At 39.7% G+C, this 127,704-nt stretch overlaps 1 protein-coding gene across 10 annotated transcripts; it reads left to right on the top strand.

Annotated features, from left to right (window-relative positions):
* The first annotated feature begins 53,743 nt into the window (after nucleotides 1-53,743).
* Nucleotides 53,744-119,259, top strand: LOC114704902 (fibronectin type III domain containing protein 3C1-like). Of its 10 annotated transcripts, none has more exons than XM_037199110.1 (28): nucleotides 53,775-53,808; nucleotides 61,737-61,785; nucleotides 65,617-65,733; nucleotides 66,501-66,617; nucleotides 66,964-67,039; nucleotides 90,937-91,013; nucleotides 92,629-92,908; nucleotides 94,470-95,180; nucleotides 96,461-96,516; nucleotides 96,829-96,971; nucleotides 98,777-98,836; nucleotides 99,261-99,399; nucleotides 99,899-99,952; nucleotides 100,645-100,766; nucleotides 100,853-101,027; nucleotides 102,062-102,148; nucleotides 102,348-102,486; nucleotides 103,103-103,174; nucleotides 103,781-103,899; nucleotides 104,022-104,127; nucleotides 104,596-104,702; nucleotides 104,914-105,027; nucleotides 106,026-106,175; nucleotides 112,699-112,973; nucleotides 113,269-113,481; nucleotides 113,946-114,112; nucleotides 117,477-117,598; nucleotides 118,509-119,259. In XM_037199110.1, the coding sequence occupies exons 3-28, from the start codon at nucleotides 65,656-65,658 to the stop codon at nucleotides 118,842-118,844; spliced, it is 4,095 nt and encodes a 1,364-aa protein (XP_037055005.1). In that variant the 5' UTR covers nucleotides 53,775-53,808; nucleotides 61,737-61,785; nucleotides 65,617-65,655; the 3' UTR covers nucleotides 118,845-119,259. The 10 variants fall into 10 exon arrangements, with proteins under 10 accessions (XP_037055003.1, XP_028742243.2, XP_037055005.1 ...); XM_037199106.1 differs by lacking the exon at nucleotides 53,775-53,808 and adding an exon at nucleotides 53,854-54,000 and having other exon boundaries at nucleotides 65,651-65,733; XM_037199112.1 differs by lacking the exon at nucleotides 53,775-53,808 and adding an exon at nucleotides 53,867-54,367 and having other exon boundaries at nucleotides 65,651-65,733.
* Nucleotides 119,260-127,704: the final 8,445 nt, after the last annotated feature.

The raw sequence follows: 127,704 nt of genomic DNA, 5'->3' as shown, positions 1-127,704 counted from the left end.
TATCCCAGAGGAATAAAGTAGACAGAGAGTTTGGTGTACTTAGATTCATTTCCTGAAAATAGTTCTCGCTGTTCATAGTTTCTCTTCTGAGTCCCTGGGAAGTATATTATTACGGCTGATTCTTTATACTACACAAGAATCAGGAACTCCAGTTTCAGTGGATTTGATGCTTCCTCTGGCCTCTTCAGGCTCCTGCACACACATGGTACATATACATTCACTCAGGCACACACACATACACATAAAATAAAAAAATAAATATTTTTTCAAAAAGAAAATAGTGACATGAAAGTAGCAGGATACAAAATCAACGTAACATACAGGGCCAGCAAAATGGCTAAGTATGTAAAGATGCTTGTTGCCAAGCTTGGTAATCTGAGTTTGATCCCTGGAATGTACATAGTGAAAGACAGTGCCAGCTCTCACAAGCTTTCCTCTAATACACACATATAAGCAGGGGCACCTGTGTACACCCATAAATAAATAAATAAATAAATAAATAAATAAATAAATAAATAAATAAATAAATATAAATTTAAAAATCAACATGCAAAGATCAGTTACTTTACTGTATACTAATAATGAATTTGTCAAACAATCAATTAGGAAAAAATCCCATTCACTATAACTTCAAAAATATAATAAGAGGGCAGGAGAGATGACTCTGTGTTTAGGAGTATTTATTGCTATTCCAGGGGACCCAAATTCAGTTCCCAGCACCCATGTTTAGTGGATCTCAACCACCTCTAACCCTAGATACAGGAAATCCAATGACTTCTTCTGGACTTTACAGGCACCCACAGTCATGTGTGCATGCCCCCCCCACACACACACACGATTTTAAATATTCAATAATATTTTTAAAATAATATAGTGAAATACCTATGATAAACCTAACAAAGGAAGTGAAAAACCTCTACATTGAAGACTTAAAGACACTGAAGTAGGAATCGATAAGAATACCAGAAGACAGAAAAAGCACCCATGCTCATGGATTGGAAAAAAAATACAGTGAAAATGACTATAATATGAAAGACAGTTAACAGATTCAATGAAATCCCAATCAAAATTCCAATGATATTCTTTGCAGAACTAGAAAAAAAACTAAGTTTCATATGGAAGTTCAAAAGCCCCAAATAACCAGAGCAATCCTAAGTAGAAAGAACAATGTCCTATCTCAAATTATATTACAGAGACATGAAAGGGAAAACTATGGTACAGAAACAGACATGCAGACAAATGTGATAGAATAGAGAACTGAGAAATAAACCTACACAGATATGGTCACCTGATTTTTCAATAGATGTATCAAAAAAACACACATTGGAAAATAAACATCCTCCTCAGCAAACGGTGTTGGGGAAACTCGTTACCCATATGTAGGAGAATTAAACTGGATATTTTTATTTCACTCTGCAGAAAATTTAATTCAAAATAGATCACAAACCTAATGGAAGACCTTCAACTGTAAAATTGCTAGAGAAAAACATTGGCAAAGTATTGCGTGACACAGATGTAGGCAATGACTTTCTGAAGAAGACTCCAATAGCATAGGAAACAGGCCCAAGAACTAACAAATGAGATTACATGAAATCTGAGCTGCACAACAAAGAAAAGTGAAGAGCCAGCCTAGAGAACAAAAGAAAAAGCTGCCAGCTACATATCAGACAGGAAATTAATGTCCAGAATATGCAAAAATTACATGTGTTAGTATTTGCTTAAATTGGGGAAGTTTTCATCCATTATTCTTCAGATACTACTCTTTGTCACCTTTTTCTTCTTCAGAGACCTACATGATTGTATCTTTGAAGTCCCTTGTGCTCCATTCATTATTCTCCACTATTTAGCCTTTGTTTCTCAGACAATAGTTTCAAATAACCTGGCCTTGAGTTCAGTAATTATTCATGCTGCCCATTTATTTCCTTTTTCTTCTTTTTTATTTATTCTTCTCTCATACAATACATCCCAAACACAACCTCCCCTCCCTCCACTCCTCCCAGGCCGCCCACCTCCCCTCTCCCCCAGATCCACTGCTCCTCAGTTTCCCTTCAGAAAAGAGCAGGCCTCCCAGGGTTTTCAACTGAGCATGGCATAAGAAGATGCAATAAGCCGGACGGTGGTGGCGCACGCCTTTAATCCCAGCACTCGGGAGGCAGAGCCAGGCGGATCGCTGTGAGTTCGAGGCCAGCCTGGTCTACCAAGTGAGCTCCAGGAAAGGCACAAAACTACGCAGAGAAACCCTGTCTCGAAAAACCAAAAAAAAAAAAAAAGAAGATGCAATAAGACTAGGGCACAAACCCTCATATCAAGGCTGGACAAGGCAACCCAGAAGGAGGGAAGGTGTCCCCAAGAGCAGGCAAAAGAGTCAGAGACACCCTCACTCCCACTTTTAGGAGTCCCACAAGAACACCAAGCTACACATCCATAACATATATGCAGAGGACCTAGGCCAGACCCATGCAGGCTGTGTAATTGTTGCTTCAGTCTCTGAGAGCCCCTATTAGCGCTGCTTAGTTGATTCTAGGGGCTGTGTTCTCCTGTTGTCCTCAACCCTTCTGGCTCCAACAATCCTTCCTCCTCCTCTTCCCTGGGGTTCTCAGAGATCCACCTAATGTTTGGCTGTGGGTCTCTGCATCTGCTCCCATCACGTGCTGGAGAAAGCCCTCTCTGATGACAATTGGCCTATGCACCAATCTATGAGTCTAGCAGAATATAATTAGGAATCATTTCATTGATTTTTTTTTTGCCAGTCATGTTTGGTTCTACCCTACAGCCATCCAGCTTCCAGTTCCTGAACATCTAGGCAATATCAAGCATAGGCTTTATTTCTTGTCATGGACCTCAGGTTAGAACTACTTTTTTTAAAGTTCTATTGATGTTTTCAATTCTATTACTGTGTTTTCAGCTCCAAAAATGTGTGTGATTCTTCCTTATAGTTTTTATCTCTTTGTTTATGTTTTCCTTTTCTCATATGTGAGTCTCCTGATTTCCTTTATTTCTTTGTGCATTTTTTCTCTTAGTGCTTTAGAAGTTTTAAGACAGATGTTTAAAGTATAATAGCATATATGAATTTAAGTGCTATAATGAAACCCATTACATTGTATGTTTACTTCAAAAATCATTTTAAAATAGGGGGAAAGTTGTGTTAAAATATCTGTCTTAATGCAAGCAAGGATGTAGGAAAAGATGAAACTTTACTGTTGGTGGAAATGTAAACTTGTGTAGCTGCTATGTAAATAAATATAGAGGTTCTTCAAAAAACAAATAGAACTACTATATGAACAATACCATTTTTAGACATATACCTGAAGGACACTATTCGACATATCACAGAAATACTTGCATACACATGTTTACTGCTGCACTATTCAGAGTAGCCAAAAATGGAAGCCACTTAGATATTCATCAACAAACTAATAGAAAAGGTGGAATTTTATGCAACTGCTAAGAAAAATTAAATCATTTTCAGGAAAGCAGATACAACTGGAAATCATTACATTAAGCTAGACTCAGAAAGACAAATACCTCCTATTTTCTCCCAAGAGCAGAATATAAATTTGAAATTCCATATATGTGTGTTTACTTGTAGGTGGGTTGTGAGAGGGAACAAGGAAATCTTAAAGGTGTGGGAAATAAAGAAGGTCGTAGAATACCTACAATAAGAAAGCAGAAGCCTGAACTAACTGAGGGAAGGAAGAGAATTAGCTAGAAGAGAGAAGAAGCATGGAGGTTATCAGTGTGGGAGAGGAATGAGGACAAAGTATAATAACACATATGTGTGAAGATGCCATTACATTACATAGTAACCTAAAATTTTAATTTTTCAAATATAAATAACAAAAGTGTTTGATTTACATGTTTGTTGTCAGTTTTCCCTCCAAATGTTTTATGCCAGTTTATTTTCTTTTGATAATGGGCATTTTTTTCCTTCTTTTTTGTTTATCTTATGAATTTGAGTTATTAGGAATTTGAAAGTATAACCATCTATTCCAGTTTTCACAGTTTAATCAAGACAGACATTTACTAATTAGCAAGGCATAGTCTCAGCCTTGAGGTCAGTGTGGAGTGTGAGGTTAAGGTCCTCGGGTCTTCACTAAGCATGTGTCTCTGCTGGGTCTAGATAGATACATAGATGGATGGAGAAAGAGAGAGAGAGAAAGAGAGAGAGAGAGAGAGGCAGACAGATGATAGACTGATACTCATTCTGTTATATGGTAATTTTTTTAATTTATTTATTTATTATATATGTCTGCCTGCAGGCCAGAAGAGGGCACCAGATCTCATTACAGATGGTTGTGAGCCACCATGTGGTTGCTAGGAATTGAACTCAGGACCCTCTGGAAGAGCAGCCAGTGCTCTTAACCAGTGAGCCATCTCTCCAGACCCATATGGTATTTTTAAATAACATAATTTCCAAAATACATCACTCTTGATTCTTATAGACAATTTAGACAGTCTTTCATGTTACTCTATCTGTGATCTCTTATCCTAAGTCTTTCCGTTGTCCTGGAACTGAAGTGTGAACTATGCCTTGTTTCACTATCTGACTTCAGTTATCTCTCAAACATTCACCAGACTGAACAGGGCATTTTGCAAATAATATCCACCCTACTTCCTCCCGTTCAAGAAAGAGGAACGTGTCATTGCTTTCTCTTGGGTACACTATATCATAAAGTAACTTTACAGCAATGAAAAATCAGATATTTGGAGGATTACTAGACATGGGCTCTAAAATGACACTTATTTCGTGGAAATTGAAATCTCACAGTGATCCAGTGCTCACAGAATTTAAACTCGGGTCTATCAAAGAGTGAGTCTAATGGATTGCTGAATATATGCTGTGGCTGTTTCTTAAATTATAAAATGCATTACATGTATAGACATACTCAGCAACTTGTAGACTCCAGAACCTCCTCTACAAAAAAGCAAAACAAAACAAAAAAAGAAAAAACAACAACAACAAAACCCCTCTAACTATAAAGTAATACTGGATTTTTCTGGAGAGATTTCAGAGATTAATGCCATCATCAAGAGCTTGAAAGATACAAGGGTAGTGATTTCCACCACAACTCCACTAAACTCACAGTCAAGCCTGTGCAGAAAACAGATGGACCTTGAAGAAGAACAGTACAGTATTGGAAGCTTAGCTTGGTGATGACTGCCTTGCAGCTGTTAGACCAGCTTCAGCTGCTTTAGCTACTTCAGCCAATTAACTCATCTCCTGGAATCCAGGCTGTAGCTATTTATATGCCAAGTCTTTTATCTTCATATCTGTTCAAAAGCCCATGGACCAGTTCATTTTACAGCCACCAAGCCTAGCAATATACAATTTTTTTACCATCCCCACCTCAGTGATACAACAATTCTCTGTCCCTTTGTCATAATTTAATCTAGAGAGCACTTGATTGCCTCCATATTTCCAAAGATATCACACTGGACATTTCCATTAGTGATATTATGTGGATTAAACAGAAGCAATAACTACAGTAGATATATTGTCAAGATATTTGAATATCAGGGAATGGAGTGTAAATCTAACCCAGATTCAAGTCTTCCACATTAGAAATTTTTCTGGAGAGCCAGCAGTATGAGTCTGTCCAGCTACCCCTTCTAAATCCAGTATATATCAAATGAGGAAGAATGTTCAGAAAGCATCTTTGTATTATGAAAGCAACCTTTTCCCGTTACTTGTGCTACTTCTGGCTATTTACCACAAGACTTGAAAAGCTACTGGTTTTGAATGTGTCCTATGACAATAAAAGGCTTTGCAACAGGTCCTCTACCATCACAACTCTAACACTTAGAATTTTTTATTTATTTGATTTGATTTATTTTATATACCAACCACAGTTTCCCCTCCCTCCTCTCCTCCCATTCCCTCACACACACCTTTCTGCCCCTCCCACCCACTCCTTAGAAAGGGTAAGGCCTCCCATGGGAGTTAACAAAGCATGGCATACCAAGTTGAAGCAGGACCAAGCTCCTCCCCACTGCATCAAGGCTGAGCAAGGCATCCCACCATACAGAATGGGCTCCAAAAAGCCAGCCCATGCACCAGGGACAGATCCTGGTCCCACTGTGAGGGGCCCCACAGAAAAACCTAGCTACACAACTGTCACTCATATGCAGAGGGCCTAGGTCAGTTCCATACAGGCTCCCTAGAGTCCCTTACAAGCTTGGGTCAGTTGTCTCCGTGGGTTTCCCCATCATGGCCTTGACCCACCCCCCCACCTTGCTCATATAATCCCTCCTCCCTCTCGTTGACTGGACTTCAGGAGCTCAGCCCAGTGCCTGACTGTGGACCTCTGCATCTGCTTCCATCAGTTACTGGATGAAGGTTCTATGATGACAATTAGGGTAGTCACCAACCTGATTACAGGAGAAGGCTAATTCAGACACCTTCTCCACTATTGCTAGGAGTCTTAGTTGGGGTCATCCTTGTGGATTCCCGGAAGTTTCCCTGGCACCAGGTTTCTCCCTAATCCCATAATGCTCCCCTCTATTAAGAGAGCTCTTTCACTGCTCTACCTCTCCATCCCTCCCCCAACTCAATGATCCCAATCCCTCATGTTCCCATCCCCCATCCCCTCTCCTCTACCTGCCCCCCACCCTCAGTTTACTCAGAAGATCTCATCTATTTCCCTTTCCCAGGGCAATCCATGCATCCATCTTAGGGTCCTCCTTGTTACCTAGTTTCTCTAGGGCTGTAGACTGTAGCCTGGCTATCCTTTGCTTTACACATAATATCCACTTATGAAGGAGTACATACCATCATACCATAGCACTTAGAATTTTGTAGCAAAACCCTACTATCCTGTGCACATTACTATGTTCCTTTTATGAACTAGTTTGGCAATTGCTACTGGACCATCAGCATGGTCCACAGATGTAATCTGAGCTATCCATCATGATGAATGTTCTCTGACCATCAAGTCACATAATTACACATCTACAGCATAAGATTTCATCATCAAATATAAGTTATATATATTTGATATCAAGCTTACCAAACTCTGAGACCCAAATAGGTTACATGAAAAAGTAGACCAAATGTCCATGGTTCCCAGTCCAACTACATTATAATTTCTCCCTCAGCCCATACCTATAAGAGCATGTAGGCTAGAATAACCTTCATGGGGAAGTCCCTCAGCAAGTTGACTGATGAAGAAAAAAATTAAGGTCCAATTTCAAATGGTTCTAGATGATATTAAAATGCAATGTGTAGTGGAAAGCACTATATAGGACATCTCTGAAAACAGTCATGAAAGAAAACTCTCCTAGGCAGCAGAGTTTCAACCAAGAAGGGGGCCAGAGCCTACCCAGATGTACAAGTCCCAGCACTGAAACAAAAACAACACACAAAAAGCAAGGCAACATGTCTCACCCTAAATTACCAGGCCCACAGTAGTAGTCCCCAAAAAGAGTGACTCTGAAGAGCTTCTGAACAAAGAATTGAAAAGAATGATTATAAGCATAATTAAACAACTCAAAGAAAACATGAACATACTCCAAGAGAACAAAAAGAAAGAACTGAATAAAATGGGAAATCAATTCATGACAGGAAAACAGAACTCAGTAAAGAGATAGAATTGGGCCAGTGAGGTGGCTTCAGTGGATGAAGGCACTTGTTGCCAACCCTGACACCCTAAATTTAGTCCCTAGGACCTACATGATGCAAGAAGAAAACCAATGCCCACAAGTTGTGCTCCGACTCCCATACACATGCTGGGGCACATGGACATACAAACAGACTCAAAAAAGGAAGAAAGGAAGAAAAAGAGAAGAAAGACTTATAGAACTGCCTAAGAAAACAAACTAAAAGTATGTTCAAGATTTAAAAACTCAAAAATTCAAATGAGAAGTTCAATGGAAAGCCTTACTAATAGAATGGATCACGTGGAAAATGAAGTATCAAGATAGGAACACAAGGTAGAAAAATTTGATAATTCAGTAAAAGTCAATGATACATTTTTTAAATACATATGAAAAATGAAATAAACATGGGAGTTCTTTGGGGTGCCATGAAAAGACCAAATCTATGAATTGTTGGCATAGAAGAATATCATACCAATGTCAAAGAAAAAGTATTTTCAACAAATTATACATCAAACTTCCCCAAGCCTAAAGAAAGCAATGCCTATCCAGGTACAAGAGGCCTAAAGAACTCTAAATAGATAAAACCTGAAAATAAACTCTCCATGATATATTATAGTTACAATTCTGAAAGTATAGAATAAGGGTAGTTGAAAGCTGCAAGAGAGAAGGGTCAAATAACAGTAAAGATAACCCCATTAGAATAGTAATAGCTGATTATTCAATAAAAAATTTTAAAGCCAGAAGGACCGGGAAAGATGTATTCCAAGTTCTGAACAATCACAACTGCCAACACAGAATATTATACCCAGCAAAGCTATCTACTATAATAGAAAAAGAAATTAAAAACTTGCCACAGCAAAAAGAAACTAAAGTAATTTACACTCACTAATCCATCTCTACAAAGGATATTGGAAGGACTACTTCGGACTTGACAAGGATAAACACACCCAAGAGGCCATGGGGAAAAATAAACAATACCAGGGCAATTAATCAGATAGTGTAAAGCCTCATACCTAGTTCTTTTTTTTTTTCATGATGGCTTTGGTGTGTGTGTGTGTGTGTGTGTGTGTGTGTGTGTGTGTGTGTGTGTATGTGTGTGTGTGATTTCATACACATGTTATGTTTTTCTTTAATTATGTGAAGAATGTCATTGATATTTTGATAGGGGTTGTACTAGCTTTGGGTTGTAGATGACCTAAATTCAATCCCTAAGATCCACATGGTAGGAGAGAATCTTATCCTACAAGGTGTTCTCTAACTTCCATATACATTCCACAGTGTGTTTGTAGCAAATGGCTGATACTGAAGTATGTTAGGTTAAACACTCCAGTCACCAGAAGACAAGGACCACATGTTCTCTTTCTTGTGTTCAACTTAAAACATTACTATAACAAACCACTTTGAAGTGATAGCAACTTTACATGATTAACAAAGAGAAAAAGCAAGAAATATAGTCATATATTTATTCTACCCTGTACTCTGCTCGTCCCCACCATTTGGAATTTTTGTTTGGATTTTGCCTTGGTTTTGAGACAAGGTCTTAACCCTGCCTGGCCTAGAACTCACTGTACCCACATGTCTTGATTCGCCTTGCTTTTGCTTTCCAACGGCTGGGATCACAGGCATGCAATGTCACATTTAGATTATTAAAAATTTTTAATATCCCACTTTACATCTGTCTCTATTACCTCTCTCTTTACACATTGATGTGACTTTTTAAATTCTAATTGCTTCATTTTATTTTCATACTGAAGATATAAATGGTTTACATACCATATTTACAATGCTACACCATTCTGGAATTGTTATATCATTTCACATAGCAGTGAGCTTCCTGCATTAAGTTTCTCTCTAAGTATGGAGGGCTCCCCTTAACGTATCTTCTAAGACAGGTGGAGTGGAGACCTACTTTCTTAGCTCTTATTCTTTGGGGATGTTCTAAGTTCATTAGAGTTTTGTTACTCCTTCAGTACTGTGAAAATTCCATACCATTGCTTCCTGGGTGGTATATTTCTGCAGAAAAATCTGCTCCTGGGTGAACTAAGATTCTGCTGTGTTGTTAACTGTTTCTTTCCTCTTGCTGCCTTGGAAAATCTCTGCTTGGTTAATTCTGACTATTGGCTTAATCTTCCTGAAGCTGGGCATTTGCATCCCCTTTAGGCTTTGGGACATTTCTGTTATGAGCATTTGAGTAACATTTCTTCTCCTTTGGAATTAACATGTCCCCCTTGAACATCAACAGTCAAATATTGCTCTTTTAATGTTGTCCCAAAGTTTCCATAAGCATTTTTCATGTCTCTTTACTCTTTTCGATTTCCTTCCAACTGTTGACTTTCAAATAGCTTACCCTTGAGATAACTAATGTATTATTCTTTTAGTCTGTTCTGATATTGCTCTGTTTATCATGTATTTGATCTTACTTAATGTATTTTTGGTTTATTATTTGTGTTTTCTTATTGTTTCCATATCTGTAAACTTTCGGTCTTAGAGTATTAAATCATTTCCCTAAACTAACTTTTAAATTCTCCAAAGAAATGTTAGCCCATCTCCAGCTTGGATAACCTCAGTTTCTAGCACCTCATTTTGGCTGTTCGATAGATATCATGACTCCATTAAAGTCTTAATCCTTGCTAGTATTCAGCCTCATCTGTACACTGAAGGACTGAGCATTTGTTCCAATCTCCATAATTTAGCTTTGTCTTTTCCTGTCTTCCAAGAAATTCTAAGCCTGGGCTTACTTTCATTGAGTCTGTAGTCACTTCCTCAATTTCAACGCTAGGTGGCACCCAGGCCCAGGTTTGCCACAAATCTATTGTTGGTGTGTTGTTACCACTTGGGCACTAGAAGGCAACCCCAGCCCAATTTTGTCCCTTTGGTTAGTAGGTTTGTTTGGTTTTAATAAACTTTATTATTTTTTAAAAAAACTTGCAAATAAATAATATCGTGCACCAAAATTAATCAGACTCAAAGTCTATACAATTCAATGAATTTCTAAACAGAATAGTCATTCGAAATGCAAGCTGTGGAGCATCACATTAAGTTTTATATTTTCAGTATCTACTATGTTTTATCCACTTTTCCACCACAAAAATAAAAGAATCCATGACATAGAACTAGAAAAACAACGATATATCCTCTTTCATAATTTGTGTCCATTTTCTGCATTTACTCCTTCCTCGTCGCCTTGTATTTAGCCTTTCTTGTTCTCTTTCTTATGTTATACTTTAACCACATGCAAATTTGTTTACATGTATACATATGTTATTCACTAGTTTTCACATATGACACGTAGATGCTTTTCTTTCTAAAATTGTGTGGCATCACTTAATATTATACACTCTAAGTCCATTCATTTTCCTGCAAAATTTTAACATTTTTTATTCTTCTCTCATACAATACATCCATATCCTCAGCTTCCCCTCCCTCCACTCCTTCCAGTTTCTCCCCACCTCCTCTATCCCCCCAGATTCACTCCTCACCCCATCTCTCCCCAGAAAAGAACAGGGCTCCCAGGGATATCAACCAAACATGGAACAACAAGACACAATAAAACTAGGCACAAACCCTCACATCAAAAATGGGCGAGGAAACCCAGCAGGAGGAAAGGGGTCCCAAGAGCAGGCAAAAGAGTCAGAGACTATCGGGGACTATGGGGGTCCAGCCCCTCAATAGTCCCCTCCCAGGGTCCAGGAAGAATCTACAACCATAATTAATCTTTGATGAAAAGAAATAGCTATGTACCTGAAACTCCTTAGTCCATACACTTTATTATTCTGTCAGTTTTCTCTCTACGAGCTTCTATTCTGCTCTCATTTCTAGCTCCTTTCTTGCCTGATTTCTCTCTATATTTATCTGCTGCCCCCTCTAAGTTCTATCTAAATTCCTCCATCTTAATTATGCCCCTTCTGGGTTCCCATCCATCTAGTTCTTTCCCATATCAGCTCCTCTTCCCATCTCCTTCTCTCTCATATTGTTCTTCCTCATCTTGTTCTTCCCCATCTGGCTCTTCCTCATCTTCCATCTCGTTCCTCTGGTACTCTCTTTTAGCCCTTCAATCTAGTTCTTCCCCATCTCAGTTTGTTCCTCTCAAGTTCTTACCCATTTAGTTCTTTCATTCTCTTTTCTCTTCTCTGTCCTCTCATGCCCTGGGAATTCACCACTTTGGCTGCTCTCAGTAATCAATCACCTGTATCTCCTGATGAATTAAATACAAAAATGCTTTTAGATGTAAAGTTTTTATAAGGATATGAAGGATTAGATATAAAGAATGTTTAAGAACTTTAGGAAATAATTTATTATATGTGTAGTGCAAGTCATTGGAATAGAGAAATATAACATATAAACATCTAGATATGTTATAAATGATACCTGAGTCTCAATAAATAACCTAGAGATACTGAGGAAGTACGCCTAAGTTAGATCTATGGATAAACTTTTTTTTTTTCTTTTTGGTTTTTCGAGACAAGGTTTCTCGGTGTAGCTTTTCGCCTTTCCTGAAACTCACTCTGTAGCCCAGGCTGGCCTCGAACTCACAGAGATCTGCCCACCTCTGTCTCCCGAGTGTTAGGATTAAAGGCGTGCACCACCACCGCCCAACGGATAAAGTTTTTATTGAGGTCTAAGATAGATATATAGGCTTTAAGAAAGAACTTATGTATGCCTTAATACAAGAGTCTATGGACCTCCCCAGAAGGACACTGGGGCTAATTATAGACCGTAGCTTCTCTGCTGTACAAGGTTGCCCTAGGGATGTGCGATTCTGGCTTTACTGGAGAGATTAAGATCATTATACAACCCCCTACAAAAACAATTCAGATTCATGCAGGGCAATGCCTAAGGGAGCTGCTGGTGTGGATTCTAGTGATATGGCCTTCTGGGTTCAGGAAATTAAATGTTCCTGAACCCAGGAATATTTAAACACTTAAAATACAGGGAAAGAAAATAATTGACTTGCTAGACATAAGCACTGACATTTTTTACATTTCAGAAAAAGATTGGCCAAATACTTAAGATGACTATTACTTCTTCGTCTCTTATAGGCCTACATCCTTATAATTTATGGCCATGATTATAAAAGGTAACACAATATTTTTTCACTGCTTTTTAATTTTAGGAATGCCTACAGCTCATATATGGACAAAGTCTGATTACAGGCTGTTATTTACCTCTAGATTCTTAATATTGAGATTTGACTTTATGAATAAATTGATACAATTCCAGATCCTTTTGATGAACTTTTCATCAATGATATAAAACTTATAGAAATATGATTAGAAGTATTAATTCTGTTCTAAATGTATTTTATTAATTTTGGTCAAAAGATAAATGAGACTTGAGTTATATATATAAATGACACATTTCAGATTTTATTCTCTAGCTATCCTGCTGTTTTGTTGAGACTCCAAGGATTCATAATTTTGCTCTGACAAAATTTACCATTGTTATATTGCTAACATGTGTAAGATTTTGTCTATTAAAAAGGTTCTTATAAGCTTCAGGAGATCAAAAATTTTCCAACGCTCACAAGCCAAGAAGGCCTGGGAGGAATGCAACCTAACTACAGTTTTTATCTCCTACTTACAAAATTTATTTTTTTCCTCTGGTGGGGGGAGGAGCCTTCCCTCTCCCTGGCCTGGTATCCCCTTCTCTTATCTGCTAACCATGCATTTAATATTCCATAGGTACACCTAAGAGAAAATGTTTCCTTTTTAAAACTCCTCATCTTTAAAACTCCTTGGCTACATGTTCTACCATTAATACACATATTTGTTTCCAGCAGAAATTCTAACCATTTAAAGAGTTACAGGTTGTCATCATCTGGACCATGGACATGCTGTCTAGCTGCAGGTCTGCATCCCACCCTCCAGCCCACACGGACGTGCTGTCCGGCTCAGCCCTGCATTACGCCCCACACTGCGTGTCGCACAGAGCCTAAAACAGCCTGCGCTTCCTGGGTTTCCACTGCATTCCAGGCCTCAAGACCCCCAGCTTTGCCCCCATATCAACAGAAAGTAACCATGAGAGATTTCTACATCCCCCTTTGTCATGTACCCCTTTTTCTGAACTGAACTCTCCAGCCCAGGGGCCGGAATGCCCTTAAAAAAAATGCTGTATTATTAATTGTATAAGTTCTCCCCATGATCCTCAATTGTATGTACTACCAGACATTCTCCTCATGTACTTAAGACAATTGTTCTGTAAGTAAGTCTTGCTATGTATATCCTGACACAGGTTATTACTGTTTTCTCATAGCTAATGGTTTACAAATTTAAATTAGGTAAGCTTCAGCTGCAGCCTTGTTCCCACAGATGCTCATGACTAACTCAGGTAACTCTTTAACTATGCCTCCCTAAAATACAGGTTAACCAAATTAATACCATTAACCAAAGATTAATAGATAGAGTTAATGTTCCAAACTAACCATTTCCTATTGATAATTCACAATTATAGTATTTAGACACATTTGACTACATTATGCCATACTAGCTAATGGTAGATTTTTTATATTACTCCTCTGCTCCCTTTTTGGGACAAAGATATTCTAGCTATATACAACTATACCTATTAGATGGTTAAACTAATCCTCAGCCTGCCATCTATATAAACTATTGATTATAAATATATATTATTGATACAATATTTATTAAATATCAATATTAATTAATCATTACTTATCATTTTTCAAGTCATCTCCAAATTTAAGTTTATCTACATATTCACTGCCCTAGAGAAAATTAAATATCCCCCTTTTTTTACTAAATGAAAAAACGGGAATTGCTACAAGCCACAAAAATATACAAAGTAGGATTTCAGCTGACTGTGACAAAGCTATTTAATACCTGGAAGAAGCCAAGGGCCTTCCAGAGGTCAAGCTGAGGCTCAAGGAGACTTGGTGATATTTGGCTTTTGATTATCAGCCGTTTCCTGCTATGAGTTTCTTGTGTGCTGTTGTAGCTTTTCCATCATTGATTGGGCACCATTTCCCCTCTTCTAAAGGAATATTTAGATAACCGTGTGGGCTGACAGCTATGCACAGGCAGAACCCCAGTTCAAGCCTCCCTGTAATTATCATCATTGGCAGCATCCGGCCAGGTCCATCCCCAGATGGAGGAAAGCACCTTATCAGAGATACCTCTGTACTCTCTAAAAACAGACTTAAGCATCCGGGCTACCTGTTTGAGAAGGCCTGGCGGATGTGCCAATTAAGCTTAACTTCCTCCTTTCCCAAATCTTTCCTCTAGTTCCAGATCTCCCTTTAACTTTCACCAGAGGCATCTAGCTGAACAGGTTGCCTAGAGACTGAGCACACTTTCCCCCACCCTGCAGAAAAACGGCAGATAGCTTGGACAGATAGGAGCCACAGGAAAAAAGAAAGCAGTTTTATTTTCTCCCATTGACCTAGCAACTTATAGATTCTTAACATTTTCCACCAATCAGATTTAAAGTTATAGTTGAGCACATACGATTCCTCTTCTTAGATATTACCAGAATTTAGCCTTTAGTTAATTCATTTCCCCATTAGTCACTTCCCTTTGGGGTTGCAAATGATAATTAACGGTTATTGCCCTTTATGTGATTCTTATCACCCCTCCGTTTGACCCTGGAAGCCTGGCTTTGCACTGCCAAGGGATTACTGCTTGTAAGTGTATATATGCCGGGATTTCCAGGGCACAAGGGGACGGAGAAGAGAAAAGAGAATTGAAGAACTAGATGGGTAAGAACTTTAGAGGAACAAACTGAGATAGGGAAGAATTAAACTGAAGGGCTAAAAGAGAGTACCAGAGGAACGAGATGGAAGATGAGGAAGAGCCAGATGGGGAAGAACAAGATGAGGAAGAACAATATAAGAGAGAAGGAGATGGGAAGAGGAGCTGATATGGGAAAGAACTAGATGGATGGGAACCCAGAAGGGGCAGAATTAAGATGAAGGAATTTATATAGAACCTAGAGGGGGCAGCAGATAAATGTAGAGAGAAATCAGGCAAGAAAGGAGCTAGAAATGAGAGCAGAATAGAAGCTTGTAGAGAGAAAACTGACAGAATAATAACGTGTATGGACTAAGGAGTTTCAGGTACATAGCCATTTCTTTTCATCAAAGATTAATTATCAGCTGGTTGTAGATTCTTCCTGGACCCTGGGAGAAGACTATTGAGGGGCTGGACCCACATAGTCCCCAATAAGAGACACCCCTTATCCCACTGCCAGGACTCCCACGAGAACACCAAGCAAACAACCATGACATATATGCAGAGGACCTAGCACAAACCCATGTAGACTCCTCAGTTGCCACTTCAATTTCTGTGAGCCCCTATGAGCGCTGTTTAGTTGATTCTGCAGGCCTTGCTCTCCCAGTGTCCTAGACCCCCTGGCTCTCACAATTCCTAGTCCCCCTCTTCCTTGGGGTTACCCAAGTACCAAGGGAAGGGACTCGATGGAGATCTCCAACCTGGGCTCTCTCTCCACCTAAGGTTTGACTATGGGTCTTTGCATCTGCTCCTATCTGCTGCCAGTTGAAACCTCTCATATGACAACTGAGCTAGGCTTATCATTAAGAATCATTTTATTGATTTTTTTTGCCAGTCATGTTTGGTTCTAACTTGTCTCTGGGATATTCATGCTACAGTTCCTGGCCAACCAGGCAGTGCCCAGCATGGCTCCTTCTCTGTCATGGTATTGGTCTCAAGCTGGACAAACAGTTGGATGGCCACTCCCACAAGTTCTGCTCCATCTTTACTCCAGCACATCTTGCAGGCAGGGCAGACTAAGTCAAAGGTTTCATGGCTGGGTTGGCCTCCCAGCCCCACCACAGGAAGCTTTGCCTGCTTTCAGAAGATGGTCAGCTCAGGCTCTGTATCCTCCATTACTAGGAGTCCTCACTAGGGTCACCCTCATAGATTTCCACTGCACTAGGTTTCCACACCACCCCTAAAAACTCCCCATCTCTCCCAGCACTCTCCCTCCATCTTTCCCCCCAACACACAGCCTGATCCCTCCTATTGCTGCCCCAAGAGCCCTCCTAGTTACTTAGCCTTTCTGGGTCTGTGGATTGTAGCATGATGATCGTTTACTTAACAGCTAATGTCCACTAATGAGTGAGTGCATACCAGTTTGTCTTTCTGGGTCTGGGTTACCTCACTCATGATTTTTTTTCTAGTTCCATTCATTTCCCTGCAAATTCCATGATGTCATTTTTAACACCATCAATAGAACAAGATTGGAAATAATTTTTTATATCAGATAGAGGGCTAATATCCAAAATATATAAACAACTCACGAAACTAGACATTCTTCTAGTGAGAATTCTCTGTTTAGATCTGTATCTTGTTTTTCAATTGGACTGTTTGGTTTGGCAATGTCAACAATTAAAGAGAGGTGGTAGGCCCATTCTTAGGCTGACAAGTGAACCATACTTAAACTCAAGTGCATCCCAGTAGCACACAGTTCTCTGGTACCAGTTCAGAAGTGGAGGCCCCATCTACAAACTCTGGTCTGCATGCTGAGGCTTTATTTTCCATGTGGTGAATGATCTCACCACAGTAAGCCATCACTGAGTACCAATATACAATCTTTTGCTAGCTTTGATGCCTGCCCTTCTCCACAAGAGGGTTTGTTTTGCTGTTGCAGGCCTAGTCTAAGATCTGGACTTATTTCCCTCTTCCTTAAAAAGCAGGAGGTATCTCTCCACTAATAGGATTTTGGAGAATTGTAATATAATCAATTTTTTTTACTCCCTGGCTTCTTCAATTTATCTGTATTTTTAGTATTTTCATACTAAACCCAAAAACTATGGTCCTTTCTCTGAATCCCTTAGGTCTCATGAAGGTGGTTTGATGTATGAATAACTGTTCAAATAGATGTGACTGAGATTTGACAACTCTCAGAAAATATTATCTAGCCATTATCTTCTTATGCCTCCTTATTCTGTGCATTTTATAAGTATTTGCCTAATATAGTTAACCCTTAATGGAAATAACATGTAGAAGAGTAAACCAAGAAAACCTTCAGTTAAATAGTAAAGTTACACAAACAGTAAGCTTTTAAGTTGAAGTGACATCATCAAAACTCAGAGGCATGAGCTGTTGAGATGGCTTAGTTAGGGTTTCTATTGCTGACCATGACCAAGAGCAATTTAGGGAGGAAAGGGTTTATTTACATTATGCTTCCACATCACAGTTCATCGTCAAAGGCTTTCAGGACAGGAACTCAAACAGAGCAGGAGCCTGGAGGCAGCAGGAGATACAAGGCCATCTTACTGTCTGGCTTCTCATGGCTTGTTCAGCCTGCCTTCTTCTACCACCCAGGGGTGACACTGCCCACAGTGAGCTGGGCCCTCCCACATCAGTCATCAATTCAGAAACTATACCACAGGTTTGCCCACAGGCCACTCTGGTGAGACACTTTCTCAATTGAAGTTCCCTATTCCAAAATGACTCTGGCTTGTGTCAAGCTGACATTAAAAACTGGTCAGCAAAATGGCTCAGCGGCTTGGTGCTGGCCACCAAGGCTGATGACCTGAGTTTGATCCCCAGACCCTACATGATGGGAGTAGAGAAACTGACTCCAGAAGTTGACCTCTGATCTCAAAACGCATGCCTGCATTCAAATACACACCAGCAAATACACATACAAACACAAGTGATTTTTTTATTTTTAAATAAAAATTTAAAAATCAGTAACATAGTCAAAAGATCAATGTCTGTCCTCTCTCATCACTCAGAACCAAAAAACTACAATAAAATAACAAAACTATTATAATCAACTTTTAAAGAACTCTGGAATCTAGTAAAAAAAATACTACAGCAGTCTCTGGAGAGTTTAATGAAGAAAGCCTTTGCTACATGTAATAAGGGAGCACTGTGGCCAATGTTTACCTTCCCCCGTCCCATAGTTTCCTGGCAGCCATAAAGACAGCAACTCTCATTCATGATGGTTAACAGTGACAGAAGGAACAACATGGGATTGCTCTCAAAGAATCTCACTTAAATATTTTTTTAGTTGTCTGGCAGCTACCTCAAGAACAAGTGGGAAGCTCGTTTCTTTCCACAGACATGAACTAATCCCAGAACTGAGGTGGTTTCCTGGGGAACCCGAGTCACGATCATTTGAAGGCAAACAAATGGGCTTAGTGACTGGAGCACAGGCAAATAACCAGGATAAGCTAGATGCAGAAGCAAAATCCTGGAGATAGAGGCTTAGAAAGAAAACATCACAAGGAAAGGGGAATTTCTAAAGCTATGACATACACTAAGACATCTAGGATGTTATGCTCATACAGAGCTGAACCCATGTTAGGAAAGGCTTAATAAGACCCTAAACTTTGCCCTCGACGTGGTTCTACTAGTTACTCTTCGGTTGCTGTGATAAAATGCCATGACCAAAAGCGACTTCTAGAAGGAAGAGCTTGATTTGGCTTACAACTCCAGAGGAAGTGTTCATAATGATAGAAGAGGCATGGATGCAGTCAATCAGAGCAGGAAGTTGAGAAATCACATCTCCAGTCACACACCAGAAGCAGAGAAAACTGGAAGGGAGGTGAAGCTAGCAGTTCTCCAAGTCGTCCAGTGACATACTTCCTCCAGCAAGGCTCCACATCCTAAAAGTTCCATAATTTCTCCAAACTGTGCTACAAACTGAGGACCAAGTATTCAAATACATGAGCCTAGGTGGGACATTTCTCATTGAAACCACCTCTTTGCACTGCCTGGCCCCAGCTTGATAAAAATGAAAAACAAATACTAAGGCAACGTTGAGTACTAACCCCTAAATATGACATCTGTATCACATCTAAAATAGTCGAAGATTATTTGCTCTTGTTTACTTCTTATTGACAAACTATGAATATTGTTTGCAGATAAAGATAATCTACATATATATTGATATAAAGATATAGATAGGTATATTTCTAACTGTGGATACCTTAAAGACTCTTATAAGCATAAAACATCGACTCTTTAAAGTATGAATACTGTGGAATAATCCTTCTGTACACTGTGAATATGTATTACTGTCATTGGTTAATAAAAGGTCAATAGCCAGGCAGAAAGTTAGGCCAGAAAATCAAACTGAGAATGATGTGAAGAAGGAGGGTAGAGTCAGAAGAAAGTCACCAGAAGATGCAGAGGGAGCAGGAGATGAATGTTCCATGCTAATAAAGGTATCTCCATGTGGCAGAGGGTAAATGAGGAATATGGTTTAACTTGAAATGTGAGAGTTGCTGGACAGTGGTGGTGCATGCCTTTAATTCCAGCACTTGGGAGGCAGAGGCAGGTAGATTTCTGAGTTCGAGGCCAGCCTGGCCTACAGAGTGAGTTCCAGGACAGCCAGAGAAACCTCGTCTCAAAAAAACAAAACAAATAAATAAACTATTTAAAATGTAAGTGTTAGCCAGTAACAAGTCTGAGCTATTGGCTGAGCATCTATAAGTAATATTAAGCCTCTGTGTCAGTTATTTGGAACTGGCAGCCGGGATTAGGAAAGAAACATCTGCTTACACATGGCACCCAAATATTTGGCAAGAATTTCCACAAAAGACCTGAAAAAGCTTTTAAAAGGATTCTAAACATATAAAAACAGAGTGAAGCACAGCTTCTTGGCAACTGTTTTTTCTCCAGTAGGCTCTGTTTGCTGAGGCACAGTGCCTTTAAGAGATGGCTGCTGGTTCGGTGGGTGCTAGTGGCAAAGTGGCCTCAGAAACTTCTAAGAGTTGGGACAGTAAACATAGCTCCCAGAGCTGGTAGTAAATGTACTTCTACCATGAAACTAGCCTCTGAGAGAACTGAGTGGGAAGGAGCCAGTCACCAAAGCCACTGCTTTGATCCTAGCCATGCTGCTTAGCAGTTTAAAGACTCATGTGGTCAGGAAAAGATAGAGATATGCAGTAAAGACAGATTCAAACCAAAAAACCCTCTAAGCAGGTTACAGTGTGTTTAAAAATATATGTAGGCTTGGGAGAGAGAAAAAAATGTAGAGAAAGTCCTTTAAAAAGGATTATAGTAACAAACAATATAAGCCACATAAAGATGGAAAATATACAGAGAGTCTGTATTATGTATATTATTGTGTTGTCTTTAAAATTTTTGGCTTCTAAAAGACCTTGGATTATGGAAACTGCTATATTAAACTAACCTATATACTTTAAAATTATCTTGACTTCAAAATTTAAGTCAAAACATATGTTACTTTCAGGGAGAGGTTATGCTTTTATTTCCACAGGAAATGAGAGCCTGTGGATTCATTACAGGTTAAGAAAAATCAGGTTTGATTGAGGAAGACCCCCTGAAAAGTCTCCTATGGGAACAGATGGCCCAAATGATCCAATGTTTCAGGGCGACTCTGTTGCAGTTTCCTCTGAGTTCTACATCCAGAACAGCTTCAAGGCTGCTGGCTGAGATGATCCAGCCTCACTGACTACTCCAACCAAGACTTAACCATTATTCTAAATTTTCTCAGAGTCCCACAAAGATTACCAGCACCCCCAACCAAAAGGAAATAGTATAGAGAACTATGCCGACACTCCCAAAACATTGGTTATTAAATATTTGTCATTGTTTAGGGGAGTTGGTTACAAGTTGTTATTGGTAATGGTCAGGAAAAAAGCTGAACAAAGGAGATTAGATTCAGAGATCTGATTCTGAAAAGAGAAGGGAGAATATAGAAATGATACGATAAAAAAGTAAATTATTTAATTTACTTTATTCAAAAAAAACAACTATTAATCTCAAAATATTTTACATTGATATGGATTTGCTGTAGGATGTCAGTCTGTATGCTGTGAATATGTGTTGCTCTGATTGGTTGATAAATAAAACACTGATTGGCCAGTAGCCAGGCAGGGAGTATAGGTGGGGTAAGCAGATGAGAAAAATTCTGAAAAGAGGAAGGGCAGAGTCAGGAGTCACCAGCCAGACACAGAGAAAGCAAGATGACAAGGCAGAACTGAGAAAAGGTACCAAGCCACGTGGCTAAACAAAGATAAGAATTGTGGGTGAATTTAAGTGTAAGAACTAGATAGTAATAAGCCTGAGCTAATGGCCAAGCAATTATAATTAATATAAGCCTCTGAGTGTTTACTTGGGGAACGTGAGTGGGAGAGATTTGTCCCAACCACCAGCCAGCCGGGACACAGAAAAACTTCCAACTACATGAATTTTTTGGTTTATTGATACAAATTTAATTTTGTTATACTATATATAGATTTCTACTGTTGTTTAAGATATTGTGTTTATGCAGCTCATTTAAAAATGTAATGTATAATTAAGAAATACAGATTAATAGTCATCTATAGTAGTCAAACTTATAGTCATGTTAGATATGTTTTCAAGGTCATACACAGATATAGTTAGATAGATGGTCTTCAAACACTTCAAAGACCTACAGAATATGGCATTTAATATGTTTAATAATCTAAGGCTTTTCATGACAGTGAGATATGTCTGCTCCTGGCAGCACCAATCTACTTCAAAGAAGATGATGGACATCAAAGAAATTCCATATGGAACTGTTTTCTTTATGGCAAAAGCTAGTCATATGGACAAAGAAACTGCCCTTGCCTCAATTACTGACAATATACTGTCCAAACTGGACCAGCAGGACACAAAAAAGGTGACTGCCAAACTATGCCAAGACAAGGTAAGACAGTCCTTCAGAATCCCATACTTCACAGGAATGTCTGTCAGATATGCTAGACCTATAGGCCAGAATTGGATGGCCCAATGTTACAGAGGAACTTTGCATGACTGTCCAGGCAGAGAGAGGTCCCTGCCATTAGGTAACATTTCACCCTTCTGGGGTCTTTGACAGAGTTGAATAGACAGTGTGAAACTTGAGACTCACCAAGATAGGATAACTGAGTATTTTCTCTAATTTTGTCAAATACAAATGGATTGAATATTGTAACTGTAATTCTTAATAACTGTTTTTGTTGTATATAATCTTACTATGATAAAGTTAAAATATTTCTTTTTTAATTAGACAAAAGGGGGAAATACTGTGGAATTATCCTTCTGTACACTGTTAATATGTATTACTCTTCATTGGTTAATAAAAAGCATTTGTAGCCTAGCACAAAATTAGATGAGAAAGCCAAACTGAGAATGATGGGAAGAAAGCGGCTGGAATCAGAGAGTTGCCAACAGGCACAAAAGGAACAGGAGATGAATATGCCATGCCAACAAAGGTACCACCACATGGCAGAGGGTAAATAAGGAGTATGGGTTAACTTAAAATGTAAGTGTTAGCTAGTAACAAGCCTGAGCTATTGGCCAAGCATTTACAAATAATATTAAGTCTCTTTGGGGTAATTTGGAAGCAGCTGCCAAGACAGGGAGGGGGCAGTCAAGACAGGAAAAAGAATTTCTGACTATATACAAATGCTATAAACATTATTTTATTGAAGATTGATTGGTTTATACAATTTAGATAATAATAAGAAATTCCAAGGCTTTGGGTACCCATAATAAACAATAGAGTTGAAGTTACTCTAACATAGGCAGAAGTCAGAGTATGCCACAGGGCTTTTGAGAGCCTTTAATTTGTTATATATTAAAATGTTTGTATCGGGCAAAGCAGGAAGTCTGAGTAGGCAAACAGTAATTGCAAAAATTCTATTAATGAACAGATGTAACACCATCCTCACTTGTAGTTTTACTAAAACTATTACCAAAATTATTCCTATTACTTGGGAAAACATGCCAAAGAAAACTTTCAAACAACTCAAATTTTAAAATACCTAAGTATAATGTTTGTGGCTATTAAGGTCTTCCTTGGTTGGAAGATCTGAGCTGTTTAGTTTATGTATCTTACTTCATGTGCATAGTTCTTTCAAATTCCAAAATTATAACCTTCTGCAAAAAATATTATTTTATAGAATAGAAGGTGAAAGACAGAATCTGGATAACATGTATTAGGTGGTCAGGTAGAAATGAGTGAAGTGTGGTATGAATTGCTCTGCCTGATTAAAACAGAATGATCTTTTCAGTAAACATGCATTTAAGTATGCTTCATTCTAAGGAGAATTAGATCCATGTCTTCTTTCTCTTTAGGGTTTCCAAATGTTTTATAGTGGAATGTTCACTTCTGTGTGAACTATGGGTAGTATAATTGTGGTACATTGGAAATACTCTCAAAGCATTGAAACAATAACTCAGCACAGATTTTGCTATTTCCTTTATCCACATTATCAATCATTGCACTTGGAAACATGGTCTTATCATGTCCAGTAGGATTTCAGTGAACCTACACTCATTTCACCTCACTCTCTGGAGTGCTGGGTTTGCAGATATAAAAAGACTGCATTTTACTTTCCTGGGTTTGTTTGGTGCTGTCTGCATCTACCATCATTCTGGGGCTCAGACACTAAGTTTTCGTTCATTTGTAGTCTGAAAATGAGAGTTTTAAAATATACCTGCTGTTAAGACCTCTGGATATCTTCTTAAAACTGTGTGATTAGGAATCCAACAAAATATACATATATGCACGCAATAACAATTAATGAAAACAGGCCATGCATGATTCTGAAGGAGAGTGTGGGGAAGGGTTTAAAGGGAGAAAGGAAGGAATGTTCAAATTATAATATGAAATACCTTTTTTCTAAATCGAATAAAGAAGTGAAACAAAAATCCAGACCCAAAGAGTGCCACTTTTGTTTTGAAATATTTTGTCTCTGCTAGTGTGTGTGTGTGTGTGTGTGTGTGTGTGTGTGTGTGTGTGTGTGTGTGAATTAGGACACATTACTAGCAATTCTGAGACATCCTATCACATAACCAGGTTTTAGTCAGTATTTTTGATATGTATCTTCCAATTGATGATACCACCTAATTTTAGTCCTTAATTCATTTGTTTGTTCATCTCCCAGGAGCTCATTGTGGAAATAATCCAACCAATTCTGATTTTTTAAGTTATCATTAAAGTCCTTTTAACAAAGATGACTCACATAGTTCTCTATTCAATCTTATGTAGGGCAACTAGTACTTATTTTATAAGGAGATAACATGTTTTCCAAAAAGCGGGGGAAGGGATAGGTCTTAGAAGAAATAATGGTAGTGTCTGACTAAGGAAGCCTAACATTTTAGCTGGTTTTGACAAATATTGCCATTTGTTCTTTAACCATCAAGCCAGAGGACTGAAGATTGTAGGCACAATGGAAATTTTGAACAGCAAACCAAATTTTACAGATTTAAATACCTGTCCACTAAAATAAGTTTCATGGTTTCTATATAATGTAGCAGGAATGCCCCAAGGAAGAATGATTCTTTTTGATGGAATTTTGCCACTGTGAAGGCAGTGGCTATCTGGCTTTAGTCTAGCAGGAAAACATACCAACTTAGCATCTGAAAATAAATCTAATGAGGTTTTAAATGGCTCATTCAGTAAAGGGATAAAACATAACATCAATGTTTTCTAAGACAAGTCTTCTGTAGCTATTACTAAAAGAAGATCCCTATTTTGAGAAAACTTTATTTCAGGAAAACAGAATCAGGGGTGTATTGAATTGCCATCTTAGAAAAACAAACAAAAAAGACATGTTAATAACCTTGAATTATATATAACTTAGTCATCCTTAAATCATCTTTTTATGGTTTAAACTTTCACAATCTTTTTCATAACATACTTTAACCTTTTAGTTTGCTCTTATCTATTTCCATTTTTATGGAATAAAAAATAGTTGCCTTAGGACAATTAATTTACAATCTAAAACTCATTTTCATCTAAAAGCATTTCCTTTTTCCTTTAATCTATTTTTTTACAAAATACATTTTATACCTTTTTACATCTTTTGATTACTTTATGGTTTTTATCTTTTTTACCAAATTTAGAAAACACTTTTCTTCTTAATAAATATATTCCAAATGAAAAACCTAAGGAGTGTGATCCAAACCACTGATAATATGAACTTGGGATGTTAAATTTCTAACAGTTATAAACATAGACAAACATGGAGACATTTTGTAGACACTAGAAAGTTTATATCAATTATTTATTTTTAAAAATTAAGCACTATGATAGTAGGCACTTAGAACTGTCTTGTGAAAAAGAGTCTTCTCATTTGGGCCCACAGCACAACCAAAAGCAGGATTAAAGTTTGGCATTTCTGTCTCCACCCTATTTTATCTCCATTCCTTTGGGGTCCCCTGTTTTGTAGTAAGTATGTTAGTTATTTAATGAATATCTATTTAGATTATTCCATCCCTCTTTAAAGCTAAAGGCACAGATGAGTTATTTTTCTGATGAGAATGTATGTTTCTAGTGCTATGGTACACATTGGATCATCTGTAACTCTTCAGATGTCTTTGCAACCCTTTAAGCAAGCTAAGCAGCTGTGAAATGCCCTTGCTTCTTTACTCCCAATTTCTGTAGAGTTGTATCTTATCTAGGTTTGACACTGCTCATTAAATGAGGAACAGCTAAAACTAATCCTGAAATACTTATATTCACATACATAACCATACATCTGAAATTGGACATGCCAAAATTAGTAAGTTCAGTCCCCAATAAGTTTTTAAAATGTAAACCTGAAGTGCTGACAGATTTTGCTACTGACCTATGTTTAAAAATTCTAGGAAGAAGCTGGGCGGTGGTGGCACACGCCTTTAATCCCAGCACTCGGGAGGCAGAGGCAGGCGGATCTCAATGAGTTCGAGGCCAGCCTGGGCTACCAAGTGAGTTCCAGGAAAGTCACAAAGCTACACAGAGAAACCCTGTCTCAAAAAAAAAAAAAATTAAAAAAAAATTCTAGGAAGAAATTGAATTTTGTTCTATGCTGTCTTAGTCACAAAATTAAATATTAAAACAAAATACAGCCCATGCCATATCCAAACTCCAAGCTCAGCCTGGCCACACATCCTGTGTTCCAGCTGAACCTGGTGACTCTGCATGACTCTACCCTCCCCACAACAAGGTGCCACAACAAGCCCCTTTCCCCGTCTTGTAGGCCCACCAATGCCATCTTCAACTTGCAGGCTTGGGTCAGAACTTACATCCTGTGTGCCAGTCCAGATCTGGGCTCGGGCCCAATCTAACCCTACCCTGCCTTCCATGTCCCCAATCCCCAAACCTAACTCTAGTCCTACCACCCCATCCAAGAATGGTGACCCCCTAGCTGTGCCTTTCCCAACCTCTGATTTGGACCAAGTGGCACATCCTATATGACAGCCCAGCCTGTTATATCCACATCAGACATACAACCAATGAAGGACATCCACATGTCCAGGTCTCATCACAGAAAGGTCAAGGCACTATGTCCCCAGCAAAGCCAGCAGTCGTACACAAATGCTCTCCAAAGAGAATTAGCTAGGTGAGTCCAAGGTCACAGAACTTAATAGAACAATTATAAACTTCACCAAACATTTCAAGGAATATAAAGAAGTCAAAAAAAAAAAAAAAAAAGAACAGTTCTGCCATGGCCCATGCAGCTTGAGTCTGACTAGGGTGGTGAGAGACAGGAAAGCTGAACTCAGGCAGGTTGTACAGACTCTGATGGAGTCACACCAACTACAGTAACAACCTGGAACCTCCGTGTTATTATGAACAGCACAGTGGGGGGAGTTAGCCAGTCTCAGTAGGAAGCATCTGTAGGTGAGCAGTCTCAAGCTGCACTCATCCAGGAAGAGGAAGCGTTGGTTACTTGTTTTTGTACACACTGGTCGATAATAAACACTCATGCTTGGACAGAGGAAGGCTTTGCCTTTCTGAACCTCACCTGGGGGGGAGAGGCTTTACCAACTTCTGATGGCTCCAGTTCCCTGGTCCTTGACACTAACAGTTCATGTCAAACAATATGTATTCACTCAGAACTGCACTCATTCAAGACTTCACTCATTCCCTACACATCTCGATTAACTTGAGAATAAATGCCTGAGTTATACAAGGAAACACTAACATAAGACTGAATGAAATGATGAAGTCAATCCAGGATTTGAAAACTGAATTCAATAAAAATAGAAGCTGACCGCAGTAACCACAGACTCTCCATGGCCAGGCAGATCCTGGCAGCCCTGAACTTCAGGTATGCCCTAGTTATAAGGCCAAATCCTACAAAACTGTGGGGGGGTTTCAATAAGAGTGGCCCCCACAGGTTCATATATTTGAATGCTTAGTCACCAGTAAGTGAAACTGTTTGGAAGGACTACAAGGATTATATGTGGCCTTATTTGGAGTAGGTATGGGCTTGTTAGAGGAAATGTGTCACTGGAGTTGAGCTCTGAGGTCTCAAAAGCCCATATCAGGCCCAGCTTCCCACCCCCCCTCTTTCTCTGTCTATGGATCAGGATATAGTTCATAACTCTCAGCTACTGCTCCGGCACCTGCCTGCATGCTGCCATGCTCCCCACCATAATGATAATAGACTAAACCTCTGAAACTGTAAGCAAGCCACTAAGTAAATGGTCATGGTGTCTCCTCATAGCAACAGAACAGTTACTAAGACATCATACATTAGGCCAGCCTTAGCAACAGTAGGCTCAAGACTGTCTCCATTACTGGACTCCTTCCAAAGTCCAAGGCTTTAAGCCTACCAAGTACCAGGTTGGCCTCCATACTCATCAGGCTAATACTCAAAGACCTAGCATCTAGACTTTTATCTGTGGTTTTAGGATGCTGGCTTCCCAAGTGCCAAGATATCCCCTATGATCCTAGACTTCAGGCTAGCCCCAAGCAAAAGGCCAACCTCCTGGCCTAAATACCTGCAAACACAGGTTTCAGGCCTTTTCAGAACTAAGCTGGTCCCCACAGCCCCATTTTGCAAGTTAACTTCTGTGGCTGCAGAATTGTGAAAATCTTGAGTTAAGACCTGTGCTAGTAGACCCAGAGTTCGGGTTATCAGGTATATCCTAGAGGATTTCAGGGTTGAGCAGGCCTCCAAAACCTAAAAATTCAAAATTGCTCTAATACCCCATCCCAGTGTTTTAGTACTGTCTTATTGCTGTGAAGAGACACCACGATCAAGGCAATTTTTAGAAAAGAAAGCATCTGTGTACTTGCTTACAGTTTCAGAAGTTAGTCCATTGTCATCATGGTGGGAAGCATGGCAGCATGCAGGCAGACATGGTGCTGGAGAGGTAGCTGAGAGTTCTACAAGCTGATCTGAAGGCAGAGAGAGAGAGAGAGTCTCTGGGCATAGCATCAGCTTTTCAAACCTCAAAGCCCACTGCCAGTGACACTTCCTCCAACAAGGCTACACCTCTTAGTCTTTCTAATCTTTCCAAATAGTGCCATTAAGCATTCAAATATATGAGCCTATGGGGGCCATTCTTTTTTTTTCTAATTTTTTGCAGATTTTTAATTTAACTTTTGTTGATTCTTTGTGAATTTCAAATCATGTATTCCAATCCACTTATCTCCTCATACCCTTGAATCTGCCCTCTGCCCTTGCAACCTCCCCACAGAAATAAAACCAAATTTAAGAGAAAAAAAAAACAAAGAAACAAAACAAAACAACAAAAACAAAAGAAAGAAATGCAAAGTAGGAGAATCTTGTCATAGAAGCTCAAGTGTGGCCCATTGAGTCATGTAATTTACCCTTTTGTCCATGCATCTTTACTTATAGGTGTTCATTGCCATGAGTCATTGTTCTGGCTCCAGGCATCTGGCTTCTGCTGCACCACCAATAATGGACTCTCACTGGGGCTCCTCTTGGATATTCCCCCATAGCCATTTGTCGTGGAGATCCTGGTATACTAGATCTTTAGATTCATCCCGTTCACATAGTCCAACAGTTCATAGATGAGATGGATGTTAGGCTTGGCCAACTTATAGCCCTGGTTCTGGGCCTAGGTGGTAGCTAGCCTGGTCATCGCATCAGCTTTCCCTCATCATCACTACCCTGATGAGATCTCCAGCACTGCCTAGGCTAGCTCACCCAATGAAGCCTACAACAAGGTGTAGGGCCAGTTCTCCTGCTCTCAGGTCCTCAGATCACACCAGGACCAGCTCTACTCTTTTGCCAAGGTGAGATGCAGTGCCCTCAGTCCCAATTGCTGTGGGGGGCACCTAAGTGGGGACGGGGTCAGGTCTTCTGCTCTCGTGCCCTCAGGGCTGGCTCATCTGTGCCCCCAAGCACAGAGTCAGCTTTAGGGTACTGCCCAGGTGAGGTGCATGCCTGTGGTGAGAGGTGGGGCCATCTTTCCTGAGTACAGGGGCCAGCTCTCCCCTGAGGGGCAAGGCCAGCTCCCCTGCTGCAGTATCCAGAGAGGGGCAGGGCCAGCTATCCCAGGGCCAGTGAAGGGCGGGGCTGGCTCAGCATGGCATGATTTCAATGACCCCTGTGCTAACACAGGATACAGACACCATCACAAACCCCAGCTGCAGCAGGACCACGGACCCAGACATGGCTTTTGGCAGCAGCTCAGGCCTGGATGTCACCACAGCACCAGTGGCAGCACAGGACACCCAGATCAGTATGGCCCTGATGGCAGCATGGCCCTTGGGCACCAACATGTCTCAGGTGGCTAACCAGACACTGGACATCTGCAGAGCCCTCAGTGGTAACAGGAGACATGGACATTACCACAGACTCCGGCCACTGTGGACATCTGTGTGGTCTTTGGTGGCAAGAAGAGCCAGGGACATCAATAATACAGACCCCAGCTGTGGTAGGATCATGGACCCAGACATGGCCCTAGGCAGTGGCCTGGGCTCAGACATCTCCATGGCCCCAGGTGGCAGCACTGGTCTCCCAGATCAGTATGGCCCCAGTAGCAGCAAAGTCCTTGAACACCAATATGGTCTCAGGTGGCTGACCATACCCCAGTTATCTGCATGGCCCTTGGTGGTAACAGGAGCCATGAACATCAACCCAGACCCTAGCTGCTGTAGGGTCATGAGCCTAGACATGGCCCTTGGCAGTAGCCCTGGCCTGGACAACACCATGGCCCCTAATGACAGCACAGGCCACTGATATCAGCATGGCCCTTGGACATCCTCATGATCACAGGTTGCAGCCCAAACTGTGGGCATCTGTGTGGTCTTTGGTAGCAACATGAACCAGGGACATCAATACAGACCCCGGCTGTGGTCCTAGGCAGTGACCCAAGCCCAGATGTCACCATGGTCCCAGGAGGCAGCACAGGGGTCCATTCTTATTCAAACTACCACATACATATTTGGCCACCAAGACCTTAGGATGCTTGTCAGTCCTATGACTTAGCCAGCACTTACATACTCATCCTCTAGGCAAGCAGCAATAGACACAGATTTTCAATTAATCTCTATGACTCTAGACTCAAACTCAGCAATAATGTCTCCAAGTACCATGTGAGTGCCTCAAATCTTGAAGACCCAGATTCCACACTGACCCTAATACCAGGCAGATTCTAGGCTACAGGTGCTCTTATGATCCCAAGGTCTCAAGGTCCAGGTTTTTTCACTGGACTCAGAGTTTACACAAATTCTAGTATCAGGACAGAATGAGTGTCCTGTAGCTTAAAGGCCACATCTAAAGATGAAGGCTTCCTCCAACAAGACCACACCTACTCCAACAAAGCCACATCTCCTAATAGTACCACTCCCTATGAGATTATGGGAGCCAATTACATTCAAAATACCACAACCACCATATAGATTCTGGGAACCAAATTCAGGTCCTCTGTGAAAACAGCAAGAGCTCTTAACCCCTGAACCATCTCTCTAACCCCTCAAAAACAATTGTTTTAAGGAACTCCAGTGGATTTAAAGAAACAATTCACTAAAATCGGGAAAACGGTAATGAGCAAAATGAGAGATTTTAGAGACTGAAAATATTTTTTAAATCAAAGAGAAATTCTGTTACTAAAAAGTGAAATAAATTAAATGGGAAAAATGGAATAGCATCAGTAGCAGAATCATTCAGAGATAAGAATCTAAATTTTAAAATACAGTTAAAAGAGAAAAAAGAATGAATAGAAATAAAGAATGTTTATAGAATCAATGAGAAGTGATCAAAACAAGAAAGCAGGAAGAGAAAAGAGTCAAGTAACATAATCATGTTCCAACAAGACTGCCAGTAGATTTTCAACAGTTACATTACAGTCCAAAACAGAGTGCAATGGTATATCAAAGTGCCAAAAGAAATATCTTCTAATCAAAAATTCTGTACTTAGCAAATGTGTCCTTCAGATACAAAAGGAGAGACAAAGACTTCCTCTGAGAAGCAAAAACTGAAGGAGCTCATCACTGCAAGATCAGCATTACAAAGCCATGTTAAATAGGGGTGTTCAAACAGCTACAGGACGCCAATTAATAACATGAAAGTATACAAAATATAAAATTCACTGGTAAAAGTAAATACATAGTCAAATCCATAGTACTCTACTACTATGAGTGGTATGTAAATTACTTATCTTTAGCAAAAGACTTAAACACAGAACTATTAAAATAACTAAAATAAATTTAAAACATATACAATAAAAATGCTGTACATTATGACATCAAAGATTTTAAATAAGGAAATGGAGTAACCAAGTAAATTTTTAATGCTGTCAAAGTACTTATTATCAGCTTATAATGTTCTCTTATGCCTCTATTTTTTTCAAGCATTATGGTAAATATTAAGTAAAAACCTATAATGGATTTTTTGAAAGAAAGAAATCAAAGCCTACTATAGAAATCTTTTAATCAATTCCTCTAATGAAAACACCAAAATAGTAAAAAAAAAAAAAAGTATCCACAAAACAAGCAGAGACTAATTAACAAACCGACAGTTGTTTACTTGAATCTAAGTGAATTAAGTTCCCCAATTAAAAGACCTAAAGAGGCTCAATAGGTTGCTGTTAAAAGGTCACAACTGCATGCAATCTGCAAGAACTGCCTTCAATTCACACAGACTGAAAGAAAGAGATTAAAAAATAATGTCTCATAGTAATGGAAAACAAAAGAAAGCAGCAAGATAGACATGTTTATAATAGATAAAGGAGACTTTAATTCAAAACCTGTAGAATAAATCATAAAAGCCATTAAGGGACTCAGTTCACCAAGAGACTATAACAATTAAAAGTACGTGCTGAAAAAGATGTGGAGAAAATGTAAACCTAAACCCTGCACACTACTGATGAGGATGTAAATGAGGACATCCAGTATGTAAACCAGCATGGGGATTCCTGAAAATATTAAAACCAGACTGCCAGATAAATCCCAGAAAATTCCACTACTGGATATCTACAGCCAAATGGAATTAATCAGTATGTTAAAGAGAGAGCTATACTTCCATGTTCACTGTACTTACACAAACCAAGAAATAGAAATCACCTATATACCTATGACTAGATGAATATATAAAGGAAATATGATCTATAAAATGCTGTTCAATATTTAAAAGGAAAGACATGCACAAAAAAGAAAGACAGCCTGTCATTTGCAACATCATGGATAAAAGTAAACTATTATTAAGTGAAATACAGTTAAGAACAGGAAGACAAACATGGCATGGCCTCACTAAAGCTAAAGCAATTGAACACAGAAGTTAAGAACGGCATCCATGAGAGGTAGGGGAGAAAAGACGCTAATGGGAAAATACTGAGCAAAGAATACAAAATTTCAGTTGCATAGGAAGAATAAGCTCAAGAGATCTACTATAAACCTGGTGGTTGTGTTCCTAAGAATGTGCTGTATTTTAGGACAAATCAGAAGAGTGTCCAACAGGCAGTGACCAGCCCTTGCAACTGACAACCTGCACTCTAGGAGACAGAAAGAAGCTGCTCTAAGGCACTGTCTCTGTGTTTGGGATTGTTTTAGTGTCCACTTAGGAGTTTTCCTTCCTGTCTCACGTTTTCACTTTTCTTCTAGCCTTACAAAGGTTTTCATTTTATTTCGAAAGCAGCTTACAGGCTTTTCCTATTAAGTTTATGTAATTTGTCTATATACTTCATTTTTCTGTCAGTTCTTCATTTCTTCCTCTCTCATCTCCCTCTTCCTTTCTTTTGCCTGTTTCTTTTTCATTTGAACTGGATTCTACATTCATTTTCCCCTTGCCCTGTTCCTTAAGTCATTTCATTATTCTTTTTATTTTGCTTTAACTAATTTTTAATTTTATATTTTATTCTACATAATTTTTTCAAAGATTTGATTTTAAGTGTGTGTGTGTGTGTGTGTGTGTGTGTGTGTGTGTGTGTGTGTGTGTATGGATTGGTGTGCATGTGTCCCATAAAGTTCGAATTACAGGCAATTGTTTTGTTTTGGGTTTTTTGGTTTGTTTGGTGTTTTTTTGTTTTTGTTTTTGTTTTTGTTTTTTGTCTTTTTGTTTTTCAAGACAGGGTTTCTCTGTGTAGTTTTGGTGCCTGTCCTGGATCTCACTCTGTAGACCAGGCTGGACTTGAACTCACAGAGATCTGCCTGGCTCTGCCTCCCGAGTCCTGGGATTAAAGGCGTGTGCCACCACTGCCTAGCAGTTACAGGCAGTTGTAAGACCCCTGACATGGATGCTGGGGTTCAAACTCAGGGTCCTCTGGAAGAGCAGCCAGTGCTCTTAACCACTGACTCATCTCTCCAGTCTTTATTTACATTATCTTTGCCATTTTCTTTTCTATGGGCACTGGTGTATGGGCTAGCTGTAATCAATTTAGAGTGTCTTTCTATATTTTGTTTGCTTCAGCATTGCTGCTATTGCAGTATTCAACTTTCTCTGCTCTGAGTAGTACTTATGACTGAGGGCTCAAGTGAGGGCTGCTCACTGGGATCATAAAATCAGAAGAGATATCGTTACAACAGATGTGCACATCACAACAGAGAAACACAGGAAACACAAAAAATGTAAGGCAATGTGACGCCCCCGATACCAAATTCCAAGCATATGAAACAGTACCTTATTGAGAATTTCTGTATCTGTGCTCATCGGACAAATTGGAGTTTCTGTTTTGCTGTGTCCTCACCTACCAGGAAATAGAAAGAGCCTAGATGCCCATCAACTGATGAATGAATAATAAAAGTGCAGTATGTTTACACAGTGGAATGTTACTCCGCTGTTAAGTAAGGTGAAATCGGTTTTATGGCTGCTGCTACTCCTTCTGGGGCTGAGCAAATAGTCTGTGGAAGAAGGGCCTGTGAAAACTGTGAGAGGAAACCTGGTTCAGTGCCCACTCCAGATCCACGGAAACATGATGCAAAGAACACCACAGAAGGTTGGGAGGGAAAGCAGAACAGAAAAAAAAAAAAGGTTGTCTTCAAAAAAAAGCAAGATTTCCTCCACATGGAAAGGGTAAGTTCTCCACTTGCAGAATGTGTAGAAGTTCTATATACCAGCCAGGTTCTCATTATTGCCAGGGCTACAGAAAAGACATCTGTGTCATATGTAGCAAAAAGGGTGACAGAGTCTCTGGAATGGGAGTTACAGATGGTTGTCAGCAGCCACCGGGGCGCTGGAAACCAAACCCTGGTCCTCTGCGAGAGCAGCAAGTCCTCTCCATCATGGAGTCATCTCTCAAGTGCCACAGAGGATTAACTTTAAACCAGGGAAGTTGATTAGTATTCAATCTTTGTCTCTTCAGAAGTTCTGGAGAGCAATGACGTAAACAGTCTTCTACCGTAAGTGGTTATTATTCTTATGACCATTTTATTAAACTAGAATAAGTGGGGGGAAGTCAAAAAGAAGATATTCCTGAGCTTTGTATGCATGTTATATTTAACATTATCCTTATAGTTCTTGTCGGATCCATGTATTTTATATATAGGTATTATATATGTAATATTATTTATGCTTTACTCTGAACTTGACATCCACACTTGGAATTCCTCCCTCACTCTTCACAAATGTCACAGTTCTTAGAATCGACAGTCCCTTAATTAAATTCAGTTTCGTGAGCTATTTAAATGTTTGTGGTCATTATTACTGAATGCTTCCACAGTAATTAGTATAAACCCATATTAAAGACAAGTTGCATTTCTTTCTTTAAGTTTGTTGTTGAAGCTAAAGTGCCAGTTTCTTTGGCATGTCAACAAGAAACCAAGGAGCAGTCCTTAGTCCAAATGAGTACACCAGATTTCAAAGAAACGCATATTATCTGCACTATCTCAGATTCAAATTGTCCTGAAATTGACCGGAGAACAGTGTCCATGACAGTATCTGCCTGCGTTCTTATGTAATAAAAAGGAATCTCTACATTTTCAGAGATCTCTTTGAAGCAGGAAAAAAACCCAACAAACAAAAAATAAACCTCTCTATCTGCCCAGAAAGAATGCTTGACTCTTGCTCTCTCCCCATTCCCCCTGCCTCTCTCCTCTCTCTCCCTTCTTCCCCCCCTCTCTCTCCCTCACTTTCTCTCTCCTCCTCCCTCTTTCTCTCTCTCCCTCTCCCTCTGATAAACAGTTTAAACTGCTAGGAAACTATTTTGAGGTTTCAAGTGAATATTTTTCTTGTAGTGCATTCTTAGGTTTGGGCATTCTACTTTTAAATCCTACAGTCCACTAAGAGACCAAAAAGGTATTCCCTGTTTCCACCTGAAGTATCTTAATGTTCAAAGCACCAGATAACAGGTCAACTGCTTTGATAATGGAAAAATAGGTGTTGTATTTTTATTATCTTGAGATGACTGAGGAGTACATCTAAAGTTTTAACCTTTCAATCCATATGATTATTTTGTTTTTATCTGGGAAACATTGTTACTTGTATATGACAGAAAGACATGACAGATAATGCAAAATACAAATGCTATCTCTGAGAACAAAAAATATCCTCCCATGCTTTAATCAATTTGGTGAAATTCATAAGAGGACTCAGCTGGTCACAGTTCCATTAAAGATTAGGCCAATTCCCTTTGAGAAAGGCGCATTTCCCAGGGTGAATCTGGGCCAGAACTTGCATACCTCACCTCTTACGTTTACCTTGAATAGCTTCCTGACATGAGTAGGCCCAGTGCCATATGCAATGCTCCAGAGACTTTTGTATTATGCCTCAGAACAGAATGTGAGGATTAATAGTCTCCACACTAATGAATAACAATAGTATGACTTACCAGCTGAGAAGACGTAGCTGCTAGATGAAAAAGTTCCAAACAAACATGAACATAAACTACTTTCTAAAAGAAAGGCAGGAAAACAAAACAAAATGAAACAACAAAAAAAAGGTATGGCAAAACAAGGTAGTAGACTCAAAGCCAAGAATATGTTTTGGCAAAGTGTAAAGTGATGAAAACCTATAGCATATATCTGCATCAAATGATAGAGCTATGTGTATGTGCAGAAGTTTGTGTATACATGAGGAAAACTTAACACATCCCACTGCTATTTTCTCTGGGAAGAGACCTCACCCTTTCCACCTTTGTGTGGACTATCTGATGTCTTTTAGCTCCCAGCTCCCTTACCCAGGATAACATGTTAATATCAAACATTTTAGTATTCCATATCTCTGGAATTTTAGGTAGAAGATCTAGTCATTGTTTTGACTTCTTTTTGTAATATTTGCTGCATTCACTGTATTATTTTTCTTTTCTTGAAATTTGTTATTTCTCTGAACTATTTTGAGAGTCTAGTGTAGGCATTGTACCCCTTTCCCTTTAGTACTACACATGTCTTTCAAAGAATAAGTGTAAGATCTTACCTGTGTGTAGTTAGGAACTGAGGGGCTAAACATTTGTGTAGCAGTTTTGTCTAGCTAGCAGTCTGTGCTCCAGTTTCATCAGTTCCATTTCATAGCAGCAGTGGGAGCCAACCCAGGATGGTATGATGCCTGCCAGGACTCTGATATGGAAAGAGTGCTCTGCTGCTTTATGTCTCTTTAAATTCTAATGCATTGGAAAAATAGAGAAGAACTACAGAATAGTTGGATATCTTCTGTTGTGCCTCAGGGCTGCATTGTGCAGTGTGGATGGGAATAATATCAAGTGATGTTCTCTAAGCATCATATCCAGATCCACAGAATGTCTCCTTTTAGTGATGATGCTAATTTGAGTCACACGGTAAGATGGGATCCACTTTCACCCCCATGTAGTGACTGTTTTCCTTTTTGTGGTTCATAACTTGTGAGAAGGAACTTTCAGGCCATGTTAATTCTATTCCCCATCACACCCACCTCTCCTTTATTTAACATCTTTCAATGATTCTTATCTGAACAATTTTTATTAGAATGTTTGTGAAATTGTGTCTCTTTAAACTCTATGATTCCCTGTGTATTGATTGTTTGTCTCTAATAAAGAGGTTGCCTGTTATCTATAATAAGTCTAGGAAAAGTGGTTTTGTTCTGAACCATTTAAATGTTCATTGCAGATGTGGTAACTCCTTTATGCAATGTACTTGATTTTGTATTTCTTAAAGATAAACACACTTTCCTTTAAAGAAAAATGAAATCATGAAATTCACAGGTAAATGGCTAGAGCTGGAAACAATCATTCTGAGTGACATAACACAGACCCAGAAAGACAGATGTCACATGCTTTCTCTCATTTGTGGATGTTAGCTTTGAACCTTTAGATATGTGTGTTTTATTTGGAATACCCACAGAGGTCAGGTAATTAGAAGGGGCCACAGGGGGAGAGAGCTTTTAAGGGAGGGAAGATAGAACACAGTGATAAAAAAAAAAAAGAGGAAAGGCGGATAATGGAACAGGAAGGGTTAACTGGGCTGTGGGGGTGGGAGGGCAGGACAGAGGAGGAACTGTGTGGAAGGGTAACTAACACTAAAAACCTGAAAAAGTCATATGTAAAACTGTAACAGCAGAAGCTTCCTAAAATATAAGCCTACATATATAAAATTTCTTTAAAGTTCTGGTAGAATTCAGAGTGAACCTGGCGAGTGCTGGGTTCTCCTTTGATGCTTCAGTTTCATTGCTTGTTAAAGATCTCTTTAATTTGCAAAGACACATGTCACCAAGACTGACAACCTGAGTTTGATCCCTGAGACCTACATGGTGGAAAAAGAGAATAGATTCCTGCAAGTTGTTCCTGACCTCCACATGTGTGCCGTGCATACAAGTCAGAAAATGAAATATAATGCAATCTCAAATTTTTATTGTGTATGTTATGGATATTTTGCCTGCATGCATGTCTGTGCACCACATGCATACAGTGCCTGCAAATGCCAGAAGTGGGGATAGAATCCCCTGGAACTGGAGTTCCAGATGGTTGTTAGCCATCATGTGAGTGCTAGGAATCAAACCCAGAATCTCTAAAAGAGCAAACAGTAGTTTTAACTGCTGAGCAATCTCTCCAGCCCAATACAATGATTTGAGGTGTTTGGTTTGTTTCATTTTAAAAATCTTGGATACCACTAGCTGTGGTTCCCTGAAGAAAAAAAAAAACTATGCAAGACTGAGCTATCAGTATTCTACCAAAAATGAGCAGAGATCTTTTCCCTTAAAAGCTATGGACAGTTAGTTACTGGGGTGTCTTTCTGTATGCTGTGAATATGTGTTTTTCCCATTGGTTAATAAATAAGCTGCTTTGGCCTATGGCAAAGCAACTTAAAGGCAGGCAGGAAATTCAAGGAGAGAGACAGGAAAGAAGGAGAGGAGAGAGATGCTATGAGCTGCAGCCAGAAGAAGCAAGATATGGAAATACTGGTAAGCCACGAAGTCATAAGGCCATACATAGATTAGTAGAAATGGATTAATTTAAGATGAAAGAGCTAGCTAGCAAGAAGCCTGCCATAGGCCAAAGCAGCAATTGGTAATTAATATAAGCCTCTCAGTGATTAATTTATAAGCCTCTGAGGGACCATGGAGCCAGGCAGGACCATAGAAACCTTCTGGCTACATTTGTTGCCCAGACGTGGTAGCAAGAATTTTCACCCAAAACCTGAAAAAGCTTTAAAAAAAAATTCTAAAATGGAACTAAAAACAGTTTCCTAGTTCCGTCTTTCAGGCAAGCTGCAGCGTGCGGGCTTGAGCTACAGTATAGCAGGTTTGCAGCATTTGGGCTGTAGCATGGCAGATTCCTGCCATGGTACACAGAGGTGTCTCCAAGCTGTACAGTGCACTGCATGGTGGATTTAGCCTTTACTCATACAGAAAAAAAGGTTTATGGGCCAGCTGAACGCTACATGGTGACAGCATGGACCCCAGAGTTGGCAGGGTAAGCATGACTCTCCTGGGTATCTCCACCATGTTGGGAAGCTGAGGTGGGCAGAGTTAACAGCCAAGGCTGACATGTTGGTCCTAGCCATGAGTTTAGCAGTTTAAAATCTCTCCTTGTCAGAGAAGAATTATAGATACACAAAAGACAGATTCAGATGGAATAAACCTCTAAATGGTTTACATTATATGTAAAAATGTATGTAGGCTTGAAAGAGAAAGGAAAAGGAGGATAGAGAGTTATATAAAGAAATATATAATTTTAAAAAATAAAGTCTTTAAAAAGATAATAAAAAATAATATAGAAAAATATGCCATGTAAAGAAGGAAATCACATAGAGAGTCTGTATTATATTGTCTTTGGGGTTTTTAACTACAGAAAGACACTGAGTGTAAAGGTTGCTGTGTCAAACCTATATTTTTTTAATGGTATCGTGACTTCAAAATTTATGTCTAAGGATACGTTGATTTGGAAAAGAGGTTCTGCTTTTTTTTCCACAGAAGATGAGAACCTGTGGATTGCTTCCAGGCTAATATGGTTTGGTCAGGCAAGACCCCTGAAAGGTCTCCAATGACACCATGACCCAGATGATCTAACATCCAAAATCAGCTTCAACACAACTGGCTGAGACGATCCTTCCTCACAGACTACAGCCAAGATTTAACTATAATTCTTAATTTTCTCAGGATCCCCATAAGATTACTAGCATCTCCAACCAGCAGGAAGTAGTATGGAGAGCTATGCCCAAATTTGATTAGGGGAAGCGCTGGGGGATGTCTTTCTGTGCGCTGTGAATATATGTTGTTCCCATTGGTTAATAAATAATCTGCTTTGGCCTATGGCAAGGCAGCTTAGAGGCAGGCAGGAAATCCAAGGAGAGAGACAGGAAAGAAAGAGAGGAGAGAGATGCTGCGAGCCACCATCAAGAGAAGCAACATGTGGAAAAACCGGTAAGTCATGAAGCAATGTAGTAATACATAGATTAATAGAAATGGGTTAATTTAAGATTAAAGAGCTAGCTAGCAAAAAGCCTGCCATAGGCCATACAGTTTATAAATAATATTAATTCTTTGGATGATTATTTTATAAGTGGCTGAGGGACCATGGTCAGGAAAGGACTGGAGCTACCTTCTAGCTACAGTTAGTCATTGTTAGGGAAGGAGCTTCAAGAGGTCCCATCCCTCCCTGCACAACTATTTGCAGTTAACAGTTGCTGAAGAAGAGGTTCATAAGACCTCACCCATCTCTGAGCAACTATTGGCTGTTAATTGTTGTTGTATAAGGGCCTCATAAGGTCCCACCCCTCCCTGAGGAGCTATTGACTGTTAGGAGTTGTTGGGAAGAGGCCTATGAGGTTCCACCCCTCCCTGAGAAGCTAATGAAAGTTAACAGTTGCTGAACAAGGACAGTCATTTTCTACAATGATGTAGCCATAGTTAAGTTTCCCGTTCTCATGCCAGGATATTAAACATGGTCACAAATACAAAAATGACATGAAAATTAAAGGGAGACTTGTTGAGGAAAAAGTTTTGTAAGAATAGAAGGACAATAAAGGGTAATGGGAGTGAAATAAAAATATATTACATATATGTATGAAATTACCAATAAGTAATAAATAAACAATGAAAAATTGAAAATTCTTGCAAGCTGAAATCTATCACACATTAAAAAAATAATATACCAGGATCAAATTGGTTGATGGTAGAAACAAGGTAAAATAATTCATGTCCACCAAACCAGTCCTACAGAAATGACTGGAACCAATATTCTGAACTGAAGAAAGGTAAAAGCACAACTGAGAGACTTTAGAAAGAAAACAATGAAGATATAATTACTGAAACACAAAATAGGAGTAAGAACACAAACTGAAATAAACAAATAAACAACAAAATGACTGCAATTGACACAATCCATCAATAACAACTTTCCGTATTTACAGTCTCGACTCCTAACCAAAAGGCACAGGTTAGTTGGATAGACTAAAGAAGAAAACTCATCTTTCTGTTGTCAACAAAAAAATCATTTTAGTTTTAAAGAGAGGTACCACTTTAGAAGTGTAAAGATGGGGAAAATGTATTCAAGGAGAATAAGACCAGGAAGTAAGCAGTAAATGGGAAGTAATAATAAAAATCAGAACATAAATTAATGAAATAGAAACAAAGAAAACAATACAAAAGTCTTAAGAGCTGGTTCTTTAGAAAGACAAAGAAGATTAACAAAACCTCAGCCCAACTAACCAAAAGAAAGAAAGACCCAAATCAGCAGAGTCAGAGATGAACAGGGAAACCTTAAACTTTACAACAGACACCACAGAAATTCAGACTGCTTTAAGAGAATACTGTAAAATTAATTTCTAGATTCATCCAAACCACCAAAATTAAATCAAGAAGAGAACACCAACTTAAAGAGACCCATAATGAACAAGGAAATTGAAACAGTAGTAAAAAGCCTTCTGACAAAAAAAAAAACATGGATTCACAGCAGAATTCTACCAGACTTTCAAAGAACTGTAACTGATACCTCTTAAATTATTCCAAAACATAAAAACAGAAAGGGAACTTCCAATCTACTCTCACAAAGACAGTATAACTCTAATAACAAAACCAAGGAATGACACTATAAAAAAATATATAGACCATATCCCTGATGAAAATAAATGCAAAACTCCTCAATAAAATACTCAAAGTCGAATACAGGTTATATCAAAAAGATCACCAGCCAAGCGGTGGTTGCTCACGCCTTTAATCCTAGCACTCAGGAGGCAGAGGCAGGAGGATCTCTGTGAGTTCGAGGCCAGCCTGGGCTACAGAATGAGTTCCAGGAAAGGCGCAAAGCTACACAGAGAAGCACCCTGTCTCAAAAAGCCAAAAAAAAAAAAAAAAAGAAAAGAAAAGAAAGAAAAGAAAATCACCAATCATGATCAAGTTGGCTTTATCCCAGAAATGCAAGGATGTTTGAACTTACATAAGTCAATAAATGCAATAGAGCATATAAATGAGTTTAAAAACAAAAATCACATGATAATCTCAATGGAGGCTGAAAAGGCCTTTGACATAATCCAACATTCCTTCATCTGATAAAAATCCTAGAAAAAATAGGAATGGAAGAAATATACCTCAACATAATAAAGACAATATATGACAAGCCCGCAGCCAATACCATCCTAAATGGACAAAAAACGCTAAGCAATTCCATTAAAATCAGGAATGAGACATGGCTGTTCACTATGTCCAATTCTTTTCAATATAGTGACAAGAGAAGAAAATTAAAGGGAGAGAGATGGGAAGGGAAGTCAAATTATTCCTATTTACAAATTACATGATATTATAAATAGAGATGCCAAAAATTCCACCAGAAAACTTCTAGAAATGATCAATAAATTCAGCAAAATGGCAAGATACAAAAATACAAGAAAATAGCTTTTCAATACACCAACAACAAGTACCCTGAGAGTAACCAACAGCTGTCTAAGCAGACTTAAGCCAGCTCAGCAGGAGGAAAAGTATATCTATTACTGTAAACCTAGCCAACTGCTAATGGGCACTGGAGAGCCTACTGTTGTCACTTTCCTAAACCAGTATAATTTCAAATTGCATTCTAAATACTTATCCATATACCCACAGATACGTGTAGCTCTTGTACCTCACCAAAAAAGCTTTACCCAGCAGATGGACAGATTGCAGAATCCACAACTGGTCAAAATGTAGAGAACAATTGACTGTGGGGTGACCAATCCCAACTGATGATTCTACAACACAATCCCTACATCTAAGGCCCAGAAAACACCATAGAAGAGGGGATGGGAAGATTGTAAGAGCCAGAGATAATGTCTTCTGTATGTAATTCAATATATGACAGAGAAGCTGCACCCATGAAATATCAACAATATGGTCACCTAAACAAGACCAGCACAACAATACCAGTTGGTATGCCACCATGGATGTTGGAATTCTCACAAGGTCTCTAGATGAAGAGCTACAGGCAACTAATAGATGCTGAGAGGGAGAATTAGTCTTCTCTAAGGATAAGCTCCCTTATAAATTATCCAATCCCAAATGGTCAACCCTAAACAAATATACATATGAAGAACACCAGATGGACTCAGCAGGCTTTATGTCTGTGTGTGTGTGTGTGTGTGTGTGTGTGAGAGAGAGAGAGAGAGAGAGAGAGAGAGAGAGAGAGAGAGAGACAGACAGACAGACAGACAGACAGAGACAGAGAGAGAGAAAGACAGACAGAGAGAGAGAGAGAGAGAGAGAGAGAGAGAGAGAGAGAGATTGAAAAAGTAGAAGTAATGAATTTGAGAGGAAACTGGAGGAGTTGCAATGGATCTGACATCCATGTAAGGAAAAAACTACTCACAGAAGTATAAAAATCTCCACCTCTTACCACACACCTTAGCACTAAAAACCCAAATAACTTCACATCACTCAGTTCATTATGTATTGTGATGGTATTGTGTTCCCCAAAATATTGTGCATCCTAATAAACTTATCTGGGGTCAAAGAACAGAACAGCCACTAGATACAGAGGCTAGAAAATGGTGGCGCTCACACCTTTAATCCTAGCATTCCAGAGACAGAGATCCGTCTGGATCTCTGTGAGTTCAAAGCCACACTGGAAACAACCAGGCATGGTGACACACACCTTTAATCCCAAGAAGTGAGCCTTTAATCCCAGGGAATGATGGCAGATAGCAGAAATGTATATAAGGCATGAAGACCAGGAACTAGAAGCATTTGGCCTGGTTAAGCTTTCAGGCTTTCAAGCAGCAGTTCAGCTGAGATTCATTCTGGATGAGGACTCAGAGGCATCCAGTCTGAGGAAACAAGATCAGCTGAGGAAATTGCAAGGTGAGGTAGCTGTGACTTGTTCTGCTTCTCTGATCTTCCAGCATTCACCCCAATAACTAGCCTCAGGTTTCATTTTATTAATAAGACCTTCTAAGATTCCTGCTACAATGTATATTAAGAAAATTTTATAAGATGACACACTAAAAGACAAAAAACAGTCTGGGGGAAAAAAGTTTGTCATCAGAACCAGGCTTAGATATAGCAAAGAATTGGATTATTGTATTACCAAAAATACAGAGATAGAGTCTTACCATGTAGCCCTGGTTGGCCTGAACTTCTATGTAGACCAGCCTACCCTCAAACTCAGAGATTGGCTTGTTTTTGCCTACCAAGTGCTGGAATTATCAGGAATTTAATGTAACTATGATTAATATTATAAGGGCTCTACTGGATAAAACTAACAGAAGGATGCAAGAATATATGAGAACAGTAAGCAAGGAGATGCAAATCTAGAAAGAACCAGAAAGAATCAATAGACAAGAAAAACCCTAAGTAAAAATGAAAGAATGTATTTGATGTTGTGCTGGTCAATTTCTATTGTCAACCTGACACAATGTGGTGTCATTTGGGAAGAGGGAACCTCAACTGAGAAATTGCCCAGATCAGACTGGCCTGTGGTCATGTCTGTGAGAAGTTATCTTGATTGGTGATGGATTTGGAGGGGTCCAGCCCACTGTAGGAATCACCATCCCTATGCTGGAGGTCCTGAGCTATATAAGAAAGGTAGCTGAGCATGAACCAGATAGCAAGGCAACAAGCAGCCTTCCTCAATACTTCCTGCCTTGACTTCCTGCTCTGACTTCCCTTAATGATGGGCTGTGGCCAAAAATTATAAGCCAAATAAACACTTCCCTCCCAGAAAGTTACTTTTGGTCATGGTATTTATCACAGCAACAGAATGAAACTATAACAGCAGTGTTTATTAGTAGAATGGATGTGGCTATGGAAAGAATCTGCCAGCTTGAAGGTATCTTACTAGAAATGTCAAAATTGAATCAAAGATAAAAGTACTACCAAAAAAAGTGGCCAAAAACTGTAGGATAACTACTAGATGTAAAACACATAGAGTCCTGGTTACAGCTGTTTTAGAATACTGGCTTGGCATGTATGAAGCCGATAGTTTGATCCAGAGTACCACAAACAGTGTAATATTCATAAAATTTAACAATATATCTCTGGGCTGGAGATTCCGTGTTGGGGGATGTCTTTCTGTATGTTGTGAATATATGTTGTTCCCATTGGTTAATAAATAAGTTGCTTTGGCCTATGGCAAGGTAGCTTATATGCAGGTGGGAAATCCAAGGAGAAAGACAGGAAAGAGAAAGGCAGAGACAGAGAGATTCCAGCACCACCAGGAGAAGCAAGATGTGAAAGTACCAGTAAGCCATGGCCACATGGCAACTTATGAATAGATAGAGATGGGTTAAGTTATAAGAGCTAGCTAGCAAGAAGCCTGCCATAGGCCATGCAATTGGTAATTAATATAAGCCTCTGAGTAATTATTTTATAACCAGCTGTGGGACCAGAGAAACTCGGGACTGTTGTGAGGCAGGACCTGAGAAAATCTTCCCACTACAATTTGGCTCAGTAGTTAAGAGCATATATTGCTACTGCAGAGGATCAGAGTTTGATTCCCAGCATCCATATCTGGCAACTCACAACTGTGTGTAATTCCTGTTCCAGGGGTGTGGTGGTTTGAAAGAAAATGGCCCCCAAAGGGAGTGGCACTATTAGGAAGTATGGCTTTGTTGGAGTAGGTGTGGTCTTGTTGAAGGAAGTGTGTCACTGTGGAGGTGGGCTTCGAGGTCTCACATATTCTCAAGATACTGCTCAGCATCCCAGACCATTTCCTGTTGCCTGAAATATGTAGAACTCCCAACCACTTCTCCAGCACCATGTCTGCCTGCACACTGCCATGTCTCACCACGATGATAACAGACCAAACCTCTGAACTGTAAGCCACCCCAATTAAATATTTTCCTTTATAAGAGTTGCCGTGGTCCAATGGTCGAGAGAAAGCCCAAACTGAACTACTCTGGTGATCAGATGGCCAAACATCCTAACTGTCATGATAGAACTCTCATCCAGTGACTGATAGAAGCAGATGCAGAGATCCACGGCCAAGCCCCAGGTGGAGCTCCAGGAGTCCAATCAGTGAGAGAGAGGAGGGATTATATGAGCAAGAGATAGTGAGACCATGATTGGAAAAAGCACAGGGACAAATAGCCAAACTAGTGGAAACACAAGAACTATGAACCAATAGCTGAGGAGCCCCCGTGGAACTGGATCAGGCCCTCTGGAGAAGTGAGACAGTCGATTAGCTTGAACTGTTTAGAAGGCCCCCAGGCAGTGGGACCAGGACCTGTCCTTACTGCATGAGCTGGCTTTTTGGAATCTAGGGCCTATGCTGGGACACTTTGCTCAGCCTAGGTGAAGGGAGGAAAGGACTGGACCTGCCTCAACTGAATCTACCAGGCTGAGCTGAATCCCCAGGGGAGTCCTTGCCGTGGAGGAGGTGGGAATGGGGGTTGGATTGGGAGGAGGGCGGGGGTGGGTGGGAGGAGGGAGGACAGGGAAATCCATAGCTGATATGTAAAATTAAATTAATTATAATTTTTTTTAAAAAAAAAAAAAGAGTTGCCGTGGTCATAGTGTCTCTTCACAGCAATAGAAACCCTAAGACAAGGGGAAATCTTTTTGTATTGATTCTTATTGATTCTAATACTTCTGGCCTCCAAGAGCACTCAGGAGGCAGAGGAGCAAGAGCCATGAACTCCAGAACAGCATGGATAACATAGTGAGCTCAAGACCAATCTTATGTACATAGCTATACACACTTTCAAAATTAAACAGTAAGAATAGCAAAAATGTCATCGATTTTGTATCCCTGTGTTTGTACATGTCCTCATTTCATTTCTTTTCATTCAATAAACTCCTAAAATGTTTCTTTGTGGAATTTTCAAGTTACTATTTTTGGGCTGTAGTTATAAATGAATAACTAAACTATGGTAAAAGAAACTACAGATAAAAGGAGAATATTAGTTATATTAATTCCAGAGGAAGCAAGTTTAGCTGTAAATAAAGTTATCAGGGGTTTAAATGTACTTACCAGGCCAGAATATATGTAGGAAAGACTGATTAAATCGGCAGAAATAGAGACTCCGTGAGCAGTTTGTGAAGAGAAAATCACCTCCTGAAAGGGAATGAGATTCTTTTATACAATAAAGGAAAGTTACTTAGTCTTGCCTTATGTGCCATTTCGTGTGGGTCTATATTTGGATACATAAGCAAGCATCTCACTATCTTGTTAAGTAATAAATTATATAGCAGCAGTTGTTGGGAGGTTGGCCATTTAGAATAAGGCACCATGGATCCTTAAGAATTATTAGGCTTTAAAACAGGACGTAGTCATACACCTTTAATTTCTGTACTCAGGAGGCATTACATAATGATCAATATACCAAGAAGGTAACCTTTAACTTATATGCACCTAATAATCTACCATCAAAATATCTGAGGCGACTGAAAGGAGAAACAGGTGAATTCATAGTTACTTTTGGAGACTGTAGCACTCTATATGAAGAATGGAAAGATTAAGTAATCAGACAATCAATATGCAAATTCCTGAATTTAACAATACCATCATTCAGCTAGCTACATCTACACACACTTTACTTCATCCAACTTCAGAATACACATTCTTCCAACTCATTCAAAACGTTCAAGATAGACCACATACCAGGTTGTAAAAAAAAATTTTAATTAATAACAGAATCACAAAATGCATGTTATGAGACCACAATAGGATTAAAGTAAAAATCATTAGCAGAATTATGACTTAAAATATAAAGTTTTTAATTATTTATTTATTCTTCTCTCATACAATACATCCCAATGGCAGCCTCCTCTCCCTCCCCTCTTCCTAACCTCCCTACTTCCCCTCTCCCCCAGATTCCTCCACCTCCCCTCTCCCCCAGATTCCTCTGCCTTCCCTCTCCCTAAAATCCCCCCACCTCCCCTCTCCCCCAGATCCACTCCTCCTCCATTTTGCTTCAGAAAAGAGCAGGCCTCCCAATGATATTAACCAAACTTGGCATAACAAGATGCAATAAGACTAGGTATATACTGTAAAAAAGCCAATTATCAAAATTTGTTGAATACAGCAAAAATGGTGCTTATAGAAAATTTTATAGAGTTGAATTAATATATTAAAAAGAACAAAAAGCTAAAATTCATCACTTGAGATTCTACCTTAGGAAACTAGAAAAAAAAAGTGTAAATTAAATCCAAAGGTAACAGACGAAATAGCAAAAATCAAGCACAAATCGATGAAACTAGAAACAAGGAACAGAGAAAATTACCAATAGCCTAGTTATAAAAACAGGTGGAAAACTTTAGATAGAAAACACACAAATGGCCAATGGGCACATAAATGGACTAGCATTACTCATCATCACAGGAAAGCAAATCAAGACCACAATGAATCAGCACCTCACATCTATTAGGATGGCTATTACCAAAAGTCAAATGATAACAAGTACTAGTGAGGATGTGGAGAAACAGGAAACATTCTACATTGTTGGTGGGAAGGTAAATTAACACATCGTGGAAAATAAGCATAGAAGTTACTCAAGACACTAAAAATAGAAATAACATATGATCCAGGAAACCTACTTCTAGGAGTATGTCCAAAGGAAACGAAATTAGCACCTCATGAAAATATCTGCACTCCCAAGATCACTGCAAAATTAGTCACAATAGTCAAGACATGGAAACAACATATCAGTTAACAGGTAAAGAAAATTGCTATTATATGTGTGTATTATATATAAGTCATGAAATATTATTCAGACCCAGAAAGACAAGTGCTGCCTGATTTCACTGATATATGGAATTTTAAAAAATCAAATTCATAAATGCTTAGTAGAACTGAGGTTAGCAGATCAAGGATAGGGCAACAGCAAAATGATGATTAAGGATTACAATGTTTCAATTATAAAACTAATAAATTCTGGGGAATTCTAACCCATAGCATGGTAACTATAATTAATGATTTATTATATAGTTGTAATATATACACACTCACCACAGTCACACAGATGGTAACCATGTGAGGGGATTATAGATCTCTTCACAGCATATAGGAATGTCAAAAGATCACATTATACACTTCAAATACATATAATTTTGCCATAGATAATCTAATTCATCAACTTACTTGGTTTAAGAAGTGCCTGGGAAATTAGTAAAGCACACTTCTAAGTATGTATGTGAAGCCATTTCCTGAGAAGATTCAAGGGAGAAGATACACTCTCAATATGAGTGGTATCATCCTATAGGCCCTCAGGCCCAACTGGAATAAAAGAGAAAGACAGCTAGCAGTGCATACTCAAATATTCATATTCATTCTCTCTCCCTCACCTCCTCTCCTCCTTCTCCTTATGGGCCACCATAACAATTACTCTGTCACTGTAAATCGAATTACACTGTCACCGTGATACCAAATAGTCTGCTCTGCCATGGTGTACTCTCTACACCATAAAGGGCCGAGTCTCCTGAAACCATGAGCTAAAATAAGTCTGTCCTTCTTTTTTAAGTTGTTAATTCAAGTAATCTATAGCAGCAATGAAAAAGTAATAAATACAAATTTTTATTGTCTTTTATACCTCAATAAAACTAGGAAAAATTCTTCCCAGTTTAAAAAAATACATTGAGGTAATCCCCAAATAAGAATAATTTCAATTTGTAATTTTCGTATTCCTATTATAATGTGCCTGACTTTGGGCTATAAATATACTTCCAAATATGGAATGGATTATGATATGCTGACTTTAGTTGTCACAAATAACATTTTCGTATTAAATCTGCTACATGAAGTCTCCTCCAGATTCAACCTGACGCATCTTTATAATGGCTTTGTTCCTTTTTGTAATAACCACACTGCCACAGTGAGAAATCTTAAACTGTTGAAAGTCTAGCATAGGCTCATACCTATAATCTTAGCACTCTAGAGGCAGAGGCAGGAGAACTACGGAGAGTTCATTGCCAGCCTGGCCTACGTAGTAAATTCCAGACCACACTGGTTTACAGTGTGAGTCTTTGTCTCAAAAAAAAAAAAAAAGCCAAACAGTTGTTAGAAATGCTAAACAAGCCCATGGTGGCAGTGGTGGCCCACACCTTTAATCCAAGCACTCAGAGACGGAGACGTGTGAATCTGTGTGAGTTCAAGGCCAGCCTGGTCTGCACAGTGAGTCCTGGACAGCCAGGACTGTTCTGTCTGTTTAATTGCAGATCTCTGTGAGTTCGAGGCCAGGCTACCAAGTGAAAGGCGCAAAGCTACAAAGAGAAACCCTGTCTTAAAAAACCAAATTAGAAAAACAAAAAAGAAATGCTAAATACGGCTTATTTGTTCTTTGGATGTATGTTTACACTTAAGAATTACCTTGTTTTTTATTCTGTAGTTTGATAGTAATTTTGGAGCATTCTTTGACTCTCCTTTGCCACACATTTCCTGTCAGTAAGGTTGCTGTTTATAAAATTGTTTGGAATTAGGCTCACATTTCCAGAAGTCCAACCCAAGTCCTATTAAAGAGAAGCATGTGCATCTATTTGTAGGATGTCACTATTTGCTAAGATCGAGTACTGCCGGCCTCTAAGAGTTTTTGACTATTGAGTTACTTAGGCTCAACTTGGCCACTAAGCTTTGCCAAGGGTATTTTCAGTATATGATCTCCACATACACTTTTTGAATTTCTCTGTTTCTTGGTTGCCAAGACCTAGACTACATTCCTTTAAGTGGTAAGTCCTGGTGAATAAGTTATCTTTTGTCTATCTCTTTGAGCTTTCAAATGCCTCTACAAAGAAACTGTCTCAGGTCACATATGCTGATAAAAAAAAACAGCACTCGGGAAGCCACTGAGCAGAATCCCTTACTTATTTTACTATTTTTTGAGCCAGTTAAACCGGAACAGGAAAGGGATAGAAATCGTAGTAAGACAAAGCCCTAGCCCCTCCAAAGATCTTCTTTCAATTGTGGCAGCCCTCCCTAGTCCTAAAACATCTCCTCAGCCAGGCACACTGCAGTGCTACAAACTGAAAAGTGGCCCTCTGGGCGGAGGACAGCCCAAGGTTGCTATCAGGAGAGAAATCTTGCCACTAGAGAGCAAGCCCCTTCACTCACTGGCCTTCTCTACTCCCTTCCGTGAGATATTTGGGTGATTTAATGATCCACACACTCTGTGCTCTAAGTTACATCTGTCAAGTCATTTTCTTTGGAATCATTGGCCTGTTCAGTCTCTTCCAGACATTTTTTTTTTTGTTTCTGCCCCTGGGTCATATGGATTGTTTCCTATAGGGGCTTAAATCTTAAGTTCCTGTTACCTTCCTGTTAGCTTCCAGTTCCTAGTTTCCAGGTCCTGCACAGCTCTCTCTGGGAGCTTACTTTGTTAGTCACTGATCCTTGTCTCTTCTTGCAGTAGTCTTACCTTGATCTGAGATAGGTAGTTCTCATTCCATTCCACAGAGCTGTCCTGCTCGTCTGGTGTCTTCAAGCCTTGCCTACCCCCACACAGTCTCTCAGACCCCCAGGCTGCCTCAATTTAGAAAGTTGGGAATGTATCCCTTTCTGCCTGGTGCCACCATCAAACAGCTCTAAAACATAAGGCAGCTGAAGTGAATTGAATTGACTGAATTTCCCTCTGAGAATCACCATATCCCAATCTGGGCTCCTGGCACTTGTCTCCTGTCAGACATTCGCATCTCTACAACTCTTAAGGACAGTTTGTTTACTCTGGCCCTAGCCAGGCTAGGGAAATTTTCAAATCCTCTTATTGGAGAGGACAGGGATGGGGGTGGAGGTTGGCAGAGAAGAGGGAGCCTGGCCACACCGTTCTTTGTGAGTTATAGTATTTTATAAGTGCCCCTGCCCTTTCACCCCACAAATCCTTTTGTTAGAGAACGCTTGTGTCCAATCCTATGATTCAGCAATTTCCTCTTCTGGACCCTTTCACTTAGGGGCCGCAGCTGCCACAGACCCTTACGAAACAGAATCCACACAATAAAATGGCCAAGGAGATAGGTTTGCAAATTGGGAGTGCTAATCTCTCAAGAGAACGGAAGAAAAGGTTGGCCGGTCCCACGATTGCGCAAATGAGTGAATAGCGTAGTATACAAAGAGGTAAAAGGCCCTCATATGAAAGAACTCGGAGCAATGGCTTTCCATTCCCGGGCTTGGGGGGCGGGGGGGAGACACGCACTGAGTCAATGTCCTTTGATGTCCATCGATGAGTTTTAACCCCCTTTCAGAAAGCCAGGCTGCAGAGGCTGGCAGCTGTAGGGACAGATCTGGGAAAGGCTAGAGACCGCCCGCAGAGTCTCAGTAGGCTCCAAACTATCTAGATTTGGGAATGGGAACCTCTCTCAACAGACAGACCCTTGGCCAAGAAAATGAGGGCTGCTGCACAGTCACTTGTGAGTTCTTGGGCTCAAATTAAGAGACCGAGAAAAGAATGCCAAAGGGGCAAGAGACGAGCAAGTAGACGAAGTTTGGTGCGAGGCATTCCTCCCCTGGGGGTGGGGTGGGGTGGAGGTGGCAATGTCTTTCAGGAAGCTCCCTTGCACCCAGGCCGGCCCTCAGTTGGGCTCACTTTGCCCTGCCCAGAGCTCAGAAGCAGGGGTCTTTCTGTGGCCCTCGCCGACCTCAGACGTTGAAATCTAGGCGTGCTCAGTCCACCACTCCCAGTTTGCCTGAAATAACTTGTTGCTTGCACACTATAGTAATGAGGTCCAGGGCTTTCGGAAAAGCTCAGGGGCTTAAAGGACAGAGAAGACCCAACAGGGATAATAGGAAAGAATGGGATCTTTGTCAGCACCGGGTGAGAGGGGCGGTCAAGGAGCCACGCAGTCCCCGCCCCCTCCCTCCCTTTTCCCCTGACCTGGTGGCCTGGTTAGTCTGTTTGTACCCTCCTGGGGCCGTGGGCCTGTGACCCTGCTGGGTCGACAGCGGGGGGCGCGGGCCCGCAGCTATCTTGTTTTTCTTTTCCTGTCACTTTTTCTTTCTCACCCCTCCCCTCTCAGTCTTTGGGCTCGGAACAGCTGCTGCTGTAGCTCCTAACTTTGTGCCTTTCTTCTCCCCCACAACGGCTGTTGGCGTCTTTGGAAACGCGGGCTGGCCGCCCCGCCAAGGGGGCGTGAGCAGCCCGGGTGCGCGCCGAAGGGGCACGGACGGTGCGGTGGTGACCGGATGGAACGGGGCGAGGAGCACGAGGCGGCGAGGGAGGGGCGGCGAGGGGCGAGGGGGCGGGGCGGGGCGGGGCCAGCAGGCCAGGGGCTGGATGTGCCTGTTGCTGGGATGCTGATGGATAGAGTTACACGGCTGCTGGGGCCAGCTCGAGGAGGTGAGGGGATATTTTTGGAGGGAAGAGTTTCTGAGTTTGGGATCGGGAGTGGGGGGAGGGCGAGAGGACACCAAAAGTTCCTCCTACATCTGGGCTTTCGTCTCGATTCAGACCCTGTAAAAGGCGCGGTCCCAGCCAGTCGTTGGGTGCCGCATGGACCTTCCAACGCTCTCTAGTGCCTCGCGTCCGGCGGTAGGCTCCATAGGTCCCGCCAGCTCTGTCTTTCTTTGCTTAGCTTCCCTTGCTTGTCTTTGTATTTGTGACCGTTTTCCAGTCCAGTCTTTTATCTTTCTTAATCTTGAATTGGCCACTGTTGCTGAATCTCTTGCTATCGGAAATCAGATCGAGAAGTACCTGAATGAAGAGTGACCGCTTTTGGAGAAGCATTTTTTATCTGCTTAGCTATGCTCCTTGACTTTGCAGCAACTTACTTTTCTATATGCAATTAGTCACAGGATTTGGAGCTCCTACTCTCTGTGAACGCTTTGCAGAAAATCTTGTCTAATTCTGTCCAGTGCTTTTTTTTTTTTTTCTTTTCTTTTGCGTTATACATTGACTGGTAAGTGAACTAGATGCTTACTTTATTGAGGGGAGAAATTTAGATTCCTTTAGGAATGTACACAAGAGGATTGCCCCGCGCTGGGCATCATTTATCTGGCTACCTAAGGGATAAGTATTTATGGCTTAGGGTGGAGAGATTGTTTGGAAATCATTAGTGTTTTGTTTTATATCTGCAATTTTTGTATCGTGCCTTGAGGGTATCGTTATTTTCGTGGATGTAAACTTTTCCAAAGCTTAAAAAAGTAAACTAACTGGTAATGTCTTTGCGTTTTCTACCTATTTTATTATTGTTGCTATTATTGCTTGCTTGCTTGAATGAGGTGCCTTGTGAAATACTCAGAATCAAGTTGTCTGGTTCCTTCCCGGTGGTATAGTTGGAAATTTGTCATCCCGAATTTGGTCTATTTAACAAAAGAACAAATTAATTATTTCCAAAGGCTTTTGTTGATGCTGAATTCATTTAAGAAATTAGTAATTATTTTCTCAGTATTCTGACAGATTAAAGGGGATCAAGAAACCTAAACATTGATTCAAAACTTAAACACGTGAAAAGGAGAAATCGAACTTTTTGCTACCTCAGGGCTAGGCTCTGCGCACCAAAGTTTCCTGCACCAAAGTTCCCTGTGCCTTGCCCGCTCTGGCGCACTCCACCCCCTCCTTTGACATTCCACATAATGAATATACTTGAAATACGATTCTTAAAGTAATAGCTGTGCCGTATAGAGTGAGTAACAGAAATACCAGGGAGCTTTCATGGTTTATTTTTGTAAATGACCACCACAATTATTTTTTTTACATAATTTGTTACCTTTTTTGTTCTGGGAAGAACGGAAAAAAATTAGTTCTCAAAAATTTGTGCTAATATCTTTCTCCACAAGTGGAATATATGTTAACTTTAATCACTCATCAAGGCATAAAATGTTCAAGAAGGGTGGCAAATTAGAGATAGTTTGTCTCCTGAGAATATTTTTATTTGAGAAGTTCCTAATAACGACTTTTTCATTCAACAGAAAGTAGAAACCTGAATGGCAGAATTGTAAAGCATAACTTTAGGTGAATTTTTCTCCACCTGTTTTGTGTCCACCTCAAAGCAAACCTGTGTTGAAATCTTTCCAGCCCGATGTGGCTCCATGCAGCTCATCACTGCTGAGTGCCAGATTTTAGCAGAAAACTAAGTACCTTTTACTGCACTGGCTTATTAAGCCCTTGAAGCCCTGATTGTAAAACCAGTATCACCTCTTATTTTAAATTGCTCTCTGCCCACTAATACAATCCTGACGTCCTAGGACCTCAAATCCAGTTTTAAGCTCTAGGCAAAACTCCTTGTGCTCTGTTCCAGTAAAATTAGGTTGACCAAGAAAACGAAATCTCAATTTCCTTTCTATTATATCAGAACTGTACTATAAATTGCAGTTGCAGATCATAAAGCAATTTATTCTGGAACTACTTGAGGAAAAGTAAATTTATAGTGATCTGCTGCTTAGATTCGCCAGCTTTCCTGGACTCTTAAATCTTCACTCAGTAGAAGTTGGGTGTTTGTGTGTTCATTCAGTTTTGTTTGCTTTCCTTTGTTCAGAATTAGAGTTTGACACTATCGCCAATATTTTCATCTCAAAGTGAAAACAGATTTATCACAAATTCTCATTCTGCTGTAATTACACTCGTGAATTAAATAAGTTAAAAGACAGATTTAAACTTATCAAACATACTCTCTTTGTTACTTTGCTGAAAGTGAGTTACTTTTATGCTTAAAAGTTTCAACAATTGTAAGTAATTCTACTATATAAAATTTCAGATTTTTGAAATGTACAATTTAAGATATCCTATTTTGGTCACACTTTGATATTCAGCATAATTTGATGCTTAATGACAGTTTGAGAGCATAGGTTCAGTATATTAAAATTAAAGAATAACTGACTGACATTTTAAAAATCAACCTTTTAATGATAACATCTTGCTCTTCTATGAAAGGTTGTGCTCTTCAATATAGGAAATTCAGTGGAGTTTTGCTATTAAAATAATTTTAAATAGGACTATCTAACAAAATAAAATATATGCATAGAGATCTTACTCTAATAATTTGTAATGACTTAATTCTTTACAATCCTTTTACCAAAAAGTATCATTTATTTTGCCAAAAGGAGACAACATTCAAATCCTGACTCTAGTCTGTCCAGGCAGGACACACACAACATATGTCTCCACTGACCGTTGCCAAAGCTAAACATAATTTCTCAGTTATGACTGGCATTTGTAGTTTTGACTTCTATTGAAGATATTACCTTTAAAATGTAACATAAAGATTCCTTAATGAAGGAACTTTGGAATTAAAAATGCCATTCTAGGGCAGCCCAATGACCATTCATTCCCATAGTCCATATCTGGTAGTACACCAAAAGGACTCAAATTTTTTCATAGTCCTCAGACTGGCATTTCATAAATCCTTGGTTTCCATTAATAACCCAAAATTGATCAATATTTTAAATATTTAGCTTCTCAAGCTTATTTATATGCTGTATTTCCATAGGCATTTTGTATAAAAAAATCTTTATATATTCTCATCCACGTGAGTGATGTATTGATTCTTAATTATATTTGTCTTTAAAATCATTACTTCAGTCTTGAGTTTCTTACCCACAGCACACACACCCATGAATAGAGAATGGAAAAGTACCAAGAGGGGTCTTGATTTTGGTATTTCAATGCATGTTGTAGAAATGCACATTTATTGTAGGTTTGCTCTCTCCTTTTCTCCTTTTGCGCTTGTGTTTAAATTTTAAAAATGAAATAGGAAAATAATTTTTAAAAATATAAGTCACTTGTCAGACCACACAACCAAAGTCACCCATTGCTAAAGTTCAATTATATTTGTGTCCAGTCTATTTTCTGTATATATGTATATGCACAGAAAAGTACTAGTTGCTATTGAATGCATACTGCACATAGGATTTTGTTTGTTTGGAAGCTCTTTAAGTTACTTTTCTTTTTATTTGTTTTTGGTTCGGGGGTTGTTTGGTGTTTTGAAGGAGTTGTATGTGAGTTTTTTGTTTGTTTGTTTTGGTTTTGGTTGGGTTTGGTTTTTGCCATGCTGCCCTCAAACCTGTGATCAGCCTCTCATGTAGCTGGATTACAGTCACCCACCACTGCCATTCTTTATCTTTCCACCTAAAATTCTACCTTTAAAAAATCAGTCTTTATGCATTCCTAAAATACGTAAGCACTTGGATTTCAAACCATTTTTCTATTTCATCTGAAGTGTTGTTTCTCTGCATTTTATTGAAAAGCAAATATAGTCTGCTCAAGTGTTGTGTCTTTTGGTTAACAACTGATTCATGGGAAGTTCTCCAGTAATATTTAAATTTATAACCAATATCTTTTTCAAATGTATTCTATGCAGATATTAAACAGAACATTGAGTATTACCTTTAATTTTTTGTTTTCAGTCATGTAAAGTAATAATAACATATTAAGTTATTTTCTTCCTTGAGACAGAGTCTCCCTGTATAGTTAAGGCTGGCCTCAGACATGATTCTTCTGTCTCAGCACCCTGGGTACCAGGATTACAGGAGTGCACTGTCATGCCCAAATTCTACATTTCCAACTTTTAAAATTTTCCATTCCCTACAATGTAGCAATTTCAAATTTATAAATATGTATTCTTCAGTACTACCTCTTGTGCCCATTTTAGGGGACACATCTCATTGATATTACTTATATTTTTCAACCTGATTATGTGCTTTTTCACAGAATATATTTTATCAAGCCTACTGGCTAACCCATAACTATTCACATATTATAAATATGTGTTTCTAGAGCTAAGTAAATTTTGAAAACTTTGGAATAATGGGGGGTGTGCGTGCATGCGTGTGTGTATCTGTCTTGTGTCTGGTTTGATCCTATGCCATTGATCTTCCACATTCTCCAAGGATTATTGTAGACTCACTGGGGACGGTGGTGAGCATTTATGTAATTACTGTTACAGAAAAAAATGAATAGTTGATAATAGTCCTCTAATTTTATGAGAGAAAAATTTAAGATGAGCGTTTTAATTATAAGCTATAGCTACTGTTCATGGGGTTGAAATGTCTCTTCTCTGGCTTCAGTATATAAAAGGTTAGACCATTTAATATCCCTATGTTTTATCATTTCTCCTATAGTGTATAGTCTATATACATATATATTTTTAATCATAAACTATGTTTTACTAGGTATATATTTCATATGTATATGTAGCCTAACCTGATTAAACATTGGAAAGACAATAATAGGTCTTTGAGGTTTGCTAATATAAATACATAGCTCATAGTTCACTTCAAGAACCATTTATCTATCATTTCAAGCACCATTGATCTCTCCCTTTCCTTACTAATTGTAGGGGTTACAGTCATTATTATATAATTTAATGTTTTACTGTACTCAGTTTAGCATTTTTTTATATAAGTGACCCCATTTAACAAATAGGTTTGTGATGAATATGTGTGGGCCCGTGAATCTGGAAACTTTGGTGCATTTTCACAAATAAATAATACCACAAAATAGTCATTAGTATTCCCAGAAAGTTAAAATCCTTCTTGAATATTGAATACTAATGCTTAAGGGGTGGGGGAATGAAATAAGTGAAAGAGTAGTGAGACCTTAGAATTCTTTTTTAATAGAGTTTTTCATGGAGGATTTCATACTTGTATGCAATGTATTTTGATCATAACCAACCCTTGCTCCACTCTAACTGTCCCCAGTCCCCTCACACACTTTAGAATGTTCTTTTTTTCTTTTGTTTTATAACACACTGAGTCCAAATCAGTGCCGCCAGGAAGCACATGGCTGTGGGGTCAACCAGTGGCCAGTGGCCACACAGTCGAAGAAAAACTGTCTCCCCCTCCCCCAGCAACTCTCAACTGCCAATAGCTCCTCACTATAGGTGGGGCCTCAGGAGGCCCTCCCCAACCACTGGCTGCTCTGACTTCATGAATGCAAAGGCCAGAAGACATGGGAATGCTTAAGGAATTTCTAGATAAAGCTGGAAAGCTAGCTCAGCAATTAAGAGCACTTGTGCTTGCAGAAGGCCTAGGTTCAGTTCCCATCACCTACATGGGGGCTCACAGCCATCCAAAAGTCCAGTTCTGAGGGAATCTGCCCCATCTTCTGACCTCTGTGGGCACTAGGCACACATGCAGTGCACCACCATACACAGAGGCAAAACTCATATGAATAAACTAGAATAAATAAGTCATGCTTTTAATTTAAAAAAAGAAACTTCTATGCAAGAAGGTGGATGGTATTTATTTGCCACATGGACATTCATTTGTAAATTTAATACTTTCTTTTAGATGTACTACCAGCATTACTCTTTATTACTACATGAGGATATCATCCTTTCCCCTCTGAGACCTTCAGATTGGAAAGCAGTTTTTAGTAGGATTTATGCAAGAGTGAAAATCAAAAGTTAAGAGTACACAGTCTTATGTGGATGAATTTAGTAAAAAATATAGAGATTATAGGTTGCAAGGTAAATTGGATTAGAAGATAAACTGGAAAGAAACTGATCTTAAGTCAGTTCTGTTTTGGCCACTAGATAATATGGGCAGAGCAAGATTGAGAAATTATGAAATTCTTACACTGTGTATCTTGTCTTATTTCTAAATACCCTTTGTATGAGCTGGGAATGTAGCTCAGTGGTAGACCACTTGCTCCATATGTGCAAGACCCTGACTGTGACCCTAAGTACTGCAAAGGAGGAGAAGCAAGAGAGGGAAAGGAGGAGGCAGCCAAGGAAGAACACAACCAAATGTCCTTCCTCAAAAGAATTTAAGCGTTGAAACTTGCAGGCAGAAAGGTTGATGGCAACAGAAAGTACTGTGCATTCCCTTGGTTCCACACAATGTCAGGCATATGACAATCACATATTAGATAGTCACTGCATAATACAGTATAGTAAAAAGCCTACTTCGTGTGCTATTGTAAGGATTAGATGGGTTTATGTGTGAATAATGCTTAGAAAGGTACTTAGCATGAACTGAAGGAACAGTGTGCATGTTCTGTTATTATTGCTGTTTCAACTGGTTTTTAATATTTTTCTTCTTGTATGTGTGAATGTATGTGTATGTGTGCATGACAGAGAGATGAGAGAGAGAGGCGTATAGGTATGTGTACATGAGTGTATGTAGGTGCACTCATTCACAATAAGGTACATGTGGAGGCCAGAGGTCGACATACCTGTCTTAATCTCTCTCTGCCTTTTGTTTGGGACGGGTTCTATGATTGAACCTGCAGCTAGCTTCCTGATTGCTAGATTGGCTAGCCAGCAATCCCCCAGGGAACCACCTACTCATTATCAAAGTGCTGGGATCCTAAGCATGCACTTCTGACTTTTACATGGGAGCTGTGGCTCTGACCTCAGGTCCTCAAGCTTGGGCTACAGGCACTTTACCCAGGGAGCCATCTCCCCAACCCCTTACTGTTTGTTTTCTTTGATTAAACCTCTTGTAATACTCTTAGAAGTTATTTGTGGCAAAAATAAGCACATGTCCTTGTGAGTTAATAATATGGTGGATGAATACAATTAATAATGTTATATTCTGTATCTCAAAATAGAAGGAATGTGAGTGTACTCATCATAAAAATGATAAGAGTTGGCCGGGCGTTGGTGGCGCACGCCTTTAATCCCAGCACTCGGGAGGCAGAGCCAGGTGGATCGCTGTGAGTTCAAGGCCAGCCTGGGCTACCAAGTGAGCTTCAGGAAAGGCGCAAAGCTACACAGAGAAACCCTGTCTCAAAAAAAAAAAAAAAAAAAAAAAGATAAGAGTTTAAAGTAATGGACATGCTAGTTCCTATGAGTTGATTTGCTACATGAATCAAAGCATCCCATTATGCCTCATAAATATAAATATGATGTATAAATTTGATGTGTCAATCAAAATGCAATGTATTTTTTAATGGGGACATTTAACAGATGCTATCTAGTAAACATTGCCTTCCTTACATTGGGTGTGGACTTTAACCTCAGCTTCAGAATTAAACAGGGACTAGGGGTAACTTGAAAGGAGCCTGGAAGTAAGCTCCGACTATGTCATCTGATGTTGATTGATCTCCTCATGCCCCCTTATTTGGTGAAGACCTAAAGATATTGGTAATTGCCTCATTCCCAATGTTGCCATCTTTAGAGTCCATTTCCTGATCCAACTGTTGTATTCATGAGAAAAATGTAGTTGGGATTCACTTTCAATAGGTAACATTAGAGAACTTTGCTTTTTTGATTTAAATAAAATAGATTTCTCGCCTATTAGCTACTTAAAATAGCTAATTTTTAGTGATTGCTACAGAAATGGTTTTATCTCTAAATTGGTAATTTTTCCTTTTTTAATTTGAAGCTTGCTCATCTGTTCATATTATGCACAGGGAAAACCAGTGATCCTCAAGGTAATAATTCATTTATATATTAAACTGTATTATTTAGTGAACACTCTTTTCTTTGGGAATAGAGCATTTAATTTTGAACACTTTGTAATTGGAACTATTTTCCGGTGATTGCCTTCTAGAGTAGGGCATTTGCAGGTAAAAACGTCCAGCCTTCATTCAGCATTTCTAAAGTGCCTGTTAAGTCCTCAGCAGTATAGAATACAAACAAAACAGAACTTGCCTAATAAGGGGCAAAGCAAGAATTTGACCCCAGGTCTTTTGACCACCAGACATTGCTATAAAACAATGCACCCTACCTTCTTTGACATAAAACAAAAATGCTAAAATATTAGTATCACCAACTCCCTGCATCATTAATATGGATATCAAAGAAATACAAAGTGTGTTTTATATAAAGTTAAAAGGTAAATTTAACTGGGGCAAGTAAAAATTCTAAAAATATCTTTTAAAATAATGTCTTTCCAATCATATCAACCAATATTTACAGGCACCATTTCCTAATCGGGTTATACACATAAGATATATTTTTCTGCTTCTCAACAAAAGTTGAAAATAATGTCTAAGGTTCATGTATTCCTTTTGAAATTACTCACACATGGCCTAGTATAATGTGTTCATAAGTGACTTCTGAAGCATTCTAGTTGTTGGAACAGACACAGATTCAGATATCAAAGCTGCCTATTTTAAATATCTTTATTTTCTTACAACAGAATAACAGTGAATGTTTATATCGGATCATTACAGTGTTTCCTTGTGATCCTTCCCTTTGCTGCATTTGATGTTTCCGGTATATGTGTCTAGTCACATAGTTTAGCTTCAACATTTATGTAGTGCAAAGTAGAAAAAAAATCCTGTATTACAACATGCAGTAGGGCATCAGCACTTTTTAAATGTAACAGTTTCTGAACTTCTGAGTTTGAAAATGCATGAACCTAGAACCACTTTGAAATTAAAAGTGTAAAAGCAGCTAAGAAGCCTGAATATGTCTATTTTAACATTTTCTGATCAATTTCTAAAGCTTTTGCTGCTTCTAAAAAGCATATTGTTCCTCTGTGATTTGTAATTCCTTATTTTGACCACAGTTAATGAATTTTGTTCATATGCAGTAAATTTATTGAAGTGAATTTCAGGGGATTTGTGGTTGCACAAATGCCACTCACAGTTTTTGTGCCTTTTCTGACACAGCATTTTTCTTATTTAGAGCTGTTGCAGTTAATGCATTACATTCATAGGCCAATTACAGTACAAAGTGGTAGCAGAATAATGGTAAATTTGTGAGGAAAATGGAACAGAAAAATGGAAGCATGGGATTTATTTTCAGGAGACTTCAAGAGCCTGAAAAGCAAAACTATTAAAGCTTCATTGAAAAAGGTACTTCACCTTATAGAGTAGTTAATTGACCTACTTAATGAGGTGGAAAATAGATTATGTTGGGTGAGAGGTATTTAATGAAGCAACCCTAGAAATTCTCTACACTAGAAAAAAAAATCCTTGGCAACCAAGCCTTTGTCAAATTGTCCTTCATTGTGTACTTATTTATCTTACTTGTACCTAATGATGGATGAAAGCTGTATGTAAAGCAGTTGTTAAACTAAGTTGTTGGTAGGAAAAGTATGTGTTCGTGTTCCTTTAGTCCACTTGTATTTGTAATAATACTGATATAACTATGAAGTTCAGTTCTAGACCTTTTGCACTCCCGATTGTTAATATTTTATTGTGTATGCTAAAAAGGATAACTGTGTCCTCATTAAAATAATTGTGTTATTATTATGCTTAAATTTTGGCAGTGGTTATATAGTCATAGTGTCTTAAATTTTTATTAACATTATTTTATTTTATGTGTGTGAATATTTTGCCTATATGTATGTACACTACGTGCTGGCTTAGTGCCCATGGAGGCCAGAAGAGGGCATCAGATCACTTGGATCTGGAGTTACAGAAGGTTGGAGCTGCCATATGGGTGTTGTGAATTGAACCAAGGTCCTCTAGAATAACAGCCAGAGCTCTTAACCTCTGAGCTATCTCTCCAGCCCCAAAATAGTCATACTGTCTTTAAGAAATTGAAGATCTAAACACGGGTTTAACAATTTTTAAGTTATGAAGTTAATGATCAAGTTATAAGGAAAAAGCACAGGTCACTACTGTAAAAGGGAATTGGACTCCTTACATAATAGAGAGAACTTAGTCTAAAAGACTTAAAGCTTTAAAAGTTCAAATAGGGAACTGAATCCCATATAATGTTTGTTATGGGAAAAGAATCTTCAGATGTTTCTATTTTAGAGAATCTGATACTAATTATAATTTCAGAACAAGTTAAAGTCCTTTGTCAATTTGTACTGAAGAGTAGTTCTCTCCCTTAGTCTGTCCACTGTGAATCTGTTGGCATATGGATGGCATCCACAAACCAACAGATTCTAGTAGTGGTGACATAATAAATGATAACAATTTAAGATGACTTACGCACAAATGATTGGAAGTTCTGATGAAATTTAGTACATTAGGGAGTGAAAAAAGAGAAGGAGAGAAAGGCAGAGAGGAGGGGGAGAAAAGAAATTAAGAAGGGGGAGAGAGGAAAGAGGGGAAGAAAGGAAAGAGAGGGAGGAAGGGAGGGAAGAGAAAGGAAAGAAGGAGAGAGGAGAGGAGGAGAGAAAGGAGGGGAAGAGAGAGAGGAGTGAGAGAGAGGAGAGGTGGAGAGAGAGAGAGAGAGAGAGAGAGAGAGAGAGAGAGAGAGAGAGAGAGATTCTGCTTTTAAATATTTTAAGTTGATCAATCCAGCCATCAGAATAGCCTACAAAGCAATGACTTTTGCCCTAAATTAAGTCACTACCTTGATTACAAAAGAGATATTTAGAATAATGTAAGTTGCTTGGCACTCTTGAGATGTTTTAAAGCTCTTAAAGGGGTGACTGACTATTCACTATCCCTCAAACATTAAAAAAAAAAAGTGTGTTTTTACCTTTAAGATACAATGATACAATCCAGATTTCTTCATGACTCCAAAACAGTTATCTTTTCAAAATACTTATCTTTAATTTGTGGGGAAACAATATTCACAAATAAGAAGTCTCCTAAGACCACTTTAAAAACTTGCAAAGGGAATGATGTCGCCAAATTATGTCGTACAAATGTCTTTTTACTAAAGGGCTATGTCACAAAACCTACATTTCACGACTTGCCTCACTCCAGAGAGGTTCCCTCTTAACTTAAGCATCTTCCCTCTATATCTTGAAAGTGATCACATTTTCCTTTCTGGTTTTCATTTAAGTGTTTATTTTGTTGCTTGGTGTCATCTATAGATGAAGTATTTCAATCAGGAAAGAAATATAAGTTTAAATGTTTGGTTTTAAAGTTTTACATTAGGTTTGAGCTCTTTGGTTTAGTGTCCAAGACAGCTAAGGCAAATTTCTGTATTTCTAACATAATTAATTAGTTCTTACAGCTACCTTTACAATATAAAATATTATTTATAATTAATGTCATAAATTGGAAATCAGTTGTTTGAACTGGATGGAAGTGAATCAAATAGCCAATTACTTGTTTAACTAAACCCTTATTCACGGTGTTTAACGAGCTACCTTTGTTTGTCTTCACATGAATGAAGAGAAAACAATCAAGCAGAAACTGCCAACTCCACACTTGGCTCTGTCATTTATGAAGATCAATGATTACTTTAAATGATGTCTTAACGTAATTCCGCTTAAGTCAAACATTCCTAGAGAAAAAAATTAAGATGGATTTTCTCAGAAGTATCTTGTCATGTTTGTCATTTAAAAACATGATTCTGATTATATTTAATTAATCTGTAAGTTTCTGTTTATTTGTTTGTTTTAGAAGTATCAATTAATGTGAAAGTCAATCCTTTTAGACTCAATGGAACATCAGCTTGCACCTCTTCTTTCTGAAATACCTCCGACAGTGCCAATTATCAATGGAGATCCCATATACCCTGTAAGAGAAGTTTTGTTTCTTTTTATCTGTACTATAACTGGTTGAAATGTTATGAAATCTGGCATTGGTTTTTATTTAGACTATTTGTCACTTTTATGGTCACTTACTTGGGAAATTTTGTTTGTTTTATTGTTATTTTGTTTTTTTTTTTTTTTTTTGTCTTTTCAGCACTGGTTATTTTCCTTGTAGGCCTTTTGAAAATTACTTAAGACATTCAACATTAGCTTATCTTACATAAAATTTCCTTCTGAATTAATTTAGCTGCTTCTTTATACTCTTTTGCACAACTTCAAAGGCCTAGTCCTGTATTGTTAAGTTTCTACTACCTACAGATTCATAGTGTGTATCTTTTGAAATTGTGAGTTTAATGAAGACTAATGTTCCTTCATGCTCATTCAGTTAGGAGATCAATTATCTAATATTTGAAAGTATTGTATTTGAATAGTAATGACTTCTATGAGTAAGACTGGTTTCTAGAAAGAAAAAGTGTACTTCAGATTTAGCATTTGCCCCTTTAATAGATTCAGTGGAAGGTCTAACATAATATATAATGTAAAAAGATGATGGACTTTTTGTCTCTTGAATTAAAAAAAAAGCAAAGATGGTATGTTAGCATAACAACGTGGACAGAAATGATTGAAATATATGCATGCTTGAAAATGTCAAAATAATGTTCATTTTTATTAGCAGTGTTTGATAATAAAAAGTTTTTTTTCTAAAAATGACAAAAGTAAAATGGTTTTGTAATCAAAATTACATTTTTTTAGATGGAGAGTTGCTTTCTGGACCCCAACGCCATGGCAGCATATTCTAATTATTCACAGACCACGACTCAGCCTAAAATATATAACAACTGGCCTTCTTGTCCCCAATACATGACTCAAGTATGTCTGAATTTTACCTTCAGATAAATTTTATTTTCTGGGATTTTGTTTATTTGTTTGTAAAGGTTTTGTTCTAAGGGTAGATGCAGAGGAGAATAATGCCTTTCCACCCCAATGCACCTCTTTACTATGACCTTATTAAGCTTTACTTGGGTGGGGGAATGACCTGTTCTTACTAAGGGGTATTGAATTTCTCCTAAATGCCCATTGACCCAATTGTACTCTTCTCCTTGAGGATTTTGAAATCCCCATAATTAGGGGGACTGAATATTATTCAAAAGGATAATAATGACTTTTTCCATAGGTTTACAAAAAAGTGTGTCATTAAATAATTATCTATTTCTAGATTGTATTCGTTCAAGTTAACCCTGGAGAGGTCCTTACCATAAAAGCCGATGATGGGTCCATTCAGCATGTTCAAGGTTTGTTAAAGTAGAATTAGATGTGTGTTGTCTTATAATCAGATCGAGTGAACCTAAATATTGTTATAAAATTACTAACAATTCAATAATATCATCTCTTACCGTTTATGAGTCAGAATACTCAACATATTCCTCATAGGAATTTAGCATCAACAGCACAAGAGCCAATTTTGCTGATCTTTCTAGAAATCTTCAAAACTCATTTTTAAAACATGAACACAATTGAATAATTTTATTCAAAGAAGTCCAGACACTGTAAATAGTGATTGTTACTTACCAGTTTACTTTTGACTTCAATATGGGAATTTAATCGCTTACCTTACAATATGATCTGTGCTAATGCTTTTAATTCAATAGCAAATCTTTGAAGCAGTTAGTGTACTACAGGTTAATACAGAGAATTATTTATGTCCATTGAGATGTTTGGCATATTTGTCAGATTGGAGAATATCAAAAGGCAATGAAAATATCTGCATATACTTTTAATGTTTGCATCAAAATATAAGGCCACAAAAAGGCAAGCTGACATATCAGGATATGTAGGCTACTTTTTATAGAATTCTATCTATAATATATTTGCAAAATTAAATAACATTTGAATTTTAGTGGCACATATTCTTATTAAAGTTAAATTCAGGTTTATTGACTTTATAAAGCTCAGTATAACTAAAGAACAAAATGAAACATAAATTTCATTTTTTTTAAATTCCAAAAATGTCCTTTCCTCTTAATGGCCTTTCCATCTTTTAAAAAGATGCAAATATATACATTTTTTTACTTCATGTATGTACATAATGTATTGTGATCATACCTCCATTGCCCTCTCTTGCTCCTCTCCAACTAATGCCCTTCCTTTTCCCATCTAGTCTCTCTTCTGTTTTCATGGTTGTAGCTGCTTGGTTTTGGTAACCAATTGAGTTTAATTAGGTTTATTGCATGAGCATGGACAAAGGGTTTGCTATAGGAGTGTGGGCATCTTAGGAATGGCTACACCACTGAAGAAAATATCTGCCCCTTCCAACCACCATTAACTGCCAATAATTCCTCAAGGAGGGTGTGGGGCCTTGTGAACCTCTCCCCTCTAGGAACCGTTAACTGCCTATAAATCTTCAAAGACATATATACATTCTAATTTTAAAAAAAAAACATGTCGTTAAAAGGTAACATCTCGTGTTAACCACCAATCTGTACAATCTATAGCAACAAAACTAGATATATATTATACAAATGTGTATCATACATGTATGAGTGTTTGATCAGTTTTAGAGTGTTCTGCAGATGGAGCCTCCAGAGAGCTCATTCTTTCACATTTCCAACAAATATTTCTTTAATGCCTAGCACCATCATTGCACTAAATACCTAGTAATAATGTCCACACATAAAAAGTATTATATATAGTAATTTTATATAACTATTTTAATTATGCATACACATTTTATTATGTATAAAAACAGAAATGATCTCAGTTTTAAATAGTCAATGATAAAGTATATTGCTTTGTATTCATAAACTTAGTATTAGCTATTTTAAATTAAGATGACTTTCTGGTTTTGTGCTAATTGTTGGATATTCTAAGGTGATTTTGATCTAGTGCTGTGCCGGGAATGACAGTAAAAAGCCAGAGACCCAGCAGATGTACTTACCAGGCCAGAAGAGATACAGAAAAGATTGACTAAATTGGCAGAAATAGATAGGCAGTGAGCAGTTTGTGACAGAGAAAGTCACCTCCTGAAAGGGAATGGGATTCTCTTATACAGTTAGGGAAAGTTACTTAATCTTACCTCATGTGCCATTTGTGTGGGTCTGTAGTTGGATACATGAGCAAGCATCTCACTGCTTTGTTAGGTAGTAAATTGTATAGTGCCAGTTGTTGGGAGGTTGGCCATTTAGAATAAGGCATCATGGATTCTTAAGAGCTATAAGACTTTTAGCAGGGCGGTGGTGGTGTACACCTTTAATCCCACTACTTGGGAGGCAAAGGAAGGCGATTCTCTGAGTTCAAGGCCAGCCTGGGCTACAGAGCAGTTTACAGCCTGTGTGGAGAAAAAAAAGGAATTATTAGGCTTTAAAACAGGATGTAGTCATATGCCTTTGATTCCAGCACTTGGGAGGCAGAGATAGGAGGATCTCTGTGAGTTCAAGGCTAGCCTGGTCTACAGATAAAGTTCCAGGACACCCAGGGATAAATAGAAAGACATGTCTCAAAAAAAAAAAAAGAATTATTAGGCTTTAAATATTTGTATAAGGCTTCACAAGACACTGTGGTCAGGCTCCAAATAGTGAGGGGCTGATTGCTAAAATGTGAGGTTTTTGCTTTTGTTCTTAGCCTTTTTATCTCTAACTTTGCTTCCTGATAGAGCAGCAGGGTCAAGTGATTGACAAGGGGCAAAGATCATCTTCTGGAGCTTCTTCAGAGCTCAGACAGGTTAGAAGAGTGGACCTTATTGATGTTGCTGGTGTGTCATAGTGTTTTAAGACCACAGGTGATGCATAGAAGGTTTAAGAGACACGCTGGAGGGGAAGAAGGGAATGAGTATCTCAATAGGGTGAAGGCCTAACTGTAATATCAACTTGGAGATTGCCAAGTCGTTGACTGGGGAAAACAGGCACTGATGTCGGTGGTAATGTAATGGCCCTCCAACACTGCCATGGGAGCTTAATGGCCTTTAATATGGAAAATACCAACCACCATACCAGAAGGTTAAGTAAGAAAAGACAGAAAGACAGACAGTCAGACAGAGAGGAGTTATGTCAGTGAATGATCCCAGGAAAAGAAAGCCAGCCCCTGTGTCCTCCCTGTGAGCAATCCCTCAGAGGTTATCGCCCTTAAATCAGATGCCTGCTCTTTTAGTTTTATAACTCTATCTTGTACTATTCCTACTTGATTAGCATATACATGACATTTCTGTGCCAGGGTCAGGCAGGTACTTCTTGGACTACTGTAAGCAATACTACAGACGCAGATGAGGTCTTTGGAAAATTAAACTGGTCCTGAAGGGCCTTGGGGGCTGCTGAGATGTGGACTAGTCCCATAGGCTAATTTGGCCAAGTATGTTAAGCATTAGAAGCCCATGTGAGTATTCTTATTCTGGTACCTATGCCTGCCATAGTGATTCATCCCACTAAGAAAGGTATCAGTTAAAAGCCCTTCTAGGTCACGAGGTTCCAAAGGAGGGTACATGGAGGAGCTGGTTGAAAGGAGTAATTTGGATATCAAGAGCAGTGAAGGCACTGGTACAGGTATCAGATGAATTAGCCAGAAGACAAGAGAAATTAGTTCTACATGGGAAGAAAAGAAAGCCACTGAGGAATTAAGGCACAATGTGATGACTAGATAGAAAAGTAAGTGATTAGGACATTTTAAAAGGAGGAAGTTGAGGCATGAAAGAAAGGAGTAAAAATGGAGGACGTGAGTCAAGGTAAGTGATAACTTCAGTCCAAGAATAGTTTAAGGAATCTCCCTAAGGACCACAAGATGGCTCTGAAGGAAAAAGTTCTTGCCATGCAAACTGGAGAACCTGAGTTTAGTTCGCAGAACCCACCAACAAGGAGAGAACTGACTTCTGAAATTGTTCTCAGGCCTCCATCAAGGCATGCCTGCACTCACACATACACATTTCATTCACACACATAAAATACATACATACACACATGCTTGCATGCTTACTTACTACTTACTTACTTACTTACTTAACTTACTTACTTACTTAGAAATCTCTCTGAAGGAAAAAGTCTAGTATAAATTCCTTAAACTGAATTGGGTCTTGTAGAAAGAATATCAAGGGAATATGTGGAAAGAACTTGTAAAAAAAAAATTATATCATAAAGCTCAGAAAAGCAAGAGAAAGAGAACTAGCTATCATTGGGATCTAGAGGGCATTGAGGGTCTGTTTGTTTCACATAGGTCTTACTATAAGAGGAATCAGAGGTCTCTAAAAGGCTCATGGAAGCAGGCCTTTTGAGCTTCTGGGGGTGGAACAATGTTCACTCTGGACAGATGAAGCTTGTGAAATATGCCTTATTAGATTGACTGCTTTTGGAGACATGAGTAACACTTGATAAAATCTGGTCCAAACAACTTCAGGAGGTCTTTTAAAATGTGGCATGGTCTTTAATTTATGATAGGCTCAACCCGCTGGGTTAATGTGAGAAATGGTCATCAATTTATAAAAAGAGTACTAGAGACTAAGCAGTGTGAAAGCTGGTTTATTCATGGACTTGCAAATCTGAGCATCAGCCTAGAGTGGCAGGTTTACCGATTAAGCAAGAAAACAGTCTTTATAGCCCTAACACAAGCCTCTTCCTTCCTTTCCCCTTGGCGGAGTAATCAGGAAGGTGCAAACTTACACATCACCCATGTGTTACATTTCCCTCTGCTACTTAGCATTCGTCTTTTTCTCAACAAAAAACCGTGTGGATTCATCTCAACATTTTACATCTTGTTTATTTTAAAACTTATCAGATGCATGACCTTGTTATGCTTGTGGCTTGATGGTTAGTAAGTTTCTGTTTTAAACTTCTAGTTTGGGTGTCTGGGGTAAGCGTAGCAAAGTGCAGATTAGGGAACGCAAATGCCTAGACTAACAGACTCTAGCAGGGTCCAGTGTTTTCTGTTTATCTGTATTTCAACCAATACTGGCTCAAGGCAGTTTAGAAAATTTTGTTTTGACCTTCTCTTTCTTACTTTTTATAAGACAGTATGAGGGGATAATACCAAAAAGATTAGGAAAGGCTTGAGCTGTACTTACCTTGGCCAGCCCAGCTCCAGTGGTATAGGTAATGTGACTTAACATGCACCAGGTCTGCCTCAAGGGACCCCTTTGAAGGGGCTGAGATAGTGATACCGTCTGGGGATTCTACTTATTAAAAAATTGAAAAGTGGCAAAGAAGTGTTACCAAAAATCTTGGGAAGTCTCAGGAGAGCCATCACATAATACTAAGGAAATGGGGGCCTCTTGGGATTCTTAGTCTCATTAACAATAATATAAGAACACACAACCGGAAGCTCAAGGGCAGTTTATTAGAGGTTAAAAGGATTTTTTTTCTGTGCAATGTATTTTGATCACATTTTTTTTCCTCCCCCAACTTCTCCCAGATACTCTCCACCTCCCCGCCCACTCTGAGTCCTATTGGAAACGAAAACTGGGCCTTTATCAGATTGTAGAGACTGGGAGAACCCAAAGCAAAGAATGATGTGCTCTATAAGGACAGCGGCTACCATTAAGGCTGTGTCTGTTTCAGTGGAAAGTGTTTCTAGCCATCTGGTGAAAAGACACAACTAACTAGTAGATATTTGAATCTCTTGCATGGGGACATGCAAGCAAAATATATTCACTAATCCCCACCCCAGGCATAGTTCTTCTATGCTGGACAGTGTATAAAAGGGGAGGAGTCAGGAACCTTCAGTATTGGCCTGACAACAAGAAAGACAAGCTTTAGAAACAGATATCAAGGTGTTGCAATGCCTGTGAACAGAGCCTCAATTGGAAAATATATATATAAATTCTCAAAGATCTTTCATCAGAGGGATCCAGCAAGTAAAAGTTTAGGGGTGGGCTTGGAACTCTGTCTAGGGTGTTTGTAAAGCCCCGACCTAAAGTCTCTTGGATCTCCTGGGGGTATGCTGTTGGATGTGAGAGAATGGGATTGGGAACTAAAGCAACCTGGAGTGGAAGCCGTGCTGCCTGTTAAGCCTGATCTTCTGCTCAGTAGTTTCCCTAAGAAATGTCAGGATGTTCTTTTTTTAGACAGGGTCTCACTATGTAGATAATGGTCTTTTTGATGGGCCTTGCCATGTATAAAGGTCATCTGGGTTGTGTAGTTGAAAGATTTCCTGTGTCCCACCCAGCCTGTGATTGGGACAAAACTTTCTCACCCGTGACCCATAGCCACTTATAAAATAATCACTCAGAAGCTTATATTAATTATGAACTGGATGGCCTAAGGCTCAAGCTTCTTGCTAGCTAGCTCTTATAACTTAACCCATTTCTATTAAACTATAAGTTGCTACATTGCCTTGGCATTACCAGTCTGCTGGTGTTTTGCTGCTCCTTGGGTAGTGGCTGGCGTCTCACTTACTCCGCCCTTCTCTCTGTCTCTCTGCTTGGATTTCCCAACTGACTGCCATAGGCCAAAACAGCTTGCCATAGGCCAAAACAGCTTTATTTACTAACCAATGGGAACAGCGCATATTCTCAACAGTACAGAAAGACATCTGTCAGCAAGGTTGGAAGCCAGATGGCTTCAAGTAGGACCAAAGTCTTAGGGGCATGTTTAATGTGGGTATTCTGAGCAGTGAGGAGGCCCCTTTCTCTTCACATCCTTCGTGAGTGTTGATCACATGGAAAGCATAGGCAAAATCTGTGTAAAACTTATCTCCTCTCTGCTCCCAGCTGGAGAGCCCTAGTGAAGGCCATTAGTTCTGGAATTACCTGGAAGAGGCTCAGATTCTGTGACTTCTGTGAGACTCACTACTACATACCCTGAAAGCCTTTTGTCCTAACTCCGTAAAACTGCTGCTGTACTTGAACCAAGTATCTTCCAGATGAGAAAGAGAGGAGTCCTGTAGATCCAGTCTAGCACAGTAGAGAAAGTCAGTTATTTCCACACAGGTTTGCTGGAGAAGGTTATCAGGCTTGCGATTAATGGCTATTTTTGGGGGGAGTAATGAATTAGAATATTTTGCCACTGTTTTTACAGTAAGCTCTGCAGTTTATAATAGAACAATCTGGTGCTTGCTGGTTCTGTCTGATCCCCAGTGGAAAACTCTTGAGTTGAGATTTTCAAGGATCTAGTTTGGCCTGTGAATCATCATGCTCTGGCACAGGGTTAATTGAGAGGTCTTCCAAACTAAGAGAGCCATTGGTGCCAATGCTCTTAGGTAAAGGCAGTAGCTCTATGCCACCAGGCTTGGAAAGATGAGCAGTTGGGCACCGAGAGGCCCCAAAGCCTTTGTTGAAATTCCCACTGCTACTCCATTTTGTTCGTGCATATGCAAAGAAAAGATGTTTTAGTAAGAACTGTCAGAGCTAATGCTGGGTAGGAGGTAAGTGTCTGCTTTAGGAGGTCTAGGGTTCATGTCATTTCAGGGATCCAATCTAATGGCTCTTCCTCCGGTTCCCTCAAGTCTTCATAGAGAGGTTTAGCTATCAGGTCAAACTGAGAAATCCAGATTCTATAAAATCCTACCATTCTTAAGAAGATCCTTAGCTGTTCTGTGGCTGGAGTGCCCATAGTTAAAACAAGATGGTTTCGGGAACTAGAAAGACTGCTTGTGCTGTTAGTGTAAGGCCCAATAAGTTAACCTTTTTTTTGGGAGGTCTGGGCCTTTCAAAGAGAAGCCTTCTAGCCATTTGAAGACGGTTTTTGAAGAGTTAGGACAGTGTTTGGATCTGAACTGGAGTTATCTGAGTTACAGATTAATACCCGCATTCTAAAGGAGATTACTCCTTGGGAGAAAATTCAAAGAGGAAAGGTCTCTGTAGAGACCTGAAAGATAGGGCTATCCCAAAAGTCCTGAGGTAAGACTGCTGAGGAAGTTGGGTGGAGGGATCCTCTCATTCTAATGTAAACAGGAGCTGAGAGTTTGGGTAGATAGCAGTACAAAGGAAGGCATCCTTAAAGTCTAACACTTTGAACCAGAAGATAGTAGAGGGTGTCTGTTCTATGGGAATGTAAGGATTTGAAACCATGGCATGGATCAGAATGTAAACAGGAGCTGAGTTTGGGTAGATAGCAGTACAAAGAAAGGCATCTTTAAAGTCTAACACTGGGAACCAGAAGATAGTAGAGGGTGTCTGTTCTGTGGGAATGTAAGGATTTGAAACCATGGCATGGATCAGAACCACAGCCTCATTTATAGTCCTCAAATGTTGGGCTGTTCTATAGCACCCGTTTGACTTCTCTACTGCCCAGACGGGGGTATAGCATGAACAAGGGTAGTAAGTAGCCCAGTAGCCTAGAATTTATCAATGAGAGGCTATAATTCTTTTCCTACTTGGGACTTTAAAGATATTGGAGCATTCCAGAAAAGCTGTTAGGATTCTTAAGGACAACTGTGATAGGAGTGGCTGTTAAGGGAGTATTCAAGAATGCAGACTTTGGGTGGAACTTTTTGTATGATGTCAGCATCTACTTTGGAGAATATATGGAGGACCTTTGAGGCCCCAAACAGCAACCAGGACAGGAGACACAGTGTTAAGAAAGCCATAGAGCCTCTGGAGACTTAAGTGGATCTGAAGTTTAAACATTATGTCCCTGCCTAGGAAGGGGAGGGAGTAGCTAGGTAGGATGAGGGAAAAAAACGAGTGAAAAGTTGTTTGCCTATCATACAAGTTTAAAGGGTTATAAAGCAGGCTTGCCGTTAACACCAGTGAGGAGAATCTGAGCCCCAAATGTCAAGCCTGAGAAGGTAATCAAGACACAAAATTTCAGCCAGGCAATGGTGGCTCTCACACCATTAGTCTCAGAACTTGGGAGGCAGAGGCACGAGGATTTCTGTGAGTTTGAGTCCAGCCTGGTCTACAAAGTGAGTTCCAGGACAACCAGGACTATGTAGAGAGACCCTGTCTCAAAAAGCCAAAAGACACAAAATTTCACATTATTGATAATAAATTATTTTCTTCTCTGCCAGTTCTGCAGCTTCTAAAGGCTCATCCATAAAGGTGGAGAATACAAAATTCTCTACATCCTTAGGGTCTATCTTAGTCTATTACTGTGAAGAGACATCATGACCAAGGCAACTTATAAAAGAAATTTAATTTAACTTGAGGCTTGCTTACAGTTTCAAAGAGTGAGTCCTTGACCATCATGGTGGGGAGCATGGCAGTAAGTAGGCAGGCATAACAGTGGAGCAGTAACCAGGAACTTACATCCCCAAAAACTGCAGGCAGAGAGAGACTGAGCTTGATTTGAGCTTTTGAAACCTCAAAGCCCACACCAGCAACACACCTCCTCCAACAATGCCACACCTACTCCAGGACCACACCTCCTAATCATTCCTGATAGTCCACCAACTGGGAACCAGACATTCAAATATATAAGCCTATGGGGACATTCTCATTCAAACCACCACAGGGCCTCACCAGTCCTTAAGGAGAGAGCTCCCTCTTTCCTTACCGATCTCCTCATAGTCCAGGAAAAAAAGTGTGAGAAGAAAAGATAAACAAGCAGCAAACGCACAGTGGTAGGGAGAGGTCAGTGTCTACATAAACCTGAGAAGGGCTCTCATTAGAGGAAGGAAGAGAGCAAGCTTTGCTTACAGGTTAGAATTTCTATCAAAGCTGAAGAGGGGAGTGAGGTCAGGTTGTACCAGGTAGTAGTCATGCTTGAACTAGCATTGCAGGAATAATATTAATGGTATTGATTTGAGGAAGTTGAAACTGCTGGTCACAGAAAGGCTGTTCAAGATGGATGCAATCACAGGAAGAAGGGGCATTCAAGCTGGAATAAGGTTTATAGTGAGGAAGGGGCTGGATCTCTTTCTTAATTCAGGCTGTATGGCCACAAAGGAAGATTGGGTGGTATTACTTTTGCTCTGCTTCCTGCAGAAGGCCATCAGTCAGGCCTGAAGGAGAATACCTTTGACTTGCTCCTGAGAGGTTGCTCAAGATATTGTGACTCCCAAGGTTGCTAGGGAGAGGATCATCTGCACAGTCAGGTGTGTCCTGACAGAGGTCAAGATCCAGATTGGGGTATGTACATCAGAAAAGAAGAGTGAGATTGTGGGGTTACAGGAATGTCCAATCCTTCAAGAGGCACACGCAAGCCTGGGAGCCACAAATGCAGAAGAGGTCCATAGTGTATGCCAGGCAGGGGAAAGGTCAAAGCAGAATATCCGGGAGAGCTTCCCTGGGTGTTCGCAGTTTGGCGTTAGAGTGTGCCAGAGAGAGATGGAGAGTCCAAAGGCTAGGGCTGTGACAGGCTGCATAGGGGTCGCGTGACAGTCTGAAGGGGACTCCTCCAAGGTTAAGTTGAAGGTACTGAATTTTAGAATATTAGGATTTCCGAGAAATTGTAGGTAAAAATCAAATATCAGGTGGAGATGGAGTTGGAGAGGGACAGAGGGGGACGAGGGGTGGCAAAAGTAGGACATGGAGAAGAGAAGTCAGGATGGTGACCTCTTTCCTGGAAGCCAAGTCTTTGGTCTCTGGTTGCCTAAAGGTGGACAATTCAATTAGTCTAAGGAGTACAGCAGACTGAAGAGAAGGGGTGTGTTGGTGTGGTAGAGGGGAGCGAAGGCTGTGGAGAAAAGAAATGCAAGGCCAGGCGAAGGGCTTTCTGACAGATGTCATATAGAGCACAGAGTGTGTGGATCATTAAATCACCCAAATATCTCACGGAAGGGAGTAGAGAAGGCCAGTGAGTGAAGGGGCTTGCTCTCTAGTGGCAAGATTGCTCTCCTGATATCAGCCTTGTGCTGTCCTGTGCCTATACATTCACAGCATGTAGAGCACAGAGGCCCACTTTTCAGTTTGCAGAGAGAGGAGAGACCACCAAGGGTGACTTGGCAGGCCAGGCAAAGGGCCTTTGGTATGGCCTCCTGAAGAGATGTTGAGGGGGTTGTAGGCAGGTTAAAAAAAAATCTCTGGAAAGTAATTATAGTAGCCTGACTGCAGAAGTCTTTGCCTCAACTCCAGCCATCCCATGCACATAATAATCGGTTTCAGGGGTTTTCTACTGGGCGTGGTGCAGTTCCCCTGTTGAGGAAAGCCAAACAGATATGGGGCAGGAAAGCCTGATCTGCTACCAGGAAAGGTGAACATAGTCCCAGCATGAGGAGAACAGGGAGGAGTTAGGGGATTTCATGGGATTGGTGGGTAGTAAGACAGTCTGGTTGAAGTAAGGACCCCTGTCTGAGGAGGAGAGGCTAGTAAGAGGATGGACAGATTAGAGAAGTGGATCAGAGAGGATGCCATCAACCCTCCTTGTCCTCTGGGATGCAGCTGAGGCATACCAAGCTGGTTCTTTTGGTCAGGTACCAGTAGCGCTCCTGAAATTCAAGCTCTGGTTGAATTTCTGCCTGTGTGATGGAGTGAGGTGGGGGAGAGGAGAAAAGTTATGTGTGCAAAAGAAAGAGATAGTGAGGAATATCCTGGCCCTAGACTGCTAGGACAACCCAGAGATGGGCCATTCAGTTCCCCAGGGTGACAGAGCCTTTGTCTGTCTTATGGCCTTTGCAGGGGATGATAGCATCCCTTTGAGGCAATATGGATGCTTTGAGGAGGAGGGGGAAAGCCTCTCATTGATGACAGTGGTGGCCTTTGGTATAAGGAAACACGATTCTCTCCAAATCTAGGAGATGGGTTGAATGATGCTGTAGGTACATACAGAGTCAGGGTAGATGATGGCTGCAGCATTCCAGGCTGAGGCTAGGACTCTGGTGAGTACAGTGAGCTCTGCCTGCTGAGGAGTGTTCTAAGGAAGGAGGAAGCTTGCCTCCTCTACTCACTGAGAATGGAAGCAGTTGAGAGTCTCATGATACCTCTCAACAATGGGAACCCAACAAGGGGGGGCCCTTGAGGGTGCTACCCTCAATCTACTTATCCAGGGTCCCAGGAATGGGAGTGGTATTGAGCTGGTGAAAAACCTTAAGGGTCTCATCTACTGTAGTTGTGAGGTACGTGTGGGTCACAGAGAGGGTGTTGTTTGTATCTGAGAGCAGAGTGTCATGGATACTGGAGGGCAGGACTGTCCAGAGGCTGCAGGGTAAAGCAAGCTGATGTGATCAGACTCGAGGCAAAGCAGGAACTAGAAGAGAAGACAGGAAAAAACAGACTGATGAGTGATAGTTTGAAGGCTGTGGGGAACAGAACTTGCCTGAAGTTAGAGACAGAAGGCAGCAGCTGACATGTGTCATCAGTTTGTTTACAGAAATAGGCTACAGGTTGGAGCTAATTACAGCAGTTGGGCCAGAAGAACTCAGACCTGGTTGCACGTACTGAAGAGGTAAAGGTGGAAAGATTGGAATAAGTTGGTAGCCCAGGAGCAGGAGGTCCAGGAAGATTCAGCTTCAGAATTGTAGAGGCTTTATGTATTTCTACATTAGAAATCAAATGACCAGGAAGTCATCATTTGATGTAGTATAAAAGGGTTCTGAGATAATAGCAATGATGGGGACACAACTGGCAGTATCTTATGAGACCTAAAAAAAAAAGAAGATCCTTCTTAGTATTAGAGAAATGGGTTGGGCTAATGTCCTCCTTCCAAGAAGCAGAAATTGTGTGGCCTATGGGGGTGATTTTCACACCCAAATGGAGGATCTGGGATTAGATCAGCTGAGCCTCCTTCCTAGAGACTTGATACTGAAGGTTGACTAGGAAATTGAAGAGTATAGCTGGAGTTTTCTCTCCAGGTCCCACCAAGCCCCGGCAGTCTGACAGCCCACTTATAATAAACACACAGACGCTTATATTATTTAAACTGTTTGGCCTAATGGCTCAGGCTTCTAGCTATCTAGTTCTTGAATCTTAAATTAACCCATTTCTATAAATCTATACCTTGCCTCGTGGCTCGTGGCTTACCAGCATCTTCACATGCTGCTTGTCATGGCGGCGGCTGGCAGTGTCTCCCTTACTCAGCCTTCCACCTCCCAGAATTCTCCTCTCTCCTTGTCCCACCTATACTTCCTGCCTGGCCACTGGCCAATCAGTGTTTTATTTATACAGAACAATATCCACAGCACAGGAGGCTATTGATTTCTGGAGACAATTAATAGGAGAGGAAGTACAGGATCAGGCCTTCTATGTCTTGAAGAAGGGTGCTGGTGGGGAGGAAAGGGATTTTGGCAAACTTTGCCCAAAGTAGTGGACATTAAGAATCCTTGGGAGAGGACAGTCGAGATTGTTGGAAGAAATTTGAGTCAGTAGTCAGACAAAATGTCACAGGTGGAAGGCAATGGTGAAGAAAGAATCCTGGAAGTCCAAGACTGTGAATTGGTGACCAGGGGGATTTGAGAAAAGAGAGACTAAGTGTTCAGGACTACTAGGTGGATGGGTTCACAATTAGTAGGGTTTCCAGACTGTAAGGATAAGCTTACTTTGAAGGGAGTTCTCAGAAATGGTACTCACAAAAACAAGGAAATAAAAGATGATGGTGTTGATACCCATAGCCCCAAGGAGGAGAATGGGTATTGAGCTATCAAAGTATATTCAGAATGGTTATTGTGGGAGATGCGAGACAAATGGTGATATTGGGTAATACTGTACAACTTTATGTCTCATACAATGGTGTCACCCTAGGAGTCACAGTTAGGGTCAAGGAATGAATGAAGTTCATCAGCCGCAGCCTAGCATGGAGGATAATTTGACAGGCTCCAAGCTTGTGAAGTAAGTTCCTCCCTGGTAAGCAAAAGAGACTGAAGGGTAAGACAAGAAATGAGTGCATATGGATAAGGTCCTGGAAGGAGAAGATTAATAAGTATGATGGGTGGAATCTAGGGATCTAGACAATTAGAACAGAATTATTCGATTGCAACTGTATTTAAAAGAAAAGACATGGTCTTGACATATACCATCACAATCACCCTGTGTTCTGTGGACTCAGATGTTGTAGGGGCAAAGGACCCTGGGTACCTTCATTCCTCAGTTAACAGCATCAGCACAGAAGAAATGGGACTGCTTTCAAGACAAGATGATCATGAACCTTGTCACTCAATTCAGGCTCAGTAGGAAGACAGGACAGCCAAGTCTTCATGCTAGGGAGGGGTGGTGGTCCTAGAAATAAGAGTCTGAAAGAAGAGGACAGCTTTGAGATGTCATTGTGAGTTCACTCTGCTAGGAGAAATTAAAGTGTTCCTGTGAACCAAAACTTCTGGAAGAGGTTATTAAGAAAGGGAGGCAGAGATGCCACAGAATGATCAGGATGAAAGAGGCAACAAGAGGAAGCAGCCAGGACAATGAAGATGCCAACTATGAGTTGGGGTCCTGCAGAAAGGCAGTGGCTCTTTCCCTTAAATTTTGTGTTCCATCTCTATGACAGCTGACTTACCGATAAAGAAGTAGCACTTCTCGTTCAGAAGTGCACATACACCCCTGTGGGTAGCCTCCAGGATAGTGAGATCATGCATGGAAACAGCAGCTAGGGAACATACAGATCTGGTCTTAGATTGCCAGAAGCTAATATACATCTTTGAGACTCTAATATTTGTTTGAAAAGAAAGGTTAACTGGTGAAAGGTTACTCACAGGATGGTGGTCCCTATACCCACTTTCATCAAAGTCCCCAAGGTTGCCAGGAGGAGGATCTTCTTCACAGTCCAGTATGTCCTAACAGGGGTCAAGATATGGAATGGGATTTGTGTGTCAGGAAGGAAGAGTGAGACTGTGGGGCAGAGGAAGGTAAGAGTGCATACCCTTGTACAATTAACAGGAAGACACATGTATGCCTCGGAGCTACAAATCCCAAAGATTCCAGTGGTGTATGCCAGGCAGTGAAAGGTCAAAGCAGGATATCTGGAAGAGCTTCCCTGAGTGTCCACATTTGGTGTTAAGAGTTAGGTGCCAGAGAGAGATGGAGTGTCCAAAGGCTAGGGCTGTGACAGTCTGCAGAGTGGTGGCAGGGCAGTCTGGAGGGGACACCTCCAAGGTTAAGTTGAAAATATTTTTTAAGGCAGAATTTCAGAGAAATTATGCATATGAATTTAAAAACAGGTATAGATGTATTGGTGGGAGGAAATGATAGAAGAGGACTAGACAGTGGGAAATGTAAGACACAAGGAAAGGATCAGAAAGCAAATCTTCCCTGGCACTCAACAGATCTGGGTTTTAGTTTCTGACTGATTAATGGTGAGTGATTCAGTTGTTCTAAGGAGTTCTTCAGATTGAGCAAGGAGAGGTATGTTAATGTAGTGAGTTGAGACAACAGTGGGTTAGAGTAAGGTTTCAAAGATCAGGTTGTAAGCTTCCAACAACCAAGGAAATGGGAGATCGTAATCAGGAGTTGCATGGGGAGCCTTAGTATGTCAGGCAAAGGCCTTTTTATTACTGCCAATGAAGAGACACTGAGGAAGTTACACGCAGGTAAATCTCTGGAAACTAATTACGATGGGCCTATTTGCAGAAATCTTTGCCTCCATTCCAGTCATCCCATGTGTGTACTCAGATTCATCAATGTCCTGTCAGACAAGGTAGAGTTCTGCTTCTGAAGAGAGCTAGGCAGTGATAGGAGTCAGGAAAGACTTGGCTACATGAGGCAAGTGAAGGCAGACCTAACAAGAAGAGTGGATGGCATCATTAAAGGACTTCAGGAGATTGCTAGTGAGACAGTCTGGTTTAGGTAACAGGTAAGGGCCCAGACCCCTGTCTTAGAGGGAGAGAAAGAAGAAAGAGTAGGGGCAGAGTTGCGTGGTAGACTGGGGAGGGTGCATTAATCCATATTCTCTAGGATGCAGATGAGGCACATCAAGGTAGATCCTGTGCAGGTAGAAGATTATTTAGTAACTAGTATATTCAGGTCCCCAGGGTCAGAGGTGACCTTCCTTATGGAGGAAAAGTGGTGTCAATTGGAGCAACCTTGAAGTTTGGATGTGGTAGAGGTGGGCCTATGTGGACTCTCCCATGTGGGCTTTAGATGGTTCACTGAAACAAGAATCAAAGCAAGATCTCAAGGTATAAGGAGAGGAGCAAGGGTTAGTCTAGTGGGGTAGAGATAGGAGTGGGAGCATGGGAATTAGTAAAGGACTATAGAAGGGTCTTAAGAAACTAAAATAGAGAGTTACTCAGTGAAGTAGGAGAGTCTTTTGATGGGTTCAGATTAGAAGGGTGTGTGGGCAAAAGGGAGTGCCTATACATTAACTCAGAAGGACTGAGAATGAGAGGGTTATAAGGAACCTCAGAAAGTTTGAGGAATGCTAGGGGCAGGAAAGAAGTCCAGTCCTTATGTAGTTGGAGAGTGAAGCAGGCTAGATTGTTTTGAAGATGCCATTCACTCTCTCTCCTTTCCCAGAGGACTGAGTATAATAAGGAATGTAGAAACTTCTGGAAATGTTCAGAGCACAGATGGTCCATTGAGTTATTTGATAAACAAATTCAAAGCCATTGTCAAATTAAATGGAAGGCCTGTACCCTAAGTGGGAAATTATTTGGATTAGTAGCCTAGAAGCCACAATGGAGGTACATTTGTTAGAAGTGGGGAAAGCCTCTACCCAATCTGTGACCATGTCAACTACAACTACTACCAGGAAGTAATTGGTGTGTCTTATGGGAGACATGGGTTGCACCATAAGTAGATGAGTTGAGAAAGATGGGGGCCTAATAGTAGCTTATGGAGAGACCCTTTGACAGATGTTACACTGTTTACAGAGATACTGTAAGTATTCTTTCATAAGAGGGGTGAGATGAACATGTGTACTAAGGACATTTCAGAGGAGAAAGTATTTGGCCTGGAAAGTAGGAGTGACTCTTGGAGGAATGAAAGGTTTTTCAGTTGAGTAAGAGAGTACTAAATTATTATAATACCAGTAGGGTTCCCAAAGGTTGGCTTTAGTAGATCTGAGAGGAAGTGGAGGAGAGTAAAAGATGACTACTCAAGTTGCACAGTGGTGGGAAGAGAAAACCACAGTTGAAGGAAGGTAACTTTGAAGGCTCTAGGGATGAAATGGCAGTTTCTAGAACTTTGTGGCATAAGGGGCCAGCTTCGATATATAGTTCAATTTGTTTAGAGAAATAGTCAACATGTCGGAGCAAGTCTCCCACAGGTTGGGATAGAAGAACTAAGGCCTGGTTATGAGCGCTGTAGAGGTGAAGGGAGAGAAAGGTCGGGAGGGGTTGGGGAGCCCAAGGGCAGGAATTCCTGAGGGCCTGTTGCAGGATGATAAAACCTTTATGCATATCTGGAGAGGAAACCAGGTGACCATGAGATCATCTTTGGATGAAGCATAAAAAGGTTGGGAGAGACTCACAACATTGGAGGACTACAGCTGCAAGTAGCCTCTGAGACGTACGGCCGAAAGGAATTGCGTCCACAGCAGATCTACTATGTCGTTCAGTAGAATGATGAGGAAAGAGGGGGATACTTGGGAGGACAAAAGGGGAGAGCAGAAGAGAGGGAGGAGAAAGAAGAGAGAATACAGACCGAGTACCTTTGAAGAACTTTTCCAAAGTGGTAGGAGCCATCTCAGAATCCCTGAGGAGTACAGTTCAGGTAAGTCACTGGGAGAAGTTAGACTCAGAGTCAGTCCAAATGAAAGGAGAAAGTTCCAAGATTTGGCTAGAGGATAATGGTGAAGGAGGCATCTTTGAGTCCAACATTGAAAAGGGATTTGATGTCTGGGGGGTCTGAGAGAAAATAGTAGAAGATTGGGGGATACGTGAGTGGATAGGAACTAGGTCAAAAGTCTTATACAAGGTGATGGGAACAGTGGGCTTTCAAACAGTGAGGATGGGCATGTTGCTGTTGGGCGAGTTTGTGGGCATGGAAATATTCACAAAGAGGTAAGAGGTGATGGGTTTAAGTCCCTGCAGCCTGGCAGGGGGAAATGGGTACTTCAGAATTGTTACAAATCAAAAGGATGTCTGAGGGAAATGAGCACCGGGCATTGGTGTTGAGCAGTTGTCAGGTGGCTTGTGTCCTATATAACGGGTTAACTTTAGAGACAAAAACAGGATTGAGGGATGGGAGAGAGTCACCCTCGGGTGCAGTCTAGCACAAGAGGATAAATTGAGGATAATTTGATAGCCAAGAGAGACTTATAGTAAATCCAAGTTTATGAAGCAAGTCCCTTCCTAGTAAAGGAAATGGACAGTGGGATAAGATGAAAAATGAGTGCATAAGATCTATGTCCTAGAAGGAACAAATGAATTGGGGTATGAAATGTGGAATCTCGGGTTGGTCTTTCAGTAACAGGAAGTATGCTCTTGTCGATGGGAGAGCAGTGTAGAGGAGTTGAACAACAGAAGTATTCTCCACTTTGTTACCTTGTCCCAATGCTCAGTGAGCGAGGCTCTGGGCTCAAGAGCAGCAGGTTGAGGCACCAGATGGGAGATGGTTTGGGAGGGGCAATCGGCAGCAGCTCTAAAGGTAGAGTCTCCAAGGAAGAATGAAAGGAGTAGTCTCTTTCCAGAGAGAATTGGGGTAGGAGAACAGGATTGACACAGGAAAAGCCATCAAGGAGGCAGAAATCTTGTACATAGAGAGCTTCCTGACACTTTCTGGTTCTAGTCCTAAAGTGATCAAGGTCCTTGAGAATTTGCCAACTCAGATGTGCCATTCAGACCACAAAGAGACATTGTCCAATTTATATTGGTGCCAAGCCATTTACTGGGTCAGATTTCTCTCCCAAGACCCAATTTAGAGAGTTAGACAAAAAAACACTTCAAAGGGGATGTTGAAGGTATTTAGGGAAAAATTGGAAACTCATGGTGGTGAGGAGAGCCCATGATGTTCTGAAGACCCCAGACCAGCGTTCCTTTCAAGATGTCACTTACCTGTGGGACATCTCCTGGAGAAGCCAAATCTGGGCAGTACCCCCAGGTGATCTCTTAGTCACCTTGGGAGAGAAGCAAACAGAGTGGGTCACTCAACAGTACACGTACAGATTGGGACACCTCCACAGGGCCAGAGCTGCTAAAGCAGGGAATGTGAGAGGAAGTGATGGAGAGAAGGGAGGAGGAGGAAGAGGAAAGAAAAAGAGAGGGGAGAAAAGGAGAGAAGAGGGGAGAGGGAGGAGATAGAGGGAGGGAGGGAGGCAGGGAGGGAGGGAGGAGGGAGGGAGGAGGAGGGAGGGAGGGAGGGAGAGACAGAGAGAGAGAGAGATCCAGCCCAATGGGTTACCCAGTACCCAGAGGGGGTCAGAGAGGGGCTAAATCCTGCAGATGGTTTGTGGTGTCTAGCAGGGAGTAACGCCCTGACCAGGACCCCATACACCTACAAAGTTGGCAACCATCTTTGTGATCTGAGGGCAAGGCTGAAAGAAAGGAGTGAAGTAGAATGGGGTGAAAGCCAAGGAGTCCCCAGGATCAAGCCCAGGAGCAGCTACCACTGTCAACTGCTCCCTGGGATGCAAGAAGATCCTGGCTCTGAGGAGGTAGATCCACAGCTGTGTGGACAGGTTTGTTTTGAAATAAACCTAAGAAGATCTCTCATCATCTTATAGGCTACGGTTTTATCAGAGCTGGGGAAGGGGCTGAGGTCAGGTTGGGCAAGTAATAGTCATGGTTAAACTCAAATGTGCAGGAATGGGGTTAGTAGTGTGAATTTTGAGAAGCTGACTACAGGAAATTAAAACTGCTAGTCACAGGAAGAAGGGGCTATTCAAACTGGAATTTAATGACAGGAGGAGATGAGGCTGGAATGGAGGTTGGCTCTCAGTCATGCTCTTGTTCTCTCACAAAATCATGGGCAGTTGTCCTTTTTAAGCTTTGATCTGAGGATGGGTTCTTTGGGTGGAAATTGGCCTTCCCTCACAAGGAAGAGAGGGACTTTCTTGCTTCCCATTGGCCTATACTGTGTAGATTGGACATGTCCTGGGGGGAGCTTATAGCTTAGTAACTTTTAGCACTCCTGCCTTAAATGTCCTTGCTAACAACTGCAATAACAGGAAAGAATCCTGTGGCCCATAAATGAGCCATTTCCTTGTGACAGAGCAGGGTGGCTACCAAATAGAGCTCTAGGGTTTCCCGACATGAGCATGGAATAAACAATTGTGGCAGCCATGTAGCAACCTCGCTCCTTCTCTCTTTACTCTTTTAGTAGACATCCTTGGCTCTCTAGGTCCCCTTATGGCCAAGATCTTGAAGGCCATGTCTAATAAAGTGAAGCAAGAGCTTAGGATTCCGTTAAGCTTTTATCTAATACCTGGAGAGATTTGACTTATAAAGTGTATATCCAGGATAGCTTGGCTTTCTGACATGCAGCCAAATTAGTATACTTCTACATGGTTTCAACTAGCCTAGATTGAAAGCAAGAAGGGTTCTTGGGAGGATCTCTGTGTTATCTCCCACAAAGTGTTATAGTTATTAAGTTTGATAATGACCCTTTTCAAAACTCTCTCTAATAGACAGACAAGATACAGTCTTGGCAAATCCTCCCCAACCCCAGTTTCTAATTCGTGGCCTGATAGGACCAGTGGAGCTACAAATCAAGCACCACACCATAACCCTGACCTAACTAACCATAGACTGAGCAGAGTGCTCACAAATGAAGACTTAGCAAGGCTATCACCCAGGACTAAGTTTAGAGGTCATGGAATAGTGTGGGAGAATCTACTAAGGCACATAGGATATCTCTCTCACAACTGAAGATCATGTGACACAGCCATGGAGACTTGGATATAAGGGACCTCAGAGTCTTTTCATAAATTGCAACAAAATAGATCTAACTGTAGGATGTAGTTATAGCTCAATATGCCAGGAGGTGACAAGCATTCTTGATCTGGGAGTGGGTAAAAGGGCTAAATTTTGTTACAAAAGAAAATAAGAATTTTTTGTTCTTTTTTAAGAGTGGGGATCAAATCTAGGCCAGTTTTGAAAGCACATCCCAGGGCTCAGTCAGAGAAGATACAGGCGGTGAGTCTGACGAGAGTTGTGGTGTTCATCTGGAAGGTATTTCTTGAGGGCAGTGGACTTCCCCTGTAGTCCGAGATGAGATCCAGTTTCACTCTACTGTCCTGTCTGAGGCATGTTCTAAGCTGGGGCATTCTCTGAGAATAGCCGTCTGACTTGTAGAAGGAGTCCAGAACCAAACCCATTCAGTTAGTCAGGCTAGATTAGCCTTGAAAGGAAATCTTCACAGACCAAGATTGACCATAAAACGGTTGTGAGGGAAAGGAGAGGACTCATAGTCCTGGAGAAGATAACAACCAGCTTACTGCCTCCCCTTTTGCAAAGCAGCAGCAAACACTGGGACAGAGAAAATGAGAGGGGCAAAGGAAGGAGGAGTCCTCACCGTACATGTGGGTTCATTCTGGACAAGCTGCCAGCAGCACCCCAGGCTGAGTGAGCATGGCTCCTTAGCCTTGTAGACTTATAGTGGACTTTCCTCCTTTCCACTGCCTTCAGTTCCCACCAAAGAATAGCTTTGGCCAGAGTCTTCCAGTCGCAAACAAGAAGTAAGCCTTTCCACAAGGGACCCAACTGAACTCCTTGATAAGTAATACTAATTCAGAGTCATAGCTCAGAAGCCATTGGATCTCACCAAAAACAGCCCAAGCCTATTTTGCTGACTACTATAATCACCAGACTGAAAAAAGACCAAAAGAGGCAAGAAAACAGTACTCTTCTAGCCACCAAAGTTTATCAGAAACAACAGTGGTGAGCCAAAGGCACCAGGGTAAAAGTATTTACCAGACCAGAACAGACAAGGAAATAGTAAAATAAATACACTAAACTCTCTAGCTCCAAGGAGTGACAGACTTGTGCTGCTATCAACCCTAGCCACAGAAGCTTCTTACTGCAGAGGGTAATGGTTAATCAGAGACTCATAACTCTTCAAAATGCTGAGTTAGCAATTGTGAATGTTCCACAGTAGATAGAGCATCTATATCAACATGCACATGCAAATGACACACACACACACACACACACACACACACACACACACACACACGTGCAAAAAAAAAGGCTGAGGGAGTATCTTGGAAGTGGGATCAGAAAGAACACAAGAGCCAGAGGATGGAGAGGACTGCTGTGAAAGGCTGGCCTCTGGACGTGACATGGCTGTTGCACATGAACTCAGCAGCTGTGGTTATTGCATAAGATCACCACAAGATGAGGAGAGTTAAATTCCAACTTCCACGCTTCACCCCTAGCTGAGGAGCTAATGGTAGTTGACGGCTGTTGAGTGAGGGTCACTTCTCTTTGTGGGAGGGCCTTCATTGGTAGATTGCCTACGCTTCGGTGGCTGAACTCACACACACACACACACACACACACACACACACACACACACACACACACTAGCAGCACTAACTGGACTTAGTGGGTTATATGTTTTAAAAATAAGAGGATGTGGCCGGGCGGTGGTGGCGCACGCCTTTAATCCCAGCACTCGGGAGGCAGAGCCAGGCGGATCTCTGTGAGTTCAAGGCCAGCCTGGGCTACCAAGTGAGTTCCAGGAAAGGCGCAAAGCTACACAGAGAAACCCTGTCTCGAAAAACCAAAAAAAAAAAAAAAAAAAGAGGATGTAAAAGGAAATGGGGGATATGTTGGAAAGGTGAGGAGAGCTGGAGGGAAGGAGTACGGGGGATATGTATGACCAAGATATAGTGTATACATATGTGAAATTACCAGAAAATATGCTGCAAAGACAGAAACACAGCAAGAAAATTCTCAGAGAAAGAATCACCCTTGAAGGAGAATGAGAATTCTTTTAAAGGAAAGTTATCTAGTCTTATTTCATGCCATTTGTGTGGGTTCACATCTGGATAGTAGCATCTGACTATTTTGTTAAGCAGTAAATTTCATAGCACCCATTTTCTTTCTTGAGATTGACCATTTGGAGTAAGGTTCATAGGAAGTTATACTCTTGCTAAGGACTTAAAGAAGTCTGTTTGCTCTTGCAGAGGACCCAGGTTTATTTCCTAGCAGCCCACAAGGCAGCCCACAACCATTTGTAACTCCAGTTCCAGTAGATCCAACAACTTTTTCTGGACTCTGCAGGCACCAGGCAAACACATGGTCCACATACATACATGCAGAAAAACACTCATATACATCAAATAAAACTAAATCATTTTTAAAAGAAGAGTCTAAATGTTTATCTAAGCAATCTCAAGTGACTGCGGTGAAGTTCTGATTGGTCAGTCTGATTTTGAAAGTGTGAGAATTTCTGTGTTTATCTTGTTGGGCTTTTTGTCTCTGCACCTGTATCTCCAGAACTTCTGAAAATATCATCTAACAATAGATTTTAAATGATTGGTATGTGATATTCATCATGAACTCACAAATTACCATTCTAGGACCTTAAAAACCCATATATTCTTATAACTTAATACTAATTATAATAATTAGAAATAACCCAAAGAATGATGACATCTAAGTATCTGTACTGTAACTTATAGTTGATATGTACATTTGCATATCATATAATATGTGGTATAAAAGTGCAGCATTGCAGGAATAATTCTAAGCCCTTCTTTATGGTAGGTCATTTCCTAAAAACTGTTCACCTTTTTATTTTTTGAAGATATATTTATTTTTATTTTACATGTATGAGTGTTTTAACTGCATGTGCATCCGTGCTCATGGAGGCCAGAAGAGGGCATCAGATACCCTGGAACTGGAGTTAACAAATGGTTGTGAGCCACCATGTGGGAGCTGGGAATCAAACCCAGGTCCTCTGGAAGATCAGGCAGTGTTCTTAACCACTGAACCATCTCCCCAGACCCCTGTTTCACTTTTTAAATTATTTCATTTTATTTTGAGATTATAATATAATTACATCATTCCCCCTACCCTTTTCTCCCTCCAAACTATTCCATATAGCCCTCCTTGCTCTCCTACAGGCCTCTTTTTTCATTAATTGTTGTCACATACATATATGTGTATATATTACTTTAATATTATTGGAAGGACATCCTGAAATAAAATTTCCTTTCATTTGTATTAGGTCATATCACTGCAAGAAATTATTTTATGACACAGAGTAAAACTTTAGGCAGTATAGTCATGGTAAGTGAAAGAACCACTAGCAGAAAGATGATAGTTCATTTTCATTCACAGTGAACTGGCCAATATTTTTATAATATATGTTTTACCCAGTACTCATTATATATCCCCTAATTATATTCCATTGGTTGAAATGAATTTCCAGTGATTCATCTATACTTTGGCAATGGGCTTTGTGAATATACAACAATACCCTTTCAAAATGGCTATTGTTGAAGCTCAGTGCTGATTTTCACTCTGCAAAGTTAACTGGATTCTGTAATGGACTTCGTTTAAAATTCATTAATAATTCTCTTAGGACCTGCAGATGTACCTCTGATAGCACCAACCGGAAGTTTTCCACCAATATACCTTCCTCCTGGTTATGGATCTCAGGTATGCTAATGTGGTTTTGGTTTGGTATCTAGCTCTATATTATCATTTAATATTTTTACTATGTCACTGTATGATAATAGATTTTCAGAAATATGGATTTACTTAGCTTACTGTTGTCATTTCTTTAAATTTTGCTTTTAACTAAACTTTTAACTGTATAATTATTTCAAGTGATTGACTTTAACCAAACCTCCCTTAGATCGCCTCATAAATGATACCTAATTGTTTACTGAATTTATATCGTGTAATATTTAATAAACTTCCAGTGCTTTGTAAAGTTTGTTAATCCACCTTAAGTACCATTACAATTTTTACAGTAATGGCTTCCGATAATGTAAAATCTTTAGTCCTTAAAATCACATAGTATTTTCAACTCAGTAGTGTTTCATTCTTAAAGACCTAAGAATTTCCTCAAATATTTATTTTGTACCTAAAATGAGCAGGCAGATAACACTACTACTGACATTAGGAAAATATTCAATGGCTTTGCAAATATAGAGTTGAGAAGATGTGTTGTTATCCTTCTTCCTAGCCTTGGTCTTCATAGCTTATTTGGTTGTGTAGATGGCATAGCGGTGTAGATGCAGAACATGCCAAACAAGTCAGTATAATGCACACTAATTCTAAACAAAATTAGTAATAAGAAAATACCTAATGAAAAGATGCATGCACTTGTGCCTGCACTCAGCAATTTCACTTTAAATTCTTTAGTAATTAAATTCTTTAATTTATCAGATAGACACATTTTTACAACTTTGGAATGATATATTAATCATATGTATATATAAAATATTCCTTACAGTGCTGTTTACAATCACAAAGAGGTTTGAAAGCAGACCAGCGCCTATTAGTGAATTTGTGTAGTATATCTGCAGATAATGGAGCAGAATAAAAATAAGCAAAAAAATTGGGAAAATAGAGCTGGGTGTGGTGGCACACACCTTTAATCCCAGCACTCAGGAGGCAGAGGCAGGTGGATCTCTGTGAGTTTAAGGCTAGCCTGGTTTACAGAATGAGTTCCAGGACAACCAGAGCTACATGGTTAGACTCTGTCTCAAAAGGGGGAGGGGTGATTTATAAACCTATGCAGAAAAGTCTTCAAAGATATATTACTAAATAAAAAGAAAAGTAAAATACAGAATAACAATGCTGCTGTGGTATAATAAGAAGAAGGAAAACAAGAAGTTTTCGAAGTGTTCTTAAGAAATTCACAGTAGTCTCCAGTTGTGAAGCATTGAGGAAGTAAGGATTAGGAAGGGTAGTTTTAAATTATATGGTTCACTTTAAGGTTTGGAAATGTGTCAGAAATTACCTCTTTTCAAAAAAAAAAAAAGCCAACCATGGTGACACGCTTTTAATCCCAGTACTCAGGAGGCAGAGGCAGGTGGATCTCTGTGAGTTTGAGGCCAGCCTGGTCTACAGAGTGAGTTCCAAAGACTCCATAGTGAGACCCTGTCTCAAAAGAAATCAAGATACATGGGGAAAAAGAAGAATGATCTTGATTATTGGTCCTTGATGTTTTAGATTTCCAGATTAACAGGATATGATATAAATCTAAAGCATAATGTTTTCTATGAATTTTAATATGTATGAATGATTCTGTCTTCTGTTTTAGGTGGTGGAAGAAAATGGAATTCAAAAAATGATCATTGTGCCTCCGACACCAGACTATCCCATGCCCCTGCCTGCTCCTGTGCAACCACTGCCACCCTTCATAGCACCAGCACAGTTCACATACCCACAGGCCTCTCAACTGGTGTATCCCCCAGTTCAAGGGGAATTTCCAGTCACTTACATCCAAGACCCTGTTCCACAGCAGATGCCACCATCCGCACCACTACCTCCACCACCACTACTACCAGCACCAGCAACATTTATATACCAGGAGCACCATGGTAGTATACGCTTTTCTTCTTTTGAGATTTTTGTTTTTATTTGTACGGAGCGTTTGCTTGAATGATGCCTGTGCACCATTTGTGTGCAGTGCCTATGGAAACCCGTAGAGGGCATCAGATCCCCTGGGACTGGAATTAACAGACAGTAGTTAGCTGCTGTGTTGCAGCTGGGAATTGAATCCAAATCCTCTGGAAGAGCACCCAGTGCTCTTAACCATTGTGCCATCTCCCCAGGCCCAGTATACACTTTTCTTAAATGCAAACCATTGTCATTGAGACACAAATATAGATGTGACATGGAAGTGGAAGTGATACTGGCTGGGAATTGAGAATATTGTTCAGTTAGTAGAGTACGTGCCTAGCATGCACGAAGCCCTGGGTTTCATCTCCAGTACCACATAAAATTAGACATGGTGGTACATACCTAGAATGTCAGCATTCTGGAGGTGGAAGCAGGAGGATCATAAGTTCAAGGTCATCCTCTCCTGGAGTTTGAAGCCTGCCTAGGATACATGCGGTTTTTGTCTCAAGAAGAGGAGGAGGCAGAGGTAGAGAAGGAAGAGGAGGAGGATAAAAAGAAGGACTTCTCAAAAACTAGGGAAGAGCAGGAGTGGGAAGGGAAAGAAATGGGAAGGTAAGGGGATAAATATGGGCAAAGTACATGATATAGTTTCATTAAAATGTTTTTATGAAACCCATCAACACAACACAATGAATATGTGCCATTTGAAACAAAGTTTTATAAAAGTGGAAAAAATATGAAACATTTTCAGTTTGTTATAAGCAAACAGATTTAGACAGTTATTAAAGTTGATTAAAGTAGAGGATAATAACATTTCATGAATGACTATATATCATGCATATATCTTAGGGCTGATGATAGTCCACAGGCAAAATGCTTATAATGCCTAAAGTTTATTTCTCAGGTAAACTACTCATTAAACAGTATTTTTATAAATATTTCTTTTGCTTCTATATAGAATGTAATTTGTGGTACATATTTTTCCTGACTGATCTATAAAATCATATTAGAAAATCATAAAAATCTTGACTATTAATGCTAACTATTGGGAATATAAAAGTCACTGGAGGGGCTGGAGAGATGGCTCAGTGGTTAAGAGCACCTACTGCTCTTCCAGAGGTCCTGAGTTCAATTCCCAGCAACCACATGGTGGCTCACAACCACTTGTAATGAGGTCTGGTGCCCTCTTCTGGCCTGCAGGGACACATGCAGGCAGAATACTGTATACATAATAAATAAATCTTAAAAGAAAAGTCACTGGAGGATTGTCATCACAATCATAAGACCTTAGGATTTAAAGTGAAGTTACTATCTAGGAAAATACTTATTTGCTCATATTTTCCATACCTATCAGTATATCATAAATATATATATATAGAACATATACATAAATATCAAATATTTGGATTGAAGCAAAGTAAAAAATATTTTTAAGTAAAGCATGATTTACCAGTGTTCTTTTGATGGTCAAGTAGAAGAAAGAACTTGAGAGAATATGGTTATTATAATTACTGAACATTGTCACATTATCTTTTTTAGAAACCTATCCTCATGGAAGAGTAAATCATAACCAATTTGATGAAAGGAATGTTAAAATGGGAGACTATTCAAAGAAGAAACTGAGAGATCGCCAATTTGGTGAACATAAGACTAGCTCCATGTTCAGTGACACTCCTTTGCTTCCGAACAAAGCCATTGACATGTCCAGTACTTCTAGTACTCTTTGTGCTTACACTGTGGATACTGCTCCAGGCACTCACACTGACACTAACAACAACACTTCAAACACTTGCTCTCTGAATACTTACACTGTTGACGATACTCCAAAAACCATTGCTGACAGTCTTCCAGACAGTAACACTACTGACAAAATCACTAGTTCCTCTGATCATGCCCCTAGCACGTCTACCTCAAACACTACTTTTTGCGCTGACATCATTACTAGTGCTCCAGACCCTTCCAGAATTAGTCATGATTCAGTCACCTCTGAAGGAACTCAAAAATCATCAACTCCTGATAGTACTCCAAGCTGTAGTTCCGAGAGTGCTCCCATCTCTGAAAATGCTCATATCCCCTCTTCAGTTAATAATGCTCTCAGACCTTCTGGTGCTGACAGCATTTCCAACAACACCGGAGCTTATACTGAAAATGATCATGGAAAGAGAGAGAATAATATGAGAGGTGGAGATGATAAGCAGATATCAGGTGGAAAACAAAAGAAGGCTCTGTCGTCAAACGCAGCACTAAAAGGTAAACCCAGAAATCCAGTTTTGTTGCCAATGAGTACTCAAGCCCAATATTTTGGATTCTCAATGCATTTTTAAGTAAATTTCTACTAAGCATAATTATTTAGTTAGTCTGTGCTTATCTGTGAATGAGGGAGATCAGAGGCCAACATGTGGGAATTTGTTTTCTCGTTCTAAGCATGCAGGTCCCCGGCTCAAACTTAGGTCATAGTGCTTGGTGGAAAGCATCATTGTTCTCCAATGTCACCTCGTCACCACTTTAAATATTAGCATGCCATTCTCTGCTTTTGCTTCCTCTTAACCTCATTATACTTGTACCTCCACGTTTTTCTAATTTCTTTCTAATTTATTAGTTGACAAATAATAAACATATATATAAAGTACAGTGTGACATTTTGACACACACATATATGTAATATATAAATATAATGTGGTATTACTAAGTGAAGCTAACTAACACCTGTCATCTCACTTGCCAGTCGGGTTTTTTATGTTGAAATATTTGAAATGCATGTATGTTATATTGAAATATACCTTATATTAACCAGAGTCACCCTGCGATACAATAGCTCTCAAAACCTGTTTCTCCCATATGAAATTTTATTCCCTTTGTTCAGCAGCTGCCCATTCTCTAACTTACACCCCACTCGTGGTAATGTTCCTTTCAACTTTACTAAATTCTACATGTAAGTGAGGTCATTATGTATTTGTTTTTCTGTGCTTGGCTTATTTCATTTGGTATAATGTCCTTTGGGTTTATGTATGTTGTATCAAATGAGAGAACTCTAATTCTACTTTTGAAGGCCAAATAGTGTATGCAAAATCATAATTAGGCTGCCTTTTAAAATCATGAAAAGTTTTAGAATGCATCTCAGTGGTAGAGTGCTTATGTAGTATGCCAAAGGTCCTGGATTAAATTCCTAGCAACACACACACACACACACACACACACACACACACACATTAAAAAAAATATATATCTTCTTGTAAAATTTGCATGTCCTTGAATTTTTTTAGTTGTCTTCTAATGAAACATTGCAAATTTCAATCCTACTTAGTTTGTCTGATTTTATTTAAATTAAGGAATCTTGTACATATCCTGCTAGAGTTTAATACATATTTTGACCAGGTTCTGTTTTAAGTGTTTAATGTAAGTTGTCATTAGGTCTTAGTATCTTTTGTTGTGCAGATATATTTGTAGAGTGATAACAGGTCTAACTTTTTTCTCTTGTTTTTGCCAATACATTGTTTTGTTTGAGATGGGTTTTTTTTCCTTACTTTTAGAAAACAGTACAGAACACAGAACACAGTCATGCTGTTTCAATATTGAAAAACCTGTGGTAAGTAACAGAGGTGATGATTTCATGCTCTTTTACCTTTACAGTCTAAACCCTGCAAACTCACAGCACTTTTTCTTTGGTAGAGGATTCATTTAAGCATTTACTGTGTTAAAATTTTCATAATCTCCTTCAGCAATGAAATAATATCAAATGCAGTATCATTAAAGATAAAATTAATGGCTAATTTAATCACAGTATTTCAGTACCTAATATGGGAATTACACCTAATATCAAATAAGACTTAAGAAAGACTGGATTCAAAATTACAGATTATGATTTTTAAGTATACTCCTTGCGTTTTCATCGTTTTAGGTTTCTAATATCCAAACACGATCTGCTACTATTTCATGGACTCTGAACAGTACCGAAAAATGTGATCATATTAATTCTCCTGTGACATTTGAATTGGCGATGTCTAGCAATGGTAAAAATGGAATCTATAAAAACATTTATAAGTAAGTTTTTTAAATTATTTCTCATTATTCAGTTCAAACATACCATATAACCACATAGCCATTATGCCCCAACTTATACCTAGGCTAAATTCTTCATTTTTCCCTAAACTTTTCTTTTTAACAGTAGTAGTAGGTTTCCAAATCAATCCAAAAAGCTCACTAGGTCACAGTATGTTATTTAAATATCAGCTCATCCATTTTCAGCTACAGGCTTCCTATTAGACAAATTTGAACTTAAGGAGAATAAAAAACAAACCTCTAATTCCTCCTCAGTTTTCACTTGGTCCATTTTAGGAAGAATTAGCTCCACATGATGGTGTCATTAAGTAAACAAGTGAGATAATTTACATTGCAGTGAGAATTCAGTATTTAGACTCTGCTAAGAATTAAATTCTGGGAGCTGGTTAGAAATAAGAAGTTGTGACAATAGCAAGGTAAGTTCAGGGATGTGAATCAAAAGATAGATCCAGGACTAGGGAGGATACAGCAGAAGATAGCATGCGCACACCCAGATGTTCTGAACAGCAATCAGCCTGGGTGAAGATGCAGAGAAAGAGGAAGGAAAGGCATGCAGATGAGGGAAAGGGAGGGCCACTCTTCCACCCACTGCGAAGCTTAGGCAATAAAGAAGCCACAGATGCTGTACAACACTTTGAAAATCATCCCTGACAGTTTTATTTTCTAGAATTTTTTCACTTTCTTCGGCCAGAGACTTGAAGTTAAAAAAAAAAAAATGAGAATTTATGTAAAGTTTCATTTATTTGATAGCGTGTAAAATTATGAAATTTAAGAATCAATAACCCACAATCCTCTATGCTGGGTAGGAGACAGGGATATGCAAAATTAACCTGCATGGAAATCCTTTTCTAGTAGGTCACGCATCTTACACACATCAATAGTTTAAAAAGAAATAGAACTTAGCTTTCAACATTAGGAAGAAAAGGAAGGGAAAGAGGAGGAGCCTCAGCAAGAGGAGAAGGTTGCCTGTTTGCTTACATCTCTGATTAGCCCTAAAGGCTTTTAAGTAGGCTTTGTTTAAAAGTATCAATCCCTTCAATTTTTAGAAGGGTCTTTTTAGGAGTTCCTTGGTGTGGTGAAATACACTTAGGTGTTTTTATTTGCTCAAGAAGACATAGTTTCGGGAACATAATCCCTCTATTCGTGTGGCCAGATAGGGTCCCACCCCAGAAACATCCCTGTGAAACTGAATGAATGAATTGCTTGAGACATGGTGTCCTTTGAAGCTTTTGGTATCTACGCTCTTTTAAATGAGCTACTTAAAAGTAACTGTAGTACTTTGGTTAAATGTTTGCAGTAGTAAAATGCAAATTGACTGCTTTGAATTAGTATTATCATTTTTGACGTGTGGTATAGATTTATTGATGCAAGGGGACAGGCCAAACTCAGTACTTCTTAGTGGCCGCTTTTCTGATAACTAGCAGCACCTTGCTCAGCTCCTCCAGCTTCCTCTTGGTGCAGATGTGCGGATGGGCATCCCACTCTCTGAACTTGAGCGCCTGCAGTAGAAACTTAGAGCAGCTCTGTGGTGTGTCCACTAGCTAGTGAAAACCACATATCTCCCGGTTATAGCCCTCAGAAACTTGGTATGGGTGGTGAGGCTGCTGCTCCTCAAGGGTAGCTGTAGCCTACTAATAACATTATTTTGCACACATAAAAAGTGGTTTAAAGTTATCCAGACTTCAAGGAAAATTGTGGTTCTTAGTTATTCAGTTATAAGACTAGGACTGCTTACTTAGCTGTTAAGTATATGTGAGATTCCATATAAACAAAGATTATCTTCACAGTGGTGGCGAGGTTACTGTGACCCTACAAGATCTGCAGCCCTGCACAGTCTACTTTGTAAGGTAAGAACTCTGTCCTACACGACCTACCACCAGCCTGTAAGCCAGCCAAGACTCCTTAAGCTATATGAGTTTAGTAATTAGAATTCCTGAAGTCAGCCTAGCTATTGACCAGCAAAGAACCTCACCTCCATAGTTCTGTAAGCAACCCTAGTTAAACTCTTTAGGTTATCCCCCCTCCAAAAAAAGCCATGAAAATAGAAAGTGAGGGACTTAGGAAGGAAAAAGGAGGTCAGTGGGAGTGGGAAAGGAGCAAAAGATCATAAATGGGGAAGGAGAGAGTCTGATCATATATGAAAATGTCATAAAGCCATTACTATGTATCATCAGTATATGCTAACAAAAGAACAACAAAGAAGTGTGTCTAGAAACACAATCTTGCAACTCACTACTTGAAAGCTTACAACAATTTCTGTTACCCTTTCAGAGTTACAACCATAAGAGATGCACAGCACAGAAGCGTGTCTGAAGTGGTTAGCTTCACAACACCTGGCTGTGAACCAGACCCTCCACTTGCACCCAAACTAATCAGCAGAAGCAAGAACAGCCTGAATCTACAGTGGAAAGTAAGGATTTTCCTGGCAAGAGCATCTCAGTGTGACTTTGAAACACTCTCCTGTATCCTGATTTTTAAAGACAGATTATGTATGCTTCATCTAACTTCCTCCTCTCACACTCCTCTTCACAATGATCTTTCTCTTCTTTCTGAGAGGTCCTGCCAAGTGAGTTGAGAAATGTCAGTGTAACTAAGATAACTAATAAAAAGTGAACTATCCCTTTCCAGCACTTCAGTTTTGGTGTTAGTCCTCACAGTTACCAGTACATTTTCCTTAGGTATTAATTTCAATTTCTTTCCTTTTATGTAGTCCGAAAACATAAAGTATAGAATCAGTGTGTATCTTGTAGACTGTAAAACATGTGTTTTAATCTTAAATATGAATTGCCATGAAAACAAGTGTTCGACGAGTTTTTGCAGTAATTTATTACACTTTAATAATCCATGCAACATATATATGTATTATGTAAAAATAACCCATCATAACTTTATCATTCTGATCTTTTCAGGGTTCCAATGATAATGGTTCCAAAATAAGCAGCTTTCTTTTGGAATGGGATGAGGTATGCATATTTATTTTTATTAAAATAATTTTTTCATATATAGATGCAGATTACTGTTTCTCCTCCCTCAACTCCAGATCTCCTCCACACCTCCATGCAAATCCACACCCTTTCTTATTCTCTCTCATTAGAAAACAGGCATCTAAAACAAGAAAGAAGAAAATAATAAGATAAAAGCAAACAAACTTGAACAGGACAAAACAAACAAATGAATAGAAAAAAAAAGAGCCAAAGAAAAATCACAAGAAACACAGATAGACACAGAGACACACACATTCCAACACAAAATTGGAAACCATAATATATAAGCAAAAGACCTATAGGGTTTTTTAAAAGAATGCCCAGACAAAGCATTATAAGTGACTAAAAAAACCTCCAAAATTACCCTTGAGTTCATTTTGTGTTGGCCAACTACTGCTGGGCATGGGGCCTGCCCTTAAGTGTGATTTGAGACTCTGTGGGAGAAAACTAATTTTTCCTTTGCAAACAGTTATCAGTTGGAGATATCTTCTGGGCCAGAGATGAGGGCTTCTTTCCATTTCCCCCTCTCAGAGCTGAACCCCATCTGGCTTAGATCTGATGCATAGTTTTCTTTCAAAATCACCTGATTGTGAATGATTAATGCTATGCTGAATATGTGTTGTTAAGTGTAGTATTTTAAAATCTTCTAATATTTTGTGTGCATTGTCAAGGGTAAAGGTGAAGAGTTCAAAAGTTGCTACAGTGGTCCCATGAAACAGCACAAGATCTTTAAACTGACTGCTTCTACAAAGTATTCATTCAGATTAGCTGCCAAAAATAACTTCGGCATCAGGTACACTGAATTCTTTTCACTATTGAAAAATCCATACTGCCGTAAGATCCTGAAACTGATGTTTTCATTTTAACATATTCTTTTAGTCATTTCAGTGAACTAGCAGTCTTCTACACATCAGGAAACACACCTCCAGCACCGCTGCCACCGAAGTTGAAAGAAGCAGGAGTCCACAGTTTGTCGCTAGAGTGGTGTGCCCCAACAAACCCGAACCCAAATGACACTCTTACTTATGTGCTAGAGATGGAGGAACCAAGATCTGTAAGTTTCCGGGGGAGGGGGGGTGTTTTTGGTTTTTAGCCTCATCTTTCAATACTGTTTTGTACTCACTTCTCACCTGGAAAATAAAAATCCCAACCTTGATCCCTGTGTTCTGAATGGGATGAATGCAGAGCAACTGTTGAGCAAGTCTGCATAGGCCCCCTCATCCAGCAACTAGCTGAATGCAGAGCAGCACGTCTGGGTTCTGGTCAGTCTTTATTCAGAAAAGTCTGTTAGCGTTTTCAACTCCAGGTCTGTTCTGGATGACTCTCTGGGGTCATACATATCTTTCAGCACCTTAATACGGTTCTGCCAAGTTGTCCTTTCTCCTCTCAGTCTTCTCGAGTGGGTGGGCAACTATTTCATTCCATTCAGGATTTCCCAATCTGTGTCAAAGAGCTAGTCAATTTAAAAAGCAGCCAGAAATTACTATGGACATGTTAACAAATTTTAAATAAAGTAGATAACATTGAGACCTGTTCTGGGTTGTAACTAATAAGCTAGTTGCTTTTACATGTGCTATCTCATTACGTCTTGAAAAATGGAACCTATTGAAAGTAGATTCTTCTCTTATACAATAATCCGGACTACAGCACCACTCCTCTGAGCTCCCCGCCCCGCGCCCCCCCACACACACACACACACATACCTCTCTCTCCCAGGTCTGCTCCCCTTCCATTTCCCTTCAGAAAGCAGCAGGTCTCCAAGAGACAACCAAACACATCAAAACAACATGCAATAAGACAAGGCAAAAGCCCTTATATCAAGGCTGGGCAAGGCAACCCAATAGAAAGGAAAAAAAAAATCCCAAGAGCAGGCAAAAGAGTCAGAGAGAGCCCTGCTCCCACTGTTAGGAGTCCCACAAAAGCATCAAACTAACAGCTATAACATATATCCAGAGGACCTGCTGCAGACGACCCTTTGGGGTTCAGAAAGACTAAGGTGCTTTCTCAAGACCGTTCAGGTAGACAGTAAGTTGAAGCTAGAGTTCAAACCTAGGCTTCATTCCTAAGTTCACTGTCCTCCATTTTCAGGGACTGGGTTTCAAACCTAAATACAATGGCGAAGACCTTTCCTGCACCGTAAGAAATCTTCAGAGAAATACTGCATACAAATTTCGGGTATGTGGCATGATTTATAAACTGGTGTAATGTTTTCACATAAGATTGAACTCTTCACTAGAAAAAACTGATTGCTGGGGTTTTTTTCTTTGAAATGAAGCTTTACTTTGCATTTAATTCTTGGAAATCCTCACCCAGCATCATCAAACCAGACATTTATTTCCAGTGTTCAACAAAATATCCTTTTTTGCACAAACAGATTTTTGCCTACAATCTGGAAGGAAGAAGCAGCCCCAGTGGAGAAGTAAAATATTCTACTTGTCCAGCCAAGCCTGGACACCCTAAAAAACCCTATGTAGTGGGAGCAATCCATGCACGCCAAGTAAAAATTGGATGGGGTAAATAATTCTCCTATGTCTAGCTTTGTTCTCTCCATATTTACTATTGAGAAGCAGTCTTTCTGCAGTTCCCCTAAGTTAATAAAATAGTCTCATTTGCATGTGAAATATTCTGCCATATAAATGAGTTTAATTGTAAACCCTATTATTTTTTTCTAATTTGCTATTGAATTTCTTATTGCTAGCTTAATTATTCACATATGAACAAACTATTGAACTTTGTATGGATCCTTAAATAACTTTCTTCTAAGTAAAATTATAACCAACATAAGTACCATTGTAAGAAGTCTGTATCAGAGATAAATGTCAGCTTAACCAGAATTTGTATGTATACAGATTTATTGCCTCTAAACTAGATAAATGAAAATCATTCCACATATTATCATTTTAGTTTCTTCCCAAGAACTTTGAAATACTATCTAAATACTTGAGTGATATCAAAAATGTGTGTAGCTTGTATTATATTTTAGATTGTTACTAGTATATAGATATAAATATAACAATGTGCTGTGATTATATTTTTCTCTGTGAGAAGTTATAATTTATAAGTTAAAATTTTAGTGAAATATTTGCAAGTTCTTTTCAAGAATCACTTAAAATTTATTTCTCCTTTTAGACTCCCCCAAAGATAATGGTGGAATGCACATTTCAAGTTACAGTTTAGAAGCCAGTGAAAATTCAGATGGTGGTAAGGCAACAAGAATTTTAAAAGATTTTATTTTGAAATAATCTTACAATAATCTAGAAGTTATGAAAAATAGTACAGGGTTCCCCTGCGAAACTTTGACTTAGCTTCACCTAATAGTAGTGTCTTATGTAATCTTAGTGCAAGTACCAGAACCAGAAAATTAATATAAATACACACCTATAAAACCAAACCCCAAAATGTAATTGAATTCCTTTGAGTTTTGATAAGCAATCATTATTTACTGATACCTTAAACTTTTGTTTAATTCTACTGGGAATAAAATAATTTAACAATCATAAAAAGATTATTGGATTTAGCCAAGCAGTGGTGGCTTACACCTTTAATCCCAGCACTCAGGAGGCAGAGGCAGGAGGATCTCTGTGAGTTCGAGGCCAGCCTGGTCTACAGAGCTAGTTCCAGGACAGCCAAGGCTACAAAGAGAAACCCTGCCTTGAAACACCTCCCCCAAAAAGATTATTGGATCAAGTTATTTTCCAAAATGGTTGTTTCTTAGCATATATCATGCATATGTTAATTGTTATGGGGACTTATAAAATTCATAAGTGACCTATGAATAAATTGAACCAATTTGCTCTTCTTCTCCAGCAAATCTCTGGAAGCTAATCTACAATGGCACTCTGCAGGAATTCCTGTACAATAACCTCAAACCAGGCACCACATATAAACTGAGAGTCTTTTGCACTTCACCTGTAGGCCAAAGCCAGGTAAGAAAACCAAAAGTGGAAAGTTCTCAAATTGAGGATTGAAATAAATTGTTGTAGTACTAAATGTTTTCGAAAGCTGATCTTCAATTTAGTATAACAGTAAAATATTTTCTATCTCTTAGCCTTCAGATGTATTGACAATTCAGACACCTACTCTACCTCCTGAGTCTTGTCGTCCACAGCCCTCAAATGGTAAAAACAAGTGCAAGGACACCAGCCTTCCTGCAAGTAAGGCTTCCTTATGTGATTGACAACTGTGCCTACGCTTCCTGGCCTGGGACTTTGGCTTTGCGTGCGCGCGCGCGCGCGTGCGTGCGTGCGTGTGTGTGTGTGTGTGTGTGTGTGTGTGTGTGTGTGTTAATATTATCAAGTAGGGTTTCCTTTTAGTCTGAAACCAATAATTCTTAGCAAACAAATTCTTGGTAATTGAAACCTAACTTTTTAATGTCTAAGTCAAACTATGAGGTTAATTGATAAAATAAACTTTGCATCTCTAAGCATTTTAAAAGAGTTGTCTTAGCTCACTCTACAGTATGTTGTATTGCTTTAAAGAACCATCCCTAAAAACTAGGGACTTGGTGTGGAGACAAATGATAGTTTGTGTGCTTAGTGTAAACAAGACTGGGTTCGATCACTAGTACCAAAATAAGTACTTTGGGGAGGGAAGAACTGAGTGCGTTTTTACGTATTTTGTAGATAATCGTTCTGTTAATGGGAACTTGGAAACAGTTGTGCGTGGCAAAAAATCAAGAGGTGCCCAGAATGACAGAAAGGAGTACCCTGGCTCTGGAAAGAAATGTGCAGTAAGTAAATTAAATCCTGAAGAACCCACAGTTTTTGGGTAAACACATAAAATACGAGTGGAAAAGTTATGCTGTTCAGGTAACTCACTTGTACTTCATTTCACTTTGAATGAATATGTGCTTGCACTGTGTTTGTTGTCAAGGTGAGGAGTGACCACGCCTGCAAAGCCATGCATGTGTTTGTTTATTTGTATGTTTGTTTAATTTGTAGCTTGGATCTCATGCAATGAAGTGTGGAACTGTACCAGCCCGGCACCCTCCTTCTCAGTGTGGTACACCTGTGCTAACCTGCAAGGGTCCAACCTGTGTTATTGTCAGTTGGGAAGTATGTTGCCAATTCAACTTCTTATTAATTTTGCTGATACACAAATGTGTTAATGGTTTAGAACATTTGGGGGAAAAAACCCTGAAATCTCTAATGAATTCTAGCTTAGAATTAGGATCCCATAATCCTCAGACCATGGTTTCTAGAACATACCTAGGACTTGATTGATACCAATGATATCATGAAGACTACAGAACTGATAATCTGATCTTCAAATCTCAACTATAAATTCAGGGATCAAAATAGACCATCAATGGGTAACTAATGGAATTTTTAAAGCTAATGCAAGAGATAGCAAAGGTAAATCAATTTATAAGAAGTTTTAATTTTTTATGGTGCTGAGGACTGAACCCAGGGCTTCATACATGCTAGGCAAGCACTCTGCTTCTGAACAGTATCCCCAGCCCAGAGCTTCATACTCTTTGACTTCATTGGGAAATCTTCAGCTACTATTTCTAACCTGTAACTACAGTGTGATACATAAGGAATGCTAAAGACTTAAGAATATACTTTTAACAATCCATGTGAATGTCTTACCAAATTAAATTCTTAAAAATAAGAAATAGCCTAATTATTTAGGCATATAGGTTTCTTTGGATTGTTCTTTTTTCCCCCAGTCTCAAGCAATGACTTTTTTTAACATTGACAAAAAAGCCTTAGTCTGTTAATAATGCATGGCAGAGCTTATTTTTAACTTACAAAGGCCAAATCACAAGGGTATGTGATTATTGATTTATCATACTAACCAATGGTAATGTTAAGCAATATTAATATATTTGTTTTCATTTGTCTAACATAAAATTAGCAAGTCTTTTTTCTTACTTTAACATATGTCTTTTAATGTTGTTATAGTGTCCTGCCTGTGTTTGTTTCTACCTATCTCTATCCTGTATTACTTGACGGATTACAAGCTTTCATGTATTGTTCCTCTCCACAGTATCTAATATAGTGACCACTTAGAAAAAGAATTGAATTTCTGTGTGTGTTTCATCTTTCAGACTCCTAAATGCAATGGTGCTGAAATCACTGATTACCGACTGCAGTGGGGACAAACTGAAGATTCCATGCATTTGATTTACACTGGCCCTTGTTTGCGCTATGAAGTTAAAGGTCTTACTCCGGCAACCACGTATTTTTGCAGAGTCCAGGTAGAGCTGGCGTTTCCTTCACTGTAAAGAAGGCAACAGCTATTAACATATACTTTCCATATACATAATACTAATGTCATTTCCAATGTAAAGACCAGAGTAAAGTCAAGAAGGGAAAGCTTTCTATGAATATTGCCTATCTTTAACTATATCGCTTCTTGTGTTGTTTAGAGCCCTATATGATCTCTCATGTACTTCCCAGTCCAGCTTGATCTGCCATATTTATACTTACGTGGTTTTCAAATTTCTCTGAACTTAGCAATTACCTAAAATGCTTATTAAAACACTGACTCTAGCCAGGCCTGTACATGCATGTGTTCCCAGAATTTTTTGGAAGATGATGCAGGAGGATTAGCCCAGTTTTGAGGTCAGCCTGGAATATATAGTAAGTTTAAGGCTAGCCTGGATTATAGAGTGAGACCCTGCCTGAAACAAGCAAATACACCCATTCAGGCCTATACGATCAGTTTCTTTCTTTTTCTTTTCTTTTTTTTTTGGGGGGGGGAGCGGGGCAGGGTGGGGACGGCGGATTTTAGTTTTGGTTTTCAAGACAGGCCAGGGATTCTCCATGTAGCCCTATGTCCTAGAAATCTCTCTGTAAACCAGGCTGGCCTCGAACTCAGAAATCCACCTGTGTCTGCTTCCCAAGTGCTGGGATTAGGCTTATTTTACTTTTAATTATGTGTATAAAATGCAAGGACGGTTTATTTTTAGATAAACTTGGCACAGACACTCATCAGAAGTCAAGAAAGTAAGAGAATGACCTTCTTTTAGTGGCTAGGTTTGTTAAAGGGGTTGCTGGAGCGGGGGCGAGGGCAGGAGCTGGAAATTTTCCTGAACGATCAGAATGGTCTTGTTGGTTAGATGAGATGATGTTCATGACTAAACTAGGATTGCAGGAATGCTATATTCTATTAAAGTCTGGCTTCAGGAAACTGAAACTGTTAGTTTCATGAAAAGGGGTACTACTCAGACCAGAATTGGGCTGCCTTCAAGACAAGATGGTTGCACATCTGTTCCCTCAATTCAAGCTCTATGATTTGGTAGGAAGACAGGGCAACCAAGTCTCTAATAGTACTTCCTGTTAGGGAGGGGCGACAGTTCTAGGATTGAAGGGTCTGTAGGAGGAGGACAGCTTTAAGGCTTTCTTGTGAGTTCACTCTGCTAGGAAAAACTGAGGTAACTCTGTCATCCAAAAACTTCTGGAAAGGGTTACTAGAACAAGGGAGGAAGAGGAATCCCAGAATGATCATGATTATCAGGAGCAGCCCAAAGGAGCAACCAAGAATGTGAAAGGGTTAATCATGAGATGGAGGACTGCTGAAGAGCAATGGCTCTATCCTTTAATTATTTTAATTTAATTTTATCATCATGCCTGGCACCCACAAAGGCCAGAAGAGAGAGCAGAAGATCCCCTGGAACAGGAATTACAGATGGAACTGAACCCAGGACCTCTGGAAGAGCAGCAAGTGCTCTTCATTGTCAAGCTATCTCTGCGGCACACTATCCTTTAAACCTTGTGCGCCATCTCTACCAGAGCTGACTTACTGGTAAAGAAATGCACTGTTCATTCAGAAGTGCACACATAGACCCCATAGGTGGCCTCTAGAAAACAGGGAGGGCCTGGCAGTTCTGAATGACAACAGCAGCTGGGGAACAGATCTGCCCTTGGATTGTCAGAAGCTAATGTGCTAATGTGTACTGATGCTGAAGAGATGTTGAGAGGGTTGTAATTATAGTAGCCTGATTGCAGAAGTCTTTGCCTCAACTCCAGCCATCCCATGCACATAATAATCGGTTTCAGGGGTTTTCTGCTGGGTGTGGTGCAGTTCCCCTGTTGAGGAAAGCCAAGCAGATATGGGGCAGGAAAGCCTGATCTGCTGCCAGGAAAGGTGAACATAGTCCCAACATGAGGAGAACAGGGAGGAGTTAGGGGATTTCATGGGATTGGTGGGTAGTAAGACAGTCTGGTTGAAGTAAGGACCCCTGTCTGAGGGGGGGAGGCTAGTAAGAGGATGGACAGATTAGGAAGTGGATCAGAGAGGATGCAGTCAACTCTCCTTGTCCTCTGGGATGCAGCTGAGGCATACCAAGCTGGTTCTTTTGGTCAGGTACCAGTAGCGCTCCTGAAATTCAAGCTCTGGTTGAATTTCTGCCTGTGTGATGGAGTGAGGTGGGGGAGAGGAGAAAAGTTATGTGTGCAAAAGAAAGAGATAGTGAGGAATATCCAGGCCCTAGACTGCTAGGACAACCCAGAGATGGGCCATTCAGTTCCCCAGGATGACAGAGCCTTTGTCTGTCTTATGGCCTTTGCAGGGGATGATAGCATCCCTTTGAGGCAATATGGATGCTTTGAGGCGGAGGAGGGGGAAAGCCTCTCATTGATGACAGTGGTGGCCTTTGGTGTAAGGAAACACGATTCTCTCCAAATCTAGGAGATGGATTGAATGATGCTGTAGGTACATACAGAGTCAGGATAGATGATGGCTGCAGCATTCCAGGCTGAGGCTAGGGCCCTGGTGAGTACAGTGAGCTCTGCCTGCTGAGGAGTGTTCTAAGGAAGGAGGAAGCTTGCCTCCTCTACTCACTGAGAATGGAAGCAGTTGAAAGTCTCATGATATCTCTCAACAATGGGAACCCAACAAGGGGGGGTCCTTGAGGGTGCTACCCTCAATCTACTTATCCAGGGTCCCAGGAATGGGAGTGGTATTGAGTTGGTGAAAAACCTTAAGGGTCTCATCTACTGTAGTTGTGAGGTACGTGTGGGTCACAGAAAGGGTGTTGTTTGTATCTGGGAGCAGAGTGTCATGGATACTGGAGGGCAGGGCTGTCCAGAGGCTGCAGGGTAGAGCAAGCTGATGTGATCAGACTCGAGGCAAAGCAGGAACTAGAGGAGAGGACAGGAAAAAACAGACTGATGAGAGATAGTTTGAAGGCTGTGGGGAACAGAACTTGCCTGAAGTTAGAGACAGAAGGCACCAGCTCTGACATACAGCATCAGTTTGTTTACAGAAATAGGCTACAGGTTGGAGCTAATTACAGCAGTTGGGCCAGAAGAACTCAGACCTGGTTACAGATGCTGTGGATGTAAAGTAAAGGTGAAAAGCACATGGTGAAGAAAGCACCCTTGAGATTAAGAGAGTGACGTGAGTTTTTGACGGGGGCAGGGGTGAGAAAGGAGGGATCCCTAAGGGATAGGGATGACTGGGTAGATGGGAACAACGGAACGGTTAACCCATCTGAAGGCCCTGTGTAAAGTGATAGGAATCCTTGGATTTAAGGGCTGCAAGGATAATAGTATTTGGCGGGAAGGAGTTCTGAGAATGAGGCTGTCCAGCCCAAGGAGGCAAAGGATGATGTGTTTGAGTCTCCATAGCCCCACAGGGGGAAATGGGTATTAGAGTACTGAAATATACTGAGGGGGTGTTTGTGAAGGAGGTGTGCACCAGTTGGTGGTGTCAGGCAATTATTCGGACAACTTATGTCCATATAATGTGGTCTACCTGAGAGAAAGATCAAGAAGAAAAGAAAAGACAAGGACACATTTATTTCAGTTAAACCTGAGGGCTCTTGTCAGAAGAAGAGAAAGATAGAGCAAATTTCTCTTATACAGGCTAGAGTTTCTATAGGGCTTGTGGTGACAGGGCAGTCAGTGGGCTGGGCATTTTCCAGAGGGGCAGAATGGCCTTATCAGTTAGATGGGATAGTGTTGTCAAACTAGGATGTGTAGGAATGGTATTAGTGCCTTTGACTTTGGGGAAATTGAAAACTATCAGTTGCATAAAATAAGCGGCTAATATGACCTGCACAATGATACCAGCTGACATGCCAGCATAGATGAGGGAAATCCCATAAACCACTCCTAGACAAAAAGCTACAGGCAATTAAAGACTGCTGTGAGGAGGAGTTACTCTTCTCCAGGGATGAGACCCCCATAATAGGTTATGCAATCCCAAGTGGTCAGCATTAATAGCACACACACACACACACACACACACACACACAACACACACACACACACAAATGCAACTTCTGAGTTTGTTTGGTGTTACGTGTGTGCACGCGCTGAGCAATAATAAACGATCAGAGGCCATGGATTTGAAAGGGATGGAGCAAAGGAGGGGCTGGAGAGAAAAGAAGGAGGAAAAGAGTGTAATTATATTTTAACTAATATAAGGGGTCTCTCCAGGTTGGAATGGGCTTGCCTTCAAACTAAGATGGCCGTGCTTTTGCTTTCTAAGTGACAGTTATTACAGTTAAGAAAATCTTTATAGAGTCTTTATTCCAAACAAATTGACTCCACCTGGAAACTGTGCCCCTCTGCCAGTTCTTACATAAATTTTCCCATGTACTAGCTGGAAGCGATCTGCTTTTTCTGAAAAATTAGAATATAATATATGTAACTTAAAAGTTTGCAGGGGAAGTACAAACTTAAAATAATCTGAAATGTGCTCTCTGTAAAATTTAAGCCATCACAATTCCATAGGGCTGTATGGAAAGCAATAGTAAAATTCAGTAAGACAATATGATTGGTTCACTGGAAAAAAACAAGAAAGTTAGAAAAACTTCTTTAAAAACTGACAAACATAAAAACAGTAGAGGGGCTAGGATGATCAGTGTGAGAGGCCATGGGTTCATCTGCACTAAAATGAGATAGACACAAATCACTAATTTATGCAATAGAACAGCATTAGTTTTACAAACACAGGACAGTTTTATACATGTACATGAAACAGTACAGAAGAAATGAAAACTAGTCTTCAAAAACCACAAAGTACTGAAACTCAGCCTAGGTGATGTCTAGCCCTTTGGTCATGACAGAAACTGTCTATACACTAAAACCACTTAGAAATTTCCAGTCCCAAATGGTTCCACTGGAGAATTCTACAAAGAATTTAAAGAGAAATTAACAGTGAGTTTACATCTTCCTTTCCAGAAAATAGACACTAAAATAAAGCCATAAACCAAACCAAGCAAAGTGGCACATACATGTAGTCTCAACTACTCAAGGCTAAAATGCTAGGATCCCTTTAAGCCCAGAGTTTTCGGTCCAAACTGGGCAACATAGCAAGAATCTGTCTCTTAAAAATAAATAAAAGTGTTAAACTCATAAACAATAATAAAACTAAAAAAGAAACTTTCTGTAAAAAAAAAAAAATAAGAGAAAATCTTTGTGATCTGTGTCTAGGCAAACACTTGATACCAAAAGCACAGCCCACAAAATGAAATAGTGGTAACTCTGACCTACTCAAAGTTTAAAACTTTTACTTTTTATCCTCTAAAAAGCATGAAAAGTGAACCTACAAGTTGGGAGATAATATTTGTGATATGCATATCTTGCAAAGGACTAGCACCTAAAATATATAAAGAACTTTCAAAACTCAGCAGTTAATTCAAACAACTCAGTTAGAAAATGCATACAGATTAGTGACTAAAGAGAATATGCACATGGCAAGTGAGCACATGCAAAGATGTTTAGCATCATTTACTATTGGGGGAATGCACAAGAAAATTCCATTCTGTATTCTTCAGAATGCCTAAGCTAAGGAATAATGACAACACCAAGTGCTGTCAAAGACATAAGGAAACTGGTCACTTACACTTTACTGATGAGAATTATAGCCCTTCCAGAAAAGAGCACAGTAACATCTTACGTTTATTTGTAGGAAACAAATATCTTTCAACAGATGTATAAATAAACTATGATACATCTTTACTGTGACATACTGTTCAGTAATAAAAATGAACAAAGTATTAATATATACAATAGCTGAAAGCTCTCCAGAGAATTACAGTAACTACAAAAAGCTGAGCCTGCATCAAAGTTATATGATGCTTTATTCAATTTACATAATATTCTGAAAATGGCAAAATTGTAGTAATGATGGCTAACAGTGGTTTCCAGAAGTTAGAGGATGGGCAGAGTAGGAACATACTGTGGCTATAAGAGGATCACATGGAATCCTGTGATAAAACTTCTTTCTATTGAAGCAGTCATGGTCACTGACTAAAACTTAAGTACACACACAAATAAGTGCACACAATTCTGAATAACATCAGTGGGTTTTATCAATGACGGTTTCCGGGTTTTAGTTTTGAGCTTAGCTATTGAAAATAATGTCTTCAGAGGAAAGTAGGTACAGGATATATGTATATTTATAATGATCTCAAAATGAAAAATTATGCTTTCCCAAGATCAGTGAAATGGATTGACTGGATGGAATATATCAGAGATAAAAACTCAAGCGTGAAAAATGGAGAAAAGCTTTGTGTCATAATTGACGAGTCTTGTGGGGTATAATTTTCCTAAAATATGCATATTAACACTTCTGACTTTCCTTCTCCCATGTGCACTCTTTACCTTCCTAAAGTGCTTACAGCCTGCAAGTCTCAGCATGTATTTCTGCAACATAGAACCAAATTGTTAGACTATGAGTTTAGGATGCACTGTTTTGTTATGCAACAAAATGGTTCATGCACAGAAATCGTTAAATGAATTGCTAACAAAGCATGCGTTTTTCAGGCTGTAAATATAGTTGGGGTTGGAATGTTTGGAGGAACTGGAAAAGTAGCTACACCAGGAACTGTACCCGCCATAGTTCCAATGTTACAAGAAGTTGAAGACAAAGTGCCTGCCAAATTGTCGTCAACTTGCATAGCTATCCAATGGGAAGAGCCAGACTGCCATGGCTCTCCAATCACTGGATATAACATCGAATACGGAGATAAAAAAATCTTGACTGTTGATAGAGTAACAGAGTATGTTCTGAAAAATCTACAGCCTAACACTACATACAGGTAAGTCACTCGTATCTTATTTTGGATAAATCAAAAAAATGTTGAGAATTTTGAGCAGATCTGCATTTGTGTGTTTAATACACTTCAGATTTCTTTTGAATTCTGCTTCGTTGGTGAAATTTGATGTTTGTAAGAGCCATTTCTGCTTCCCATCAGTAATTTTCAATAGCAGTTCTGTCTTGTAATCAGTATAATAGTTATTCTATATAGAGATATAGTGGGTTGGGTTATATGAAGAAAAGTATTTCCTTTACTCAATATGAATTCATATATTTTAATTTATTTTTACCACTAGAATCAGAATTCAAGCTATGAATCATTACGGACTAAGCCCTTTTAGCCCACCAATAAGAAGCAAAACCAAACCACTACCACCAGCGCCTCCACAGCTTGCTTGTGTGATCTGTGGACACCAGAGTCTCAGACTCAAATGGGGCAATGCTCCAAGCAAAAAATCACTTGCCAACTTTATAACCTACAAGTTATTAATGGAAGATCGATCTGGCAGGTAACTACTTTTACCATTTAACGTCTACTGCAACTAAAAAACAGTTTAAATTGTTATATCTTGCCTCTTGCCGGGCATGCTCATTCTCTCTGTCTCTCTCTCTCTCTGTCTCTCTCTCTGTGTCTCTCTCTTACACACACACACACACACACACACACACATCTTAATCTGTAATTTCAGTGAACTAAGTAGGCTGGAAACAGCCCGTTGCTGTGTGAAACATAATACTTTCAGTTCTTATCCATGTTTTCACTTCCTCCTAACCACTTTTTCCTGTACTTAATGCAATATAAGTACCAGAGAATAGATGTTATGGGAGAAAAAGATAAAGCCCAGCGCCTTGACAGTATATGATCTTATGACTTGATTTCTTTTTGCCTTTTTGTTTTCCCTTCTGGCTTACTTTCTTGGACTCAACTGTTGATTATAATATTGCTTCCTAATCTTTATCTTTTTCCCCTCAGATTTACTGTCATTTACAATGGGCCTGATCTGACTCACAAAGTGCAAAAATTGAGTGAATATACACAATACAAGTTTAAAATCCAGGCATGTAATGAAGCTGGTGAGGGACCACAGTCTGATGTCTACACTTTCGCTACAATGAAGACCCCACCTGCTGCACTTAAAGGTAAATGGTGCACAGAGACACTGAACATTTCATTAGAGCTTTCTCAGCACATATATACAATTGAGCAGTAATTAGAAAATGCTATATTAAGAGAGGCAACAAGGCTCAGAAGACAAATGCCCCATGCCTTCCCTCATATGAAAAGTGTTGCTTCTCAATTTTTAAAGAAATGTGTTTAGGCCGGGCGGTGGTGGCGCACGCCTTTAATCCCAGCACTCGGGAGGCAGAGCCAGGCGGATCTCTGTGAGTTCGAGGCCAGCCTGGGCTACCAAGTGAGTTCCAGGAAAGGCGCAAAGCTACACAGAGAAACCCTGTCTCAAAAACCAAAAAAAAAAAAAAAAAGAAAAGAAAAAAGAAAAAAAAAGAAATGTGTTTAGGTGAGAGTAATTGTCGGTAAAGGTGAGGAAACTAGAAATCTTAAGGCTGGGGAGAGACTCTAAGGAAGGGGTAGGGAGGGCATAAAACACATATATTAAAGTAGAAGGTAGAATACTGGAGGTTGAGGAGTGTAAGTAGTAAGGTAGAGCTCAGCAGATCGGGGAATTAACCAAAACTAAAAATGTATGAAAATGCCATTAGGAAACTGATGTAAAAATTAAATTAAATGTTTGCTGATGTAAAAATTAAATTAAATCTTGGGGCTAGAGAGATGGCTCAGTGGTTAGGAGCACTGGATGCTCTTCCAGAGAACCAGGGTTTGATTCCCAGTGCCTACGTGACAGCTCACAACTGTCTCTAACTACAGTTCCAGGGATCCAGTGCCCTCTTCTGGCCTCCACAGGTACCAGGCGCACACGCAGTACAGACATACATATATGCAGGCAAAACATCCACACACATAAAATAAATAAATAATTTAAAATTTAAATTAAATTAAATCTTTAAAAAATAGCAGTAGTGATTTTTTAAATTCACTAATAGATTACCAAAAAAGTAGTGCCTAATTGTGTATTTAAGGATCAATGAAAAGATTTATTAAGACTTCAGGCCTGATGGTGGTGGTGCATGCCTTTAATCTCAGCACTCTGGAGGCAGAGGCAGGTGGATCTCTGAATTTAAAGCCTGTCTAGTCTACAGAGCAAGTTCCAGGACAGCCAGGGCTGTTACACAGAGAAGCCCTGTCTCAAAAAAATATTTTAAAAAGTATTAATAAGACTCCCACAACCAATATTTTTCAAATATCTTAGAGAGCATCTAATTCCACCACTACCGCTTTCAAGAGTGAGACATGATTTAAAAAAAAAAATGGAGCTGGAGAGATGGCTCACCAGTTAAGAGCTCTGGCTGCTCTTCCAGAGAACCTGAGTTCAATTCTCAGCATGCACATGACAACACACAAATGTCTGTAACTCCAGTTCCGGGGGAATCTGACACCTTCACACCAATGCACATAAAATAAAGTTAAATAATTTTTTTTAGAAAAGAGTAAGACATGGCGCTTAAGACATGCCTCAAAGGTTAAGAGCGCTTGTTGCTCTTTCACAGGACCCAGGCTATGTTCCCAGCACTCACTTGGTGGTTCACAACCATCCATAACTCCAGTTCCAGGGAGTCCAGTGCCCTCTCAGACCTCTGTGAGCACCAAGCATACACACTGGTGCCCATACTTATATGCAGGCAAAACACAGGCTCCTGATTTCCATAATTGTGTACCTCACACATTGTCATATCTACTCATTGCTACACATTATATTTTCTCAAATGGTATGTTAGGAAAAAATTATCAATTCACAGGTATAGCTATACTGATTAAAGCTAAGTTATTATGTAAACTTTGATAAATTTATTTCTGAAACTATGGATTTACTCTCCTTATCAGTGTTGTAGGGTATGCACCAGAGAAGACTGCTCAAACATGGGTTTAAGTTAATAGCAAGTGTTTATTAGCAGGCCCAAAACTACACTAGGTGTGCAGGATCCCACTGTAGCAGTGAGCCTTTCTCAGGGTGGGCTTTTAAGCACAAAAACCATGTTCTGGGTTGACATACTTCAGTTAACAAGAACAGTTAGCCAGAAAAGAAACTACAGAAGCCAAAAGGCAAGGTTAGTACGTTTAGAGACTTTCCCAGAACTATGGACTTTGGTGGATTAGGTCTTTGTTTTAGTTTTGGCAGGTGATGCTGTTCACATGCTGAGTTTTAGAGCCTAAACCACTCCCATCATGGAGTCAGTTGTGCTAAGGTCTGGGCCCTGTTACAATCAGAACAGTAAAATGCTATGTATCACACTCACAATGAGTCCAAGTTTGCAGGTCTCAGAACCTTGGGTGTAAGGATTATTTTTCCTTCTCCCAGTTGTGATGTTTGGTTGATCTAATCTTTCCACATGAGTTCAATCACTATTTTTATTTATTTTATATGCATTGATGTTTTGCCTGCATATATGCCTGTGTGAGGATGTTGGATCCTCCTGGAACTGAAGAAACAGATAATTATGAGCGGCCATGTAGGTGCTGGGAATTGAATCTGGGTCTTCTGGAAGAGCAGCCCATGATGTTAATTGCTGAGCCATCTCTCTAGCCCCCAAGTTCAATCACTAATATGAAATCATTCTTCTCCAGTGTAATGCTAAGTGAAACACATTCAAAATAAATTAATTGTGCTTAGATGACGATAATGCTTTCTTCTTTTCCTAAGTAATATCCCTATATATTTAAGCCCCATTTTCTTAAAATGTAGAGACTAACAACTTAGTGTGCTCTTTCCTACCTCACACAGTTGCTGAACTCCTAAAATAAAATTACTTATCCATTTGAAAATGTTTCTAAATTTACAACATACCATATAAACACAATGCAGATTATTCTAAAAGGAAAAAACAAAATTAAAATTTATAAAATATGAATAGAAAATCTAAACATGAGCCTGGCGATGATGGCATATGCCCTTGATCCCAGCACATGGGAGGCAGAGGCAGGCAGATCTCTGAGTTCAAGGCCAGCTGGGCTACAGATCGAGTTCTAGGACAGGCTCCAAAGTTACACAGAGAAACCCTGTCTCAATAAAACAAAAAAAATGGTCTAAACATGCATTATTAATTTATAACTTCATTAAGGTTTTGCTACAATAATGATCCTGATGGTATAACAAAAGTAATTTCAATAAGTATAGTTCTGTTGGGTGTGGTAGTGTACACCTTTAATGCCAGTACAAGGCTATTCTGATCTTCATAGCAAGTTCCAGGCCAGCCACAGCTACATAGGGAAACCATCTCTCAAAATACATATCTTTTTAAGTATGGCTACATATTTCTCATATTAGGTCTACATGTGCTTGTAATGACTGTGCGGTTATGAGTCATTTCAATGTATTCAGCATCATTAGAGGAAAATAGAACCTTCTAAAATGTAATTTTCCTTTTTCAGCACCTAGATTTCACCCCCTGAATAACAACAGTTGTGAAATCAAATGGGATTCCTTGGAGCCAGTTAAAGGTGATCCCATTGTTTACTGTCTTCAAGTCATGAATGGAAAGAAAGCTGAGCAGGTATATTCTTTTACATTTAGTCTTTAACATTACACCAGGCATGGTAGCACAGGTCTGTAGCCTCAGCACTTGAGGAGTAAACACAGGAGGATCAAGATACTCTTTGGCTGTGTAACAAGTTTGAGGATAGCCTGGGCTCTGTGAGGCCTTGTTTAAAAAAAAGTATGGGGGGTGTGCACACCTTTAATCCCAGCACTTGTGAAGCAGAGGCAGGCAGATCTGGTCTATAGATTGAGTTCCAGGACAACCAGGGCTATACAGAGAAACCCTGTCTCAAAAAAAATTGTAGTTCTAAGTCCTGCTGAGGTTAGAGCTTTTGGTGGGGAGTATGTTATTTTTTTTAAGTCAAAAGCTTTTAATTTAAATTATATAACTTTAGAATGGTGAGATAGTATCTACAGTTAAAAAAAAACACTAGCACATTATTAGTACAATTTATATTATTCTTGACTTTTTATTGCAATTATTCAACATAATTTGCTATGGAATATTAGCAGATACACAAACAGATAATGTTATTTTTAAAAAGTGTTTAAAGTAACTCTTTTCTCAAAGTTTTATCTCATCTGTAACATTTATGTACATAATCTAGCTTATTCATCTAATTAGCTTATTACCATTGAATTGTTTAGTATTTCTTGATTCCACTGGTCGCAATCCATGATTCAAATCCATACATAATGTAATTAAACTTGAACAGTTGTAGGTTTTCGCTATGCTTTATTGAACAAATTTATCTACTCGATACTGAATCCCCTCCAAACATTAGAAACACTGAGTAACATTTTACTTTTGTTGTGAACATGTTCATGAAACTAATGAATTTTTGTTTGTCTTATTGTAAAAATCTATACAGTATATTTTTTATTGGAAAGAAACAATAATTTCCATTTGATCCTTTTTCCTTTAGATTTACAAAGGACCGAACACTACCTTTTCCTTTTCCAACTATCTTGCAAATTCAAGATATCGCTTCAAGGTCTGTGCAGGACGCCAGTATGAAAATTCTGATGGCGTGCAAGAGCTCTGGGGACCGTATAGCCCCAGCGCGGTTCTCTCAACTTACAAGCATCAGTCCGGGCATGGCAGAGGCAGTGGGGGTAAAGGCAGAGGCAACCACAACGACAAAGATGAGAAGTACAAGACAGAGATGAGCGATGACACCTTTGTTCTCACCCTTCTCATAGGGTTTGCGCTTATTGCCATCTTGTGTGCTGTCGCAATTCAGTACTTCCTGATCAACTAGCCTGTTCTTTTAGGAAGTAGGAAAGCATATTACATGAAATTAGAAACCTTAGATATAGCTTAACTCATACTTAAGTATAAAACTTATTGGTAGAAACTAATAATGGCAAAAAAAAAGGCCCTGCCTTAATACTTAAAAACTTTCAATGTGACAGTACAAGAGATTTTTTTAAGGAAATAGGTGTACTTTGAATTCCATCATTTTGTTAACGAAACATTACATTGTTATGCAAAGCTAAGACCTTTTGTTGAAACTATTTCCTGTCTTAACTTTTCAAGTCAATCTTTTTCAAACTTTCTGGTACTATGAGATAAACAACATTGTTCTGGAATTTTATCTGGAAGAAAATGAGAAAAAAATTCACTTCTACATGTCCAGTTAACATCCCTATGAAGAAATAAAAGTTTCTACCAAACTTTTGTGCTCTGATTTGTTCAAAATAATGTATTCAACGATTGCTTTCTACCCTGATAAATACTTTGTGTATTAGTCACGGTTCTCTAAAGAAACAGAACTGACAGAGAGAGTATGAAGGAACACGAAATCCTGCCATTTGTAGCAAAATTGTGAGAACTGAAGGACAGTCTATTAATTAAAATAAGCCAGACCCAGAAAGAGAAATCTGTCGCTCATATACACAAACCTGAAGAAGTCAGATTGTAGAGCACTGGAGGTCAGGAAGGGGAGGAGAAGGAAAGATCGAGGCTGGCTAAGGGGTATTGGAAGCCACACCAAAGTAAATAGTTCATTAGTGGTCCACATAGGTAATGACATAGTTTGATCACTGCATGCTGCGTACATGTGGTGAAACATCACACTGTACCCCCTTAATGTATATATCCAATTATTAAGTGTTAATAAAGTGAAATAGCAATTGAAGGTATCCAAATGTGACAGTGAAATACATTACAGGCTTGGCAGAAAGATGGTAACTGAGTGAGATGGTCCAGTGAGCATCTCCTCCGCAGACACCAGTTTCAACAGTGATCCGTGCACCTATCTATTTGCACGGACTCCCAGAAGGCCAGGGAGAGCCAGTGTTGCCACTCTATAAAAGGAACACTGACAGAAGCAAAAAGGAAAGAGTTGGCCTATGGTGCCCCTCCCTCTCCTCCATGCGGCTCAGCTGAAGACACCTCACACTTGGGAAAAAGAATTAAATCCAGACTTTAGACTTGAAACTCAATGCCGAGCAGGGCCCCATATCTTCTGGCCCCAGGCTCCTGTATCCTCAAACTGAGCATCTGCTGCCCCCCCCCCCCTGCCCTGCCGAGCCTGGTATCTAAGGGACCACCTGTACTACCCGCGTCTCAACCTCAGAAGAGCAGTGAGAGCATCCCACCCACTGAGGTGCAGAGAAGGAAAATGAGAACACTTACTCTTAGAACTCAGTGCCTGGGCCACTACACTGAGACCTGGTACCTGACAGAACCCTAATGCCCCTATCTCCCAGGCCAACATTTATAGATGGAACCTTGAGACATGCCCAGCACCAGGAAGAGACTACTTTTTGGTGAGACTGACTTCCAAGCTATATGACCACAGGCCAAGCACAGAGAAGAAAAATTGAGTGCCAACTCACTGCATAGGAGCATAATACTAGCTCTCCATAATGAAGCCCAGGAGTAAGCAGAATACTTAAGCAATGATTGACCATGGGCCAATTGCCAGATAAGAGGTATCAAGGTTCATTGTAGTTCCAAGTGGAAGCTTACAAGGCTAGACTACCATTCTTAGACACTCTCAGTTTGTTCTCAGCAAGACACCAGCTGCAGATTTAGGAAAATCAGGCTTGAGGTGCCCTCTAGTGCTTAAGTAGCAGAAATGAGCATAGACTCAAAAAACAGCCGACAATTTCTGGATTGACAAAATCAGATCGAGAAAAGGTGCCTAATCCTTCATTGAACACACTGTTGTACACCAACAAGCACCAAGTACTTTCCAGGTACCAGTACTCTCCTTACGGAACAAAAATAAGGCTCTAGAAACTGATTACACAATAACCCATGCCTGAAAAGCTTCATACCAAAACATTCAAAGAGGCTACTTTAAAGAAACTCAATGGACTTCAGAAGAACAGAGAAATAATCCAATAGAATAATGGAGTAACTGATTTTTTTAAATCAAAGACAAATTCTTTTTTATCGGGGGGGGGGGCGTTATTTCTGCCTAGGCTGAGAAATCACTCAAAATCTACTGGCTTCTGCCTCCTGGGTGCTGGGAGTATAGATGTGATGTGTACCACCACACCCAGTCTATAAAGGTTCTTGAGCTGAAATTTATACTAAGTGAAATTTAAAACCTGATAGAAAGTGTGGATGGTAGAACAGGAAACAAAGGGAGGAAGCTTCAAGACAGGCTGCTGAAGACACATAATCAGATGAGAAAGAAAACTGAGAGAAATGAAGAAAGCACCTGGAAGCTTTGAGATGGCATTAGAAGAGCAAAATTGAGTTACAAAGGCAAGGGAGACAAGAATGCCAAAGGGAGCAAAGGTCGAGCAAATTTAGGCCACCAGACCTGTCCTGTAAGAAATGGTAGAGACTACTTCAGACAAGTCAAAACTAATGAGCAAGAAGAAAGTATTAAGAGGAATAAAATTCACCAGTATGGATAATTACTCAAATTCAGAATGTTCTAATGTGATAAACATGGTTTGTATGCCGGGCGGTGGTGGCGCACGCCTTTAATCCCAGCACTTGGGAGGCAGAGGCAGGCGGATCTCTGTGAGTTCGAGGCCAGCCTGGTCTACAGAGTGAGTTCCAGGAAAGGCGCAAAGCTACACAAGATAAACCCTGTCTCAAAAAAAAACAAAAAAAACATGGTTTGTAAACTGTTCATATATTTACTACAGATGAAAAAACAAAGTAACAGTAAACAAAATAACTATATTAATATGTTAAGAGATTAGCAATAAGGATTAAAAAACAAGACACAACTAAATATTATCTAGAAGACCCCAGTTTAAATATAAAGAGATAGATAAAAGTAAAGAGATACAAAAAGAGAGATCGTGCAGAAGAAGGCAGGAGCAGCTGTCTGTGTTTCAGGCAATGAGGGCTTTAGAATTAGGAAAATTGTCAAGACAAAAAAAAAGGATATTACATGATAAAAAAGGATTAATTCTCTAATCCTTTATTCTTAATTTGTATACACCTAACAATAGATAGAGTTCCAAATTACAAATGAGACAAACATTGACAAAATAACTATGAAAAAAAAAACAAAGCTTACTTTGGAATTCTGCTTGGAAACATCAACATCCTTTATTAAGATAGACAGAGCAGGAAGAAAATAAAGGACATAGCATAACTGAACTCAACTGTACCACCAGCCAATTTATCACAATTGATACCTATATCTAAGAACAGTAGGATAGATATATAGATGGATAGATAGATAGATGATAGATAGATAGATAGATAGATAGATAGATAGATAGATAGATAGATAGATATAGATATAGATATTCTTTGTGAGCTCAGATGGAGCATTCACTAAAGTGGACCACACTCTGGGCCATAAAACATACCTAAAAAAGTTATATATTAAAATTTAAACTGTATTTTTATCATATTCATCTACCACTATCTTCCTTCAATTCCCCCTAGTGCCATTATCCTGCTCATACACAACATCATGCCTTCCTTTTTTGTTACTAATAACTCCTTGAGTCCAAATAGTGCTTCCCATATGTGGGTGGGGCCAGCCACTGTCAGGTGGGCAACCTACCAGCTGCCACATTACCAAAAAGAGAGTAACTCTCTCTCCCTCAACAGCCATCAGCTGTCAACAGCACCTCCAATAGGAGTAAGGACTTAAGAAACCCTCTCTCAACCAGGATAAAGTTTTACCTGGCTTCATCCTGTGCAGGTAGGCTCAACTGGTGTGAGTTGATGTAGATGTGTGCAGTAGCCATGTCGTGTCCAGAGGTCAGCTTTTCACAGCTCTCCTCATCTCCCAGCTCTTACATTCTTTCCACTCAGTCTTCCAAGATATTCCTTGAGCCCTGAATTGGGAGAGGTTGATATACATGATTCATCCACAGGTGATCACTCATACTTCATTTACAGTTGATTACACATGGCACTTTCTCAGTTAGGAGTCTATGCTGCAAAAAGAAGCTTCTCTGGCCAATTTTTTTTTTTCCGGAGCTGAGGACCGAACCCAGGGCCTTGAGCTTGCTAGGCAAATGCTCTACCACTGAGCTAAATCCCCAACCCCTATCTGGCCAAATTTTAAAGCAACACAAATTGATGGGTATAAACATAAGTCTTGTCAACAAATGGCACTGGGACAATTGAATATCCACATGCAACAATATGAGTTTAGATTCTTACCTTACACCTTACACCAAAAAGAATATAGATTTAAATATAAGAGCTAAAACAGTAAAACTTTTAGAGGAAGCATTTAAAGAGCTTTCAAACCTTCTACTACATAATTCATCTTTGTATATGCCATATATATATATATATATATGGTTTTTCAAGACAGGGTTTCTCTGTGTAGCTTTGGAGCCTGTCCTGGAGTTCGCTCTGTAGACCAGGCTGGCCTCAAACTCACAGAGATCCTCCTGCCTCTGCCTCCCAAGTGCTGGGATTAAAGGCGTGTGCCACTTCCACCAGGCAAAATATATATTTTTAAATGGCGAATTAGATTCCTTCCAAGTTTTTTTCTGAGCCTTAAGAAGCATCATTTAAAGATGGAAATTGGGGACTGGGAAGATAGTTGCGTTGGTAAAGTGCTTACATTATAAGCACAAAGACCTATCAAAATCCCCAAAACCCACACAAAAACTGTCAGGTGTACGGTACATACTTGTCCCAAAGTTGGAGAGGCACAGACATGCAGGTGCCTGGGGCTCCCTGACCAGTCAGTCATTTATCATACTTTATGAGTTCCAGATCAATGAGAGATTCCATATCAAAAAAAGTTGACAGCATCTTAAGAATGACATCCAAGGTTGTCCTCTGATCTCCACATGCATGCACATTCTCACACGTGCATATACACATGCACACTCATAAACACACACACACTAAAACTGATAACAGACTAGGTAATTTTTATAAATCTAATAGAAAATTTGTGTCCAAAACATAAGAGAATTCTTAAAACTGTAAAACAAATCAGCAGTGTGTTAAGATGATGAAACAGGACATGTAAATAGAAAATGCCAATTTCCTTTGAGCCAATGCACACCAAGATCATTACAATAGTAAGAAAAGTTTGATTTATTGCTTATAGCAAGAATGAGCAACCATGAGCTGGAGAGATGGCTCCACGCTTAGAAGCACTGGCTGCTCTTCCAAGAGGACCTGGGATTGATTTCCAGCCCCCAGGTGGTGGCTCATGACCTTCTGCAACTCCAGTCCCAGGGAATTCAATGCTCTCTTCTAGCCCTCACTGCACTGCACACATGTGGTGCACAGACATGGATGCAGGCAAAATACCCATACACATAAAGTTGTATGTGTGTGTGAGAGAGGGGAGAGAGAGGGAGAGAGGGAGAGAGAGAGAGGACCACAGGTGACTGGGAGCATTTCAGAGTGCTGTCAGAAGGTGAAACGGCTCTACAATTGAGATTCATGATAAATCTCATATTCAGGGGAGGAGGATTTTTCAAGAATAAAGCTGTAACGGGTAAAGTAGTGGCTATTCCAAGGGTGGCATTTAGTATTTTGGGGTCTTAATGACCTTTGATTTTGATTTTTCAGTGTTTTTAAGTTTAGTTTTATCTTACATGTATGGGTGATTTGCTCAGATGTGTGTACACCAGGTGCATGCATGGTACCCTTGGAGACAGAAAAAGGTTTTGGATCCCCTGGAACTGAAATGGTGGTGAGTCACCCAAGGGCTCTCAACTGCTGAACCTCTCTCTAGCCTGTGACCTTGAACCTTGATTTTTATCCTGAGTTTAGATGAAGGTGTAAAGGGATCTTGTGATGCCTTGTTTTAGCAGACTCTGAAATTAATGTTCCTTGATATTATGACCAACAAGAAAATGATATGACCTCTTACTATGCACCAGGCAAACACCTAACTTCACTCAGTACTTACCATAATAGAGAAGCCTCTTGATGTCAAAGCATGCTTGTCTAGAACAGTTCCTTCTTTTAGCTAAAATCAGACCACAGAACTTCAACCCAATATAATCAGATTTTCACCATAACCAAGATTTTTCTGGTCAAACTCAGTAGAGTGTCAAGTAAGCATAGTCTAGCATAGACTCGGGTTCATCTTCCATTCTCTTTTTACAGGGTGTCCTAATTAGGGTTTCTAATTCTGTGATTAAACATGATGGCCAAAAACAACTCAGGGAGGAAACGGTTTATTTGGCTTATACTTCCACATCATAGTCCATCATTTAAGGAAGTCAGGACAGAAATTCAAGCAGGGCTAGATGCAGAAACTGATGCAGAGGCTGTGGAGGGGTACTGCTTACTGATTTGCTTCCCACGGCTTGCTCAGCCCACTTTCTATAGAACCCAGGACCAGCAGCCCAGGGATGGCACCACCCACAACAGGCTGGGTTCTCCCCCATCAATCCAGAATTAAGAAAATGCCCTACAGCTGGATCCTATGGCGGCATTTTCTCAGTTGAGGTTCCCTCCTTTCAGATAACTCTGATAGCTTGTGCCGTGTTGGTAAAACTGGCCAGCACACGGGGTTACTTGCTGGGCTATCTTACATGACAGTGGTTTTGCAGGACTACTGGATATGGTCCAGCACCAAACTGTAATACAGGCTATTATCAGAAACAAAATGATTATTGGTTCTCGTTACAGATCTCAATGCCAGGAACTTATGAAACTTGGGCTACTAAATTAGGTCCCAAAATTCAACTGTGTCTCCCTTAGAGTCAATTTATTCTTTCTGGATAGTATCAGGCTACTCTGATTGTCCTATAGCATTTGTGTAAGTATAGTATTTTTACCTATTGTTCTTGTTATAATTCACAGATTTAGACTAGCTTGTTAAGCTTCTAGAACAAAACAGTACCATGTAGGACTTCTGCTAGTTCCATAGAGAAACATGGAGCCACTTTTTAGTTGTATTATTCTCAGTTGAAGAAACTGTAATTCACAAATCTTATGTGAAGAGGGAATCAGCCTTTGCTCCTCAAAGATCTCCCAAATGACTTGTATTAGGCTCATTTAAAAGAACTTCAGGGTAGTATTCTCAAGAAAACGTGGTCTACTGGATGGGTGATAGTTGTTAGTATCTCAAAAACTCTAACAACTATCTCCGAAAGCACAGAGGAAGTTAGTGTGTAGTAGGCAAGGATAAGCCTGATGTCACTATAATAAGTAATGCCTTAATGAAGCAGACTTTATTGGGAGTGGAAGTACTATTTAGTGCAACAAAAATCATCTGTTTTTGTGTCCCTGTAGTGAATGCCTGCAATGTTATGTTTAGAGCATGGCATCCAACATCCTGTGGCTTATGATTGAGCAAGCAGGGGTACACGCCCACATCTACACACGTGCACATACATCATACATACTAATAATAATTTGGGGTTGCCAAACCATCCATTTTAAATGCAAGTTTAGCTTTGTTGTGCCAGAGACAGTCACAGTTTCAAGCTCTGTACCACACCCAAATGGCTTCAATAATAGGCAGGATCAAAACTTATAGATGTTCACCTAGTAGACTGGGCTCCCAACTTTCCTGCCTGTTTGCCGATGAAGTTAAAATGACACACACCTTCTTCTGTAATACATGTTGCTAGTTGCTTGCCTCTCTTCTCTCTTCCTGCCTATTCTCCATGACCAATGCAAAACCATCCTTTAGAGACCCATTCCTGTTGACTCCCAGCTGTTACTCTTTATTCAGACCTCTGGTGGCTTCTAAGAACAGTTACTACCAGCCATACTGATAGGGAAACTCCAAGAGTTTTGAGTCGCATAATCCCCAAATAAGGTTTTGCCGAGGGCCATGGCATAGTACAGCACATGGCAACTAATATTCAAGGTGTCAACCCACCAGATGAATAATTCTCTGATGGGGAACCTCACTAGGCAAGGCCATGGGGCTACAGACTCCAGAATATTATTTGCTTCTCTCTATAATTTCATATGTGCTATTGCAATTTTTCCCTAAGCAGCTATAAGGAATCCCCCATTGCTTGTAAGTGTAGAGTGTTTCTCTCATGAATGCAGCCCAATCTATTGGGATCTTAATCTGTGAAGATGACTCCCCTTAGGCTGTATTGTCCATTTGATATCAATAATGTTAGCTTACACAGAGTTTTGATGAATAATTGAATACAAAGTAATGCTGTTTTATATCATAGATCAGGCTGGCATAGGAAAACGGTTGTATTTCCAGCCACTAAGACAGCTGTATACTATTAGCTGATTTAAAGCTTCAAAGTAACTTTAGATTAGACCAGGTGACTTGCTAATGGATTTCAAGATAAACATTCCCAGGAAAAGCAGTCCAGCTCACAAGGACAAAGTAGCCAGCTGTCTGATTTGTTGAACCAAGGTTATAGGTGTAAAGCAGCCTAATTATTGTGCCAGCCTCTCTTGATAAGTCTGGCTAATTAACTCTGCACAAATTCCTAACCTCAGTTTTATGATACAGACATATAACCTGAAGACTCTAAATTCAGCCAACTAACTGTTCTTTATTGTTGGGTCCTGAAGTCACGTGAATGACAGGGGACGATTTACCAAGTCTCCGTACAAAACAGCTTTCCTTCAGAAACATGGGGGCAGGGGGTTTTTCCTACTGGCCAGGGCTGCAGAGTATAATCTGGCTTCTTAGCCCCAAGAAAAAGTTGCAAGTTTCCTTTTTTATGCTCTAAGGTTACACGCAAGACAGGAAAATACATTTTAAGATTTAAATG

This window comes from Peromyscus leucopus, chromosome X, assembly GCF_004664715.2.
Source record: "Peromyscus leucopus breed LL Stock chromosome X, UCI_PerLeu_2.1, whole genome shotgun sequence".
NCBI classification, from domain to species: domain Eukaryota; kingdom Metazoa; phylum Chordata; class Mammalia; order Rodentia; family Cricetidae; genus Peromyscus; species Peromyscus leucopus.
Note: the sequence above shows the minus strand (reverse complement) of the source record. Positions and strands in the feature narration are given on the sequence as shown.

Bases quoted from the DNA above. Each gene is read 5' to 3' on its own strand.
- LOC114704902 (XM_037199106.1), top strand. From the start codon at position 53,962: ATGGACCTTCCAACGCTCTCTAGTGCCTCGCGTCCGGCG. The intron at 100,767-100,852 runs GTACACTGAATT...ATATTCTTTTAG, and splicing joins AAAAATAACTTCGGCATCAG to TCATTTCAGTGAACTAGCAG. The intron at 104,128-104,595 runs GTAAGGCTTCCT...CGTATTTTGTAG, and splicing joins GGACACCAGCCTTCCTGCAA to ATAATCGTTCTGTTAATGGG.